This window comes from Lygodium microphyllum, chromosome 10 (genome assembly GCF_053477565.2).
Source record: "Lygodium microphyllum isolate KBCC chromosome 10, Lygodium_microphyllum_v1.1.10, whole genome shotgun sequence".
Lineage (NCBI taxonomy): Eukaryota > Viridiplantae > Streptophyta > Polypodiopsida > Schizaeales > Lygodiaceae > Lygodium > Lygodium microphyllum.
The window spans coordinates 22468248-22612426 of record NC_141144.1 but is presented as its reverse complement, the minus strand read 5'-3'; the positions used below and the strand labels follow the sequence as shown (position 1 = coordinate 22612426).

The 144179-nt window shown below is 38.8% G+C and overlaps 1 protein-coding gene and 2 pseudogenes across 1 annotated transcript; 1 reads left to right on the top strand and 2 right to left on the bottom strand.

Moving 5' to 3' along the window:
• The first annotated feature begins 41293 nt into the window (after positions 1-41293).
• On the top strand, positions 41294-110080 carry LOC148029788 (uncharacterized). The gene is made up of 2 exons (XM_087687131.1): positions 41294-41543; positions 109467-110080. Exons 1-2 carry the CDS (start codon positions 41331-41333, stop codon positions 109893-109895), a joined length of 642 nt encoding a protein of 213 aa, XP_087543257.1. The 5' UTR covers positions 41294-41330; the 3' UTR covers positions 109896-110080.
• On the bottom strand, positions 56744-58252 carry LOC148029790 (uncharacterized; annotated as a pseudogene).
• LOC148029789 (uncharacterized) lies at positions 58381-59011 on the bottom strand (annotated as a pseudogene).
• Positions 110081-144179: the final 34099 nt, after the last annotated feature.

Genomic DNA, 144179 nt, shown 5'->3' with positions numbered 1-144179 from the left:
AACCATGGTAATCGATCCCCCAAATCTCTTGGATCTTCTTGATGTATTTGATTTCAACTACTACAATGTTTGCATTTGTAGCTCTACGATGGCTCTGTTCAAACTTTACTATTACAATGCAATCAAACATGTATCATCTTTGGTCTACACATTGCATCCAAAAATGTCACCCATAATACAACAATGTGGAATATGAATTGTACTAAAAATGATAAGCAAAGATGGGCCATGAGAAAATATAAGTCAATTGTACAAGCATGCATAATAAAGTAGGTTATCCCACTAATTGTATACATTGAGTTTGCAACCTCTAGAGAACCCCCATTTCTTTGTGCTTACATTAATCCCCTCCTTTGTAGCTCTTCATAACTCTTCATACAACCACTTGGGGTTCGTAAAAATGGGCAATGACTCCAAATGCTTTGGATAACACATGGGTCATGTTTTGTGAGATGCCCTACAGGCCTATCTAACTAGCCTTTATTCCTCCTTTGCAATCTCGTACTAATTCAGCTAGTTCTCCAGCATGACTAGATGATGTAGGAGACAAAACCTTTTTTTTTTTTTGTAAGGGAGTTACACACCCTCTTTTCTTGCCACCTGGGCCACCTCTTCAACAATTTGAGGATCCTCCTATAGATGCCATAGTGATTGTATGTTGTTGTCTTAGTTCTCTAAAGATTCTATAATTCAAACCATTGACTCTTGGATCCATCTACCATAGAGCCTTTAGGTTTTTCTTTTTGCCGATGCACTTGAATGATGAGGATGGAGGTAGGAAAGTACTTCTCTACTATAGCATAATTACTTCAATGGAGTTTTTCTTTGCTATATCTATGAAGGTTGTATAAATTTCCTTTTGTAATATCCATTGCAGATGTTGGCGGAGCTTAAATATCACTGACCGGCCTCTAAAGATAGCAAGATTGTAATCCCAATTGGTGAAGTAATGACAAGCTATAAATGTAATTGAATTTAGATTTACATATGAATACATACCCGACACATCTTATGCCAATCATGAGACTTCAAAAATACACTTACTTGATTGCCTTTCATGAAGGCACTATGTAAGTTATGTATAATCAGTTGGTATGTGAATCTTTGAGATATTGATTCCTTTGCTCTTAACATTATCCATGGGACTTTTGGGAGGAAAAGTGTGTCCATCCCCACACACCTATGGCTAGTATGGATGCATGGTATTTGCCTCTTATAGGTCATCTTAAGTAGCCAATAAGTCCCTTAAATCTATGAGGTGATTCCACATTAAGAGACTTTCAATGTTCTTGAATATGTGCATTGGATCAAGAGATGATGTAATATATAGGAAAGAAAAAGTATTTTCATTCCATTTGGCAATATCTTGCCACCTTGCATCAACACCATCTTTGAATCCACTATTGTCATGTGTTTTGATAGTCTTTCAAGAAAGCCAAAGTGAAGCTCATGCTCCTCTAAAGAAACACTTGATGTCCTTCATAGATCATCTTCTTTAAACCTTGTGAATTTCATGCATTTTACATTGTTCCACACACATGGCAGCCATGATAGCTACTTGCTGCAAGGAAACCTATATAGTTTAAAAGCTTAGCATGTCATATTTTAAACAATTAAAACACTATAGCTAATTCACATTAACTAGTGATCAAGTATCCAGTACAATTCATGTGATATATAGATGAGAATTATTTGTATCTACAAAATTCATGCATGGTCCATATTAAGATCCCTCAAACCAATACATTTCTCTTTTCGACCAACATGTCTGCTCATATCACTTACTGGAATACCTATCCATAGTAGTTGAAGCTCCTCAATCAAAGGTCGGAAACAGATATCCATTTTCTTCACTTTGTACCCATTGGGAATCAATAGAGACTAAGAATGAGATGGCCCTTCCTAGTTGAGAGCCATGGAGGAATATTATAGTTGACCAATACTATGAGCCAAACATTGTACATGGTTACTTGTTAAGCAAAGAGATGCTAGTTGTCAAGTTGTACTTAGTGAGCTCCAAAGATCTCTTAGAGATTGATTCCTTTCTACAAGGTCGTACATTTTACTTTTAATGGAAATCAACGTCACATTTCGAAAAAAGAAAGTATGTGATAGTAGTGAGCATTGAGTGTTAAACAATTGGCATGAGACATCTTCCTTTACTTCCCCAAATAATCCTTGAGGGAAAATCTTGAAAAAAACTTAAGACATACGTACTCACATACTTATAAGGCCTCAAAAGTGATTGGTGAAATAATAGTAGAATACTACACAAATGTTAATTCTAATCGCTGAGTGAATACCTCTTGTGAGGATGACACCAAATTGAATAAATAGTACAACCAATATTTTGTAATGGAAAATGATGAAAAGGGAGAACTCCAAACATCCCACTTCTATTAGAACTTCGAAGCTTCCCATAGAGCACTAAGCATCAACACTCACTCACTAAAAGGAACGATCGATGTTGGAGATTTCCATTCAAAACGTTCTAACTTCTCAGCACCAACATGACATGCTTCATCATCAATTTGTAGGTCAGATTTCCCTGCTAGACAAGGTGTCATAATTAAAATAGAAGCCACATGATGTTGATATGCATGTCTCAAGACTCGGTACATCATCCATCATCGCTCCTTTCAAAAGGAAGACGGCTGGGGCCTGTAAGTGGCCAATCCTGCTTGTTAGCTGCGATTCCCACAGCCTTCCTCTCGAGCCTTCATCCTCATGCATCAGTAGATATGGCGCATATTGTTCTTCATATGATGATGATGATGACGATGATGATGTAGATATGGCGCAGTTGGTCCTTCACATGATGAACGACGATGCTGCGGCGAAGGGCTACAAAGGGGATGGGCGGAGGCCCATGTGGAAATATCTGGAGCCGAGACCGCCTGTCTGCTCCAGCTCCATACTGTTCATGCTGCGGCTGCGGCTGTCGCTCTTCTTCTCTTCCTTCTTCTTCTTGATATCGTGGGCCTTAATGTTATTCAGGTCAACAATATCACACTGGCTCTTCACATTCAGCACAGAATGGCCCCGGCCATCTGCCATCGCTTGGCTGTTAGTGGCTGCGGGAACGACGTCTGCGGACTTGCAGCCAAAGCAGCCAAACGCCATGGCTAATTAATTGCAGGTGAAGCTCCTTCAGATCAGCTGATGGCGCGGCTGAAATCTATGTAGCTGCAGCTCCTATGTATGGAGGTTGGGCAATGTTATTTTGATCAAATGGCCGCAAAGGGAAGATGGATGTGGTGCAGGGCGGGTAGTCGAATGGAAATTTATAACCGATATGAAGTGTGTCGCGCACGCTGTGTCAGAGAGAGAGAGAGAGAGAGAGAGAGAGAGCACTTTCCTCGAACTAGTGAGTCGTAAGAGCCCGAATGCGTCAACGTTTTTTCCAAGTTCTTGACAATGAACTTTGAAGAGTTCATGATCGATCGGGGAAAGCTAGTCTGCACTGACTACCTTGAGAGAGAGAGAGAGAACCATTCAAAACATGTATGCTTGGATGACAGTGCTTCCCACTTGGAATCATTGATCTTTACAAAATAATCTATACATAATTTCAAACTAATGTTCACTACATGATTACCATGTATAGTGGAAAAAAATTTTGGGCACTATATGCACATTGGTTTACAATGAGGTTTGGATCCCCACCCATTAGTATCAATGGAGTCACTAAATTGATCTATGAGAGAGGCCCATCACTAAAGGCGAAAATTGATCTATGAGAGAGTCCAGAAAGAAGAGACTCATGCCCCACTCTTTAGCTAGATGGATTGATTATCTCTAGAATTTGTGCTAGCATAGAATAATAGAATAAAAGGATATTGCTTATCCTGATTGCAAAGGTGGAGTTGAATGGAACTAACAAGTTTCAATTTTTTGTAACCCCAAACATTTTTTCCATAATTTTTAAATATATCTTTTCACGTTTCTAAAAAAAAAACCTACAGAATTGCGGTTTTTTGCTAGCACTGCGACTCGCGAGTCCCAACTCCCCAAAGCTGAGGGCGGGGGGACCGGGGGCTATATATTTCTAGTCGGGACTCTTGACTTTCGTGAGTCTTGAGTCTTGACTTATCAGGTCTCGCACGGGCAGGGAAGGGCGGCGAGAATCCTTTGCCCGTCATTATACTTCACGCCACTTAATCGTGCTAGTCACGCCACTTAATCGCATTCCATGTTGGATACAAACAAGAATTGCTACCGTGGAAAGGTAGTCTGGACTGACTCCGTTACCCTTTCGAAATCATGCTAATCGCATTCCACGTTGGTTAAATTAGGCTCTCAATTCGGTAGTAGCCAACTCTAATTGATAATTGGGATACAAACAAGAATTGCCAAGGTTCCTATAATCTTAGTGGTATATCTAGAATCCTTGGAAATATATATTCATAGTGATTGACGAGACAAATAGTACTCTAAATATACCACTAAGATAAGAGGTAGAAAACATACATTGGTAGCACTCAATGAGATAAGTTATACTCTACATATACGGCTAAGATTATATTATCCTTCACATTTGTGATAGCAATTTCCCAAGTTGTACATTAGAAGTTGATACACTACAAGTACAATAGTAAGGAAAAAAATGAACTCACAAATGGACCTTTTTGCCCCCTTCTCTCCTTCTTAAAATGTCAAGGAAAGGAGGAGAGAATAATAGTAAAATAATCATCTTCTCTCTCCACTTTCACAATCTCGTTTTGCCTTTTTATATTATATGCTCAGATTTCTTCTCTCTCCTCATTCAAGAAGTTTTTTTCAACCAAATTTTATATTAAAAAAGGAGTTAGTTATGGGAGTGTGGTGCTTAGTTTTCAATGCAAAGTGATTAGTAGATACGAGGTAATTGATTTTTTAATCGAAAACAAGGAAAATGAAATTTTGAAAGTTTCTTTTAAAATATTTTGGGGATTTTTTTATATTCTAGCTTTTGGTCCCCAAAAACAAACCAACTGGTCAAATTTCGTGTTTGTTGGAAATATTTTTGAAGGTAAAATAGAAATATCTAAAATATGAAAAGTCTTGGACATCCCTACCCTCTTAGCTATTTTCTCCCATATCTATACTCTCTCATGGCTCTATTGTGACATTTTCTCTGTGTGTATGCAACCTTCATTAACAGAGTGAATTACTTACACCCTCCTTTCCCTTGGCACCTTTGTGTGCCTCTCTGTGCATCTCCACTTTACCTCCTGTGACAACGAAGTAGACTCCCCATTTCTATTAATAGTAAAATGAATATAGAAAACAAGGAGTTGCATATTGAGGTAGAGATTGAATACGCCCCATTATTCAAAAGAACCCAACATACCAGTGTCAACCCTCAAGTTATGCAGAGTTACAGGAAAATGGGATTGAAACATGTGGATTTGTGGGTTAATAGGGGAATCTATCCAATTGACCCCTTAAACAATAGACCTTCAACTTTCTCAAGAATCACAAATTTACTGAAGTATGTGAGCGAGGGTGAAAAATGGGTTGCTCGATTACACTAGGCAGCTTAATGATCAGGTGTTCAAAGTATTTACAACTTGCCGAGTAACCATAAAAATTTTCATGATGTGATCGCTACAACTTCATATATAACAGCTCATAGGACAAGTAGTATAGCTGAATGACACTATAATTCAACAAAACAATCAAATTATTTCAATGCAAGACACTATCCATGACATTGGTATCTCATATGAGGAGGCAAAGGCATAATTGGACAACTTGAGAAAGATCAACAGCAAGTTAACACAAGAGCGCAAACAAAAGAAGAAGCCAATCAATGAGTTAATTGTAAATAGCGCCCAGTGAAAGCGACGTATCAAAGCATATAAGGTAGCTCAGAAAGATAACCTAGGTGAGGGTGAGGTTGGATCGTGTATTAGTAGATTGTTGAAGGCAAGTACATTGGAAAATATTTTGAGAAATCCTAAGTTTAAGGCTATGAAGAAAAAGGTGATTGAGTTCACATTAAAAGATGTGTCAAATGAGTTCTTAGCTATGGATGCACAATTTATTTGTGACAGGGCCGATATTAGCACAACGACTTACTCAAAGATATTCAAAGGTGTGAAGGCTAGGGTTGGTTGTGTGCTGAAGAGAAATAGAATCGTACCTCCTCCTCAACCTTCAAAGTTAATAGAGACCCGATGACAACTTATTACAAAGGTTTTGGAGTTGATAGGAGATCCCAACAATGTTCAATGCGTGGAAACACTAAAGGTTGGGACAAAAAATGAATATGCAGTGAAGTTCACCGAACTCAACATTTACTATTTAGATTTGTACAATGTGCAATCGGCAATGGTAATGTACTACAATATGTATATTGAGGAATGTAATGGTAAATTGCACTTTGTTATAAAATTAGATAAAAGTAAGGTCGTCAAATGAGTGAAGCTTGAAAGAGTTAGTGTAACTCTTATGAATAGAGCTTTACAATTCGACAAGAACAACCGAGGGAACTTTAGTGTTCAATCCAAGCACCATGTGGGGTGGCTCATTGCATTCAAATTTCCTAAGGAAACATGTGAGGTGTTGTAGATGTTATTTATGCACACAAGCATTCCAAGCATCATCGATCATCAGGAACATGGTGAGATACTCTCGATTGAAGGGTATGGTGAATACTTGGTTAAATGGCATCTTGCAGGAGACTTGAAAACTTTAAAATGCATGTGTGGAATCTCCAATGGTGCAAATACAAGGAATCCATGCCTATATTGCTTGACAGAGAGGGTGGAAGGAAAGGACAGAAAGAAAAAATAGTTGTCACTAAATTGATTGCTTATTATGGATTTTTTATTTAATAAATTTATGTCAATAAATTAATGACTCGCTTTTCTTTAAGTGTTGATGATGATCTAGGATGGCCATGAAACCATTTAGAGACCAGTATTCCTAGTGTATCACTTAATGGGGTGATCAGAGCACTATGAGGGGGGGATATCTGGTACAAGTAGTACAAGTTATGAAGGGGAAAAGAAGTGTGTGCCAAGTGTAAGAATGTACACAAGAACCAAGGAGTTACACATAAATGAAGATGGCTTGAGTTCTAAGAAGAGGAAGTGCATTAGCATTATGTATATGTATTTATGTGTGCATCCCAGGATGCCTAGGAACGTTTACTTGTGTGTAATGAGCATTGCATTCATTTGGGGTCATCCTCTCCCTTACAAGTCAAGGTTTAAGCCAAAATTTTCCTTGTCTTATAGATTTTCTTTTCTTTCATTAAGAAATACGAGAGAGGTAATTCTTTCACTAAGAAAGACGAGAGACATGATCCTCTAGAAGTGAGGAGAGAAGTGATTTTCTCTTGCTAAGGTCTAAAATGACACAAGATTTTGTGTGAAATTCAATCTTAAAGTTGAGGCCCAAGGTAATCTAATGAACTCTCCTTATCTATGCCTCAAAGTGGTTGCATGACCACAAGTTAAGAGTACAATTTAAGAAGCTATTTTTCTTAAAATAGACATGGTGAATCCATTTATAAAATATCTCACAATAGAAAGAGGATCTCTAATAACGGCCCACGAATGTTTTCAAAAAAAACGAGATCTATAACTTTTATTTTAGAAGTTTTTTCATCTGAGCAATACATAGAGAGATATCTCAAAATGGGTGCTGTAGAGTAAGTCCTAGAATGGCCACATCTTGCATGAAGATCAACCTTTCCAATCTTGGCACTCAAGTCTCTCTCTAACAAGACAAGTTCTTGAAAGCCTATAAAAGAGGAGGCTCTCCTTGGGTGTGGGAGAGGTGAAGGAAGCATCACTTTGCATGCATCCAAGAGGAGAAGAGAAGGAGCAAGTGATGTGAAAGCTCTGTTGAAATCAAGCTCCAAGAGGAGATTCCTACACATATTGAGCTTGCTCGCTTGTGCGCACATGCACGCATGTACACACACGCACAAAGGGTATGTGTATGTATGTGTGAGGAAAATTTTAAATCTCGACAAAGGTGGAGAAGTGAGCTAACCATTCTTGCAAGTTGCGATGGTTGCCTTAAGGCTATTGAGCATGAAAAACCAAGACAATGTGTAACATGAAAATTAGGTGCTCCTCTGCACTTCTTCAATCTTTGGAAGAATGTTAACAAAGACTCATCGATCAGCCACTACCCAATGATAAGCTCCAACAACACCATCCCAAAGTTGACAACATCGAGTTCAAAGATCCCTCTTGCAATGGTGGGACAATCACAATAGCAAGGTTAGTTTGCCCAAATATATTTGATCATGAGTCATGATGTATTCCACATCTGCAAAACATCAAATCTTGTGAGCTCTCATATGGACACGGCATTTTCTTTCACCCCACTTTAACCACCGGCCAGTGCAAGGTCTCTAGTTTTCAAGCACAAAGTGATTGTAGATGCCTTGTGGTTGGATTGGATTGCCGATGTACAATCCAACCTAGGTTTTTGAAGAGGTTAAAAATTTTGAATCAATGTCCACACTTAAATTTAGCGAAGGGGAGCCTCAAGAGGAGAAGGAGTTGTCTTTCCAAAGGAGATTACTCATGTTGTGGGACTGATGAAGGATTGTGCAAAGAAAAATGATCTATTCAAGGGCACAAGGTTACATGAGAACATTAGAAAATGAGGATTACTTGAAAGAAGCCCCTATGTTGCAAGCATTTTAATAACTATGTATGCTAAATGTGGTGCTCTTGCAAAAGCACAACAAGTGCTTGATAAACATGTTATTCGTGATGGATTCTCTTGGACTGCACTAATTGCAGGAAATGTGCAAAATGGTCATGGTGATGAAGCTCTAAAATGCTTTGATAAGATGCAGCATTACCTTTTTTCATCTCAAAGGCAGCATGGGCCCGTAATCAACAACAACTGGCACACATAGGGGGACCCATGCGTGTATTTATCCACAACCCACTACATGGGTGCCATAATATCATCTTGCTTCATCATGATTCATAACAAATACCCCTTCTCTCTATACAATAATCAACCCATACACTCCGTTTCTCAAAATTAAAAAATACGAATTAAAATCACACACACACACCCCTCTCTTCTTCCTTTTTTTTCTCTTTTTTTATAAAGACTTCCCCCCTTTTCTCAAAACCAATCTCTCTCTTTGTCTCCCACCTAGTCATGCATTACTTCTGATGTGTTGCAATGATGGTCTTCACACGGACTCGGTATTCACCATGTCATTTTCTTAAGGTCTTCCAATATGCCATCTTCGGATCATTTTTTGTTGCCCTCCCTGCTATGTGTAGTCTTGTGTGACGTCTTCCTCAGCCAGTTCTTTAGGATAAAGCCTATGTGAACGACCTACCCTCATCAGCCCCTAGCATGCCCAAGCCACCCAAGGTGTAGGTGCAACATACATGTATTTTTTTTTTAAGAATATGCCATGCATGGGTGACGTTTTACTCACCCAAAGGTACCAAGTGCTCCTCTTGACTCGTGCTACCTTTGAGCATACATAGAGTACATGAAATTCCTAAATATGAGATGCATAACAAAAGACAACACTTTCATCCATTTTGATCAGAATTTTAACTTGGTGTAGCATGTGGATCATGACATATTGTACTAGAACCAAGTTCTACTACCAAAAGGACACTTTTAAGCATAAAGACCTTCATTTTCTTAAAAAATAAAGATAAATGTATGATGTTTTATGATTTTCAAAAAATTTAACACAATTTTAAGTTTCTCCAATTTATTGGAAATTTTTTCTTATTTTTTCTATTTTTAAAAATACCTATTACATAGAAATTTAGAAAAAAAATAAAATAAAAAATGCAAGATGTTCAAGTTTAATTATCTTTCTTAATTTATCTCTATTTTTTTTAATTTCATTTCAATATTTTTTCTATTAAAATTACTCATACTTGTAGACCACTATGCCACCGTAATATGTATGTCACCTCGTGCAAGATCCAATGCTATTGATACTCCTTAAAGCCATTGAGACGACGCATGGATATGCTCCCATGTGCTCTAGCACCATGCTTGGATGCCTATTGCTACATAGTATTCACCTCTCCCACTCACACTCTCATCCCCCTTCTCTCATAAAAACAAACATTATTATGTGAGGAGTAGAGAGAGCAAAGAGAAAGACTAAAACAAGGAGAGAGAAAGACTATTTTTTTAAATTTCATAATGATCAAATCAACACAAACAGATGATATAATCTTGAAGTCCATGATGGGTAGGCATCGTTTATGCTACATAAGCATCGCGAAGGAAGTGCTTAAGAAAAGAGGGCGCTTCATGGTGTGAGTTTTTTACATGTTTTTTCTTCATCTCCTTCTCTCACCACGATTTTTTGGCCAAAAACATGTCCTCCTACCGTGTTTTCTCTCAAATTAAAATGCTTTAACGACCTTTGGTGCACAAAAATACATCATTAAATACCAGCCATTGTTAAGATCCTCAACCACACTATGTTTGGCCTTTGTTGCACATTTTCCTTTAGGTTTCCCCATGAATTGCTCCTTGGAAACTTTGAATCACAAACCACTTCCAAGCTTTACCTCTTTAATTTCCACCATACGTGCCTTGCAGATTCAGTTAAAACACCTTTAAATTCCATAAATTATACCTTTAAATCTGTCTTTCATTGGTGATCATGGGATAGAGAGACCTTGCTTATCAAATCTACAAGCAAAACATGTCAACATCATACACAACGCGAAAGCACACTAACTTGATAATACACAATGATCAATCATAAAAACATTGACACTCATTGCCACACCATGGATCCATGAGCCAAGATTAGAATAAAGAAATGAGGGCTTCCCAAAGGGAGTAACACCCAATGACTAGCCTTACTATCAAACAATCATGAGGTGACCCAAATGAGATCCTAGCCCAGCCAAATAAGCACCTAGGAAACAACCCAACCTCCCATAAGGCTCACAAGTACTAGCAAGAGGGTCAAGCTAACTCCCCACCTCTAAGGACCCTCTAATAGCAAACGATAAAACACTAAGTCCATTATACCCTTTATGAAAATTTTTAGCCCATCATCATGTATGTTATTCTATGGCTCATTGGCTATTGATTTTGTTGTAATGCCCCAAGGAGATCAAGGCATCACTGACTCTCAACCAAGACCTTACCAAAATTTTGCAAGGGGCAATACACAAATTTTTTTTTCCTTAAAAACTCATAGCTAGGTCTCATCCTAAGGAGGATAGGCGATCAACCTCGGACCGGAATCCAAGAACCTACCAAGCCCTCACATGGCTAGGTCTCATCCTAAGGAGGATAGGGGATCAACCTTGGGCTGGAATCCAAGAACCTACCAAGCCCTCACAAGGCAACAAGCATATATTTATTTTCATTTTCTTCATGATGGGACTTGTAATATATTTCATCCCTTAAGCTACACTCAAAACCTAGCTACAATAATATCTTACCTTCTGAGGATCAATGGCAATTCTATCTACACTCACAACATGACCCAATAGTAAAACATAAGGCATCCTAAATGCGCACTTTTGAGGACTTAGCACTATACAATACTCATGACAACACTCAAAGCACTTATGTAAGATGATAAGTTGTCTATTAGGGATCATGGTAGCCCTCAAATCGTCTATAAAGACCCTAAGTTCCTCAACAAATATATTGGTAAATGTCTTATTAGTCATCCTTTGCCATGATTGAGGAGCATACACAAACCAAAAGCCATGCAATTTTACATAAAAGTACTAGAGACTATAATGAATATTATTTTGAGCTCGTCTTCTTCATCAATTGCCATTTGATTATAGCTTGCAAAATAGTACATAAAATAATATATCTCTCGCCTTGCCAACCGATCCAAAATCTAATTAATAAAGAGCAAAGGATAGTAATCCTTGATCATTTTTGTGTTTAACTCTCCAAAAACCATGCACTCTCCATGCATAAGCAGATTTGATTATTTTTCTTCTTTCTAGTCACAATTGGCGAGTACCATTCAGTGTGTTCCAAGAAGGAAGATCAACCTTTCCTTTCTTACATGTATCAATTCCTCAAAAGGACACTCTCTCAGCTCAAAGGGCATTTGTTCGACCTTCTACCCTATAGTTTGACTTCCTTTTTTCAATAGGATCATATGCATGGCAATAGGGAGGAAATCCCCTTTAGTTCATCATAGCCCCATGCAAATACATTCCTAAACTCCAATAGGAGTTTTACATAAACCTTGCACTCATCATTGGATAATATTGTGTCAAGTTTAGTTGGGTGAGGATCATTAGGGAGTCTCAAGATCAAACTCTACCACATTAGCATCATGGTGTTAAACGATCACTAATTGAGATCAAGCCTCTCGCACTACTCGATAATGAGAGGTTAAGGAGTGCCTAATAGGATAATTGACTTTGTTGATGAACAACATAAACACGAAAAATGTTAAAGTCTTATGAAAGGCACCCAAGCCACAAATAGCTCATAGAAGTAATATACAATTTTAAATGCAACAACAAAATAATGAAATCTTTCTTAAAATATTTAAAGGCATTCCATCTTGAACCTCCCCTTTAGGCACCACACAAAAAGGAGAAATACCAAGTGTTGATGAAACCAATGGTAAAACTGGATATTCAAGACAACCATACCATTTTTGGTTGTGTCAACATGGCTTCCTTCTTTTTATGAGGAGCTATCAGTGATGTTTGTTTTGCTTCTACATCTGTGCCTTTGAACATCAAGATCCATAAAGGGAAAATGTCTTCCCAAAATTCCAAACTTGTTATTGATATATGATCCATTTTTTTGTTCCCTTCATATCACATGCAATTACTCTTCATATTATGACCTCCTTTTGTCTTTCTAATTTCAATTTTCCACGCAATGTGTCCTAGTTGAAGTATGCTTCAAAAATGTAAGCTATGCCCAATCATTCATATTTTGAGAAAAATGCAAATTCGAATCCATGCTTTGCAATCAAACAAATGATGCTCCACACAAAAAAAAGGATGCACTTGAAAATAGTAGCTAGCCTATCTACATGTGCTTGTGCGTCATGCAAAATGCAAACATAGTTCCTTGATTATTTAAGATACTTATCCTCACCTCTCATCACTCAGTGAGAAAATATTGTACTCCACTCCACCCACCCAAAATCTCAATCTCACTAAATAAAATAATGGTCCTCAAGATAACAACCAAGAAAACAATCCTTCTCACAATTGGCGGAGTCCTTCACAACCCTCCAACTCACCCAGCCACCTTTCCTACTCAACCAGAGTATCCCAATTATTGTGTGTGCAAGAACTTGTAAGTGCTCATTTAAAGGTTCTCTCTCAAGTGTGCGTGCAACTAAAATTTACTCCATATAGCGGCAATAAGCCTCATGCCATACTAGTGCTTTATGATAGTGCAAAACATGCATCAACCCAACCCATGGCATGGAAATATTTGATAAACTTAAGAGAGAATCCCTGGGTGTAGTGCATCAAGTAAGTGCAACGTGAAGTGCTCATAAACCCATAATCCCTGTGATGTGCAAGAGTCTCAGTAAGTAAACTTACCACTTTCATGATGTTTGGTACCTACTAGTAAACTCTAGCTCCAACCTATCCAAAAAATATCAAACTCAACCAACGCTTATCAAATTTCCACACTAATAAAATCCAATCAAATGACAAAAACAAATCCTAAGCCAAATAATTACAAAAAATCCAACTACTAAATGATAAAACAAACAACCACACAAACAACTAAGCTGGTAAAAAATCAACCTATCTACTTTTTTTTCTAGGGGTTTTCAATTTTCACAAAAACACTTAACATATTTAGCCCTCCCCCTAGTCTATAAGCATTCATACGCAACAATTGTTTTCATAAAGTGATGCTACATCAATCATCCATTCAATCTCCTCATTTCTTTGTTCTAGTTTTTGTTTTGACCACTCCTCTATTTGAATGGTCATTAACCTTAAAACATACTTATTTCATCTGTATCCATTTATTCTTTGTTTATGTTCCTTTCCATCCAAATTTTCCTCCCATTTTTAAAAATTTATGTGACCTTGAATGGTCCTTTCCATTTTGTTTGGAATTTCTTTTGAAAAGTATGATCCAATTTACTAGTATATTTTAAAACAAAATCTCCTTTTTTGAATTTTTTTTATTTTTTTCATTAATTTCTTAAAGATTGTTTTCTTGGATTCTTTCATAATGATCACACACCTCTTGTTTGTTTAATTGTGCTTCTTGTAATAGCATCAACCTTCTATGAAATAAATTTTTTCCTCACCTTCACTCAAATTTTCAAACATCCTCAGAGCCGTATTTCTACCTCTGTAGGTAGCAAGGCTTCTCTTCCATAAGCATTTTAAAAGGAGAAAAACATGTACTTTCTTTCTTTGCTAAGCGATAAGCCCACAAAGCACTTGGTGACTCTACGCCCCATGTTTGAGGATTTTATTCACCATTGAACAACTCATTTAGACCATTACACGAAGGATAATATGGTGAGGCAAATCTCTTTGTTATTTTCATTTTCTCACAAAGATAACCAATTAATTCTCCCTTAAAACCTAGTCCTCTATCTAACAAGATCTCTAAAGGTGTTCCGAATTTACAGCATATGTCTTCATAAATGAATTTCCCCACATCTATGGCTCTAACGTTTTTATAGCTTTAGCTTCCTCCCATTGAGAAAGATAATCTATTATTGTCAAAATATATATATTTCCTCTTGAAGTATGCAATAATGGGCCAATTGCATCTATTCCATGTTTTTCAAAAATGCCATAAGCAAGAATTTTTCTTCTTGTTTTTGGTTTTAATATTTTCTTACTCATTCTTTAACAATCATGACAAGATTTACACCAATGATTGAAATGTTTATGAACACTTGGCCATATATATCCTTCAGTTAGAATGTTTTGTAGAGTTAGTTTATAAGAATAATGTCCCCCACATGCTCCCTCACGATTTTTTTCTAGAATATGATACATTTCTTCCTTCCAAGGCACTCTTCTCAACTCCTTTAGCATAAAGAATGTCATTCACTATCTTATATCTTCCAGCTCTTCTCATAAACCCATATTTCTTGTCTTTGGGGATACTAGATGGTACCTTCCATGTTAAGAGAAATTCTTCTTCCAATTCAAGATTTTCTCTTCCTCTATGAAGAGGGAAAACTGATTTCATAAGAAACACTTGACAAATTGCTTCTTGAGCTGCATTATGGGCTTCCTAATTTTCTTCCTTGGAAATATACTTCAAACTCCAAGCTTCAAACATATTTAAATCTCTTCGAATTCTATTACACATTCTCTTAAGTTTGGGATTCTTGATCTGGTAGACTTCGAGGATTTACTTTACAAAGGAGAAGTCAGTTTACTCAATGATACTTTGTGTGCCCATGAACAAAGACATAGGGAACGACATGAGGCCATTTTGTCAAGAATGGAGCAGATGGTTTTATCTAATGATCAAACTAAGTCTTCCATTGATAAGTTGGTAGATTCAACTACTCAAACCAAGGCTTCCATTGATAAGTTAGTAGAATCCAATGCTCAACTTATGGCACAATTTTCTCAATTAATGCAATTGCAAATGGGATCAAGAGAAGCCAATGAGAGGGCTTGTTCAAACAGTGGCCTTTCAGTCCCACTTTAGCCATCCAACCAAAATGGTCATGGAAATGGGATCATTGGAAGAAGAGGCATTCCAAATAATCAGTATGAAGTAGGAGAAGCTTCACAAAGGCATGATGACTATTTGGGTAGTTTGAATGGGGCCAATACTCAAGCTTTTGGACTGCATACTCAAAATTCCAAGGGTACTTTACCAACAGGAAGATTACATGGTAATTCTCGGCCACCTGTTGGAATATTTCAGTCTCAATTTGGAGGTTCTGTACTTGGAAATCCTAATCAGCCAATTTTAATCCTAATCAGCCAATTTTGGGACAGCAACCCTTTCATGATAGAGAATTCAAGGACAAAATTGTTTTAGCCAAATTTAATGGCCAGTCATCTTCACCATCAGAATTAGAGGAATGGACCTCTAAGATGGAGTCCTACTTTGATATATATCCTAAAACTGATGATATGAAGATTCACTTTGCTTCCTTCCATCTAAAAGGATTTGCCCATACCTGGTGGAGGTATATCAAGAAAGAGAATGTACTTATTGAGAATTGGGAAGCTTTCAAGGCACTTATGGTTGAAGTCTTTGTTTCGCCTCTTGAAAAAGAGAAGCTAGCACGGAGATGGTATGGTTTGGAACAAAGGGGCCTAAGTGTAAGAGAATATACAAACCAATTCCTCAACTTGACCATGTATGTGGAAAGCATCAGTGATGAGGCCAAGCTTCACAAGTTTATGTATGGTTTGGAGCCATCTTTGTCAGCTGATGTTATGGCACAAAATCCTACTTCACTTTTCAAAGCTATTGAGCTTTTGGAGCGCTATGGAAGAAAGTATAGGAAAGAGTCTTCATTTTAGCCAAGTTATGGATAGCCAAGAACTGTTTTAAAGCAGGGACAAGTTGGTAACATTTATGGCAGCAATCACATGCCTAGTGGGAGCTTACGGGTACCAACTTATCTTCCATTCAATGCTTCTAGGTCTCAAAGTAATTTCAGGACAGCAAACAGTCCAAAGGTTGAATTTAAGCAAGGTGACAACAAGCCTAAGTCCACTTCAGCTAATACAAATCCCGAATCTATTCCCATGGATCTTTACAAGGAAAGGAAGGACAAGGGCTTATGCTTCAAGTGTGGAGAAAAGTATACTCCTGATCATGTTTCAAAGTGTGTATACAAAAATGTCAAGCCAAAGCTTCAGAGTATGCTAGTTTTTGAGGACTTTGAAGATGATATAGATGAAGCTAATGCAGTGGCAATCAATGCTGAAAATGAAGATTTTGAGGATGATGGTGGACAGGAGTACTTTTATGATCTAGTCGACTCTTTTCCTTTTGATCCAGGCGGAGATGTTCCGTTTGATCCTGGTGGATCTTGTGATGAGTCGCTTGCTGCCACTAATTGTTCTATCTCTATGGATGCTTGGACAGGATCTAAGAGCCCTAATACACTTCGTATGAAGGGAAGCATATGTGGAAAGCCAGTGTTCATCCTGATAGATAGTGGCAGTACTCACAGTTTTGTCAATAAGTCCATCATGGACAAGTTGAATTGTGTTCCCACAGACTTACAGCAGCCCATTAGAGTACAAGTGGCTAATGGTGAAGAGGAAATCAGCACACAGATTTGCCCATAGGTTTCTTTGCAGTTGGCTGAAAATTTTGAAGTCAAAGTAAACCTGATCACTTTGGAAATGGGGCCCATAGATATTGTACTTGGTTGTGATTGGTTGATGACATTAGGAATGATCACTATGGATTTCTCACAGTTATATATGGAGTTTATCTCCAATGGACAGCTCATCCATTTACAAGGAATTCCTAGTAGATCTGATTTTCAGCTTATCACCATTCAACAACTCAAGAAAGAGTACAAGAAGCGCTCACAAATATTTGTTTTGCATTTGAATAAGGAAACACAGGATCAGCCCAATAATTTAGCAAACCATCCAGCCTTGACAGCTCTTCTTGAGGAGTATAGAGATTTGTTTGAAGTACCTACTTCATTGCCTCCTAAGAGAGCGGTGGATCACCCCATTGATTTGGAGCCCAACTCAAAGACAATCAATAAGCCACCTTACAGACTATCAAAATGTGAACGAGAGAAAGTAGCCAAGCAAATCAAAGAGCTTCTTGAAATGGGATTCATTGAACCAAGTTCTTCACCTTATGCATCTCCAGTCCTGTTAGTTAAAAAGAAAGATGGATCTTTCAAAATGTGCATCGACTACAGGGATCTCAATAAGATAACAGTGAAGAACAGGTATCCTATACCCAGGATTGATGATTTGCTTGATGAGCTTAAGGGGGCTCGATTCTTCACGAAGATTGATTTGAGATCAGGGTATCATCAGATTCGCATGAGAGAGGGTGATGAAGTCAAGACTACTTTTAGGACTGATCGTGGGCTATATCATTTCTTAGTGATGCCATTCGGACTTACAAACACTCCAGCTACCTTTCAAATCCTGATGAATAAGATCTTGCAAAATTTCCTCTTTCAGTTTGTCTTGGTGTTCTTTGATGACATTTTGATCTATAGCAAGACTTTACAGGATCACTTGGCACATATGAGGAAGGTTTTTGATATGTTGAGGCATCATAGCCTTTTTGCTAAGGAGAAGAAATGCTCTTTCATGCAGACTGAAGTGGAATACTTGGGACATATAGTCAGTGAAAAAGGAATACAGGCTGATCCCAAGAAGGTGCAATGCATAAAAGATTGGCCAACGCCTACTACTACTACCTCTCTTAGAGGATTTCTTGGTCTATCTTCATTCTATCGCCGATTTATAAAGCATTATGCGGCAATTGCAGCTCCTTTGACTGATAGGTTGAAGAAAGAGGCTTTCTTTTGGGATGCTCTTGCAGATAGTAGCTTCAACCAGTTAAAGGAACTACTTACTTTTGCTCCTATCCTAGTATGCCCGGATTTCTCCAAAGAGTTTACTATACAGTGTGATGCTAGTGGCCATGGCATTGGGGCTGTTTTGCTTCAGGAGCATGGAGTAATTGCATTTAAGAGCCGTAAGCTTACAGATAAGGAGATGGCCATGAATGTTTATGACTAGGAAATGTTGGCTATCTTGCATGCAATCAAGAAGTGGCACCATTACTTATATGGCAGCCGATTCAGAGTACATAGTGATCATCGGGTACTCAAGTATTTCCTTACTCAATCAAATCTCACTCCAAAGCAACGATGATGGGTAGCTACATTACAGAATTATGACTTTGATATCACTCATACAAGGGGCAAAGATAACATAGTGGCTGATTCTCTTTCTCGTATGTGGGCCTGCAAAGTGTTAGCCATGACAGAACTACATAAAGATTGGATTGAAGAATTACAGGAGGCCTATCTTTTAGATGAGGAATTCAGCTAAATCTTTCAGAAATTACAACAAGATCTTATAGAAGAAAACTCGCATTACCAGCTTACAAATGGTCTTATTTGGTGGAAAGGCAAGATTGTTATTCCCTCTACTTCTTCTTTCAAGCGGAAAATTATGGAGGAGTTACATTCTTCGCCTTTAGCTGGACACTTGGGAGTTTTCAAGACTTATGACAGGATAAACAAAAGCTTTTATTGGAAAGGACTGTGGAAAGATGTTAAGGACTTTGTTATGAAGTGTATCCCTTGTCAGCAAAATAAAGATAGCACCCATAAGCCAGGAGGTTTGTTACAGCCATTGCCTATTCCTACAGGTAAATGGACTCATATTACTATGGACTTTATCACTGGCTTACCTACTACTAAGAAGGGGTGGAATAGTATTTATGTGGTGGTTGACAAACTCACTAAAGCAGCTCATTTTATCCCAACAAAAATTCAGTTTATTGCTTCTCAAGTGGCCAACCAGTTTATGGAGCATATTTTTAGACTACATGGATTACCGCAAGTGATTGTCCATGATAGGGACTCAAAGTTTATGAGTAACTTCTGGCAAGCGATATTTACATCTATGGGCACTAAGTTGGCTCCATCTACAGCTTATCATCCCCAAACTGATGGACAGACAGAGAGAGTTAATAAATGGTTGGAGACTTATCTTCATCATTTTTGCTATGATGTCCAAACCTCATGGGATTCTTGGTTACACCTGGCTGAGTTTGCTTACAACAATTCCACTCATGCGAGCATAGGAGTTTCACTCTTTGAGACTTTGTATGGTTACAAGGTGCCCTTACCCACAGTCATCTTTAATGAAAAGATCAATCCTCATGGGAAGGAAGAGTTGGAAAGAATGCAGACCCTTCTTCAGCAATGCAAGGTGAATCTAAGGAAGGCTCAAGATCAAATGAAGATATATGCTGATGAGAAGAAGAGGCCTTTAGAGTTCCAAGAAGGAGAGCTGGTTTTGTTGAAAGTGCCCAAATCCAAGTACTCTACGTTGAAAGATGGATCCAGTAATTAACTTGCCCACAGGTTTTATGGCCTTACAAGATCCTTAAGCGGATTGGAGATTTGGCATACAAACTAGAGCTTCCCTCTTCTACAAAGATTCATAACATCTTCCATGTTAGTCATCTCAAGCCCTATTATGGTGATCCAGTGGATATAGTTGATGAGCTGCTACTTATTGATGAAGATGATCTTGTTCAGTACATCCCAGAGGCTGTTATAGGTCAGCGCGAAAAGAAGCTTTGATCAATTTCTATTGTGGAATATTTGATCAAATGGAGAGGTTTACCATCTGAAGAGCCTTCTTGGAGACTTGATTCTATATTGGATGAGTATCCATACTTGAGGGAGACATTGGTGGTGGCTGAAGCCTATTGCTTATGGAGCTAGTATTGATGCAGACTGGTTCAGGACAGCACGCTATTTTAGAACAGTTTTTATCGTACCTAATTTTCAGAATTAACCTATCTATATGGGCTTAAAGTACTCTTCAAGAGCTTCGTTTTGACATATGGTACATTTCATTTGGACACTTCTATCAAAAGTTATAGCAAATTTGGTCCAGCAGCAGGGACTGTTTATTCAACAAGCTGTCTACTTTGTTCTGGGACTATTTCTTGAAGACTTTATGGCTCCATTTGCTTCTGAAGTACTTAAAATCATGTATATAGTTGGGCCTTACTTCCGTTCTTCAAATTCAGCTCTTGTAATGGTCATTCTTCATTCATTTTCCATTTGTAAAGCTGTAAAACAGAGTAGTACTCTGTTCTATCCATTTCCTTTCTAGTTGTTTCTAGGTTTGTTTTTTAGGACAATTTTTTTTGGGAATGGATGGATTATAAGAAGTTGGGAATAGCAAATAAGTGTTAATAATGTTGATGATATGCCATGTCACACTAACATTGGTATAAAAGGAGAGAAGATGTAAATTTTCACATCTTTTTGACACATTAATATAATTACAAACTTTCTCTCCCTTCTTGCTCACAGCTTCTATGGCTTCCCCTTCTTTCCTGTCTTTCTCTCTCTAAATCTAGTCTTTCTCTCTCCTCGTCACTCTTATTCTCTCTCTTCCTGCAGTCTTTCTCTCTCTTCTGCAGTCTTCTCTCTCCTCTTTCTCTCTCCCTAGTTCTCTCTCTGACATTCTGGAGTGGCCAACACCAACAACTGTCAAAGAAATATGTAGTTTTCTTGGATTGACAGGATACTACAGGGTCTTTATAAAAAACTATGCTTTGATTGCAACGCCGCTGACCAAATTAAGGTTAGGATTGAGTTCTAACCAATTTATTTATTTTTGTAGCTGAAGACTGCTAGGTATTCACTTTTGTCGGTTTAATTGTATTATTTTTCTAACAATTGTGAATGCTTCAGATGTGTAGAGCAAGCAACGCTGGCATTGGGAAGCATTGGAGGATAGCGTGTATTCAAATTATCATCAATTTTTTATGGGCACGTATCTTAGGCATGGCGCCCATATTTTGACGCGTTTATTTACTAAACCGCTTCATATTTATTTATTACTTTTGTATGTGCATGGACACATGATTTAAATATTTATATTGGACATTGTATTTGAGTACCGCCTGACTCCTTAGGCACCCAATAGCTTTAATTCTTTAGTGACACAAAAGCAAACATAAAAGCTAAAGCATACTAATTATAAATTGGGCTATTTTTTGAGCTTCAAGATCAATAATATATAAAATACATACTTTGTGGAGCGCTCACACAAGGCATGGGGGGAGATTGTACCCAATTAGTCTCTTACTGTATGGTATGGAAAAACAAATCACACTGTATGGTATGCACACTTCCAATAATTTTTCATTGCTTACTCATACTCAGGCAAAACATGCATTACGTAAAAGTAGCAAATCCTATTTAATATGGGTGAATTAAATTCAAGCTAAAGAAAACCAGATGCATCCTAGGCATGCACAATTTCTTTCCTAATTCCAAGATTGTTTTGCTGCTGATTTACCACCTGGATTACCACCTGTACGTCCTGAAGATCATAAGATAGATTTAATTCCTAGATCACAACCACCATGTAAAGCACCATATAGACATAACCAGATTGAACAGAAAGAAATTCAAAACCAAATAAACGAATTGCTTAACAGAGGATTAATTAGACCTAATAGTTCTCCATTTACTGCACCTGTCTTATTAGTGAAGAAGAAAAATAATACCTATCGTATGTGCATTGATTATCGTGCCCTAAATAAAATTAGTGTTAAGAATAGATACCCGATTCCTAGGGTAGATGATCTTATGGACAAGCTACAAGGATCTACTATATTCAGTAAGATAGATCTTAAATCTAGATATCATCAAGTAAGATTGGACAAATTTGATATATTCAAAACTGCATTTAGAGCACAATTTGGACACTATGAATTCCTGGTTATGCCTTTCGGTTTAACTAATGCACCAGCCACATTCAGTCATTTGATGAATCGCATATTTTTGAAACATCAGCATTGTGTCATTGTTTTCTTTTATGACATATTAGTTTTCAGTAAAAATGAGAATGAGCATTATGAACATTTGTCTTTAGTTTTTAAGTTATTAAAAGACAATCAATTATATGCTAATCCAGAAAAGAGTGAATTTTTTCAAACAAAAATTGAATATTTAGGACATATTATTTCATCAGAAGATATTAAAGTCGACCCTAAAAAAATAGAAGTAATTTTAAATTGACCGATACCCAAAAATGTGCATGAATTACGTTCTTTCCTAGGTCTTGCTAGCTTTTACGGAAAATTTGTCAGGGATTTCTCATTACTTGCATTACCTTTGACAAAACTCTTAAAGAAGGGTATCGTCCATAATTGGTCTAACAATCAACAAAAGTCCTTTGATTTGCTGAAACATGCTTTAACTCATGCTCCTGTATTACAATTACCTGACTTCAATAGACCATTTTTCTTAGTAGTTACTGACGCTAGTGAATCTGGAATAGAAGCAGTCCTTATGCAAGATTCTCATCCCATAGCTTACTCTAGCTGCAAACTCAAACCAACTGAACTTAAATATTCTACCTATGACAAGGAATTGCTAGCCGTAGTATAAGCCTTACGTCAATGGAAACATTATTTAATGGGCTCTGAATTCATGATCAAAATTGACCAACAAAGCATTAGACATCTCCTTAGTCAGCCACAAATATCTGACCGACACATTAAATGGGCTGCTTTTATTCAAAATTTTCATCCCCTTATACAATATCAACCTGGAAAAGAGAATGTTGTTGCTAATACTTTGAGTAGAAGACCGACAATTCAAAATATTTCTATGATATCATTTGATTCCCTTATCCCTATGAAAGATACTTATCACCAAGATCCTACTTTTCAAGCTGATTGGAATAAACTAGTTGCAAATAATTGGATTCCTATTGATTGATTGTCTTACACTAATGGATTTATGTTTTATGAAAAAAGATTATGTGTGACTGTTCCATTTCCATCATTTGTTTTGCATGAAATTCATTGTCCCCCATATCAAGGTCATAGAGGAATTATATCCACTTTGCGTACATTGATTGAAGATTTTTATTGGCCACACATGGACACTGATGTATCTAATTTTGTATCTAAAAGCCTAATTTTTCAATGAGTAAAAAGACACCATGGTAAACAATATGGTTTAATAATGCCATTATCCATTCCATCACAACCATGGGAACAGATTTCAATGGATTTTATCACTGGTCTACCTAACACTAAAACTAATTGTGATATGATTTGGACTATTGTAGATAGGTTTAGCAAACAAGCATATTTTACTCCATGCAAGAAAACCTTAACTACATCTCAAGCTGCTCAATTGTTTTTGAAAACTGTTTTTACTAACCATGGTTTACTGAAAGTCATTATTTCTGATCGTGATTCTAGATTCTGCAATAATTTTTGGATTACTTTGTTTGCTAACTTAGGAACAAAGATTGATTTTTCATCTGCATTTTATCCTGAAACAAATGGTCAAACAGAAGCTACTAACAGTACCATTTTAGATCTTTTGCTTGCCTACACAATTCCAAAACCACACACATGGGATACATATCTACATTAACTTCAGTTTTCATATAATAACACACCACATACAGCTACAAAGAAAGCACCATTTGAAATTATTTATGGATATCAATTGCCTACACCTATTACATCATTATCAAACAAAATTCAAATTACTGATGATATTATTAACATGCATGCTACTATTTTTTATGAAGTTAAAGATATGATTGTCAAAGCCCAGCAATCATTCACAAAACAAGCAAACAAGAAAAGAAAAGCTATGAGTTTTAAAGTTGATGATTATGTTTGGTTACGAATTGAAAAACGAAGATTACAAAGTGTAGATAAACACCCCGTTGTTAAATTAGCACCTAGATTTTATGGACCATTCAAAATCATACACAAAATCAATGACAATGCATTTAAACTAGAATTACCACAACATTGGAAAATCCACAACACCTTCCATATCAGTTTATTACGACCTTTTAGAGGACAACTACATGTACACCCTATCTATGAAAACTCTCCTTTGCTAGACAAATAAACTGAAATTCTTGAGCCTGAAACTATTATAGATACTGACTTTATGACCACTAGAACTGGCCATAGATATTCTAGATATTTGGTTAAGTTTAAAAATCATCCTGTTGAAGAGGCCCAATGGATGCACGCTAGAGACCTAAGTGCTTTTCCCACACTGTTAGCTCCACATTGAGCTAATAGCAATTGAGGACAATTACTATCCCACCCCGGGGGTATGATGCCAAGAGGCATATTCCATGGTGGATTCCATGAGGTTTTGCAGTGGATTCCGTAAAATTTTATTACCGGGGCTCATACACAAGGTGGATTCTTTGTGCGAAAAGTCAATGGGGACGCATATCCTTTTCGGGCGTTTTGTTAATTTAATGTGTAAGTGGGTGATTCCATAGCGGGTGATTCCGCAAAATACATATTTAAATTAATAAATGTTTATGAGTTTAGAGTGCGCACTCGTAATAAATTAAGGTTAGGATTGAGTTCTAACCAATTTATTTATTTTTATAGCTGAAGACTACTAGGTATTCACTTTTGTCGGATTAATTGTATTATTTTTCTAACAATTGTGAATGCTTCAGTTGATGTGCAGAGCAAGCAACGGTGGCATTGGGAAGCATTGGAGGATAGCGTGTATTCAAATTATCATCAATTTGTGATGGGCGCATATCTTAGGCATAGCGCCCATATTTTGGCGCGTTTATTTATTAAAGCGCTTGATATTAATTTATTACTTTTGTATGCGCATGGATGCATGATTTAAATATTTGTATTGGACATTGTATTTGGGTACCGCCTGACTCCTTGGGCGCCCAATAGCTTTAATTCTTTAGTGGCACAAAAGCAAACACAAAAGCTAAAGCGTGCTAATTATAAATTGGGCTATTTTTTGAGCTTGAAGATCAATAATATATAAAATACATGCGTTGTGGAGCGCTCACACAAGGCATGGGGAGAGATTGTACCCAATTAGTCTCTTGCTTGATGTCCTGCAAGCTTTCTTCCTTGTTTTTTGTGCAAAAGTAGAGTTCTTTTGTTTTTGGGGACCTTTTGACGCTCACTACGCGCGCATACGGCGTCCGATCTGTGCACCAGTGGTATCAGAGCAAAGTTGAGATCGAGAGCTTCCAATCGCTTACCATCTCGCGCAAAGGCAAAGCTCCTGGAATGATCGAGCTCTACAGTCAGTCTCGTGGCAAACGGTCCATATGAGCATGTTCCTGGCAGTCAAGAACCCCCTGGTGTACACTCAGATCGCGAGGGACCGGCCTCTGCAGGTGCAGGACCACACGGAAATATCCTTCATCAAGTCGTTGGTTTCTTCTCAACAGATAAGAAATTTTTTCCATAGCTCTTAAAGCTTCAAAGATAAGCTTGCAAGGCTTAAAGAGAAGCTTATTAAAAGCTTCAAAGTTCGTTTTAACCCGTCAGCAGCGGCAGCATGTACTGCCCGTCACCGAAACGGGCGATAACATACTCATGTACTTAAAATCCACGATTAGTCAGAAAGACTAAAAACTCTAAGTCACCAAGGTTCTAAAGATCATAAGCTTCAATCTCCAACAACTACTATAGAGGCAATTCCTATTCGGCAACACATGAATCTGCTTATTAATCTCTGGAAGCCCTTGTTCACACCTGTGAATTGACAGAATCAAATTCCAACAAACAATCGATAACACACAGTCTATACGCAAAATTATTTTCTTGGAAGACGACTATGACATCGAATTTCGCAATCGTAAAGGAGAAATACTACAAAAGCCATATATATATATATATATATATATATATATATAAATATATAAAAGCCTTGTAAATCCGCCTTTGAGCTACGCTCATCCCGCTAACAAGGTTTCGAGCGAGGTCTTTTGGAATTTTGCAGGATGACTGATCAAACCATGGAACCTTTTATGGGGCTAAAGGTGATCTACCCGAACCAACAATGGAGCAAAAATTGGATTTGATTATGATGCAGCTTCAAGAAGAACGAAGAGTATGACAAACTTTGCAAGCTCAACTGGCCAATCTGCAACGATCTACCACCGACCAAGATGGATTGCAACCTGAAGATCTTATACGACGTACTATCCATGCAACACTTGAAGCCCAATCTATTCGGAAAGAAACAAAGATAAACTTCAAATTTCGTACTTTCAATGGATCACGCGATGGAAAGACTGTACTTGCTTTTATCAGTCAATTTGATGATTATTTCCATAAAGAATCATATGTTGAGAAAGACAAAATTAAATGTGTCACTAACCATTTAGTTGACCGAGCATCCTTATGGTGGACTGTTGTTTGCAAAAGCGTTGATTGTCCCACTACCTAGGAGACTTTCCGAAAGAAATTTTTGCAGAATTTTCTTCCACCTCAATTCCACGAAAAAGCAATCAAACAATGGGATCTTCTACAACAAAGGGATCACGAACCTATTTCACAATATAGTGAGCGTTTTTGGAATGCTCTATTGCAACTACGAATGCTCGAAGATGTACCTGAAGCAACTCATAAACACAAGTTTATGTCTGGCCTACTTGGACATTTTTATGTGGAGGTCAATATGTTCAAGCCAACAACCCTTGAAGATGTAATTTCCTTGGCCCATGACACTGAAGACAAAATTCGCGGACGAGATAAGCGACCACAACAATTTCCAACTAATGGTAACTTTGGTTCCAAAAAATTCAATTCAAATTTTCGAAGATTCAATCAATGTCGTTTTCTTCCATCTTCATTCCGTAAATCTTGGACATGACCACCTGCCTTGCCATCAAACACAAATCCAAACCCTAAGCCATCTCTTCAGTCAAATCCCAACATTTCTAAACTTCCTGCCATTACCAATAATGTATCCAAAGCAAAACCCATAGTTTGTTACAAATGTCATCAACCTGGACATCTAGCAGCCAATTGTCAATCCAAAAAGCCATCTGTTCATATCAATTATCTGGGAGTAATAGAAGAAGATGAACATGAAGAGATGCCCGATTTTACGGAAGATGACGACGACATTGGTACTACTTCTGATACTTTGCCAGGTATGCCAACTCCCCATTCCTTATTGACAATGAAATGTTTTGTGCATGGTAAAGAAAAGACTATTTTACATGATGATGGGAGCACACACGACTTTATTTTTGCAAAATTAGTCAAAGAATTGAATTTGTATACTGTTTCTACACATTATCGCATCAAGGCTGCATTCCTAGGTATGAGATATAATGGAACACAAGAGGTGCATAATTTAGAAATTAAAATTGGTGATTATACTGAACGAAGAAATTTCTTAGTTGTACCTTTGCAGTCTAGTGACATTATCTTAGGAATGCCTTGGCATCATCAATACAATCCTGATATAGATTATTCTACGCATTCAATAAAAATTTATTTTCAGGAAAAACAAATCACACTGTATGGTATGCACACTTCCAATAATTTTCCATTGCTTACTCATACTCAGGCAAAACGTGCATTACGTAAAAGTAGCAAATCCTATTTAATATGGGTGAATGAAATTCAAGCTAAAGAAAACCAGATGCATCCTAGGCATGCACAATTTCTTTCCTAATTCCAAGATTGTTTTGCTGCTGATTTACCACTTGGATTACCACTTGTACGTCCTGAAGATCATAAGATAGATTTAATTCCTAGATCACAACCACCATATAAAGCACCATATAGACATAACCAGATTGAACAGAAAGAAATTCAAAACCAAATAGACGAATTGCTTAACAGAGGATTAATTAGACCTAGTAGTTCTCCATTTGGTACACCTGTCTTATTAGTGAAGAAGAAAAATAATACCTATCGCATGTGCATTGATTATCGTGCCCTAAATAAAATTAGTGTTAAGAATAGATACCCGATTCCTAGGATAGATGATCTTATGGACAAGCTATAAGGATCTACTATATTCAGTAAGATAGATCTTAAATCTAGATATCATCAAGTAAGATTGGACAAATTTGATATATTCAAAACTGCATTTAGAGCACAATTTGGACACTATGAATTCCCGGTTATGCCTTTCGGTTTAACTAATGCACCAGCCACATTCAGTCGTTTGATGAATCGCATATTTTTGAAACATCAGCATTGTGTCATTGTTTTCTTTGATGACATATTAGTTTTCAGTAAAAATGAGAATGAGCATTATGAACATTTGTCTTTAGTTTTTAAGTTATTAAAAGACAATCAATTATATGCTAATCCAGAAAAGAGTGAATTTTTTCAAACAAAAATTGAATATTTAGGACATATTATTTCATCAGAAGGTATTAAAGTCGACCCTAAAAAAATAGAAGTAATTTTAAATTGACCGATACCCAAAAATGTGCATGAATTACGTTCTTTCCTAGGTCTTGCTAGCTTTTACAGAAAATTTGTCAGGAATTTCTCATTACTTGCATTACCTTTGACAAAACTCTTAAAGAAGGGTATCGTCTATAATTGGTCTGACAATCAACAAAAGTCCTTTGATTTGCTGAAACATGCTTTAACTCATGCTCCTGTATTACAATTACCTGACTTCAATAGACCATTTTTCTTAGTAGTTACTGACGCTAGTGAATCTGGAATAGGAGCAGTCCTTATGCAAGATTCTCATCCCATAGCTTACTCTAGCTGCAAACTCAAACCAACTGAACTTAAATATTCTACCTATGACAAGGAATTGCTAGCGTAGTACAAGCCTTACGTCAATGGAAACATTATTTAATGGGATCTGAATTCATGATCAAAACTAACCAACGAAGCATTAGACATCTCCTTAGTCAACCACAAATATCTGATCGACACATTAAATGGGCTGCTTTTATTCAAAATTTTCATCCCCTTATACAATATCAACCTGGAAAATAGAATGTTGTTGCTGATGCTTTGAGTAGAAGACTGACAATTCAAAATATTTTTGTGATATCATTTGATTCCCTTATCCCTATGAAAGATACTTATCACCAAGATCCTACTTTTCAAGCTGATTGGAATAAACTAGTTGCAAATAATTGGATTCCTATTGGTTCATTGTCTTACACTAATGGATTTATGTTTTATGAAAAAAGATTATGTATGACTGTTCCATTTCCATCATTTGTTTTGCATGAAATTCATTGTCCCCCATATCAAGGTCATAGAGGAATTATATCTACTTTGCATACATTGATTGAAGATTTTTATTGGCCACACATGGACACTGATGTATCTAATTTTGTAACTGAAAGCCTAATTTGTCAATGAGTAAAAAGAAGCCATGGTAAACAATATGGTTTACTAATGCCATTATCCATTCCATCACGACTATGGGAACAGATTTCAATGGATTTTATCACTGGTCTACCTAACACTAAAACTAATCATGATATGATTTGGACTATTGTAGATAGGTTTAGCAAACAAGCATATTTTATTCCATGCAAGAAAACCTTAACTGCATCTCAAGCTGCTCAATTGTTTTTGAAAACTATTTTTACTAACCTTGGTTTACTGAAAGTCATTATTTCTGATCGTGATTCTAGATTCTGCAATAATTTTTGGATTACTTTGTTTGCTAACTTAGGAACAAAGATTGATTTTTCATCTGCATTTTATCCTGAAACAAATGGTCAAACAGAAGCTACTAACAGTACCATTTTAGATCTTTTGCATGCCTACACAATTCCAAAACCACACACATGGGATAATATCTACATTTACTTCAGTTTGCATATAATAACACACCACATACAGCTACAAAGAAAGCACCATTTGAAATTATTTATGGATATCGATTGCCTACACCTGTTACATCATTTTCAAACAAAATTCAAACTGCTGATGATATTACTAACATGCATGCTACTATTTTTGATGAAGTTAAAGATATGATTGTCAAAGCCCAGCAATCATACACAAAACAAGCAAACAAGAAAAGAAAATTTATGAGTTTTAAAGTTGATGATTATGTTTGGTTACGAATTGAAAAACGAAGATTACAAAGTGTAGATAAACACCCTGTTGTTAAATTAGCACCTAGATTTTATGGACCATTCAAAATCATACACAAAATCAATGACAATGCATTTAAACTAGAATTACCACAACATTGCACAACACCTTCCATATCAATTTATTACGACCTTTTAGATGACAACTACCTGTATACTCTGTCTATGAAAAATCTCATTTGCTAGACGAAGAAACTGAAATTCTTGAGCCTGAAACTATTATAGATACTAACTTTATGACCACTAGAACTGGCCGTAGATATTCTAGATATTTGGTTAAGTTTAAAAATCATCCTGTTGAAGAGGCCCAATGGATGCACGCTAGAGACCTAAGTGCTTTTTCCACATTGTTAGCTCCACATTGAGCTAATAGCAATTGAGGACAATTGCTATCCCACCCCGGGGGTATGATGCCAGGAGGCATATTCCACAGTGGATTCTATGAGGTTTTGCAGTGGATTCCATAAAATTTTATTACCGGGGCTCATACACAAGGTGGATTCTTTGTGCGAAAAGTCGATAGGGATGCCTATCCTTTTCAGGCGTTTTGTTAATTTAATGTGTAAGTGGGTGATTCCATAGCAGGTGATTCCGTAAAATACATATTTAAATTAATAAATGTTTATGAGTTTAGAGTGCGCACTCGTAATAAATTAAGGTTAGGATTGAGTTCTAACCAATTTATTTATTTTTGTAGCTAAAAACTACTAGGTATTCACTTTTATCGGTTTAATTGTATTATTTTTCTAACAATTGGGAATGCTTCAGTTGATGTGTAGAGCAAGCAGCGGTGGAATTGGGAAGCATTGGAGGATAGTGTGTATTCAAATTATCATCAATTTTTGATGGGTGCGTATCTTAGGCATGGCGCCCATATTTTGACGCGTTAATTTATTAAAGCACTTGATATTTATTTATTACTTTTGTATGTGCATGGGCGCACCATTTAAATATTTGTATTGGATATTGTATTTGGGTACCACCTGACTCCTTGGGCGCCCAATAGCTTTAATTCTTTAGTGGCACAAATGCAAACACAAAAGCTAAAGCGTGCTAGTCGTAAATTGGGCTATTTTTTGAGCTTGAAGATCAATAATATATAAAATACATGGTTTTTGGAGCGCTCACACAAGGCATGGGGGGAGATTGTACCCAATTAGTCTCTTGCTTCATGTCGTGCAAGCTTTCTTCCTTGTTTTTTGTGCAAAAGTAGAGTTCTTTTGTTCTTGGGGACCTTTTGATACTCACTATGCGTGCATACGGCGTCCAATCTGTGTACCAGACATCAATTGTATGGTCAACTGCTGAACAATCTAACTTTGATAAACTAAAGCAAATCTTGGTATCAACACCCATCCTGAAACTTCCGGACCTTGGTAAGGAGTTTGAAGTGATAACTGATGCTAGCACACTTGCCTTAGGATGTGTGCTTATGCAAGAAGGTCATCCTGTAGCATACTCTTCGAGGAAACTGAAGAGCCATGAGAGAAATTATGCTACCCACGATCTGGAGCTGTTAACTGTAATCCATGCTCTCAAGCTTTGGAGACACTACTTGCTGGGTAAAAAGTTTACCCTAGTGATGGATCATAAAAGTCTCAAATGGATCTTTACCTAGAATGAGCTCAATATGAGGCAACGTCGATGGATTGAAGTGTTGGAGGAATACGATTTTGAAATCAAATACTAGCCTAGAAAGGAGAATGTAGTTGCCGATGCACTCAGTCGCAAGGCATTTCTAAATTCTTTGATTTTGTAAGATCCATCAACAGCTAGATCCCTAGCCACAAAGGTATCCATACCAAACAACCCAATTCTTGAGCTAGCTAGAGACGAGACATGCCGTGATCCAACCTATCAGAAATTGCTAAGGGAGATCCCTATCAAGGATCAAGACCCGAAGCTACATGCAAAGTATCAAGAATTCTCTATCAATAGTGGACTTGTCTACTATAGAACGAGATTATGTATACCGACGAGCCAATCACTCAAGCAGAAGATACTTTGGGAAGCCCATGACTCCCCTTTTTCAAGACATCCTGGCTATGCTAAGACCCTCAACGCAGTCAGGAAGAGCTATTATTGGGAGAGGCTCAAAGGTGACATTCTCAAATATGTCACGGAATGCTTGTCATGTTAGCGCATTAAGGCTGAACATGTCAAAAAGCCAAGGAAGTTGCAACCACTTGACATTCCCCAAATGAAATGGGAATTTATTAGTATGGATTTTATTGTTGGCCTACCCCAAGTTCAGGGCGGATACAACGCCATTATGGTTGTGGTTGATATGCTCACCAAGGTTGCACACCTTATCTCAGTTAAGACAAACTATAAAGCCTCAGACATTGCAAGGTTATTTATCAAGGAGATATTCAAACTGCATGGGTTACCCAGAAGAATCATTAGTGATTGTGACTCTCTCTTCACATCACACTTCTGGAGAGCCATCTTCCGGGCCATTGGGACTCAACTCTGTTTCAGTATAGCTTACCATCCCCAAACCGATGGTCAAATGGAGCGAGTCAACCAAGTCATTGAGGATATGCTAAGGGCACATTGCTGCCATGAACCCAAAAAGTGGATTCAATATTTGCCACTAGTTGAGTTTGCCTACAATGCTTCTTATCAACAAAGCATTCAGATGACCCCTTTTCAAGCATTGTATGCGCACGATTGTCAAAGTCCTTTAAACTTTTCAGATCCAACCTTAAGGGTTGAAGCTTCAAGACAAATGCTGGAAGATATGGATGACCAAATCAAGTCAATAAGACAGGACATCCAAGCTGCCAAGGACATGCAAAAGGCTTACGCGGACCTGAAACGTCAAGATAGATCCTTCGACGAAGGAGATATGGTCTTCATTCGCGTACGTCCAAAGAAGAGTTCTATCCTTAGGTGAATACAAGAAGTTAAGTCCAAGGTATTGTGGACCCTACAAGATTCTCAAGTGCCTAAGGCCTAATGCTTATAGACTGCAACTCCCTGAGAACCTAAAGGTTCATAATGTATTCCATATCAGTCTATTGAAAAAGTATGTATGTACCTAACCCTAGTCACGTGCTTGATAATCAACAAGTTGTAATGCCTAGCCAAGAAGTCCTTGAGCTATAGCCTGACAGAATCTTAGATGTTAGGGAGAGGCATTTGAGATCCAGAACCTTGAGAGAATACCTCGTCCAGTGGAAAGATTATCCCGAAGAGGATGCCACTCCGATGGATGAAAGTACTCTCAACCAACAATACCCCCAGTTCCTCTCGAGATGAGGACATCTCGATTCCTCTAAGGGGGAAAGAATGTAATATTTCCGCACGAAATATTAATGTTCTTAGATCCCGTATCCCGCGCAAAAATGTAACCCGAAGTAATTTCCCACATGTAAAATGTTGGTGGTAAAGTGCTTACCCCGCGCGCTGTCAAAGAGTTTACTGTTCATAATATAAATCATGGGATTCTTATGAACACAGAAGAGCTTCACTGGAAGTTATATGAGAAAATTTGCATACAAAATTCAGACATTGTTATCCAATAACCACCTTAGTTATACAAGTTCTTTTGTATTTAGCATATAATTTTCAGTTATACCATGTATATTTATGAAAAATAAGTCTATGGGAACCTACAACGTGGTCATCTGGAACGAATTGACAGTCTGCAGGATAAATCACATTAATTCAGGTACAAAAATATGGTCAGAACCCAAGAAAGATGCCAAAAACTGCCAAAAGTCCACTAGGTCCACATGGGACTAGGAGTAACACACTTAAGTGACCAACAACAAGTGACCTAGGCTGGTCAAAAAGTAACCAGGGACTGAGCAAGGAGCAGCCTGCGTTTTTCAGTGCAAAATGCGGGCTGCACTGTCTGAGGCAAACTGGAGAGAGCTGGAGCTATGGTGCATGAAATGAAGCATGCAAACTGAAGATCAACAGGCCCAACTACTGAAGATGTAAACATGGTGAGAGCTCCACTTCTCTGCCTCTTTGGTCTGACGAAAATGCATGCTGAAACAGTCTATAAAAGAGGCAAATCTGAGAGAAGAGGATTCAGCCTACTCTTATGCACGACTTCTTTCATTTTGTTTACCTTATTCTTGGTCCAATGAAGCCCGACTTGTACCCAAGTACTTGAGTGACTTTGGGGCAAGCAAAGGGTGAGGATATTGAAGACTTACGGGCTGTTATGGGCTGAAATAACCAGTCATAAACAGGGCAGCCCATTGTTATGGTCCATTTTTATGAGCAAAAATGGGATTTTTATGGTTGTAATGGAAGTAAATGACCTCTTTTCTTCAGGACATTGTTCATGAATGATTAGAAGAGCTTCCTCTTGAGTTTATGCACTCATTTTGAACTTGATTATGGGCTGGAATTTTCTGTTTTAAAACAGGGCTGAAGCTTAAGTGATACTTTTTCAATTCATTTCATGTATCTTTGGCCCAAATCTTGAATGTATTTGAATCTATCAACAATATACTTGAACCAAAGGGTTGAAATCCATCTATGTACTTGAAATAAATGCCATTAGAGCTTACATTTGACATTCATAAATAAATTGAGAATCTGGAAATATCCTTTATGATATGATGTATGTATCCAGAGGCATTTGATATAATCAAGTTAGTCTTATTCATTCTGTTCATGTATGCTAAGTACATAGTGAAAAGGCTTGAACTCTTCTTCCGTACCTAAATCATTTCTAAATCCCAGATCTTATTCAACCCCGATCCATTTTCCCTTCCCGAATCTTGAATCCTAAACTCTTCTTCTGCACTAAAAGCCCCGGTGGTAGACCTTCAACTCTTAACGCGACAACAGCGCGCATCAATAAACTCTAGCCACATGGAGCACAAGAGCCGAGGCTTGAAACCCGTAGTTCCATGCGGGAACACCCTTCTCGAGAAAAAGGCAAAATGATAAGGGTTAAATTTTGTGCAAAATTTTTTATTAACCCCTCCCCTCAACCGATGCATGGCAGGGGAGAGAAGTGTGAGGGGGAGTGAAGCTAGAGTGGTGGAGTGCATGAGGGAGGGAGGAGACATGAAGAGCCATGTGTGTGGCTATCTCCCCCCCCCCCCCCTTAGCCCTATAAAACCACCCCCTCCTCAAGCTTGAGGGAGGGGAGAGAAGAGTCAGAGAGCTATCGTCCTGCGTCGTGCTGTCACCATTAGCCGCCATGCCACGCCACGTTGCTGCTGTGCCCGGCCGCCTCGCCTCCACTTGCACCATCATCATCACAATCATTATCATCATCATCATCCTCCTTCTCATCGTTATCTTCCCCTCTCTTCCATTTATCTTCTTCTCTCTCCACGTAAGCTTCTGTTCAGAGGCTTAGAAGCTCTTCTAAAACAAGGCTTCTATAAGCCTTGTTCATCTACACCATCTCGGGTTTCTTTAAAAACCGCAACAGTAAGGCCGTGTCATGCGCGAAGGAGAAGATATCGGGTAGAAAGGGATTCATAACACGTAAAGAACTCGAGAGAAAGTTGCTGAACCAGAATTTGACTCGTCAATGGCTCCCAAGAAAATGGCGAGAGGCGCTCACGCGGGAGTTTCTACCCCAAGCACTCGTGTGGACAATATCTCGAGCCTCAATGCCCAGGTTCTTAAAAGTGATTCTTGCATGAAAAGAATGCATTTAAGCATGTCTTTAATTCACGCAGTCGAGTTAAATACATTTGGAAATTTTAAATGTAATTATCCATTCGTTTACGAAGTTAGTGCATGTCATGCCTTTGAAAAATGCTTGCACTTCTAAGTTGCAATCCCAAACGCATATTGCATAGGTCAAAAAATCTAAATGCATCCTGGGTTCCTCGTAAAAAGAAACAACGCATAATGCATTTAGATAATAATCTCCTAGTTGTGATTCGTATGAGTTAATCATTGACGTCCAAGTAGTTGCATTGCATGAAAGGGATTTATGTACCATGCATATTGCATGCGATGTTAATTACATCCTAGGTTGGGTTAAATGCTGTAGGACGGATAAAGTCCTATGACATTCGCTCATGCATGAACTTCTTTTATCGAAGTTGTGTTAGAAAAAGATGCATTTCATATTAAAGCCTAAATTCATTTGCATTAAATGAAAGGCTTATAAGCATAGTTCTTGATAAATCAACGTAGGTTTTATACAAGTTAGCCCAAAAATTGTCAATCTTTATAATTTAGGCAAGGAAAAGAGATGGTCATTGTACACTTTATAGTTGCATAGAAGGAAAAGTCTATGAATTGCATATTTGCATGGAATGTTATGTCCTGCAATTATTTACATCTTTTAGGAAAAATATTAGCATCTTTAAGGAAAGATCACTTCTTATCGCAAGACAATTAGTACGATTAGGTAATTCGCTTGTAATGGTGTAACTCAAACAATGGTTACCTCAATGTGCTAGGTAGAGTTTAGTAAGCTAAAAATTTTGCCTAATATCACACTTGGGATGCCAAGTCAAGACTTTCGATCCCAAAGGTCCTACCCACATTCACGGAATGTTCGGGTTAGTTAGACACCCATGCAAGAATGATCTAGGGTTTTTACCCTAAGGATTATTTGGCCAATTACTAGACTTCCATTGAGTTTAGAAACCCCAGGGCCAAACGTTGTCGGCCTTAGTAGGGTTAGGGTTGGGTTGGGTCAAGAGGACATCCCAAACCCTACACCTTGACCAAAGGTATTCTTGACCAAGGAATACCGTGCAATGGGAGAAATGATCCCACAAGTTAGGTGCGACACTTGTCTCGTGCGACAAGTTGCAACGTCGCATGGCTTTGTGTTTAAATCACAAGATAGATTTGCTACTCCTTGGAACAAGGTTGGCAGGTCCTAAGTACAAGTTTAATTTGCAAGATGATGAGTAGTCATCCGGCTACATCACCCTTCCATGGGCTGAATTGCCAAGTTAGGGAAGTTATGTATTGCCTCAAGCAATTGACCAATCAAGTTAGGGCAACGAGGTTGCCCAAGATTTACTGTCTTAATTTAAGGAACCTAAGGAGCTGGTTGATTTGGATTAACATGGTATAAACCCTAACCCAAGGATAAAAGGGTAAACAAGCAACGAAACCTTTGGGAATCTTGCCAAGTCGCAATTGATCCCGGATCGAATGCTGGATGCATTCGGGGAGATGAATTCACGTCTTAGCAGCTGGCCAAACAAACGACCACTGGTTTGACTGTGTTTGTATAGTTAGGAGCATTGTTTGTAATTCTTTGCTCAATGAACTAAACATGGAAAAATAATTAATGCTTCAGGTTGAAGGCCTGGAGGGAGAGGCAACGTCAGTTACCCCCGATTGTCTGCTTGACCCTATCCAAGGGGGTTGTTTTAACCGCGCCATGTACATGGATCGAACCCGCCGCGAGAGGTCTCTCCGTGGGTGCTACTTGAAGCAGGACGCTTGGGTGCCAGGGGGGCTCTGGCCATAAATCCCTTGCCTCCAGGTCCTGCACAAGAGGCCGATGTGACTCCGGATTGGATCTCGAGGCCCGCATACTAGTCTACGGGCGAAAACTTGAATTAGTAATCCTTGAGGATTACTGGATTGCCTTCGGACAGATTATGGATTAGCCTTCGGGCTGGATTATATGATGTATTCCAAAGACTGATAAATAAGATCAATTGTCGAAAAGAAACTTGCTTGACATTGTTTTTCTATGTCAGTGCTAAGATTACGTGAAGGAATCGGTGATTAATTGGCTAATTAAGGAAGCTGTTTTTGCGTGTCAAATTAAATGTGGTAGGTAATTAGACAACCAAAGCAACCCTGAGGAAAGTGCAGTGGATGTGACTATGGGTCCGTCCTACGGAAGGGTGGTCTCGGTTGGCCGGAAAATTTTCTCGAAGGAAATTAACAGCAAGGAACAATGACCTAGAATTTAAGATACTAGAGTCCCGATTTATGCTGTTTTAGGGGAATGGAATGGGACTATGCCTTACGAGTAGAGAGGTCGAGCTTTGCATCCCTCTCGTTTCCCATTCTCCTTGAACCAAGTGCAGCATGAATCCGCTTCGACCCTGACATTTCTGCATAAAGTAGTTTGCCTGGGGTTCGACACTAGCTACTGTTCTAGGAATTTGACCACTAGGAAATCCCTGATTCAGGTCGGTTTTAAGTGGGAATGACCAGAATGCTTTCGCTTCATGGTAGACTCGGGAAGACCTAGATCGCAAACCCCATGACATTCCATGGGAGTGCAGGGCGGCGCTTTCTGGACTCTCTTCCCGACGGGCTGCTAAGACGTGTCCTACGAGTGAACATGTGGACACGTTACAAGGGGATAGGTTCAGGAAGCCCTCTGGAGGTTCGGGGCTTTCTGAACCTATAGCTAAAATAATATAATTTCTCTCTCTCTCTCTCTCTCTCCCCCTCTCATCTCTTTTCCTTCTCTCTCCTCTTTTTTTTTCTCTCTTTAAATTTTTTTCTTTTCTCTTTTTTTTAAATTTTATATTTGCTCTCTCTATAATTCTCTCTATGTTCAAATTCTCTCTTCTTCTTATTTTATCTCTCTCATTTTCTTCTCTATGTCTCTCTTTCCCCTCTCTCATCTCTTTTCCTCTCTCTCTCTCTCTCTTAAATGTTATATTTTCTCTCTCTATAATTCTCTTTCTCTTTGTTCCTCCTCTCTCTCCCTCCCTCTCCTCTTATTTCTTTTTTGCTCTTTGTATGTTTCTCTCTCTCTCTTTATTTTAATTAAAAAGAAAGTTTCTCTTTTTTCTTTAAATTTTTTCTTTTTCTCTTTCTTTTAAATTTTATCTTTCCTCTCTCTATAATTCTCTCTTTGTGTTCAAATTCTTTCTCTTCTTATTTTCTCTCTCTATCTCTCTTCGTCCTCTTCCTTTTTTCTTTTCCTCTCTTTCTCTCTCTCTCTCTCTTAAATTTTATATTTTATCTCTCTATAATTCTCTTTATTTCTTTTAAATTTTATATTTTCTCTCTTTACAATTCTCTCATTGTGTTCAAATTCTTTCTTTTCTTCTTTTTATTCTCTCTCTCTATCTCTCTCATTTTCTTCTATGTCTCTCCCCCCTCTCTCCTCTCTCCTCTTTTCTCTCTCTCTCTCTCTCTCTTAAATTTTATATTTTCTCTCTCTATAATTCTCTTTCTCTTTATTCTGTCTCTCTCCCTCCCTCCCTCTTCTCTTTTTTCTTTTTTGCTCTTTGTATATTTCTCTCTCTCTCTCTCTCTCTCTTATATTAAACTTGTAAATGTAAATTTCTTGTTTAACTAAAATAAGGAGAGAGAAATTAAAATTTTAAATGTAAACTTTTTGTTATATATATATATATATATATATATATATATATAGAACCTAGGCCCTACACATGAGAGAGAGGGGGGATGAATTTAATTAAAAAGGGGAGGGGAAAAGAAAGAGAGAGAGGGGAACTACACATGAGAGAGAGAGGGAGAGGAATTTAATTAAAAAGGGGAGGGGGAAAAGAAAGAGAGAGAGGGGGGGATTTTAATTAAAAAAAGGGAGATGGGGGGGAAGGCTTTAATGAAAAAAGAGAGGGGAAGAGAAAATGAGATATTACAAGTGAGAAATAGGGGAGGGAGGTTTGGAAAAGGGGGTAGGTTCGAGAAGCCCTCTGGAGGTTCGGGGAACCTATAGCTAAAATAATATAATTTCTCTCTCTCTCTCTCTCTCTCTCCTTCTTTGTCTCTCTCTCTCCCCCCTCTCATCTCTTTTCATTCTCTCTCATCTTTTTTTCTTTTTTTTCTTTAATTTTTTATTTTCTCTTTCTTTTAAATTTTATATTTGCTCTCTCTATAATTCTATCTATGTTCAAATTCTCTCTTCTTCTTCTTCTTCTTTTCTCTCTCTCATTTTCTTCTTTACGTCTCTCCCCCCCTCTCTCCTCTCTTTTCCTCTCTCTCTCTCTCTCTTAAATTTTATATTTCCTCTCTCTATAATGTAAAAAAAGAGAGGAGAGGAGGCTTTAATGAAAAAAAGGAGGGGAAGAGAAAATGAGATATTACAAGTGAGAAAGAGGGAAGGGGAAGGGAAGGGAGGTTCGGAAAAAGGGGTAGGTTCGGGAAGCCCTTTGGAGGTTCGGAGCTTTCCGAACCTATAGCTAAAATAATATAATAGTAATTTAATTAAAAAAGTGGAGGGGGAAAAAGAAAAAAGAGAGGGGGTTTTAATTTAAAAAGGGGCGACGAAGGGGGGGGAGGAGGGGAGACTTTAATGAAAAAAGGGAGGAGAAAAGAAAATAAGATATTACAAGTGAGAAAGAGGGGAGGGGAAGAGAAGGGAGGTTTGGAAAAGGGGGTAGGTTTGGGAAGCCCTCAAGAAGTTCAAAGCTTTTCGAACCTATAGTTAAAATAATATAATAGTAAAAATATTACAAGTGAGAAAGAGGGAAGGGGAATGGGATGGAGGTTTGAAAAAAGATGTAAGTTCGGGAAGCCCTTTGAAAGTTTGGGGTTTTTCGAACCTATAATTAAAATAATATATTTAATTAAAAAAGAGAGGAAAAAAAAGAGGGATTTTAATTTAAAAAGGGACGGTAAGGGGGAGGAGGAGGGGAGACTTTAATAAAAAAAGGAAGGGGAAGAGAAAATAAAAATTACAAGTGAGAAAGGGAGACGGGAAGAGAAGGGAGGTTTGAAAAAGGGGGTAAGTTGGGGAAGCCCTCCAAAGGTTAGGGGCTTTCCACAAACCTATAATTAAAATATAAATTAAAATAATATAATAATAAGATATAATATAGATTTCCGGGGGCCACGGAAATTCAATTTCGTTTATGGGTCATTGAATTTTGAAGTGACAGCATGGCCAAGGAACTGGCATTTGCATGGTCCTCTTCATGGAGGCAAAGCCTCGGAGGCAGCCATGAAACCTTCCAGGCAGCTGGCTTGATTGACAGAAGCAGTGGCAGAAAAAATGGCGATGGCAGTGACATGTATACAAGGCTTTCCATCTCGTGCATGGCTGATCGCCCCGATTCTGCAAGTGGCGGCACGCGTTACATCCGTGGGAAAAAGGTGAGTTTCCTCCTTCGTTTTCAGGCTTCTGCTGCGTACGCTTACAAAGTCGGAAGGAAGGTCTTCCCAAAATTCTCAATATGCCTGGCTCAATTTCGGATTTCACTGGCTCCATTTCGCATTTCAGGCCTTGCATTGAATTAGTGGTTTATGGATATGGAAAGCCTTTGACAGCTCAGAGTTAGGTTCCAAAATAAATGCAGTGGTTTAGGCAGGTGTATGATCGTGTCAGTTTACTGGTTTGAACCGAGAGGTCTTTGCCCTTAGCACGTACGGAGTGTGCATGTGTGACAAATCTGTGTACACTTTAGAGGCAAGCTATTGTGTCACAACCTATTCCGACATGCGCTGTCATTATCCTTTTGTGTTCATCTTTCGGGCTGATGATGAGGCTGGTTGCACACCAAATGACGGATACCCAACGACTCCCCAAAGTGTAGGCATGCAATTTTGGAAATTGGGCGTAGACATGAGTACAAAATCTCTATACACCAAGAGGACACATTTTGCAAAAAATTTAAAAATAATATGTTTTTTTTTTAAATTGATTAAAAATGCAAAAAGTGTACCCTTGTCCGTCACTTTACAAATTGGGTAGGGGAGACTCCGCGTCCAAAAGACATGTCTAGCAGGCAAACAACAGGTCATGTCCTCTCTGGTGTGTAAAGAACTGCGGATATCCAAGCCCTCAATAAGTACTATGATTGGATAACGCTTGCAAAGTGGGCATTAGCCATTTGGTGTGTGACCAACCCGAGATGCAAATAGTAATGCTGGATCCCCTTGGTTCGAGCATGAATTGCTTGTGTAACCTAAACATTGGGAAGAGTATAACATGACTCATTGGGATTTTGCATGAAGCCACTTTTGAGTCATGGTGACAAAGCATACTTCTATGGTAATGTCTTACATACTTTACCATTGGAAGTCACGATGACAAACCATTATAATGTTTTATATCATTAGGCTGGATGCTTCAGGTGTCCACTTGACACTTTTACATCGGGAGGCACAAGGACAGCTACATCCAAGTGTGAGAGCATGAGGGCTAAGTGAGTACATAGAGATTTACAAGCAACATGGCCAATTAATGTAGACTCAAACAATGTAATTGAATTAAATAGTGTATTGAACAAACAAGCAAGATGATGGATTCAAAGTTTGTTTAAGGAGCAGAGAAGCCAATTGCAACATGGATGTAGAGCAAAAGCAAAGGTTCAAGAAAAGAAGGAGGAGTCTTGCTCAGATCCATGTCACTCGGATGTGGGCTGAGGGGTGCTGAAGAATGAAACAAGTAGCCAGAATTGTGTGCCATACTCAAACAGATTCTAAAATTGAGCAATGAGTCAACACCCAATGCTGCCTACCTCTTGAGTAGGAGGAAGAACACATGATAATAGGATGGCATTCATCTTGAGTAGGAGGAAGAACACATGATAATAGGATGGCACTGAATGCTGATGTCAATGGGTGCATGATGATGGCAAGTCAGGAAGAATTTTTCTACTCTTGTGTTATTGCTTGAGCATACTTTTTCATGGGGTCTTTAGTAGAAGTGCAAAGTGCCATCCATAAAGCCATTTAAAGCCTTAGAGAGGAGAATCAACACATGTGTGACCAGCTTCATAAACTAGAAGAAATGCATTTTGTGTGTGTCAGAACAAAAAAGAAGATCTTGCCAATGCCTGTCGTCTTTTTCAAAGTCATTTGGTGCCTTTTTCAATGGATTCTCATCAAGTGATGGAGAGTCACATCCTTCTTGTAGATCTCACAAAGATGTTGACATTCTCCATCTTCATTCCCATCAACCACTTCATCCTTTTCAGTCTTTAGATTTGATTGTCATCCTAGAGGATTGTTCACTTGTTAGTTAGTCTACACTTGCTTCAGGCATTGACTTCTTCTGAATCTTGCCTTCTCTTCCATTATTCCATCAAGTTTTTTTTATTGTCTTTATTGCTTTTAATTTTGCTGCACTGCATCCTCTTCTGCTGCCATTGTCATAGGTTCACCATAGCATCAGCCACTATGGCTTTTGGAGGTGACTTATGGTGTTGAGTTAGAGTTTATCATGGCGGTGAAGCAAGATATGGTGAGACAGAGAGGCAGCAGACATAGATTTAGCCATAGAATAACGTAAATGCTAATATCATTTGACGAGATAACATTACAGATTAAAAAGCTACAAAGCTTTTTGACATTTTCATTTTACTTTTAAAGCCATTAGAAAGCTAAGGCTCTGAAACCTTTCTTTCTAGCTTCGAGTTTTTTGGCTATCTTGTTTGGAGAGGTGGCCTTTGAGCCTCGTGTATTTATAAAAGGGGACCCTTGAGTCCATTGTAGCTGGCCTTGCATACATCTAGAGCTTGAGTGCGTAGAGATAGAGTGTTGGGTGTGCCAAGTGCCAAAGCGCAGGTTGGGTTTGAGAAGTACACTTTAAGTTTATTTGCAGGGTTTTTGGTATTTTCTTTTCTAGTGCGGTGGAGCATTGTGTTGTTACAGGTAGGCATTCCTTCTCCTGTTTTGTTCCCACGTGGCTGGTTGGAAATTTGATGATGACAGCTCTAGCAACAGATTAGAGAGTCATGCCTATTGCTAGAATGATAAATGCTACTGTTTTTGATGCAAATGCAGCCACCTGCACACTTTGAGGCAGGTTTTGATGCAAAAAGGGGTCTGGACAGCAATGATAGTGCAGAAAGTTAGCTGAAAACTGCACCAAAACAGGGGGAAAGTGATGTCACTGCTGCCAGCATAAATGCAATTGTTGGCTGCTTCAAACTGCACATACCCCACTTTGATTGCATTGGAATGGTTGTTATTCGCATCAGAAAAGCTGCTCTACGATAAGGGCAGGTGCTGCAAACACAGTCTCTTGCTGCGTCCAGTTGTCACTGGGAATGATGGAATTGCTGAACTTTGTCATGCCAGCAAACTCAATCAGCTGTGAAGTCTTTTGTCTCAAGAAACATAGGTCTGAATTGTGATGCTCCCCGGGTCAGCTTTTGAACACCTTTAATGAAAGCTTCAATCGTAAAGATGTAGACTCTGCAATACCATGATGAAAACAAAGGTGCAATGAAGGGTGAACAACATAGAGAGAGAGAGAGAGAGGAACACAAAGAAAGTATAGATGAAGAAATGCCTAGGTTGGAAAGTCACAAGCATGCAATGTTCAATGAATGAGTGAGTTATGTGAAGGTACGCTAGGGTTTGCAAATAAAACACAGAGTATAAAAACATGACCACAGCATAGTGAACTAAGACAAGAATACAAAGGAAAAGAAGAAGAAAATGATGAGTGACTGATTTGAATGAAGGGAATCGATATAGATGAAGGGAGCTCAAGGAGCAAAGATTGTCTTTGTCCAACAATTATCGTCTGTCATCAGATTGGATTGAGGGAGAATGTTGGAGAGTGACATCCTCTAGAGATGGATCTTGAGCACAGCGAACCACCAGTGGACGTAGTGAAAATCTAATGTGGAGAGCCAAAGATAGCAGGTAGTGTGAAGACATACTGGGATTTGCATTGAGAAAACCTAGAATGTATAAACACAACTAAAACACAATAACTTAGATAAAAGTGCAAAAACACAAACAAAGAAGAAAGACTAACTCTGAAATAACTAAATAAATGCTGTAAATAAAGAAAGTGTGCACATAATGCTCAAAGGCAGGTTATCCAACAATGAATGACTCTTGTGGGAGTGGGCTGATTTAGAGGTCGGGGTGTGACGTCCATTGGAGTCGGAATGTGTATTGCTAGGTGGCACCTACATGAGAGGATGAGCGCCTTCAATTGCCAAGTGGCACCTACATGAGGGGATGAGTACCTTCAATGGTTTTCCTTTGTGTGCACACTGACGGGATGAGTGCCTTGAATGGTTCTTCGTTAGCGCGGGGCATGTTTTTAAGAGTGAATTTTTTTTAATCTTGGATAGAAGCTTGATAGGGATACCTATCCTTTCTGAGCGTGAGACTTGCAGGTGTGAACGTGGGGGCAACGGTATGTGGGTGATGCCACAATATTCATATCTCAAGTGCTAACGTCTACATGAATTGACTATTTAATAGAATTTCAATGATTAGTTGATTTATTATGGCTAGTTGTATTTATTCGGTTAATTATTTTTCTAACATGATTTTTGAATATTTGATAGCTAATGTGTAGAGCAAGATGAATTGGATATACATGGTAAGTATAATTTATTTCAAAGACTTCATTAAAATTATTTAAATAGACACACCACTATTTATTCTAAGGCGTGCGTATATCCTCTTTGTAAATATCTATTGATACTTGAGAATTTTAGAAGATATATTGAAGATATTTTAGAAATATATTATGGCTCTCAATAGTTGTGAGTTGTGCAATTGATTGTAACCATTGATTCAGTTAACTCAAACTCTTTTGCGAAAACAGTGATTATAAAGGGTCTATCTTTGGGCAAAGTAAGATTCATTTTAATAGTATAAATATGGCATGAAGGAGATGCCTATATCATGTACGGGGGAAAAATTGCATCCAATAGTGTGTTGCTCAAATTTACTTTACTATTCTTTAAGTCTATTTTGAGTTTTATGAGTCGTGCTTTTAATTTTTATAAGAAAAGAGAGTAAGGGAGAGCTACTTTGATTCGCTACGCACAAATCTTGCATTTGATCTGCACAACAGTGATATCAGAGCGAAGCTTACCTTTGGAGCTTCCAATCGCCTATCATCTTGCGTGAAGGCGAGCTCTCTGGTATGCTTTTGTTTCCCTTTACACACATAGGATGGGTCTCTGCCACTACAAAAAGATTACATCATTCTATTTTGTGCATGGTACTACAAGGCTCCTTGGCTCTTCTTATTGCACCTACGCCAGCTGGGTTGGTCTGCATGGATGTACCATCGATTGCACACGCTTGCATACTCCCTCTAAGCCTCTCAATCTTGTCTATTTCTTAATCGGATGTATGCTATGGATTTTTCAACTCCTCCTTGAGTGACATGAGCCATGGGGTGAGTGACATATCTATCATTCCAACATGAGTGTCTATTGAGCTGAATGCTACATTCTCCATCTCTTAGCTCGACAAACTAATGGTCTTCATTAACGATGCTACCTTACTTAATCAACTTCAAGCCTATTTTATTCCAAGTCACCCGCAGACTACTCAAATAAGTTCAAATCACCATTGACTTTTAGCCTTTAAGAGGTGATTCTTGCGCGGTCATTTCGGGTCTGTAGAACTTCATTAGAATACCATAAAAAATTCTCGTCTTTCTTACCTATTCTGTCTTATCATTTTGCTAAGAAGCCGCTTTTTATTTTGGCACTTATATGCTAAAGTTTTATTGTCACGTGTGAAGCATCTCTTCAAGTCATCTATAATCATCATGTCTCATGAAGGACCGTTCAGCATTGTAAATTTTGATTTCACATTGCCACTTTTATTAGCCATGCAACTAGAAGAAGAGTGTCAACATCGAGCCCAATTGGAGCAAGAGCTACGATCTCTTAAGCTTTTGTCCTTTCAAATTTCCTCTACCAATGATGCTATGGTCCATACCATCAATGCCACCCGTAAAGCACAATCCAACCACAAAGAGGCGAAGATAAGCAAATGCACCTTTAAATTTAATACTTATGATGATATTAAAGATGATTGTAAGGTTCTCTCTTGGCTAAGTCAATTCAACTCATATTTTGATAATAAAAGTTATGCTGAAAATGATAAAATCAAGTGTGCTTCACATTAGTTTATTGACAAAGTTTCATTATGGTGGGATGTCACACACAAGAGCACTGATCGTTCTCTTTCATGGAAAGCATTGCGTAAGAAAGTTCTCATTAATTTTCTTACTGCCCAATTCGAGCTTTGTGTGTAACAACAATGGGATATCTTTATGCAGCGAGAGCAAGATATCATTCCTCAATGCATCGAAAGATTTTGGAATACTTTGCTACAACTTCAAATGTTGAGCCTGTAGGTGAATCAACTTTAAAAGGAAGTATATGTTTGGCCTTCTTCCATTTTTCCAAGCTGAAGTCAACATGTTTAAACCCAATATATTGGATGAGGCTATCTCTTTGGCGCATGATGCTGAAAAGAAACAAACTAAAGATCGGCAACAACTTTCAGCTTCCACGGGAAATAATGTGTAACAACAATTTTCGTTTTAATTTTTTTTGTGCTTCCAACTTTCAATTTAGCAAGAATCGTCTTGATCATTGATCTTGGACGAGAAATTTTTATCATAATGTTAGTTGGTCTACTTCAAATTCTAATCCCAAGATTTCTCATGTGTCTACTACTTTACCTAAGTCGTTTGAACCTAAAAATATTAATTCAAGTGTCTCAAATACCAATTCCAAGAATGTAATTTACTATAAATGTAATCACTCTGCCCATATTGTGAGTCGTTGTTCTATGGGATAAAACTTGTGATTGAAAAAAGCTCATTGCACATTTAAATGATCTTGGAGCTGACAAAGTAATTGAAGACTTTGAAGCAATGCCAAATTTTGATGAAGCCATGCTTATGGGAGAAAACTCTAACGACATTGATAAATTTGTTAGTAAAATTTCTATCTATGCTTTATCGAAAGTAAGATGTAAAATTCATAATTATGAAATGAATGTTTTGCACAATGACAGCAACATACTTGACTTTATTTTAGAAAAAGGTAGTCAGAAAAATTGCAACTTAAAATTGTTCCATCCATCTATAAAATTGAGGTTGTATTTCTAGCGCAACAATATAATGGAACTAAATAAGTATATGGATTAGAAATTTGCAATGAACCTTATAAAGAAAAACGAAATTTCTAGTAGCACAGTTATAATTTGTCGTGTAATTTTAGGTATGCCTTAGCGACATCAGTTTAATCCCAATATTGATTATGATATGCATTCGATGCATATTCAATATAAGGGTTTTTTTTTTTTTTTGAAGGACTAACAAACATTAAATTATACTCCTTAATTAGCCATACTCAGGCAAAGCGTGCCATTTGAAAACAATCTAAAGCTTTTTTTGTATTACTTAATGAAGTCGAAGCTGCTAATTCTAAGTTGACTATATAACAACAAAATTTTATTAATACATTTTTTGATTGTTTTTCTTTTGATTTGCCTCTTCAACTTTCTCTGTCACGACCTAAGGATCATCAAATTGACTTTCTACTTAGTAGTCAATCTCCCTGTAAAGCTCCTTATCGTCATAATCAGGTAGAACAAAAGAAATCTAAAAATAATTTGAAAAGTTATTATAGAAAATTAATCCGGCCTAGTAGTTACCCTTTTGAAGCTCGTGTTCTTTTAGTAAAGAAAAATAATCAAATTTATCATATATGCATAGATTATAGAGCTCTAAATAAAATTACTGTTAAAAATCGATATCCAATTCTTCATGTGGGTGATCTATTAGACAAATTGGAAGGTGCTACTGTGTTTAGTAAGATTAATCTTAAGTCTAGTTATCATCAAGTATGCATAGCTACCCCTGATATTTATGAAATTAACTTTACGACCTAATTTAGCCATTGTGAATATTTAGTAATTCCCTCGGTCTTACTAATACATCTGTTACTTTCAGTAGAGTGATGAATCGAATCTTTCTAAATATTTAGCATTGTGTTATTGTATTTTTCGATGATGTGATTGTTTTTAGTAAAATTGATAAAGAACATGAAAATTATTTATCTTTTAGTCGTTAGTTTACTAAAACAAAATCATCTTTTTGCTAACTCAAAAAAGAGTACTTTCTTTCAAACAGAAGTTGAATATTTAGATCATATTATATTTGCTAAAGGAATACAAGTTGATCCACACAAAATTGAGACTATTAATACATGGCCTATACTAAAAAATATAAATGAAGTCTGCTTATTTTTAGGTTTAGCTAGTTTTTATCATAAATTTGTTAGAAACTTTTTATTACTTACTTTGATACTAACTATATTATTAAATAAAGACCTTGTATCTCATTGGGACAACAATCAACAACGATCCTTTGATTTACTAAAGTATGCATTAACTCATGTACTTGTTTTATAACTTTCTGATTTCAATAGACTATTTTTTTTAGTCATTACTGACGCTAGTTTTTCTGGCATTGGTGCTGTATTGATACAAGATAGTCATTTAATTGTATACTATAGTTGTAAATTGAAACCTTTTGAACTTAAGTATACTACCTATGACAAGGAACTTTTAGCTATAGTAAATGCATTACGAATATGGAAACATTATTTAATGGATTTAGAATTTATGATTAAGACAGATTAACAAAGTATCAAACACTTTCTTTCTTAACTATAAATTTCTAATAGGCATATACAATGGGCATCTTTCATTCAGTCTTTCAATCCTTTAATTCAGTATCACTTCAGTGAAGAAAATGTTGTAGCTGATACATTAAGTTATGGACCGTCTGTAAATAGTATTTCTGTGCTTTCTACATCTTCATTAGATATTATGAAAAATACTTATTTGCACGACTTTGATTTTCATGATGCTTGGTTAAATTTGTTCCAAAACCAATGGACTCTTGTTAATAATTTTTCTGTCTCTGATAGATTTCTTATTTATGAGAAATGTTTGTGTGTTACTTAACTTTTTTGTCATTTTGTTCTTGAAGAAGTTCATGATCCATCTTATATGGGTCATCGTGGTATCATTTCTACTCTTCGTAATTTGCAAGTAGATTTTTATTGGCCTTATATGAATCAAGATATTTCTATCTTTGTTTCTGAATGTCTTGTTTATGAATGTATTAAAAGACATCATGGTAAGTAGTATGGTTTGTTAATACCTTTACCTATTCTTAATTTATCTTGGGAACAAATCTCAATGGACTTTATTACTGGTTTGCCACTGACTTCTTCGCAAAATAATATGCTTTGGACTATTATCGATAGATTTAGTAAGCAAGTATATTTTATTCCGTACATGGAAACTCTAATTGCTTTACAAGCTGCTAGTCTTTTTCTTAAGCATATCTTTATACATTATGGTTTACCAAACATTATTGTATTTGATAGCGATCTCCGTTTTTGTAATAATTTTTGGATAACTCTATTATTTAACCTTGGTACTAAAATTGATGAAAATCACTAGCGTCAATAACGACTAGAAAGAATGGTCTATTGAAATCAAGAAGTTATAAAACAAGTGTGTGAGTTAGTGCATGCTTTAGTAAATCAAAGGATTGTTGTTAGTTGTCATTCTAATGAAATACAAGACCTTTATTTAATAATATACTTAATGTCAAAGTAAGTAATAAAAATTTTCTAACAAATTTATAATAAAAACTAACTAAATCTAAAAATAAGCGGACTTCATGCATATTTTTGGATATAGGCCATGTATTAATAGTCTTAATTTTGTATAGATCAAATTGTAATTCTTTAGCAAATATAATATAACCTAAATATTCAATTTTTGTTTGAAAGAATGTACTCTTTTCTAGATTAGCAAAAATATGATTTTGTTTTAGTAAACTAGCGACTAAAAGATAAATGATTTTCATGTTCTTTTTCAATTTTACTAAAAACAAGGACATCATCGAAAAAGACAATAACATAATGCTGAAAATTTAGAAAGATTCGATTAATCATTCTACTAAAAGTGGCAAGTGTATTAGTAGGGCCAAAGGACATTACTAAAATTCATAATGGCCAAATTGGTTCCTAAAGGTGGTTTTTTAAATGTCAAAGGTGGCCATGCATACTTGATGTCAATCTTGTATAGAAATAAGAAACGGCCATTTCGGCATGTAGGAACAACCTAACATGTTTTAAAGCCTCTGAGAAGGTGAAAGGGCTAGAGAACGTTCCTTGTTGTTTTCAAGGCCGTTTCCTATCGTTTCTTGCCGTTCCCCTTGCCATTTCTTGTTTGGAATGGCCGTTTCAGGCCTGTTGATAAAAAGTGACATTTTTTCTAGTTTTTTCTTTTTACTTGTGTCACACTCATTCTACCACATGTTCACCTATCTCCATTGCTAAATGTGCATGCACTAATCTCTCTCTCTCTCTCTCTCTCTCTCTCTCTCCCCCTTTGTGGGGTTAAAGATTCAAAGTATCAAGACGAGCCATAAGCCAATCATGGATTGATGTAAAGTTCAAATTTGATGTATTATTAACTCTTGTAAATCACAATCAAATTTCAGCCCTATTCTCAATTCCAAGGTAATCATCCATTTATATTGTCTAATTTCAAGGGAAATTGGGATAATTGAGGTATTTGGAGCAATTCAAGGAAATTTGGAGCTATAGGGATAATCGGTCAATTTTTGGACATTTGGGTCAAGTTGGAGCATTGAGAGGTATTGGGACAATTAGAGAGACATTTGGGACATTTGGAAATTTGTGGCATTTTTGGAGCATTGAGAACAATTTGGGGTAATATTGAGACATTTAGGGCAATTTGGGTGATTTATAGCATTAGGGGTCTATTGGGGCAAATTGAGTCATGCAGGGCATATTTGAAGTACTTAAGAAATGTGCCGTTTCCTCTGTTTCCATTCCTTGCTCTTGGACGTTTCACCCGTTCCAAGGTGTCCCGTTTCCATTTCCCATTCAAGATAACTACATAATCTTGCTAAACACAGTAGTACCTTGCAATTTGTCTAACAGATCATCCACGAGGAATTGGGTATCGGTTTTAAACAATAATTTTATTTAAAGCTCTATAATCTATGCACATATGATAGGTTTGATTTTTTTTCTTTACTAAAAGAACAGGAGCTCCAAAAGGTAGACTGCTAGGTTAGATTAGTTTTCTATTTAATAATTCTTCAACTTGTTTTTGGATTTCTTTTTTTTCTACTTAATTACGACGATAAGAAGCTTTATAGAGAGGTTGTTACTAAGTAGAAAGTCAATTTGATGATCCTCAGGTCACGGTGGAGAAGGTTGAATAAATAAATCAGGAGAAAAACAATAAAAAAAATTATCAATAAAATTTTGCTATTGTATGGTTAACTTACAATTAGTAGCTTCGACTTTATTAAGTAATACGAGAAAAGCTTTAGATTGTTTTCAAATGGCACGCTTTGCTTGAGTATGGCTAATGAAGGGGTATAATTCAATGTTTGTTAGTCCTTCAAGAAAATAATTTTATCTTCATGTTGAAAATGCATCGAATGTATATCATAATCAATTAGGATTAAATTAATGTCGCTAAGGCATACCCAAAATTACATCGGCAGATTGCAATGGTGCTACTAGAAAATTTCGTTTTTCTCTACAAGGTTCAATGCACATTTCTAATCCATGTACTTTTTTAGTTCTGTTATATTGTTGCCCTAGAAATGTAGCCTTAATTTTATAGGTAGACGGAGCAGTTTTAAGTTGTTAATTTCTGACTACCTTTTTTGAAACAAAGTCATTCGTATTGCCGTCATCATGCAAAACAGTCATTTTGATAATTATGGATTTTACATTTCATTTTCAATAAAGTATGGATAGAAATTTTACCAATAGTGACTGAATCTTCAGAAGAACATAGATCCTGCAACAAATCACCTCATGGAGTCATATGACTAGAAGCTCCACTATCAACTAGCCAAGGCCTCTCAAAAGATGAGGCAACAATGGAAGAAGTCTCCTCTAAGTCAACAATATGAAGAAATACTGACTCATGGGTAACCGTTGGAGTAGAGGTAGAAGGCTTGGATGTTTTAGCTCCATTATTCGCCCTGGACGAAGGTTCTTGCAACATTTCTCCTCTGGATGTATCCCTTTCCCACGATACGGGTATTTAAGCTTCTCCGAGTTGGAGTTCGAACCTGAAGAACTCTCCTGTCTTTTAGTGTGTGACTTTTCTTTCTTCTGCGTCTCCCCTCCTGAACTTGCAACAAAAGCTTTGGCGAAGGTGGATTCACTAGCTACCTCTTTGATATGCTTGTGATGCTCCAAAACAAGTGAGGCAAGCTCCTCCCATAGAAGCTTCTCACGGGTCCTCGATGTAAGAAGATTGGTGTAGAAGACATCAAACCGAGGAGATGGCAATTGAGTCAAAAGAATCATGGCCGTATTCTCTAAAGAGATTGTCCTACCAAGGGACGCAAGATCATCCGTCATGTCCTCCAACTTGTTGATACGATCCTTCATGGAAGAAGAAGCATCAACAACGAGCATCCGTAATTTCTTCTCGAGAGTAATCTGATAGGCAAATGGTACAAAGAAGCAACTTTTATCCACGCATTTGTTGCTTTCTGCAACCTGTGCACATGCACTAGGACAGAATCCTATGAGCTCATAAATGAAAGGTGAGAATGATCAAAGCTTGCTTGGAAGAGCTATGGCGGGAGAGCAAGAGCAAGAAAGAGAGAGACCAAATGTGAACTCCAACAGTCACAATGTGTGATCGGGCCTTCTTTTATTCAAACTGTCACTAAAAAAATAAAGAATAAAGTGACGGTCAAGGGCGTCTGCCACTTGCAGTGTGCAGTGGCGGGTAATGTCATTGTAGTAATATACGGGCGGCTTGGTAGAGGCTCCTTTATCCCCAACAATCTCCCACTTAAAGGCGAATCTGTCCTAGTGAGGAGTGAAAAGAAAAAGAAAAGACAGTAAATGTACACATGTACAACAGAATTAGGAAAAACGTCATCTCATCCAATGCCCATCAATCTCCTAAGGAAGGCAAAGCGCTCGGTAATGAGGCTTTTCGTGAGTAGATCTGCAAGATTTTCGTCAGTGGAAATCTTGACAAGGTCAATAGACCTATCCTCCATGATCCTATGTATGAAGTGATACCTCATCTCAATGTGTTTCGTCTTTGCATGGAAGACTGGATTCTTGGCTAGCTGAATAGCACTCAGAGAATTCGAATGCAGTGTATGTATAGCATCAATCGCAAGGTCATGAATCAAACAACTCAACCATATGGCCTCCTTGTAAGCCTTAGTGGTTGCAACATACTCGGCCTCAGTGGTAGAGAGCGCCTACACTTTTGAACCCTGGACATCCAAGAGACAACACCTCTAGCATAGGTGAATGCATAGCCGGAAGTGGACTTCCTACTATCTGCATGTCCTACATAATGGGAGTCTGTGTACCCCACAACTCCTGTATCCTGGCTGCCGTAGTAAATACACATATCTGCTGTGCCCTTCAGGTATCTCATGATAATCTTTACGCCATCCCAATGTTTCTTGCCAGGTGTAGCCATATAGCGTGCCACAACACCAACTGCAAAGGCAATATCTGGACTAGTGGCTATCATGGCATATATCAAACTGCCCACGGCTGATGCATAAGGGATTTTGGTCATCTCAGCCCTTTGCTCATCTGTTTGTAGACAATTGGCCTATGAAACCTTCACATAAGAAGGTAATGGATAGCCAATACGCTTCACGTCCTGCATACGGAAATGTTCAAGGATTTTATGAATGTACTCCCTCTGTGAGAGGTAGAGTAGTCCTTGATGCCTGTCGCACTTAATGCACATACTAAGGATGTGAGAGGGCTGTCCCAAATCCTTCATCTCAAAGCTATTTTTCAGCTGAGATTTAAGAGCATCGAGCTCATCATGAGCTTTCCCTGCTATTAGCATATCATCCACATAAAGTACCAAAATAAGCAATGAGCCATCAGGGCTTTATTCGTGTAAAGACATGGATCCATAGTACTTCTACTATAGCCCTGTGATTGCATGAAGGCATCAAAACTTATGATACCACTCCCTAGGTGCCTACGTCAAGCCATCAATACTTTTTTTCAACTTGCACACTAGGTGCTCCTTGCCAGTGTTATAAGATCCGAGATACACGCTCGACTTTCTTATATACTTAAAAGATATATGGTGAATATTATGCTAGCGTAGAGAGAGAACAGATAAGAGAAAAGAAAGATGTAGAGAGAGAGAGAGAGAGAGAGAGAGAGAGAGAGAGAGAGAGAGATTGACAACACACTAGGGATTGGAAGATGGGCCAGTCCCTCCCCTCGTGGAGTTATATTATTGACAAGAAGCAAGCTCCTTTGTTACACAAACCAGTTCTTAACTTGTAGGTCTTGGAAACAAGATCGCGGTTTCTTGCACGGTATACAACTGGCTAACACTTACACAACTTGGAAGTTGGCACCTTTTGATTCTTCTTGAGTCTCTCCTTCTCTCTTACACAATATGTGTAGGGCTTTTCTCTTGGAGCTTGATTTTAGCAGGGCTTCCGCAGCTTACACCTTCTCTCCTTCTCTTGGAACTTGATTTCAGCAGGGCTTCTGCAGCACTTGCACCTTCTCTCCTTCTCTTGGATGCATGCAAAGTGATGCTTTCTTCACCTCCTTCACACCCAAGGAGAGCCTCCTCTTTTATAGGCTTCAAGAGCTTCTCTTCTTGGAGAGAGACTTGAGTGCCAAGATTGGAAAGGTTGATCTTCATGCAAGATGTGGCTGTTCCAAGACTTGCTCTATAGCACCAATTTCGGAGCATCTCTTTGTGCATTCGGACGGAAAAACGTCAAATACGAAAGTTGTAGATCTCGTCGTTTCCGATAACTCACGCGGGCCGTTTTTAGAGATCGGCTTTCTATCATGAGATATTTTAAAAATGGTTTCACCATGTCTATTTTAAGAAATCAGTTTTTTAAACTCTACTTTTAACTTATAGTCCATACAACCACCTTGAACCATAGATAAGGAGAGTTCATTAGATTGCCTTGGGCCTCAATCTTAAGATTGACTTCCCACAGAAGCTTGTGTCATCTTAGACCTTAGAAAGAGAAAATCACTTATCTCCTCACTTCCAGACATAGTAACATGGGACAGGGAGCAAGAACGGGAACGGGGTTAGGTAAAGGACCGTCCCGGGGATGGGGGGAAAAACGGCAATTAAAAAGTTGTTTTTTTTAAAGTATTTTAAAATCACACTTAATCTACTCTAAGAGAGGAACATTTGAAGGACACATTTGCACCAAATAGAAGAAAATAGAGCATCGTATTAGGAAATCCAAAAGACTCGTGACCACTCCTCACTCAAGAGTCAAGAGCCAAGGCTCAAACTACAATGACAAATGTGCATAGAAGATGGAAGGAGAGTATAAATACTAAAGCCAAAAATAAATACAAAATGTCAAAATGTCACATGACATAATGGCAAATGCTAAGTATGAGGGTAAATCGTAAAACTCAAGAGTCTAGAGTGCTCTAGAGAGTCAAGAGTTGAGACTAAGTAGTGGCTCGGATAGTGGGATGAAGCGGAATCTACACGGACTCTGTGAAGTCCTCGACAACGTGTGGCTCCTTCTCACCTATGCCCTCAAGGTCCTCCAAAATCTCAGCTGTGTGAAGTGGGTCAACCTCTAGATCTTGTTGTGCGTGCTCCCATTCGGTGAATGAATCTGCTTTCTTCACCATGCCTTTGCAAAGCATTCGTAAGTTGGAACTCACAAAGACCAAATCATTGGCACGATGCACTCCAAGGCGGTTCCTCTTCTTAGAGGTGATATGGTTATACACTGACCAAAGTTGCTCCAAGCAATTGGAGCTACAACACTGTGAGAGAATGCAGATGGCAAATCACTGCAACTTTGGACCATCTGCACCATAATCCTCCCACCAAAATGCTGAGCCGATCTTGAAGCGATCCGTCTGTGCATTTGACAATCCATAACTACCCCTCTTCTCACGATATAATTGCAATTGATCTCTGATTTTGGGCCTGATACCTGCGTCTGACGATCCAAGTTAATCCTGAAGCCATTTCTAACCTCTTTGTCCTTTTCTTGCTTGCAACCTTGAAATTCGGGATCCACCATGTAGACTGCTGCATGGAGAGGGGAGTAGTAGGCATCCCACCTTGTCACACAGGGATTTGATCTCATCGTAGTCCTCATCAAGAACATAAACCTTGAGGTGCTCTATCATCCAATCCATGGCCTCATATACCTTGCCGATGCATGGCAACATGCCATCGACAAGCCTCAAGAGGTCCATGACTGGTTTGATCACGGTGTCAATGCGCTTCACACTTTCCCACCATGCTGTGTCATTTGCTCGTGCTTTGCACTCTTGCCCCCTTGTTGTGGAAGCCTGTGGCATGCTAGAAAACTCATCACTAAGGAAGAGTTCTCGTAATGCCCCGCGACATGTGGACAAGCGGCCTAACATGAGAAAGTTGAAAGCAAACCGTGTCTCTGAATATTTGAGCAGAGAGAGGTTTGACCTCTTGGTGAACTCATGGCGAATCCTCCCATGATTGAGGACAAAGTTGACAATTTTGTTGGCTTCATCCATGACAAGAGCTATCCATGGTAGGGCCCCAATGTCTTTGATGAGATTGTTAAGACAATGGGCCATGCAAAAAGAGACGGTGATGTGAGGATATGTGGCTTGAAGTATGTTCCTTGCTGCTCGATTTGCCGGTTCGCCATCTGCACAAATGGTCACCACATTCTCTGCTCCCATGGTTTCTAAAGTTGTTGCCCACTCCATAGCAAGCACATCAGTGGACTTCCTGGAGCCGGAGGCGTCATGTGAATCGACAAAATATCTCTCTCCACGAGAGTAGGCCACCACTCCATGAATAGACCGCTTGCGGGTGTCAATCCATCCATCCACTAGAAGTGTGACACCGTTATTGGCCCATAGCTTCTTCATATTTGCCTCAGTAGCCTCAATACTCCTCTTCTCCTTTTCGAGAAGGGTGGTGCAAAGGGTTTCCGAAGAGGGGGAAACATAGGAAGAACCATATTCCCCAATCTTCGTAACCATAGCTCTAAAGTATGGAGACCTATTCAATGTTCATAAATCAAAGAGAGCATGTTAAGAATCAACATGATGATAAATAATAATGTTAAATGAACATAATAATTTATTATTTATCACTTGACACTAGAAACTCACCGAGCCGCACGGAAAGCAATGTGATCATGAAAGAAGAAACGAGCCATGGCTATGTCCGTCTCTTCTTTCAAGCAAGGATTCCAATTTTCCTTGAGGGTACTTTGGTGAGGACGAGAAGATGGGGTGGTCGATGCGGATGGGCCACATGCAAAAGGTGTGGATGGGAAGGTATGTGATGGCACACCTCTACCCAAGTTACCGCTAGCCTCCATAGGATGTCCTTGTGACCCCACCATGAGATTGGGATCAATGGCCACTTGTGGAGATCGCCTTGCCGCTTTGGCCACCTCATAGATTGCGAGCTTATCAAGAAGCTCATCTTTTCTCCGGGGTCACCTTTGTGCAATATCTCACCTCATTCTTGGGTTCGCTCAAGAGGTGAGCTCGCACCTTGTTGGCACCACCACTACGTTTGTATCCACAAAGTTTGCTTGTCCATGCTCTAGCACCGCCTCCCGAATCATACATAGGGCAATCGACCTCATCCCACCATGACCATCGATGTATTGCGGGTCTTCTCCTTCGAGTGAGGCCGGTGTTTCCTTCATGATTATCATTTTGTGAAGAGGTGGATGCCGCGGTAGATGTGGGTTGGTTTGTAGATGGGGAAGCCGATGAAGATGCCATAGATGATAGAAACTTTGAAAGTTTGATGAGAAGTAGCCTTTGAAGTTTGCCCTTGAGGCTTGACTCCTTTAGCCTTGAAAGTTGAGGCTTGAGCAATGAATTATGAGGCCCAAGGGAGGGAGAGTAGAGTCTAGACTCTAGAGACGTGAGAGGGAGAGAAAGAGAGTAGATAGTAGAGCAATGAGCATGTAGTATGTACTATAGACTATAGTACTAAGTAGTATGTAGTAACAATGAACATGTAACATAATACATATACATTGTACAATGTATGTAGATAGTAGAGCTTAAGTATTAGAGGGTAGCCTTGAGGCTTGAGGCCCAAGGGAGAGAGAGAGAGAGAGAGAGAGAGCTTGTACAATGTAGAGGGTAGCCTTGAGCCTTGAGCCTTGAGGCTTGAGGCCCAAGGGAGGAGAGAGTGGAGACTTGAGACTTGAGAGGGAGAGGAAGAGCCTTGAGCACGCCGGTCTTCAACCTTGAGACTTGAGACTTGAGAGGGAGAGAAAGAGCCTTGAGAAGTTGAGACTCTTGGCCTTTGAGTGTGAGTGTAGCTTGGGAGTGGAGCATTATATAGGAAACATTGGCAAGAGCATGGCGGAAATGGCCGTTGGCAGCCAAACAATTAATTTTTTTTTTTCAAAAATGGCCCAATGGCTCCCTAGGCGGTTCCTAGTTGGCGTCCCTGACACGCACGCGTTCTGGGAATGCGTCCTCGCTTGGCTCACCGGCGTCTCCACTCGGAGACGGGACGTCCGTCCGTTCCAGAACGTCCCCGCTCGGTCCTGTCCCTGGGACTCCATCCCCTTGTCCCACGCTGCCGTCCCCTCCATCCCCTGTTACTATGCTTCCAGAGGATCACATCTTTTGTTTTTCTTAGCGAGAGAATTACCTCTCTTGTTTTTCTTAGTGAAAGAATTACTTCTCTTCTTAATTCATTAAGAGAGAAAAGACCTTAAACCTTGACTTGTAAGGGAGAGGATGACCCAAATGAATATAATGCTCATTACACACAAGTAAACGTTCCCAGGCGTCCCCGGATGCACGCATAAATACATATACACAATACTAATGCACTTCCTCTTTTTAGAACTCAATCCATCTTTATTTATGTGTAACTCCTTGTTTCTTGTGTACGCTCTTACACTTGGCAGACACTTCCTTTCCCCTTCATAACTTGTACTGCCTGTACCAGATATCCTCGTCACAGTGCTCTGATCACCCCATTAAGTAATGCACTAGGAATACTAGTCTCTAAATGGTCTCATGGCCATGCTAGATCATTATCAACACTTAAAGAAAAGTGAGTCATTAGTTTATTGATATTAATTTACTAAATAGAGAATGCGTAATAAGCAATCAATTTAGTGACATCCCTCTGACTTCTAAACAGTTGACCTCAAATGTAGAGGGGATACATAGTCCTTAAGAAGATCTGGAAAGTCTTGTAGTTCTCTCTCAGTCATAAACTGAGCGTCCAATGGGGAATAATTATTAAACTTAACGAGGTACTTCCGTAATACCTTACCTAACCTTAGAGTGTTGTCCTGATGGTGTAAAATTCTTTCAGGCACAAGGAACTCTTCTTTTTCTTCTATGTCAGGTAAATCTTCCTTGATTGGTTCCATTGGAGGTTCTCCAATATAGGGACGTAGCAAACTTATATGGAAAGCATTATGAATATTCCAATGACTTGGTAGATTCAAACAAAAAGTCGCATCATTTATCTTATCTGTGATCTTGAAAGGGCCGTAATAGCGATTAGAAAGCTTAACCACTTTACCCTTTTGACCTTTCTACTTTTTCAAGTGAGCCTTCTCAAACTTAAGAACATACTGTCCCAACTTGAGATCTAACTTACGACGACGCTAATGATGCTTGAAAATATGAGCAATGAATAGCTTAGCCATATGATCGGCTTTGATTATCTTTCTAACATGTATAAAGTGAGCTTGCTTACTGAATCTATTAATGATAGTCCAGATTGCATCGTTGCCTGCTTGTGTGCGAGGAAGCTCCATGATAAAGTCTATGGCTATACTTTTCCAAGGCTCATTGGGAATAGGTAATGGCTTCAGTAGACCATATGGTTTATGCCTGTCACACTTTACTTTTTAGCAAATCTTGTACTCGCGGACATATCTTTCAATGTTAGCTCTAAGAGTGGGCCAAAAGAATATCTTTCCAATGCTTGAGTAGTGGGTAGAATATCCCAATGTCTAGCATATGGAGATGCATGTGCTTCATCCATTACCTTGTGTCGCAATGATAATGCTACACAAATTACTTGATGATGATATAAATAACCATCTCGAATCGAGTAAGGTGTACTCGATTGACCTGAGTTAAGTTGATCCCATATGGTTGAGAAGTCCGAATCAGTTGCATACATTTTGGATAAATCCATGAACTCGTTCTGATAAACAGTTGTGATTGCATTCACTTGAGGTCACCGTGATAGAGCATTTGCTACCACATTCTTAGTTCGAGATGTGTGAAGGATTTGGAAGTGAAACATAGATAAGAAAATTGCCCAACGCATTTGTTTCTTTAAGAGCTTCTTCTAAGTGAGGACGTATCTTAGACTTTGGTTATCTGTTTTAATAATAAAATCTGCACCAAGTAAATAGTGTTTCCATACTTGAAGAGCATGTACCACCGCCATAAGCTCTTTCTCATATACTAGAGCATGTAGCTCATGGTCCTTGAGGCGTCGGCTCTTAAATGCTACTACATGATGCTCTTGGTTAAGCTCAGCTCCAATGCAATCCCTAGAAGCATCGCAGTGAACTTCAAAAGGTTTTTGAAGATCCAAACTATGAGAACTGGTTCTTGAGTCACAAGAAACTTAATTCTTTCAAAGGCTTGTAGTTGCCTTGATCCCCAATGAAAAGGCATTCGCTTCTTAGTAAGGTCATGTAGAGGAGATGCAACATACGCAAAACCTCATATGAACCTCTTGTAGTATAAACATAGGCCAAAGAAACTTTTAACTTCATGTATAGAAGTAGATGTAGCCCAATCAACAATCTTCTCAGGATCCATTCTCACTAGATTGTGAGAAATAATATGGCCCAAGTAATGAATTTCCGAAAGGAAAAATTCACTCTTCTTAGCATTGACCTGTAGTCTATGCTTGCGAAGCTCTTGAAAAACAATAGATAGATGTTTTCTATGCTCTTCTTTAGACCATGAAAATATTAGAATGTCATCAAAGAAGACACCTGTGAACTTTGAGGTGAGGTCTAAAAATTCTCTCCATCATTCGATTGAATGTGGCGGGTGCATTAGTCAAACCAAATGGCATGACTAAAAACTCGTATAGTCTAAACGTTGTACAAAAAGCTGTCTTATTAACATCTTTAGGTGCTATCCGTATTTGATGATATTCGCTCTTGAGATCAATGCGACTAAAGATACTGGCCCCTTGCAACTTATCCAAGATATCATCTATCCTTGGGATAGGAAAACGATTCTTGATTGTGATTTTGTTCAAAGATTTGTAGTCTATGCACATACGGAAAGAACCATCTTTCTTTTGAACAAGTAAGACTGGAGAGTAGTATGGAGAAGAGCTAGGTTGAACTAACTCTTTTTTCAACAGTTCGTTTACTTGTTTTAGGATCTCCTCTTGCTGACTTGCACTTACTCGGTAAGATGGTTGGTTAGGTGGTGAATTGCCTAGGATAAGATCAATTGTGTGATCTTTTGGGCGCTTAGGAGGTAACTCTCCTGGGAGTGAATCACTAAAACAATCTTTATATTGTTTAACAAAATCATGTTTGGCTTGATCAATTAAAGAGAGGGGTTCTTTTAAAGTTTGAGACTTAGAAGCATTAGTTGGTATTGTATGTTCTTTAGAGGCATCAAGTGCCCTTGAATTATTAGTTTCTTTTGACTCTCTCACGAAAATCATGTACGCAGAAATAACTTTCTTCATTTCTTTAGAAGTGCTAACATGACTAACCATTGGTATAGGCCAATCTCCAGCATCAGCAATGTATACTATGTTCCGACCCTTGAATTGAAATGCAAGGATCTTCTTAACCAAATTAGGAAGAGGTCTAATCTTGTAATGCGAAGGCATACCTAAGATAACATCACAGTTACCAATGGATGCAAGTAGAAAAGATTCTTGGTCGTGGTAATTCCCAATTCTAAGATTCAACTTTCCTTGGATAGGAGTAGAATTGGTTGTAAGTCCTTCAAATGCCGAACCTGATCCAATTGGTGTTCCCAATCGATCCGGTGGAATTTGTAGCCTTTCAATAGTATATGCTGATACAAAATTATCTGTGGACCTTGGATCAAAGAGTATCAAAACTCATTGATTGTTGAGTGTCCCCCAACCCTTTAAGAGTTGTCTTTTTTTCTCATTTGAATGAGTGTTAGCTTGCACATCCGGAATAGAAGTCCTGTCTCTTGGTTCATCATAGAGCTGCTCTTGTCTAGCTCTATAAGAACTTATCTCCAACTTTCGAGATGTACCAGGTGTATGCAAACCTTTAGCTATGATGGTAGACTTCATCATGCGAGATAAGGTTTCATGTGGATACACCTTCATGGTTCTGTGTAAATGAGGGAGTAGGCCAGCTTCAAACTTCCTTTTCTTCTCTTCATTGCTGATCTCCATGAAAGGAGTAACCTTGAGAAGAGTGGACCAAAACTTGTCCACATTACTAGTGACCTTCTCATGCTCTTTCTGGCCTAGCCAATCCCACTTCTTCTTGACATCATTCTCAAAATCAGGAGGCAAGAATTGAGCATAAAACTTTTTCTTGAACTTTTCCCAAGTCGTAGGTTTCCTTTTCTCCAAAATGAGAGTCAACCACCAATTGCTAGCGGTGTCTTTCAAGTGTATGCCTACATGCTTGAGTTTGGACTTTTCTGAGAAATTACCATAAGAAAAAACAACTTCAAATTGCTTGACAAAGGCTAATGCCTTAGCAGGATCTCTCTTACCGGAGTAAGAGTCAAACTTTATGTCCTTATCCCCAGACTTGAAAGTCTTAGTCTTCTTAAGCTTGCTCCTCTTATGGTCCCTCTTTGTCCGTTTGCGGATTGCACGAGACTTAGAACCAAGAGAGTAGGAACTAGAAGATGATGAGGAGGAGGAGGAACTTGAGTAATCTGGGGAGTAGCTGGTTGCTAAGGGAGATGACTCCCTCCTTATTCGCCTCACTCAAGGTGAGGTCTTTTTACTCTTCTTGACCCGAGAGTCCTTCCTTCTGGAAGCTTCTCAGCAATTGGATGCTTTGCACATTCACCATCAATTGGTGCAATGGTGTTTCCTCCAGTATCACCATCATTTGGAGGATTCGGTCCTTCGTAAGTAGCTTCTTTCCTTGCCCTTAAGCTGTCAATTAATTGTCGTACTTCGGGAAATTTCAATAAGCTACAATACTTTGTCAATTGGGCTTGTAATTGCTCACTTGTAGGCACTTCATCAATTGCCATCTTTACCTTCTTTTTGCAAGGATCGCCTTTACTTTGAGAAAAGCAAAGAGACCTGCTCTGATACCACTGTTATAAGATCCGAGATACACGCTCGACTTTCTTATATACTTAAAAGATATATGGTGAATATTATGCAGGCATAGAGAGAGAATATATGAGAAAAGAAAGATGTATAGAGAGAGAGAGAGAGAGAGAGAGAGAGAGAGAGAGAGAGAGAGAGAGAGAGAGAGAGAGAGAGAGAGAGAGAGAGAGAGAGAACACACTAGGGATTGGAAGATGGGCCAGTCCCCCTCCTTGTGGAGTTATATTATTGACAAGGAGCAAGCTCTTCTGTTTACAGATACAACCGGCTAACATTTGCACAACTTGGAAGTTGGCACCTTTTGATCCTTCTTGAGTCTCTCATTCTCTTCTACACAGTATGTGTAGGGCTTTTCTCTTGGAGCTTGATTTCAGCAGAGCTTTCGCAGCACTTGCATATTCTCTTCTCCTCTTGGAACTTGATTTCAGCAGGGCCTTCGCAACACTTGTACTTTCTCTCCTTCTCTTGGAACTTGATTTCAGTAGGGCTTCCGCAGCACTTGCACCTTCTCTTCTTCTCTTGGATGCATGCAAAGTGATGCTTTCTTCACCTCCTCCACACCCAAGGAGAGCCTTCTCTTTTATAGGCTTCAAGAGCTTCTCTTCTTGGAGAGAGACTTGAGTGCCAAGATTGGAAAGATTGATCTTCATGCAGGATGTGGCTGTTCCAAGACTTGCTCTATAGCACCAATTTCGGAGCATCTCTTTGTGCATTCGGATGGAAAAACGTCAAATACGAAAGTTGTAGATCTCGTCGTTTCCGATAACCCACTCGGACTGTTTTTAGAGATCGGCTTTCTATCGCGAGATATTTTAAAAATGGTTTCACCATGTCTATTTTAAGAAAAGCAGCTTTTTAAACTCTATTCTTAACTTATGGTCCATGCAACCACCTTGAACCATAGATAAGGAGAGTTCATTAGATTGCCTTGGGCCTCAATCTTAAGATTGACTTCCCACAAAAGCTTGTGTCATCTTAGACCTTAGAAAGAGAAAATCACTTCTCTCCTCACTTCTAGAGGATTACGTCTCTTGTCTTTCTTAGTGAGAGAATTACCTCTCTCGTTTTGCTTAGTGAAAGAATTACTTCTTTTTTTAATTCATTAAGAGGAAAAAGACCTTAAACCTTAACTTGTAAGGGAGAGGATGATCCCAAATGAATGCAATGCTCATTACACACAAGTAAACGTTCCTAGGCGTCCTCGGATGCATACATAAATACATATACACAATGCTAATGCACTTCCTCTTTTTAGAACTCAATCCATCTTCATTTATGTGTGACGCCTTGGTTCTTGTGTACACTCTTATACTTAACAGACACTTCCTTTCCCCTTTATAACTTGTACTGTCTGTACCAGATATCCCCGTCACAGTACTCTGATCATCCCATTAAGTGATGCACTAGAAATACTAGTATCTAAATGGTCTCATGGCCATGTTAGATTATCATCAACACTTAAAGAAAAGTGAGTCATTAGTTTATTAATATAAATTTACTAAATAGAGAATGCGTAATAAACAATCAATTTAGTAACAGCCAGGTTCTGTAAAGTCCTTAGGCTGCTCCATGTAAATCTCATCATGCAAATCTCCATGCAAGAATGTGGTCTTGACATCCATTTGATACATGTTCAAGTCAAGCTGCGCGACTAAGGCTAAAACCAAGCGTAGGGTGGTCATCTTGACCACAGGAGAAAATACTTTATCAAAGTCACCTCCATGTTCCTGTTTAAAACCCTTAGCAAGAAGTCTTGCCTTATAAGCCGGCTTGGGGTGTCCAGGGGTACTTTTCAGCTTGTACATCCATTTGCATGGCAAAGCCTTCTTGCCCTGAGGCAATGCAACCAAATCCTAAGTCATATTCTTATGTAGGGAGTCCATCTCAGGCTGCATAGCTCTCTCCCAGGAGTGACTGTCACCCCTGCGCATAGCCTAATCATAGGTGAGAGGCTCTCCTGCATCTGTAACCAAGATATAATGCATTGAGGGCTCAAATCTATCAGGTGGACATCTAGCTCTAGTAGACCATCTCATTGCAGGCTTTGTTACATGTCTAGCATTCTGCCCAACTAGCTGTGCGGGAGCATGTGGCTCCTCTTGGAATATAACCCTGTGTATCTCTACCACTTCTCAGGCTGCTGATGCATCTTGTCTTCATGGAAGACTAAATCATGGCCGTGGATGACTTTCCGCGTCTGCGGATCCCAGAGGCGGTAACCCATCTCTCCTACATCTCCATAGCCAAGGAAATTGCATTTGATACTCTTAGGATCCAGCTTACTATGCTTGTTCTTGGACACATGGCAGAATGCCTCAAATCCAAAGACACGTAGATGCGCATAAGACAGAGGTTTCCTTATCCATACCTCCTCTGCAACTTGGAAATCCAAACCATTGGAAGGTGATCTATTTATGACATGCACAGCTGTACTGGCTGCCTCAGCCTAAAAGCTCTGTGGTAGGCTTGCACGTACCCTATTAACTTGACTTGGTCAAACCTTAAGTTCATAGGTTATTTCAGTTTATCGGTTGGTCTTTAGCTTCCAAGCAATCTTCTTTACTCAAGAAAGATACTAAATTAGGATGATTACTCATCCTCTTGCAAGATAACTTGCGTAAGGACTTGCCAACCTCATTGCAAGTATTTGGCCATTCCCTTGTGATCCAATCACAAGATCATATGACTCTGCACTTGCTACGCAAGTGTCGCATAGAACTATGAGACTTATTCTACTCATTGAACGGAGTCACGAAATAATCTGTTCCTGATTACATTAGGCTGACATCGTTAGTTCTAGGGTTCCAAGTTCCATCTTGTAAGATTCTTGGGGACAAACCCTAGCTCACTTTCCAAATATGTTTCACTGTCCCTACATTTCGGTGAATGTGGGCAAGTATTTAGGGTATAGGAGTTTCAGTTTTAGCAATACGTAACGATTAGGTCACGTATTAATTCCTAGTGAATTTCTTGGAATTTAACTCATTCTAAACGAGTACTCCGGGGTTTAGGTATTTTAGGTTTATGTTAATTTGTTTAACTCTAGAAGATAATTACGTGATCATTTCCACATGACTCATTGTCCACGCGTAAATTGATTTTTCATCCCTAACATATCAATTTAAGGTCAGCCATAGGTTAGGTTAATTTCAACTAATCTTCCTATAACTTTGCGAACAAAATTCATGCTAAATAAGCAACCTTTTACTTGATAATTTATGCAGTTGACAAACGATAATTTCCTAGAGTTATGCATCGTAAGAATCATTTCATGCCTTGCATTTTCCATGATGATTCATTGCGAAGAGGGTATGGGTCAATAGTGCGATATGCAGTTTATACTTCCAGGCTTAAACGAAGTATACTATTTTAATGGACATTAATCTAATTTTAATTCATTTAGTTAACCTTTAGGGCACTACAATCTAAAAACTTTAGATCTAGCATAATTTTAGCCTTTCGACAAGCATCCAACAACTATTACAATACATCATAGTGCCTAAACATCAGCATTAGACATGCTTAAGAAATTTCTAATAGGAAAAAATACATACGTTAGAAACTCGTATACAATTATATTAATTATTTGTTCTATTATCATGCATATGTGTTAGTGTACATGCCATGTTAGAATAGAGTGAATAGGCCTTCTTGATGGCGCATGCATGTATGCTATAGGAATAACATTTGATAAACAATTGAAAGTCATAACAAATTTGTAAAGGATATAAGAGGTTCTTCTTCATTATCTCGAACTATCCAACCAGCATCACCATCACTGCAATTCTCTAAAAATGTATCTCTTGAAAGCAAATTGAATAGGCAATCACCACGATCTCATCACATAAAATTAACCCACAACATAAACACTAAATACAAAATAACCATCTGAATGAAACCTCTAAAAAGAGAGATATATATAATTAAAAAGCATCCAAAATACATTGCAGAGGCATCAATGAATGTGATCCCTTTTGAAGGCTTGGTGATTACAAAAACGATCCATGGAGAAGGACTCATCCACAAATGTCTTGGGAGGATTTTGAAAGAACTAAAGGTAGCACATCCTTTCTAGCAAAACAAGGTATCTGCTAGTAGGTAGACATAGGGCATGAAAATATGGGACATCCAACTGTTGGGAATCACACCAACTGACACTTATAGCCAAATGAATAACCTAGGCCAACAATTGGCACTAGATACCACCAACAAGTACCTGTGCGGTATAACTTACAACAACTTTTGCCTTTGACATCCCGTGATTTCCTCATGTCTCGGGCTCGTAGATTTACTCTAACCCCAATTACACCTCACATGTGCAACATTCACTTAACCATGTAAAAATTAATCCACATGTTAAGTGAGGTTTCAAGAATACATGTCCTCATGACACCAGTCACCCATCCGATCTTGGAGCCTCTTCCATTTTCTCAAATGGACAGCTCTTCAGCACATTTGGCTCATCTGCAATGCCTTCATTTTTTATTCAGCCTCGAGCAGCTGTGGTCATGTGGCCTGTGTTTGAGGATTATTGTTATCGTAGATCTCTTTCGTGGTTTCAGCAAACCTAGTCCTTGTTGATGTGGCTACTTCTTGGTTGGATATTGTTCGCCTTACTTCTATTGTGGTGCCAACATGATGTTTGTGTGCTTGGCTTTGGTAGTCTTTTGGCTTGACATGTGGATTGTTAGGATTTATTGGTTGGCCAGAAGGCTTGCTTTATGTGAGTTGTTACCATTCTCTTTGGTTGGCCTAAAGGTCTAATGTAAATATCTCTATACATTAATATACACTTATCCATGAAAAAAGCAAGAGAATTATGAAGAGAGCGTGCGAAAGAGAGAGAGAGAGAGAGAGAGAGAGAGAGAGAGAGAGAGAGAGAGAGAGAGAGAGAGAGAGAGAGATACTGGGGTGGGGTATAGGGGGCGGTTAACTGACGCTTAATACCCCTCTTGTCACATAGGTGCTCAAAGGCACATGACACATTCTTCCCCATTGTCAGTCCTAAGGTATTTCAGCCTATGTCGAGTCTAGTTCTCAACCAATGCAAGCCATATCTGAGACACAACCAAGACATCTGACTTAAGCTTAATGGGTAAGCCCAAACTTTACGTGAAAAATCATCAATGAACGTCACAAAATATTTTGCACCACCCATAGGCTGACAGGGCATGGGTCCACAGACATCCGAATGTACCAATGCCAGGGGCTCACTCATGTGTGTCCTACTAGACTTCTTATGCGTGTTCCTAGTCTGTTTGCCATAAAGACAATGCTCACATGAATCAAAACATGCATAGTCAAGGGGTGGTAAGTACTGCAAACTAGAAAGCATTTTCATTTCCTTCAAGGACATATGGCCCAAATGGGCATGTCAAAGAGATACATGTGGGATGAAATTGACTGACAAAACATGATCAACAGAGGACCCATCAACTACAAGAGGATAGAGATTGCCAGCCTTGGCACCTCTAGCAAGCACAAGTCTGCCACGGGTGATCTTCTAGGTGGAATCCGCAAATGAAACATGAAATCTAGCATCATCAAGCTGCCCTGCAGACATAAGACTGCGTGTAAGCACAGGTATATGATGTACATCCTGTAACAGAAAAGTGTTGCCAGTAGAGAACTGTAGCCGTATATTCCTAATGCCAACAATAGCAAGTGACCTGTCATCATCAGCCAAGCGAATTGAACTAGAGATGTGGTAGGAATGGAACCACTCACAGCATGGTGTAACATGAAATGAAGCACCAGAATCCAAAAGCCAGCATTGCACATACATAGAGTGAATCTCGGTCAATGGCGTAGCATCACAAGAACTAGTTGCAAGTATGTACTTCCCATCAGAGTCATCAGTATGCATACCATTTATCTCCTCGATTTTCACATTGGATTTTCTAGATACCATGCTGCGATCAGAGGAATTTTCCTGTACTTTGTCATTCCTCTTCTCTTTGCGCAACTCATAACATTGTGGGCGTATATGATCCTTCTTGCCACAATGACGACATGTCAGATTAGCATTTCTCCCAGAGACTTGCTGCGCAACTTACCACGCGACTTAGACCTAGACTTTTGCGAGTCTAAGCCATGGCCATTCCCATGGTCATTCTTTCCATTACCATCTCTGTCTCTAACAGTCAAAGCATGCGGCACACGAGAGGCATTCAAGTTTTTTTGGTTGATCTCTTCTTGCAGAAGAGCACTCTCGACATCAGGCAAGTTCAAAACAGTATAGCAAGAGCACATAAGGCAGTGCAGAATACATCCCATGACACTCACTCAAAGTCCCCAGCAAAAACAATGGAGTAACCTCATCATTGAAGGTAATGCCCTGCGAAGTCAAGTTCTTGAGAATAGCATGGAACTGACTCAAAAGAGCAAACATCGTCATATTCTCCTTCATGCGCAGGTCCATAAGTTGCTTCAGCCAATACATCTGACTTGCTGGATTTTTCTTGTCATAGAGGTTCTTAATTTTATCCCAAAGATGCCAAGCACTCTATTCTTCCTCAACCACATTGTAATGCACCTGTTCAGTGAGAGACAAGATGAGGGTGGACTTGCATAACTCATCAAGCTCATTCCATTCGTCATCAGTCATAGTTTTAGGCTGCTGCCATTCATCCTTAGTGTCTTGATTTGAGATTTTCGCACAAATACCTGCCAAACTTGGCTCTTCCAATAGGCATAATTCGTACCATCAAGCTTAGTGATGTTGAAGATAGCACTATCAGTGGAAGAAGATGCCATACTGCAGTCCAAAACGGTGCAGACAGTTTAAAACTGCTTGCTGTTTTCTGCTGTAAATAGCTAAAATATCACCAAAACCAAGGCAAAATGACCACGAACTGATAGCTAATGATGCTGCCTACCAAGTACTATCAAAAGTATATAAAATCAGGATGAATGAGCATGAAAATTCCACGTCAGTCTATGCATAACTGCTTGCTGTAATAAATTATAGTCAGGTACAATGCGAGCAAACTGTAGGCAAAATGAATGCACCAAGTCAACCACAGATTGTCAAAGCATAACTGGCATCAAGTGGGCATAAATCAACATGTGACAGTCATACAGACATCGAGCAAACACCCAAGCATGTCAAATGAATCCGTCAATAAGTCGGCACATCCCTTGTGTAATAGGGTAAAGTGTACACAACACTGACAGTAAACCGGATCAGCAGAAGGTTGCCGAAAATCCACCACCACCAGAGCTTGATATGGGAAATGCCCCACAAGCAAAGAAGACGGAAGGAAAGAGAAGAGGTAAACATCCTGGCTACAAGTTGCAGTCTGACATAGAGACTGCGACGGATCTCAAGCGGATCGCAGAAGAAAGGATTCTAGGAAGCAGAATTGAATTTACATTGGGTGAAATTCTCGGAATTGCAAAACGAGGATTTCATGATGTAATAATTGATGTAATTAAAAGGAAAAGACAATATGTTGGTGAGGAAACTGAAGAATCTGTGCATGCTTTTTTGCAAGCACTTCATGTGTATTTGCAAGATGAAGAGAAGCTGGATACTCAAGGGATTCGATTGGAGGCAATCAAAGAATTGATTGCAGCTATAGAAGCCAAAGATGAAGACATCTATGAAGCAGAAATTGATGAAGCTATTGCAGAGAATGTTATGGTGGGGTCTTCTCAATCTAAAGAGCAACCCATGCAAAAGAAAGAAGCTTGTCTTCACAACATGCAAGAAGAGATTGATGCTCATTTTATTCCTAGTAGTCACTACTCCCGTACCCATTGGGCAAGGGCGACCACCGAAACCGTTGTCAAGATTGGAGAAAGAGAGACTCCATGCATTGCCCTTATAGACCATGGCTCGGAGATCAACGTCATGTCAAGAAATCTCTACAAGAATGGCGGATAACCTGTATATGTGGACGCGGGATGGCGCATGAAAGTAGCCAATAACTCCTATGGCGATCTCTATGCGGCATGTCCTTATGTACGGGTTACTATTGGTAATGTAAAAGATGAATTTCATTTCTTTGTTCAAGATTCCTGTAGCTATTCTATCATTCTTGGTCAACCTTTTATTTCTGAGTCTCGTTTGGAGACAAAGGCCCTTGATGATGGTTCATCATATGCTTGGATAAGAAGTAAGGATAATGACAAAGCCGTTCAATTTCTGACTGTATGTGTAAATCATCACTGGAAGAGAGATCGATTGAGAGATCATCTTGTACCTCCTAATAGCCGGGAATTTAAGGGTTTTCGGGTAGCATTGTTGTAAGTGGAGGTTATGGCGGTGCTTCATGTCATAAAAATTTGCCTCCACATGTAAAGGGGGCTATGCCAAAAGTTGACTTGCAGGTTTTTACGGCCAACAATGTGGGCTGTTATAAACAGTTTTCAGGTATGAATAGGGCTGAAAGAAAGCATTTATGTCATGTGGAACGAGAGCTGAAGCAAATTGATGTTTTGGTTGAAAATGAAGAAATTTCAGGGCTATTTCATGGGCTGATTTATAATGATACATTGGCTGAAATACATATAGCTGTTCATGCAGAAAATCAGGCTGGAAATCAGTCCATACAGGTATGCATATTGGATATTTATGACATAATTCAAGAATCTGCAGATCAAGAAGCTTTTGGACAGCCAAACAAGGATGAGGTAAGAGTAGAGACAAAGTATAAGACAATTGACAAGAAGGTCAAGCTGGTGGTAACTCCACTACCTCCCGAAAGTGAAGGATTGGCAGAAAGGGCATCCAAACAGGCAATCCTTCGTGATCCCAAAGATATTGGTTACCAATTTACAGCTGAAAGTTTACAAGAGCTAAAAATTGGTGAAGACTCTTTTCTCTTGCCAGCTAAAAAGTAAGTCTTCATGCAGATATTAAAGAAACATGGAAAAGCTTTTTCATTTCAGCCTCATGAAATTGGCTGTGTGGATCCAAGTGTTGTGGCACCAATGGTGATTTTCACGGTCCCACACGTTCCTTGGAATCTTAAACCAATTCCGGTACCAAGGGCTCATTTGCCTAAGTTACTGGAGCTTTTAAATGAAAAGATAAAGATGAGAATATTGGAGCCATCTTCAGCTCCGTATTCCAATCGATGGTTTATTGTGCCTAAGAAGAATGGATCTTTGCGATTCATTCAAGATTTACAGCTTGTCAATAAAGTCACTATTAGAAGTGTTGGTTCGGGGCCAATTGTTCATGAATTTGCTAAGGCTTTTGCAGGTAGAGCAATTTATTCCATGGGTGATTTATATTCGGGTTATGACCAATTTCAGCTTGCTTTGGAGAGCCGAGACATTACCACAATGAAGATGCCTCTTAGTTTAGTCTGCATGTGTACTCTATCTCAAGGAGCTACAAATTCAGTAGCTCACATGATGAATGCCATGCATAAAGTATTGAGAGATTATATTTCCCAACCAACTCTTCCTTTCCTTGATGATGTACCGATCAAAGGATGTGAAATTCATGAGAAGAATGAAGAACTCAATTAGCTTGGATGTCGCAAGTTTGTTTCCGATCATATTAATGATTGTGCTCAAATCTTGTCTAAATTGGAAGAAGTCCATCTTACTCTTTTAGGTGCTAAATCTGTTTTTGGAGTCGAAGTTCTTGTGGTAGGGCATATGTGTGGTTCATATGGCCGAAAGACTTTTCCAACCAAGATTGATGCTATCAGCAAAATGCGGGAAATATGCACAAATGTTTCGGAGGTGAGAAGATTTCTTGGAGCATGCGTTTTCTATCTTATTTGAATCTCACATTTCGCTCATGTTGCTGAAAATCTTTATCAACTGTTAAGAAAAGGCCAAAGATTTATATGGGAAAAAGAGCATACTCAAGCTATTCGAAAATTGAAGAAATTGCTGATTTCTGCCCCCACCTTAAAGAGGGCTAATTACTCTAATGGACAGCCTATCATACTCACAGTAGACACAAGTCCTATTGAGATAGGATGGGCAGTTGGCGGTCAAGATGATCTTGAGGGCAACAGATATGCAGTTCGCTTTGGAGCGAAGGTTCTTAATGAACGTCAAAGAAGGTATGCTCAAATTAAAAGAGAACTTTGGGGAGTTGTAACTGCATTGAAATGTGGTCGGGAGTACTTCATGGGCGCACATGTAATAGTTGAAACAAATTGTCTTCCACTCTTGGGCACGATTGCCAATTGCTCCACTCCCGACATAGCTATGCTAAGATGGATAGCCTATATTAAATCCTTAAATCCTGATTTGAAACATATTGTAGGAATGGATAATCCAGTTGCAGACATGCTTTCGCGTGCCAGATATAAGGATGAAGAAGAGATGATGGATGAGGAAGAAACAAAATCTATATTTGCTAAAAATGATACTGTAATTGCAGATTCAAATCTGAAAACAATAAGTACAGCTGTACCTAATGATGGTTCAGCTGTAAAAAATGCAGGTACATCATTAATTACAGCAAGTACAACAGGTTTAGCTGCTGTAACAAAATTTACTGCAGCAAAGAAAGAAGAAACAACCATGGAAGGACGGTGGGCAGCTGAAAGACAGTATGCTCAATGTTTTGTTATGGTTTGTTCGCACTTTAAAGAAGAATATTATGTAGGTGATTGGCTAAAAATTGGCCAATTTCTGAGCACTATGACAAAGAAGGAAGATTGGACTAATGAAGAGTTCAAGAGAATCAGGAGAAAAGCTTATGGCTTCTTTCTCAAAGATGGCTACCTTTGGAGGCATGCGAAAAAGAAAGGAAGAGCGCCTGTTCGTGTCTTAGGAGACAAGAAGACTCAAAGACAGGTCATGCAAGAATTTCATGAAAGTCTATTGGCTGGCCATAGAGGCATATGGGGCACTTTTGCCAAAATAAAAGAGAAATTTTGGTGGCAAAACATGTATAAAGACATTGAGCATTTTGTTGAGTCTTGTCGTGTTTGTCAAATGTACTCTATGGTTAAGCATAGAGATGGGCTTCAGCCTACCTTTCCTTTATCCATTCATTACAGATAGGTTATTGATTTAGTAATCATGCCTACAGGAATTTGGAACATGAGATATCTAGTGCTTGCTAGAGAAGATCTCACAAATCAGGTGGAAGGAAAAGCCTTGACAACAAAGTCCACTCAAGCTGTTTGTAGATTTTTACTTGAAGAAGTATTTTGTAGGTATGGCTGTGTTGCCAAAGTAACTACTGATAGAGGAGAATTGGATGCCGATAAGGCTTGCCATTTCTTTGCTCAATTGGGAATCAAGCTATCTCTTACATCAGCCTACAATCCTGAAGGCAATGGTAAGAGTGAAAGAGGTCATTAACCAATTCTCAAACCATTGGCAAAATCTTGCAGAGGAAAGATGAGAGAATGGCCTAGAATGCTTCCATTCACGTTATAGACTGATAGAACTACCCATAGTGCAGTAACAGGTTATATGCTGGCTGAACTAATATATGGGCAGCTACCTATTATGCCTATTGAGGAGTCTATTATCACATGGAGTATCTTGCCTTGGGATGAAGGCATAAATAGAGAAGAGCTGCTGATTTTGCGCATAAGGCAGCTTGAAAGAAGGCCAGAAGATGTCAAGACAACTATTGAAAGGCTAAAGGCAGCAATATTGAAGAATAAGAAGAGATTTGACAAGTATTATCGACTCCGTCCAAGAGCTATTCAAGAGAATGATTGGATACTTGTCTATGACAACAGCCTGGACAATCAATATAGTGCTCATAGAAAGTTATCCAAGCGATGGTTTGGACCATATGTGGTGAAAGTAGTACATGATAATGCTACTTATACTTTGGTTGAAATGGATGGGACCATGGTCAAGGTACCTATACTGGTAAACATATCAAGCTCTTCAAACGAAGAGAGTCTTCTACTTATGAGCTTGATGACTTGGATGTGAGCCATCTACTTGAAGACAAGAAATATGAAGAAGACTTAGAGGATGAAGATGAAGATATGTCAGAAGAAGAGCCTCCTTAACCTGCAATTTTGTGAAATGGCACATGCCGGAGGATGTGTAGGTTAGGAAGGGGTGAATGATATAAACCATAGAGTTCTTATTTTTGCATAAGAACTTCATTAGGATTCACATGAGAAACTTTCATACATAATTCAGTCATTGTTACCCAACATTCGACTTAGATATCACTTAATTTCATAAGTTCTTTTGTAACTGTCATACAATTTTCAGTTGTACCATATATATTGACAAAAATTAAGTCTATGGGAACCCACAACTTGATCAACTAGAGGTAATTGACAGTCTGTAGGCTAAGTCACATTGGTTCAAGAGGAAAATTTGCTTGGAAATCAAGAGAAGTGCCAAAAGTCCACTAGGTTTGTATGGAACCTGGAATAATGAACTTATATGACTTATAAGTGACCTAAATGGTCAAACTAAAGTGTGGGAGCTGAAGGGAATGCAGCCCGCATTTTTCGGCGCAAAAATCGGGCCTGCATATCTGTGGCAGATGGAGGATGAGCTGTGGGCTATGGTGCATGTTCCAAAGCATGCAAACTCAGGGCAAACTGAAGCCAAAGAAGGAGATACAAACAAAGAAGATGAGAGTTCTTCTTGCCCGTCCATTTGATATGACGAAAATGAGTGGTATGACAATCCATAAAAGGGGGAAACCTGAGGAAAAGTATTCAGCCTGCTCTTATGTACGTCTTCTTCCATTGTTTTACCATATTCATGGTCCAATGAAGCCCGTCTTGCACCCAAATACTTGAGTGACTTTGGGGCAAGCAAAGGGGAGGATTTTGAAGGTGTATGGGCTGTTTTGGACTGAAAAAACCAGTCATAAACAGGGCAGCCCACTGTTCATGTCCATTTTGATGAGAGAACAAGTGATCTATGTGGTTGTAAGAGAAGGAATGGACCTCTTAACATCAGGGTTTCATTTGTGAATGATTAGAGAAGCTTATTCTTGGGATTATGAGCATTTTTGGAGCTTGTTTATGGGCTGGAAATTACTGTTTTAAAACAGGGCTGAAGTAAATTTTATGCTTTGTTAATGCATTTCATGAGTTTTTGATCTATGTCTTGGATGTAGTAGAGTCTACCACCAAAATACTTGTATCTTGGAGTTGTTGTCCATAAATATTCATGAAATAGAAACCGTTTGAGCTTGCATTTGAAGTATGCATTTGGATTAAATCTGAGATAATCCCTAAATGTATTGGTTTATTATCCGTATATGCATTTGATGTAATCAAGACAAAGTCTTTCATTCTATTCATGTATGCTAAGTAAAAGAAAAAGCTTGAGGTCTTCTTCTTCAACTAAGTCATCTCAAAAACCCAAATCTTATCAAATCCTAATCTTTTCTCCCTCTCCTAACCTTGAATCCCACACTCCTCTTCTGCTCTAAACCTCGGTGGAAGACCTTCAACCCCCAACACGATGATAGCGTGAAGTAGCACGAAAATCCCTCCGTCTCTCAGAGGAAGGAACAGAAACCACATCCTTTGAGTCAACAAAGAATTGGTAATAAGACATCTTCGTATATATCTACAAAACACCCATAAAAAATCTACGTTTTGGCAACAAACAGTCTTGAAACAGGAGGAAGTAGCTTGAAACAGGAGGAAACAACTACAGGATCATAGGAAGTTGATGTAGAGGGTCTGCCTAGGGGAGATAGACTATTGCTTGCACAAGGGCTGTGTGTTTGCTGAGGAGAGTTGTTGCCTGACCAAGGAACATTGCGTTTGCAGCATAATAGTGTTGCTTGACTAAGGAAGCCTGTCGCCTCTAGCAGGAGAGGAAGTGGGCAGCAGAATAGGTACCTGGCAGAAGAAAAGCTGACGTCTCCAAGTAGAAAGCTGCGTTTTCAGAAAAATGTTGATGTGGTAAGGCCGCTTGGCAGTTTGGGGTGGTCTCCTCCGTGAGAAGTCAGCTCTATGTTGCTCTTAGGCAATGATACCATGCTCTGATACCTTGTGAGAGTGCGCAATGGAAGAAGGAACTCGAACATAGAGGAAGAGAGAGACAATTTGCAAGAGAAGAAGAAAAGAAACCTGCACTGAACAAGGAATAAATGCTGAATATAGGACTGATTAGTCCGTGCACGCAGCCCACAGTGTCAGTGAGGGCACCCGATTAAGCTGATGATGACGGTAGCACTGAAGACAAAGGAAGATAACAGAGTCGGAGTGTGCACTTTCCAAGGAAGGAGGGAAGATGATAATCTAACTAATTGCCAAGTGGGAAATGACTATAAATAGCCAAAAATCCCAAACAGTGGCTGACCTGAAATTTGGGGCAAAAAATATGTCCGACCAGCATTTAATTTGGTAAAAATTCCAGAAATGCTCAAAAAAATCTCGAAAAGGGTGGACAATGTCCGGCAGGTGAGGCAAACTGAAAAATGCAGAAATTGCCCTGGGAAATGCACATAAAATCCCGATTGGAGGAGAAAATGCACTGAAATGCAATAAACTAAGTGCTCTAGAATGAGCTACCTTCTCCGTCAAAACAAGTGATAGATAGGTCAGAGCTCCTAAAGTCCTCGGTTGACTTAGATTGAGACTCACAGGCAGGAGATGACAAGGCATGACAAACATGACTGCTAACAGCTTTGTCAATAAAATAATGTGAAGCACACGTGATTTTATCATTTTCAGCATAACTTTCATTATTAAAATATGAGTCGAATTGACTTACCCAAGAGAGAACTTTATGACCATCTTTAATACTATCGTGAGTATTAAATTTAAAGGTACATTTGCTTATCTTCGTCTCTTTGCAGTTGGATTATGCTTCAAGGGTGGCATTGATGGTACGGACTATAGTGTCATCGACAAAGGAAATTTGGGCGGACAAACACTTGAGAGATCGCAACTCTTGCTCTAGTTGGGCTTGATGTTGATGCTCTTTTTCTAGTTGGGCTTGATATTGACCATAGCATCATCGATAGAGGAAATTTAGGAGGATGGACACTTCAGAGATCGCAGCTCTTGTTCCAGTTGGGCTCGATGTTGATGCTCTTCTTTTAGTTGCAAGGCCAATAAATCCATGTGTTGCTTCATGGTTGATTTAGGAAGAGGCGATGTGGAATCAAAATTTGCAGTGCTAGATGGTCCTTCATGAGACATGATCATCATAAACAGCTTGATAAAGATATCTAAATAATAGAGATGCCTTGAAGAGATGCCTCACTTGTGACGATAAAACTTTGGCGTGTAAGCACCAAAATAAAGAACATCTTCTTGGCAAAATGATAAGACGGAATAGGCAAGAAAGACAAAAAATTTTTATGGTATTTTGATGAAGCTCTATAGTCTTGGAATGACCGCATAGGAATTACCTCTTAAAGACTGGAAGTCAATGGTGATTTGGACTGATGTGAGTAGTCTGTGGGTGACTTGGAACAAAAGAGGCTTGAAGTTGATTAAGTTAGGAAAAATTAAGCAAGTCTTTAAGTCTTACTAAAAATTTCTAGGACAAGAGGATGCCATTGCTGATCACGATGGGCAACAAAACAGCCCATTTACTTTACTCTTCTTTAAGTCTATTTTGAGTTTTATGAGTTATGCTGTCAATTTTTATAAGAAAAGAGAGTAAGGCAAAGCTTCTTTGATTCGCTACGCGCAAGTCTTGCATTCCATCTATGCAACATTTTGAGTGTTGTAATTACTAGTTAGAGCTGTGATGATGCTATAAATGATAGGATAGTAGGCTAGAAACCAAAACGTAGCAGCCTCTAGGGCTGGAGTGCCAAAAAATGACTAAGAGACCAGAGAGACAGTAGGGTTTGTGGGGAGAAACACAATGTGTATGGCAAATATTGAGAGAGAATAGAAGGCTTAGAAACACAAAAACACGATGATGATGCATTGAATCATACTATGTGAAGAAAAGCTGATATAATGGAGCCGAAGCTCAGAATATGATTGCAACGTCTTGTCTGAATCGGGCGGCAACATCTGTGGGGAATTCGCACAATGAAGGGAGCAAAAACACAGTCCTCTGGGTAGTGGGCTATTGAAGTAATCACTGGAAGGTGAAGGACAATTGTTGAGGAAGTGAGCTACTAGTAGTCCTTTGATGCCGTTGGAGATGAGAAAGATGACGACCAGTTGTCGAGGGAGTGAAGTGCAGTCCTCAAATGCCGGCAAGTGGGTGAGGCTGCAAAACGCGAATGCCAGAGGCCATAAGGCTGCAAACACAAATGTGATCATTGATGTAGGTGTGATGCATTGTTGCTAGGGCTAAGGAAGTTGACACTAAGGTGAAGGAGATGACGCTAGGCAGTGAGATGGCCTCTTGATCGCAAAATGTAGATGCAAGGGTGATGCCAGAGAGAGGGAGCTGATGCCTATTGGTGGAGAGCCTTTGGATGCAGCAAACACAAAATGTAGGATGACGCCAGCTAGTGGAGAATGACGCCAGGGTGATGGAAAGTTGATGCTTGTGTTGTGGATGCTGACGCCAGGCTAGAAGAGCTCCAAACACAAGACCTAATGATGGAAACAGGGTGCCTGAAGCAGAGGGTGAAGAAGGTGGAAGGCAACCATGAGCCACAAGCCATGAACATGTTTGCCAGAAGGGGTGTGAGGGCAACGGATGGGCTAGTGAGAGAAGGGAAGAATGTCAGAGTGACGGAAGAAGAGGGATGAATAATGACTAAAGTGGACGAAGAATGATTGAAGCGACAACCTATTTATAGGCCTAAGCTGTCTAGGGTGGTGCACCATTGAGTGGGTGCCCATTGATAAAATGACCAAAATGAGGACGCTAGCCCTTTTTGGGGCTGTCAGTGTGAAACCTAAATGAAGTGTATAAACTGAAGAAATGGTTTCTCAAGTCTCCTGGTGATGTAGCGGAAGGGGGAAGATCAATAGATGATGTCAAATTCGCAACTTGTCTTTGCCTTCTTTGATGTAGAGGATCTTTGTGGCTCATTGAGCGCCTCTGGCTTTGATATCATGTTAGAAAATGACTAAGAGACTAGCGAGATAGTAATGTTTGCAGGGAGGAACATAGTGTGTATAGCAAATATTGAGAGAGAAGAGAAACTTAGAAATAGAAGAAGACGATAATGATGCACTGAATTGTGCTATGTGAAGAAAAGCTGATACAATAGAGCCAAAGCTCAAAAAATGACTCCATTGTTTTGTCTGACTCAAGTGGCAACACCCGTGGGGAATCTACATAGTGAAGGGAGGAAAATGCAGTCCTTTGGGGAGTGGGCTATCAAAGTAATCATTGGAAGGTGAAGGATAGTTGTTGAGGGAGCGAACCATAGTCCTCTGATGCCATCAGAGATGAGGAAGATGATTACCTACTGTTAAGGGAGTGAAGCGCAATCCTCAGATGCCAAGAAGTAGGCCAGGCTGCAAAATGCAAATGCTAGAGGCCGCAAGGCTGCAAATGCAAATGCGATCATTGATGCTAGGTGTGATGCACTATCACTAGCGGCAAGGAAGCTAACACCAAGGCCAAGGAGATGATGCGAGGTAGTGAGATGGCTTCTAGTCTGCAAAACGGTGATGCCAGGGTGATGTCAGGGTGATGGGAGTTGACACCTATTGGTGGAGAGCCTCTAGATGCAACAAATGTAAAATGCAGGATGATGCCAATTGGGGGAGATTGACACCATGTTGTAGATGCTGATGCAAGGATGGAAGAACTCTAAATGCAAGACTTGATGATGGAAACAGGATGCCTGAAGCAGAGGGTGAAGAAGGTGGAAGGCAGCCACGAGCCACAAACCGCAATGTTCACCGGAAGGGGTGTGAGGGCAATGGGCACGTTGGAGAGAGAAGGAAAGGATGTCGGAGTGACGGAAGAAGAGAGGTGAAGAATGACTGAAGTGGTTGGAGAATGACTGAAATGACAGCCTATTTATAGGCCTAAGTTGTCTAGGGTGGTGCACCACTGAGTGGGCACCCACTGACAAAATGACCAAAATGAGGACAATAGCCCTTTTTGGGGATGTATGTGTGAAACCCTAAATGAAGTGTATACATTGAAGAAGTAGTTTCTCAACATGGAGAAGGTAAACACAATAGTGCATTGCCTAAAGTTGGTGACAGTTGATCACATGTAGTAGAGATGAGTTGGGTGACAGTTGGGAGATGTAAGTTTGAGGTTGGGCAGCTTGCAAAACAACAAAACGTAGGTGTGCACAAATCAGGGATGGGATGGATGTTATCACTAGGCAATAAGGTTGGACTGGATGCTGTTACTAGGTAGTAGGGCAGCAAATGCAGCAGCTGGTACACCTCTTGTGGATTGGGCGACAGCTAGAAAGAGGGTGCCAAAGGTTGGAAATAGTGGTGACAATTGGAGAAGAGAGGGACAGCTGCATGCTGATTAGGACTTCATGATTGGTATGAAATGAGATGTTAAGTGGCTAGGAACCAACCAAACTGTGGGAGTTAGCTTGTAGGACACAAACTCTTTGTAGCAGTCCATAGTGTGAACACACTAATTAGAAAGATGACTAGATAGACACCCCATAACTTGGGTAGGTGGACTAACTGATGTCCAACGTAAAATATCATTGGAATGATATGCCGATGTATGTACCGACCATGTCAGTGATACGAATGTAGAAACAGTCATCTAGGTGCCTGAGTGTCAGCTCGGGTTGAGCTTGACAGCTCAACAAGAGAAAAAGATAAATTGGGAGTGGACAAGTGCATTGACCACATTAGAAGCTACATTTTCAATTAGAAATCTGCATTGAATCTGAAATGAATGTTGAATACAATGGACTAACCAGTCCCTGCATGCAGACAATGTGTCACTGAGGGCACCGGATCAGGCTGAAGATGATGACAACATTGGAGATGGAGACAGAGATTAATGTCCGAGTGTGTAACTTGCAAAGAGAAGACAAGATAATCTATCCCAAGGCTGAAGGCAGCTATAAATAGCTAAACTAGTTGATCAGCAGCTGGGGTGGGCAATAAATGCAGTTGGCTTGCTAAATCTGGCCAACCAGCAAAATTGGCTGGTGAAAATGCTATTGCCCACTGAAGAACAGACCCGCCCAACCAAAATCTCTCATGTCCTAGGCTGGCTGTCTACGAAAAAGCTGAAAACTGACTAGTGTGCAGTGTGAACACACCTAACACTAATTGAAAAAAAAATGTAGACTAATAGAATGCTCTAGAACAGTTAGCTCCAATTTCTCCTTGGGACTTTGACGGAGCTCACAACTTGGAGATGACTGAATGATCAAATGTCAGGCTAACATCCTCTTTGAGAGTTTGGGAGTGTTTGAAGACCCAAGGACCTCATATGATGAAACATAGAAGCTAGAGAAAGAGGCTTCGTGGAGGTATCTGTTGCATTGTCCTCCGTGGGATGGCAGGCTATTGCTAACTCAAAATCCACAATTTGCTCATGCACAGAGTGTTATTGAACCTCTACGTGCTTCGTGCGAGCATAAAACATAGGGTTCTTCACTAGAGCTAAGGCACTTTGGTTATCCACATGTAGGTGTGTGGGTCTTGTCTATGGAAAGTCAATCTCGATCAACAAGTGATCGAGCCAAATTGCCTCTTGAGTTGTAGAACAAAGTGCTCCGTACTTAGTCTCTATACAATATAAGGTCATGATAGGTTGCTTCTTACTACTCCATGAGATAGCTCCCGATCTTAGGGAGAGAAAAACCTATAGTGGGCCATCTAGACTCCATATCCCCTACCCAATCTAAGTCCATTTCTTCTGGCAAGAGTGGCCCCCTCTCCATACATAATCTCGTAGGATAAAGTTTCTTGTAAATAGTGTGTCTCCAGTGAGCCTGAGTATGAGTCTTTATAAAAGAAGACAATAGTGACACCACAAAAGAGATATCTGGCCTACTAATAATAAGCTAGATCAATAACCCAACAAGACTTGTATTGTCAGTAGATGTGTGTCTCGTACCGTCATCTCTTGCTTGTGAGTCTCAGTCTAAGTTAGATGAGGACATTAGGAGCTTTGATATTGTATTTGTTTGTCATTTTATATGCTTTAGGCTCTTTATATGGAGGGCACATTTGTGAGAGTGCACAATGGAAAGGAAAGTGAACATGGAGAGGAGACAGAGAGAGAACGTAGGCGAGAAAAGGAACAATGTGATTGCAATGGTTGAAGGTATAAGGTTGCAACGGTCTATCCCAATATGTAGCTCTACACGTTAGTATGGGTGCTAGATAGTAGCAGGGGGGTTGATAGAATGAGGATGGCTGGTTGATCACGAAGGATCAATGATGCATTATAAGAGTGGGAGGGTAGGTCGCCTATATATAGATAAATTAGGGCCACAACTGGTAATAAAGTGACCATGCTCAAAATGTGGGTGTCTAGGACAGCCAAAAGTGCCCAAAAAGAATTGCATTGTGCCCTTCATCTAAAGTGCCTAAAGCACATAAAAATATCAAACAAATACAATGTCAGAGATTCTAATGTCCTTGTTTGACTCAGATTGAGGTTCACAGGTAGGAGATGACCACACAAGATACATGATTGCTAACAACATTAGTGCTTTTTTTTTTGGGCAATCTAGGCTGTCTTGGGTGCCTATATTATGGGCATGGCCATTGTGTTACTAGTTGTGGCCCTAGTTTTCCTATTTATTGGTAGCTTGCTCTCTCACTCTCATTGTCCATCATTGATCCTTTGTGTTCAGCCTTGTCTGGCACCCATATTGATGCATAGAGTTACGTGTTGGGGCTGATCGTTGCAACCTTGTATCCTTTAGCCATTGTAGTTCGATTGTTCATTCTCTCCCCTACGTTTTCTTTGTCTCCTCCTCGTTGTCGTCGTGTTGGGGGTTGAAGGTCTTCCACTCGGGTTTAGAGCAGAAGAGGAGTGTGGGATTCAAGGTTAGGAGAGGGAGAAAAGATTGGGGTTTGATAAGATTTGGGTTTTTGAGATGACTTAGTTGAAGAAGAAGACCTCAAGCTTTTTCTTTTACTTAGCATACATGAATGGAATGAAAGACTTTGTCTTGATTACATCAAATGCATATGCGGATAATAAGCCAATACATTTAGGGATTATCTCAGATTTAATCCAAATGCATACTTCAAATGCAAGCTCAAATGGTTTCTATTTCACGAATATTAATGGACAACAACTCCAAGATACAAGTATTTTGGTGGTAGACTCCACTACATCCAAGACATAGATCAAAAACTCATGAAATGCATTGTCAAAGAATAAAATTTACTTCAGCCTTGTTTTTAAACAGTAATTTCCAGCCCATAAACAAGCTCCAAAAATGCTCATAATCCCAAGAATAAGCTTCTCTAATTATTCACAAATGAAGCCCTGATGTTAAGAGGTCAATTCCTTCCCTTACAGCCACATAGATCACTTGTTTTCTCATCAAAATGGACAAGAACAGTGGGCTGCTCTGTTTATGACTGGTTTTTTCAGTCCAAAACAGCCCATACACCTTCAAAATCCTCCCCTTTGCTTGTCCCAAAGTCACTCAAGTACTTGGGTACAAGACGGGCTTCATTGGACCATGAATATGGTAAAAGAATGGAAGAAGACGTACATAAGAGCAGGCTGAATACTTTTCCTCAGGTTTCCCCCTTTTATGGATTGTCATACCACTCATTTTCGTCATATCAAATGGACGGGCAAGAAGAGCTCTCATCTTCTTTGTTTGTATCTCCTTCTTTAGCTTTAGTTTGCCCTGAGTTTGCATGCTTTGGAGCATGCACCATAGCCCACAGCTCATCCTCCATTTGCCACAGGTATGTAGACCCGATTTTTGCGCTGAAAAATACGGTCTGCATTCCCTTCAGCTCCCACACTTCAGTTTGACCATTTAGGTTACTTATAAGTCATATAAGTCCATTATTCCAGGTCCCATACAAACCTAGTGGACTTTTGGCACTTCTCTTGATTTCTAGGTAGATTTTCCTCTTGAACCAATGTGACTTAGCCTGCAGACTGTCAATTACCTCCAGTTGATCAAGTTGTGGGTTCCCATAGACTTAATTTTTGTCAATATATATGGTACAACTGAAAATTGTATGATAGTTACAAAAGAACTTATGAAATTAAGTGATATCTAAGTCGGATGTTGGGTAACAATGACTGAATTATGTATGAAAGTTCCTCATGTGAATCCTAATGAAGTCCTTCTGCAAACATAAGAACTCTATGATTTATATCATGAACAGAAAACTCTTTGACATTCACCCCCTCCTAACCTGTACATCCTTCGGCATGTGCCATTTCACAAAATTGCGGGTTAAGGAGGCTCTTCTTCTGATATATCTTCATCTTCATCCTCTAAGTCTTCTTCATCTTTCTTGTCTTCAATTAGATGGCTCACATCCAAGTCATCAAGCTCATAAGTAGAAGACTCTCTTCGTTTGAAGGGCTTGATACGTTTACCAGCTATTGGTACCTTGACCGTGGTCCCATCCATTTCAGCCAAAGTATAAGTAGCATTATCATGTACTACTTTCACCACATATGGTCCAAACCATCGCTTGGCTAACTTTCTATGAGCACTATATTGATTGTCCAGGCTGCTGTCATAGACAAGTACCCAATCATTCTCTTGAATAGCTCTTGGACGGAGTCGATGATGCTTGTCAAATCTCTTCTTATTCTTCAATCTTGTTGCCTTCAACCTTTCAATGGCTGTCTTGACATCTTCTGGCTTTCTTTCAAGCTGCCTTACGCGTAAAATCAGCAGCTCTTCTCTATTTATGCCTTCATCCCAAGGCAAGATACTCCATGTGATAATAGACTCCTCAATAGGCATAATAGGTGGCTGCCCATATATTAGTTCAGCCAGCATATAACCTGTTACTGCACTATGGGTAGTTCTATCAGCCCATAACGCGAATGGAAGCATTCTAGGCCATTCTCTCATCTTTCCTCTGCAAGATTTTGCCAATGCTTTGAGAATTGGTTGATGACCTCTTTCACTCTTACCATTGTCTTCAGGATTGTAGGCTGATGTAAGAGATAACTTGATTCCCAATTGAGCAAAGAAATAGCGAGTCTCATCCGCATCCAATTATTCTCTATCAGTAGTTACTTTGGCAACACAGCTATATCTGCAAAATACTTCTTCAAGTAAAAATCTACAAACGGCTTGAGTGGACTTTGTTGTCAAGGCTTTTCCTTCCACCTGATTTGTGAGATCTTCTCTAGCAAGCACTAGATATCTCATGTTCCAAATTCCTGTAGGCATGGTTACCAAATCAATAACCCATCTGTAATGAATGGATAAAGGAAAGGTAGGCTGAAGCGCATCTCTATGCTTAACCATAGAGTACATTTGACAAACATGACAAGACTCAACAAAATGCTCAATGTCTTTATACATGTTTTGCCACCAAAATTTCTCTTTTATTTTGGCAAAAGTGCCCCATATGCCTCTATGGCCTGCCAATAGGCTTTCATGAAATTCTTGTATGACCTGTCTTTAAGTCTTCTTGTCTCCTAAGACACGAACATGCGCTCTTCCTTTCTTTTTCGTATGCCTCCAAAGGTAGCCATCTTTGAGAAAGAAGCCATAAGCTTTTCTCCTAATTCTCTTGAACTCTTCATTAGTCCAATCTTCCTTCTTTGTCATAGTGCTCAGAAATTGGCCAATTTTTAGCCAATCACCTACATAATATTCTTCTTTAAAGTGCGAACAAATCACAACAAAACATTGAGCATACTGTCTTTCAGCTGCCCACTGTCCTTCCATGGTTGTTTCTTTTTTCTTTGCTGCTGTAAATTTTGTTACAGCAGCTGAACTTGTTGTACTTGCTGTAATTAATGATGTACCTGCATTTTTGATAGCTGAACCATCATTAGGTACAGCTGTACTTGCTGTTTTCAGATCTAAACCTGCAATTACAGCATCATTTTTAGCAAATATAGACTCTGTTTCTTCCTCATCCATCATCTCTTCTTCATCCTTATATCTGGCATACGAAAGCATGTCTGCAACTGGATTATCCCTTCCTGCAATATGTTTCAAATCAGGATTTAAGGATTTAATATAGGCTATCCATCTTAGCATAGCTATGTCGGGAGTGGAGCAGTTGGCAATCATGCCCAAGAGTGGAAGACAATCTGTTTCAACTATTACATGTGCGCCCATGAAGTATTCCCGGTCACATTTCAATGCAGTTATAACTTCCCAAAGTTCTCTTTTAATTTGAGCATACATTCTTTGACGTTCATTAAGAACCTTCGCTCCAAAGCGAATTGCATATCTGTTGCCCTCAAGATCATCTTGATCGACTACCCATTCTATCCCAATAGGACTTGTGTCTACTGTGAGTATGATAGGCTGCCCATTAGAGTAATTAGCCCTCTTTAAGGTGGGGGCAGAAATCAACAATTTCTTCAATTTTCGAATAGCTTGAGTATGCTCTTTTTCCCATATAAATCTTTGGCCTTTTCTTAACAGTTGATAAAGATTTTCAGCAACAGGAGCGAAATGTGGGATCCAAATAAGATAGAAAACACATGCTCCAAGAAATCTTCTCACCTCCGAAACATTTGTGCATATTTCCCGCATTTTGCTGATAGCATCAATCTTGGTTGGAGAAGGCTTTTGGCCATATGTACCACACATATGCCCTACCACAAGAACTTCTTCGACTCCAAACACAGATTTAGCACATGAAAGAGTAAGATTGACTTCTTCCAATTTAGACAAGATTTGAGCACAATCATTAATATGATCGGAAACAAACTTGCGGCATCCAAGCTCATTGAGTTCTTCATTCTTCTCATGAATTTCACATCCTTTGATCGGTACATCATCAAGGAAAGGAAGAGTTAGTTGGGGAATATAATCTCTCAATACTTTATGCATGGCATTCATCATGTGAGCTACTGAATTTGTAGCTCCTTGAGGTAGAGTACACATGCAGACTAAACCAAGAGGCGTCTTCATTGTGGTAATGTCTCGGCTCTCCAAAGCAAGCTGAAATTGGTCATAACCCGAATATAAATCACCCATGGAATAAATTGCTCTACCTGCAAAAGCCTCAGCAAATTCATGAACAATTGGCCCCGAACCAACATTTCTAATAGTGACTTTATTGACAGGCTGTAAATCTTGAATGAATCGCAAAGATCCATTCTTCTTAGGCACAATAAACCATCGGTTGGAATACGGAGCTGAAGATGGCTCCAATATTCGCATCTTTATCTTTTCATTTAAAAGCTCCAGTGACTTAGGCAAATGAGCCCTTGGTACCGGAATTGGTTTAAGATTCCAAGGAACATGTGGAACTGTGAAAATCACCATTGGTGCCACAACACTTGGATCCACACAGTCAATTTCATGAGGCTGAAATGAAAAATCTTTTCCATGTTTCTTTAATATCTGCATGAAGACTTGCTTTTCAACTGGCAAGAGAAAATAGTATTCACCAATTTTTAGCTCTTGTGAACTTTCAGCTGTAAATTGGTGACCAATATCTTTGGGATCACGAAGGCTTGGCTGTTTGGATGCCCTTTCTGCCAGTCCTTCGCTTTTGGGAGGTAGTGAAGTTGCCACCAGCTTGACCTTCTTGTCAACTGTCTTATACTTTGTCTCTACTCTTACCTTATCCTTGTTTGGCTGTCCAAAAGCTTCTTGATCTGCAAATTCTTGAATTATGTCATAAATATCCAATGTGCATACCTGTATGGACTGATTTCTAGCCTGATTTTCTACATGAATAGCTGCATGTATTTCAGCCAATGTATCATTATAAATCAGCCCATGAAATAGCCCTGAAATTTCTTCATTTTCAGCCAAAACATCAATTTGCTTCAGCTCTCGTTCCACATGACATAAATGCTTTCTTTCAACCTTATTCATGTCTGAAAACTGTTTATAACAGCCCACACTGTTGGCCATAAAAACCTGCAAGTCAGCTTTTGACATAGCCGCCTTTACATGTGGAGGCAAATTTTTATGACATGAAGCACTGTCATAGTCTCCACTTACAGCAGTGCTACCCGAAAACCCTTAAATTCTCGGGCATTAGGAGGTACAGGATGATCTCTCAATCGATCTTTGTTCCGGTGATGATTTACACATACAGTCAGAAATTGGACGGCTTTGTCATTATCCTTACTTCTTATCTGAGCATATGATGAACCATCATCAGGGGCCTTTGTCTCCAAACGAGACTCAGAAATAAAAGGTTGACCAAGAATGATAGGATAGCTGTAGGGATCTTGAACAAAGAAATGACATTAATCTTTTATATTACCAATAGTAATCCGTACATAAGGACATGCCGCATAGAGATCGCCAGAGGAGTTATTGGCTGCTTTCATGCGCCATTCCTGGTCCACATCTATGGGCCATCCGCCATTCTCGTAGAGACTTCTTGACATGACGTTGATCTCCGAGCCATGGTCTATAAGGGCAATGCATGGAGTCTCTCTTTCTCCAATCTTGACAACGGTTTCGGTGGTCGCCCTTGCCCAATGGGTACGGGAATAGTGACTACTAGGAATAAAATGAGCATTAATCTCTTCTTGCATGTTGTGAAGACGAGCTTCTTTCTTTTGCATGGGTTGCTCTTTAGATTGAGAAGACCCCACCATAACATTCTCTGCAATAGCTTCATCAATTTCTGCTTCATAGATGTCTTCATCTTTGGCTTCTATGGCTGCAATCAATTCTTTGATTGCCTCCAATCGAATCCCTTAAGTATTCAGCTTCTCTTCATCCTGCAAATACACATAAAGTGCTTGCAAAAAAGCATGCACAGATTCTTCAGTTTCCTCACCAACATATTGTCTTTTCCGTTTAATTACATCATGAAATCCTCGTTTTGCAATTCCGAGAATTTCACCGAATGTAAATTCAATTCTGCTTCCTAGAATCCTTTCTTCTAGGATCCGCTTGAGATCCGTCGCAGTCTCTATGTTAGACTGCAGCTTGTAGCCGGGATGTTTACCTCTTCTCTTTCCTTCCGTCTTTTTTGCTTGTGGGGCATTTTCCATATCAAGCTCTAGCGGTGGTGGATTTTCGGCAGCCTTCTGCTGATCCGGTTTACTTCTTGTCACATGTTTAGTTGGCCCCGAAGAGGAGGAGCCGGCAACATCTTCATCTCTTATTCTCTTTTCTTCTATTATAGCTTTATGATTATTAATTTCAGCCAACCGAGCGAAAGTTGAAAATGAATCAACTGGCTCAGTCCATCCGGTTCTTCCTCAGATGCATTGACTGGCAGTAGTTAAATCATCTTTGGTTGCCTTGCCTCGCTCCATGCGATCTAAGGCCTGTATCCACACTTTAGATTTTGCATCAGCTTTACATGCTTTAACAATTTCATTAGTTGGCTCAATTTGTAGCCCATAGGTAGCTGCATCAACAGCTGCATAGGCTGTTCTTGTTGCCAAATCCTCCAGTCTTTTCTTCATGCCACCGTTACCGAAATTTGGCTCAAGAGGAAGTCCGGTTTCGGTTGCATGAATTTTACTATTCTTCCAAAAGACTAATTTTTGCGCTTCAGCTTTACAGAATGCACTGCACTCCCTCTTATCATGCTGTAGGCTATCACACCAGATACATCATCTTTTGAAGCCTTCTCGTACGGATCTTTGGATAGTTGCCCGTTCTCTTTCTTCCACGTTCACATCAAGCCTTTCCACCTTGGAATTAATCTCCGTTAGATTAAGATGGAGATCCCGCATGCTATTGATCAGCTCGTCCATAACATCCTTCTTTGGAGGTGGAACAACAGGATTTCTTGGTTGCTCGGCCATAGAGATAGGAGGTCGAGATACAGGAACAGGCTCCTTCATGGATTCAGTTGGTGCAGAGGTAGACCCCCACCTTAGGCGCATCCGCTCTCTTCGAGCAATCATATTAATTGCTTCAGTGACATCACCCCAAGCAGTCTTCAATCTCGTCTCAGAGTCAGGATCTTCAAGCCGATCAGTTAGCTTCTCTTGAAGAAAAGGATCCACAGCCTTAAAAAACAATTCAATCTTCTGGCTTTCCATACCCTGCTGATCGTCTGGATCTAGTTGAGTAAATTTGCTTTTGAATTCGTGGTGAAGAGCAGTGGCGGTTAGTTCCTTATTGGGCCTTTCAACCCATTCAGTGAAGACTTTCTTCGTCATGAGGCCAGAATCTTCAAGAAAAAATTATTCTCGAAGAGCCTTCTTGAATGCAGACCATCCTGCATCTTTTCGAAAAAGACCATGAATCTGGTCCTGGAGGCCATGCACGGCCAAACGGGCAAAGTATCGGCTCTAAGCATGATGAGGAACTCCAAAGAAGACCATCTTGTCAGTATAGAGGCGGATAAAAGATGACACATTTTACCCATTAAATTGCTTGAGCTCCTACCTTGAGCTCCTGCCCAACTGCTTCCAAAGCCTTAATGGCAGTGGCATCATTCCGCTCTTTATCTTGTCTCCACTATTGTTGCAGTTGCAACTGCTGCTGAAATTGCAATTGTTGTTGTTGGCTTTCTTGCATCAGACAAACCAACTGCCGCAAGGCCTCTTCTCCCGAACTTGATGATTCTCCCATTGTACTTTCTCTTCTGCCGGCTGACCTTCACGTCAGGTTCACCACTGTCGTCGTGTTGGGGGTTGAAGGTCTTCCACTCGGGTTTAGAGCAGAAGAGGAGTGTGGGATTCAAGGTTAGGAGAGGGAGAAAAGATTGGGGTTTGATAAGATTTGGGTTTTTGAGATGACTTAGTTGAAGAAGAAGACCTCAAGCTTTTTCTTTTACTTAGCATACATGAATGGAATGAAAGACTTTGTCTTGATTACATCAAATGCATATGCGGATAATAAGCCAATACATTTAGGGATTATCTCAGATTTAATCCAAATGCATACTTCAAATGCAAGCTCAAATGGTTTCTATTTCACGAATATTAATGGACAACAACTCCAAGATACAAGTATTTTGGTGGTAGACTCCACTACATCCAAGACATAGATCAAAAACTCATGAAATGCATTGTCAAAGAATAAAATTTACTTCAGCCTTGTTTTTAAACAGTAATTTCCAGCCCATAAACAAGCTCCAAAAATGCTCATAATCCCAAGAATAAGCTTCTCTAATTATTCACAAATGAAGCCCTGATGTTAAGAGGTCAATTCCTTCCCTTACAGCCACATAGATCACTTGTTTTCTCATCAAAATGGACAAGAACAGTGGGCTGCTCTGTTTATGACTGGTTTTTTCAGTCCAAAACAGCCCATACACCTTCAAAATCCTCCCCTTTGCTTGTCCCAAAGTCACTCAAGTACTTGGGTACAAGACGGGCTTCATTGGACCATGAATATGGTAAAAGAATGGAAGAAGACGTACATAAGAGCAGGCTGAATACTTTTCCTCAGGTTTCCCCCTTTTATGGATTGTCATACCACTCATTTTCGTCATATCAAATGGACGGGCAAGAAGAGCTCTCACCTTCTTTGTTTGTATCTCCTTCTTTAGCTTCAATTTGCCCTGAGTTTGCATGCTTTGGAGCATGCACCATAGCCCACAGCTCATCCTCCATCTGCCACAGGTGTGCAGGCTCGATTTTTGCACCGAAAAATGTGAGCTGCATTCCCTTCAGCTCCCACACTTCAGTTTGACCATTTAGGTCACTTATAAGTCATATAAGTCCATTATTCCAGGTCCCATACAAACCTAGTGGACTTTTGGCACTTCTCTTGATTTCTAGGCAAATTTTCCTCTTGAACCAATGTGACTTAGCCTGCAGATTGTCAATTACCTCCAGTTGATCAAGTTTTGGGTTCCCATAGACTTAATTTTTGTTAATATATATGGTACAACTGAAAATTGTATGACAGTTACAAAAGAACTTATGAAATTAAGTGATATCTAAGTCGGATGTTAGGTAACAATGATTGAATTATGTATGAAAGTTCCTCATGTGAATCCTAATGAAGTTCTTTTGCAAACATAAGAACTCTATGATTTATATCATGAACAGAAAACTCTTTGACATCGTGTTTGCTTTCCTTTGCGTTGCGTACTCTCACATGGTATTAGAATCACACGTGTGAGTTGGGAGTCTATGAGGGAGACCACTGGGGCATGTTTCCATCACGAAGAAAGTGATTTTTCTTACTACTGTTAGGGAGTACAGGTTGCGTCTTCTTTATTGTAGGTCTGCAAATCGTTGTTTCAGCCTTTAGGTCTATGAGAAGTAGTTCAAGACATAGGCAGCCCTCCAGAAATCATCCTAGTATTGGTGGTATTCTTGGAACCCTTGCTAGGTCAATGCACCTCCTATACACTATGCAACGTTAGCACAGAAGCTTTCCAGACTTGTATTTTGATTGGTTGTGAAACCAGCCTTCCTCCTTGGAGAGGGTGCTTATAAACAAATTTAACGATAACTACAACAAGTAAATAAAGCATATAAACTGAAATGCACACTTTACCGCTTTAATCTTGGACAATGGACATAGTGTTGGTCTCAAAGCTAGCACTCTTGTGATATTTCTTTATCTTCAATTGCAAATGGATGAAGTACAACTGAGACGCTGATCCAAGTACCTTTTGCTGTCATAAATGACTAGCAAGCCTTAAAACCAAATTGCCCCTTGGTTTGCTCGGGGATTGGCATATACCTTGCTCCTTGCAAGACAAATTTAGTCCGAGATTTGATATTAGTTGGTTGGTCTTTTGAGTCTCCATGAAATTCTTCAATTTTAGCCACTTGAATTCAAGTTCTAGGTCCTCAATTTTGGGCATGCATTCTGAGGCAGCTATTAAACCCTAATTTTTGCCGTAAATTAGGGTTTACAACAGAGATTAACCCAAATCTCCTCCGTTGATGACTCAGAAGGTTGGATCTTATCTAGATAACTTAAGAAATGGTTGGAGGATAAGAGAGAATGTCGAAGAGAGAGAAAGTTCAGACTTCCATCGTGAGAAAATGAAAGAAATCATTTGCTGCCCTGTCTAGATAGCCATGAATTTTGTCTCCATTGATGAGACACACCGAATATGATATTGCCTAGTTGAAACATCCCTCAAACTGCTATTACTTGCTATTGTAGTCTCTTTTGGGCATGTCATGACTCTTGGTAGGTCTCTTGCTGGCTAGAAATAGCTTTTTCATTTTTGTGGTAGCAATGACAAATCTCTCAAACACCCCCCTCCCCCTTGCGTAAGGCTAGAATAACCCTCTCTCTCTCTCTCTCTCTCAGCCTCAGAAACGTTTTTTCCACTTGTTTGGGCAAGGTTTGCTAAGTGGTAGGTTTCTAATCCCATTTGCTAGTATAATTAATTTTCATAATTAATATTCTAAAAATAATATGACAATTATTTAGTACCTAGAAAAATAATATCATCAGTTAATAATTAAGTTTTCTAGGCCAATTTGTCTCCCAAGTATCCACCCTTAGACCGGCGTTAATTAATTATTTAATGCCTAGTCTCTAATATCACCACTGACATTTGGCCAATAAATTGGTCCAAGCCCAAATCAGACAATGGGTACTGCATAGTACTTGTTGGACATAACTCATTACAACTTTTGTCTTTGACACCAATTGATATCTCCAGATTCTAAGTCCCACATGATGAAATAATTAACTTGCACCTCACATGTGCAAGTCACCTTTGCACATTTGATCACATTTGGCCAATAAATTGGTCCAAGCCCAAATCAGACAATAGGTACTGTTGAGATATCGAGCTCCACTCGTGATATGCCAGGGTGACCGTTGTGCATTTATGTCACCGACTTGTCAGTTGTAGATGCGGTTGGTATACCGCCCATGAATAATAGCTAGATGACAGCTATCCTTATCTACTCTAGTTCGTGGCTCAGTTAGTATGCCACCTTAGTTAGTTGAGTTTGGTTTGAGACCCATATTTAGGGTTCTTCTATCTCTTTGTACTTGAGTTCTTTTGGCTTACACAACTAAGAAGAGGAAAACTGTTTTCAGCCTCCACCCTTGTGTGTATTCCCCCATTGTGCAAGCAAGAAAGCTACAAGTGAGACTCTTTCCTTCTTTCCCACAATCTTGACATGGTATCAGAGCCTTGTTCGTGGTAAGGAGCTCAAGAAAGCAAGCCAAGCTCGCGGTGTTCTGGTAAGAGGAGCAGTGTTGCTTTCATTTTCTGTTTTGGGAGCAGATCTCTGCAGGTAGCACAGCCGGAAATTGCAAGAGTGCATTGTCTCAGGTTGAGACGCCCTTCGGGGCCATTTCGGGGCCTGTTTTGGAGGCGGAAGTTTTCTGCACGCACTCAGGAAAAGGCTCAGTTTTATGCTATGCAGCCACTGTTCTACAGGTCGGTGAAAAGTTACTATAGAAATTGCATCGTATGCTTGTGCGCAGAGACATTGGGAGTTTCAGAATCATCCTTGGTTCCTGTTTATGCAAAATCGTCACTAGGAAGTGACTGTGTGGTCAAATACCACTTTCGCCAGTTTTGCAGATTTGCCCTTGTGAGGGTGAAGCTGTGTTTTTTGCAGTGACAGAATTTTTTGCAGTATTCTGTAATGGCGTCTGATTCTCTTTCACAGATTGTCACTGAAAAGCTTGACAAGAACAACTTCCAGGCATGGAAGTTTAGAATGACGAATTTCCTTATGGGAAAAGGATATTGGGAATTTGTTGTAGGAAATGAAGAAGAACCAGTTCTTCCTGATGTTCCCAATCAACAGCAAATGCAGGTATTCAAAGCATGGCATGAGAGAGCCATGAAAGTTATGTACTGGCTGTCTATCAGTATTTCAGACTCTATGATTGTGCATATTCAGGATGCAAGTACGCCAAAGGAGGCATGGGATACTTTGTCAAAAATGTATAGCACAAATACGCAAGCCAGGAAAATGCAGCTCAAGCAAGAGTTGCATAATGTGCAAAGAGAAAATATGAGCATTAATGACTACCACATGAAGGTGAAGAAGATTGCAGATGCACTTGCTTCCATTGGCTCACCAGTGGAAGATGATGATTTAGTTTCTGTGACCTTGAATGGTCTAGGAAAGGATTATGCACAGTTTCGGACATCCATTTCAGTTCGTGAAAGATTTCCTGATTTTGAGGAGTTGATTGTTCTTCTAATTTCTGAGGAACAGAGAAATGGTGGTGCATCTTCTTCAGGAGGAACTTCAAAAGAAGCTGTCTTCTACTCAAATGCTGGAAGAGGTAGAGGCAGAGGTAGAGGAGGCCGATTTGGAGGCCGTGGTAGAAATCAGAATATGCAGCAAACTCAAGAAAACCAGTCCTATGGAGGAGGACGTGGTAACTCTAGAGGCAGGGGGAGCCAAAGAGGTCGTGGTGGATGGCAGAGAGGCCAAAATGCAAACAGTAATGTTGAATGCTACTACTGTGGTAAAATGGGTCATATGGCTAAAGACTGCTATAAAAAGCAGAATGACATCATGAATGGGAAATTGTAACAAGGGAATTATGCATTTTCTAGTAGATAGGGTGATGACAGAAATGAGCATCTGTTTATGGTGCAGCACATGAACAATTCTGTGACAAGTGCAGAAGAAAGCAATGATGTATGGTATGTTGACTCAGGTGCATCAAACCACATGACAGGTCATGCAGAATGGATGGAAGATGCAAGAAAAATGGAAAAACCAGGATTTGTGGAGACTGGTGATGATACTGCACATCCTATTGTGCAGATTGGAAAAATTCCTTTGTCTATGCAGGATGGGAAAAAGAAATACCTGTCCGATGTATTTCATGTCCCGAATATCACCAAGAATCTGGTTTCTGTTGGTCAAATGGTTGAGCAGGGCTTGCAGGTCAGATTTAATCCTCATGGATGCTTTGTTGAGGATATGAAAAATAAAGGTCGCTTGATAGCAAAAGGAAAGAAGAAGGGCAGAATGTTTACGTTGGATGCAGACATGTCTGAATTGAGTGCAGCAATGTTTGCACATGGGACCGGTGTAGTTGCAGATATTGATATCTGGCATAAACGCATTGGTCATGTTAATGTACAGCGACTTAAATCAATGCAGGCCCAAAATATTGTTGCAGGATTGCCCAAATTCAAGGTTGCAGAAATGCATAAGGTATGTGAAGCCTGTCAGTTTGGAAAACAGGCAAGGAAACCATTTTCTAGACATGTTCAAGAGAGTGAGAAGCCATTGGAATTAATCCACTCTGATGTGTGGACTACTAAAGCTGCATCTCTTGGAGGCTGTCATTATTTTGTCACTTTTATTGATGACTATAGCAGAAAAGTTTGGGTGTATTTTATGAAAAAGAAAAGTGAAGTTTTTGGGTATTTCAAAACTCTTAAAGCTATGGCTGAAAAAGAAACAGGTCTGTAAATAAAATGCCTAAGGTCAGATGGAGGGGGAGAGTACCTCTCAAATGAGTTTGTAAGGTTCTTGCAGGAGCATGGCATAAAGCAGCAATATTCATGCAGTTATACCCCATAACAAAATGGAATTGCAGAAAGGAAAAACAGGTATATTGGAGAGGTATCTCGTGCCATGCTCAATGAAAAAGACTTGCCAGATTTTTATTGGGCTGAAGCAGTTGCTACAACAGTCTACATAATGAACAGGACTCCCACTGCAGCAATACATGGAATGACTCTAGAGGAGAGGTATACTGGTAGGAAACCAGATATTTCTCATTTGAAAATTTTTGGTTGCATTGCCTATGTACATGTGCCAGATGAGCTGAGATCCAAGTTGGATCCAAAAGCTGAGAAGTGCATCTTTATTGGTTACTCTCTGCAGCAAAAAGGGTATAGATGCTATAACCCTTCTACTCGTAAGTTTACAGTGAGCAGAGATGTTGTTTTTGATGAGATGAGTAGCTGGTATAAACCAGTAAATGTGATTGATGATGTAGATGCACAAAATGGTAATGCTGCACATAATTCACAGTAGCAGTCACAAAATATTAGTGGACCTGGAGCGTCCTCTAGCAGTGGTTCACATTCTTCGCCATGGACAGGCAGATTGAGATCAGGAGAATCTTCTCAAAGCAATGCAGATAGTGGTATGCAGGTATCACGAAAAGGAAAAGAGAAGGTTGATCAGCCCATGTTTGATGTGAATGCAGGTCACTCTTATGTGGATGGTGAATCCAGTGGCTTAGAACAGAGCATTGATGATGAGTTGGGTATTCCTTCTATTGTTACACCTGGAGTAAGGAAGACCAGGGATGTTTTGAGAGCACCTGGGAGTGAACCTACTTTGCGCAGGTCTACCAGAGCTAGGTATCCTGTGGATAGGCTGAAATATGATGGATTTATAGCTATTCACTATGCATATATGGTCAAAGTGATACAGGAACCAGAACCCACATCTTTTGAGCAAGCCATGGGAAAAGAAAAATGGGAGAAAGCCATGGATGAAGAAATGGATGCCTTGGAAGCAAATGCTACATGGGAATTGGTACCTTTGCCTAAAGGTAAGAATGCAATTGGTTGTAAGTGGGTTTATAAGGTGAAGCACAATGCAGATGGTTCTGTGAACAGATACAAGGCAAGATTAGTAGTCAAGGGGTATGCACAAACATATGGCATTGACTATGAAGAAACATTCAGTCCGGTTGCAAGGATGGCAACCGTAAGAGCAGTCATTGCTATGGCTGCATCAAAGGGATGGTCTTTACATCAGATGGATGTAAAGAATGCCTTCTTGCATGGTGATTTACAAGAAGAGGTCTATATGGAGCAGCCACCAGGTTATGTGCATGCTGTTCATCCTGAGTTTGTTTGCAGGTTGAAGAAAGCTTTGTATGGCTTGAAGCAAGCACCTAGAGCATGGTCTGACAAGATAGGACAGTATCTTGTCACTATTGGCTTTCAGATTTCCAATGCAGATTTCTCACTTTATGTGAGAAAAACAGAGAAAGGTATTATGCTACTTGTCATTTATGTTGATGATTTGATTATGACAGGTGACAGTGATGAAGATATCCTTCATGTGAAAATGCTATTGAAGCAGAAGTTTGAGATGAAGGATTTGGGAGAGCTGCGTTATTTCTTGGGCATTGAGGTGATTAGATCACCAAGTGGGATACAGCTCTTGCAGAGGCAGTATGGATTGGATATGCTGTCCAAATATGGGATGACAGGCTGTAAGCCTATTTCAGTTCCTTTGGAGCAGAATGTGAAGCTGAGCGCAGATGCAGGTGAGCTTCTGGAAGACCCTACTATGTACAGACGCATAGTAGGAAGCTTGATTTATATGACTATTACCAGGCCAGATTTGAGCTATGCTGTTGGATTGGTAAGTCAGTTTATGCAAGCTCCAAGGAAATCGCATTTGGATGCGGCTAGACGCATACTCAGGTATGTGAAGTCCACATTGCAGTATGGACTATTTTATGAGACTGGGGTTCAGATACAGTTACATGGATACACTGATGCTGATTGGGCTGGTAGCATTTCTGATAGACGATCTACCAGTGGATATGTGTTCTCTTTTGGGAGTGCTGCAGTCACTTGGAGCAGCAAGAAACAGCCTACAGTTGCCTTGTCGAGCACAGAGGCTGAGTACAGGGGTGTAGCAATGGCTGTATGTGAGGTAGCTTGGTTGCATAAGCTACTTTATGATATGCATCAGTCTACAGATGGGCCAGTTGTCATTTATTGTGACAACATGAGTAGTATACACTTGGCAAATAACCCAGTCTATCATGCTAGAACAAAGCACATTGAGGTGCATTATCACTATGTGCGGGAGAGGGTTTTACTAGGTCTTATTGATCTAGTTTATGTCAGCACAGAGAATCAGGTAGCTGACATATTTACGAAGGCATTGGGCGCAGAGAAGCTGCGCAAGTTCAGAGACCTGCTTGGTGTGCAGGAATTGGGATTGAGCTCGAGGGGGAGTGTTGAGATATCGAGCTCCACTCGTCATACGCCAGGGTGACCGTTGTGCATTTATGTCACCGACTTGTCAGTTGTAGATGCGGTTGGTACACCGCCCATGAATAATAGCTAGATGACAGCTATCCTTATCTACTCTAGTTCGTGGCTCAGTTAGTATGCCACCTTAGTTAGTTGAGTTTGGTTTGAGACCCATATTTAGGGTTCTTCTATCTCTTTGTACTTGAGTTCTTTTGGCTTACACAACTAAGAAGAGGAAAACTGTTTTCAGCCTCCACCCTTGTGTGTATTCCCCCATTGTGCAAGCAAGAAAGCTACAAGTGAGACTCCTTCCTTCTCTCCCACAATCTTGACAGGTACTGTATAGTACTTGTCGGACATAACTCATTACAACTTTTGCCTTTGACACCAATTGATATCTCGAGATTCTAAGTCCCACATGATGAAATAATTAACTTACACCTCACATGTGCAAGTCACCTTTGCACATTTGATCAACTTTTAATTGAATTCTAAGCAAAGTATTAAAATTTCATGTCCTTGTGATAGACGTTCCCTTTGAAATCCTTGCAGTCGTCCTCAATTACAGTGCAGTGTGCCAAAGCAAAACATACTACACTAGAATTTTTCAAAAGGTATCATAGTGTAAACAACATTGGCCATTGCTGTTTAACCAAGCTAATGCCAAACACTTGTTGAAGACTCGTCAAAAGTGAATGAATTACAACAAGCAATTCTTTCTTATTAACCTGCAAATTCCTTTTCGCACCATGGAGAATCTGATTTTTATATGTCTCAACTTGGCCATCTTACATTAAAATAGCCCTATGCTGTTTCCACATGTATCACATTGTACAACAAATGACTTTTTGAGATCAGGCAACACAAGCATATGATTTGAAGTCATCTTTTCCTTTAGCTTCTCAAATATTGACATTTCCACTAGTGTCCACTTAAAAGACACCCCCTTCTTTTGCAAAGCATGAAATGGAGATTTAATTTTAGTAAAATTATGCACATACTTCCCATAATAGGAATAGACTCACGAAACTACGGATCCTGTGCACATTTTTCAAAGGCGGCCATGTGTGTATTGCCTCAATCTTTATAGGATCCATACAAATGTCATAAGTAGATTCAATGTGTCTCAAAAAGTGGATTTTATGCAAGAAAAACTCACTCTTCTTGTTATTTATAACTAGGCTGTACTTACGCAACTCATTGAACACAATGTCCAAATGCTTTCTATGCCCTATCTCATTCTTTGAGCAAACAATCATGTTATCTAAGAAAGTGTCCACAAATCCCTTATTTGGCTCGAAGATGCGATCCATCATCTGATTAAATGTGGTGGGAGCATTTGTAAGCCCAAAAGGCATAATAAGTAACTTATACTACCCAAAAGATGTCTTAAAAGCTGTCTTAGGCACATCCTCCGATCTAATGCGAATATAATGAAACTCACTTTTCAAATCAATATGACTGCCCCTTGCAATTTGTCCATAACATCATAGATCCATGAGATTGAGAACTGATTTTTTATCGCGATTTTATTCAAGTCATGTACATACACCATAAACCATCATTTTTCTACCCTAAGAGCATTGCAGAACAAAAGGGAGATGAGTTGGGCTGAGTTAGTCCTTTTGCTAACCACTCATTCACTTGACTCATTATCTCCTCTCTTGTTGGATTGCACTTACCTTGTAGGATGGCTTATTAGGAGAGCTACTTCTTGGGATAAGATCTATGCCATGATCTTTTAGTCTTTAAGTAGTAGGTGTCTCAAAAGTGATCGAGAGAAGCAATTAGTATTCATTTTCAGAAATGAAATGCGATCCTTCTCTAACTTAGACATGTTTTCAACATTTTCATTATCATCTTATCCTTTTTGAAAACCAAGTACGTTGAAATGTGATTTTTCATTACTTCGGAAATGGCAGTAGCCGATACAATAGGGACTAATTCCCCTTTTAACTTTACATCCAAAGTATGTGCCTTGCCCTTACGTTGAATAGTGATCACTTTAGTATGTGAAACACATGAGGTACCAAGGCATACCAAGCAGGACATCACAACCCTTGAGCGGTGCAATGAAAGACTCCTTGTTGTCCGTATATCCTTGAATGTGCAAGCAAAGCTTCCCAATGAGTGTTGTGAGAGGCTCTGCATGGCTTTGCATGCCATATCAACTTCTCCCATGAATCCTATCTCATTCTCTTTGATGCCTAGACAGGCTGCCATGTCCATGGAGACAAAGTTGGCTCATGTCCCATTATCAAAGAAGATTAATGCATGTTGATCTTTGATTTTGCCCCATGTTTTGCATAACTCATTAGCATCATCATTGGGCTGATCACTAATAACATCTTACATCCTTGATTTTTTGATTTTCTAGCCTGCTGTCTATTGGGACAATCCTTAGCCATACGACCCTCTTGTTCACAAACAAAGCATTTATTTGCAACTCTTAATTTCCTATGTCGTACAACCGATTTCCAACCCTTGTTGTGTTGACCTCTTTTCAACTTGATTTTTAGATTTGCCCCTTTTCTAAGCCTTTGGCAACTTCTTATTCGGCTTCTCTCCATTGTCTTGGAAGCCTAAATTTTTTCCACATATCAATGCATTAACTATAGCAATAATTTCTATGAGCTAAGACATTCTAGATATGGTGGATTTAATGCAAGAATCCTTGATTCCTTTTGGTAGCCCACATATATTCTTTTCCACTTGTCGCGAAGAGGAATTGGATAATAAGACGTCACTAGTAGCAAGGCATCCCAAAACTTCTTATTATACTATTCCAAATTCTTGCATTGCATTGCATCAAGCTTATTTCAAGCTATCATAATGTTCACCTCAAATGTTCTAGTCAACCGATTTGATGCAAACATTTGCTAGAATTGTATCTATGTTGACAATGCTCTACCTTGCATTAAGAGTGTGGACTACTATTGCAATGCATTACTGTTTAAGAAAGTGGTTGCTATCATGAGGACATGTATTTTTGAAACTTCACTTAACATGTGGATTAATTTTTAATCACATGGTTAAGTAAATGTTGCACATGTGAGGTGTAATTGGGTTTAGAATAAATTTACTAGTCCGGAACTCTAAGAAATCACGGGATGTCAAAGGCAAAAGTTGCTATAAGTTATGCCGCACAAGTAGTTGGTGGTATTCGGTGCTAGTTGTTGGCCTAGGTCATTCATTTGGCCATAAGTATCAGTTGTTGGTGACACTAGAGAAGTGGCGTTCAATGGTATCTAACACCAATTTGATGGTCAAAGATTGTGCGGAGATACTCAGGAATGGGAGTTGCTTAGCTAATTTAATTATTGGCCAGCTAGATTATTTTTTAGGATAGTGAAATAATTTTTAGTATTTAAAGATTGAAAATTAATATTTCATGATGGAAAATGTTGGAAAAACCATTTGGGAAGACTGTCACTTGTCCAAAATGCCCATGCAAGATTGAAAAACGTCTTTAGAGGTTGGAGAGAGGCATTTTAGTGTATTTAGCCTGCAAGATAGATGGAGGAGATGCTGTTGGTCAGATTTGCCTCCATTGGAGGACTTTTTGAGGTAGCTAGGAGCAGGAGAAGACTAATCAATAGCAAGTGACAACATCTATAGGTTGCTAACACAGGGCATCAACAAAAAATGACTGATTTTCTTCAGTTCTTTGCATCTACAAGTTGTTGAGACAGGAGGGCAACAATAGTAAATGACATGTTTTTTTCTGTTCTTTGTGAAGAAAGTCAGAGTTTTCTCTCTCCTCAGTATTCTCTCTCATCTCCTAGTCTTTCTATAGCCTTGCTCCGAAGATTACAGCATTGAGATCACCAAAGGTTGAGAAATTTCAGATTTCTCTGTTGTAAATCCTAATCTGTAGCAAAAAATTAGGATTTAGCAATAGCCTCGGAAAGTGTTCCAGAAATTGGAAGCTCCAAGACTTGGTTTCAACAGGGTTGAAGCTGTTTTTAGCCAAATTCAAGTGGAGGGACCAGCAAATCAATGAATTTGGGGCATTTTCCATCTCCATCAAAGTGGGTGAATGCCAATTGATTGCTCGAATTAAGGGAAAAGTTAGATTGAAGACTTGCTAGTCATTTTGTATAGTAAGGGGAGTTGGAATACAGAAAGGGATTGGGAGAATCCCATTGTACATCAACTTCTTCTTCAATTAAGATAAATAAATACCAAAAGAGACACCAGTTTTGGGGCCAATAGGGTGTCCATTGTCCAAGATTATGAGGTAATTTGCATTTCTCAGTTTTGTAATAAATGTTACTGCTGTAACTAAGTTGTAATTAGGGAATTACCATCCATCCACGGAAGAAAGGCTGGTTTCATGGTTCCATCGCGGGGATTACCACTCAATCCCTTGATTTGGTGGGCGTGAGGCACCTGATTGCAAGCCAAAGCTTTGTGCTAGTATTGATTTTTACTCTCAAGTGAGAAATTTTAGCAATATGTCTTCATACAATGATATAGACTCAAGTAGTGATGATGCCTCTCAATATGAACATTCACACATGGGAATGAAGGAAATGCAATGCCTGAAGGCTCAAACCATGGACATAAAGTTGAAAATGTTGTTGTTAGGTAGGATGCATAGTCTTCAGGGCATAAGGAGGCTAACGACCAGTAAAGTGAAGAGGAATTTGATGACCAGTTCAAGAATCGGATGAGGACAATAGCAAATCTCTTTGCTGAATTGACAAAGAATCCTCAATTTACCCGATTTTCGAATGCTCCGAAGAAGGACAACCAAGGCAAGAAGAAGATGTCTTCTACACCTTCGAGACAACAAGATGTACCGAAGATAATGCCAAACTCTTCATTTGAAGCTCTCGAAGATGCTAATGAAATAAAATAATTAGTACTTACGGGGCAAGGAATGCAAATGCAAGGACATCACGGAAGTGCCAATCCAATGGACTTTGGACACCTGGGCATGCATGCTATGATGGGGCAGCGATGATATTTTGGTGGAAGCACAAATTTTCATGCTATGGTTAGACAAGGACCACATACGTACAAATCCCTATGGTATGCAACAACCAATGCATGGTGTGCAAGGCCCAATGTATTTGGGTGTGGTTGGAAATATGCAAAATCCTATGTATGGTAGGTTGTAGCATTGACTTGATGCTTGAGGCACAAAGTAGCATTTTTGGTACTACATCTGCACCTCCAAATACTTATGGGGCTCAAGGAATGAATGCTGGTCATGCAAATGCTTCGCTTGGCATTGGTTTTGATGTTAATTCAGCTATTGCACCCTTTTTGCAGCAGCTAGTGTATGACAATTTGACACGCAAAGGGGCAACAAAAGACTATGATGAGGGTGGAAAAGCAATGAAGTTTGAGTCCTTCAGTGGTATACAAGATAGGCTGAAAGCTTTGACTTTCATTTAGTAGTTTGATGTAGCCAATTGAGGGGGGGCTTCACCGAGTCCTCAAAGATTTGAAAGGCAGCCACTTTCTTCAAAGGGAATGTGCATGAGATCCGCAACTTCTTGGGTTTATATTCTTACTACAGGAAGTATGTACATGGGTTTGCTGAAATTGCATCTCCATTGCATGTATTGCAGAAGAAGGATGTGCCATTTAGATGGACAACAATGGAAATTTCAGCATTTGAAAAGTTGAAGGAAAAGATAACTTTAGATCCTCTGCTTATGTTGCCCGATCTAAGGAACTCATTCATAGTTTAATGTGATGCATGTGGTAGCAACATTGGGGCTGTTCATATGTAGGACGGTCGAGTTGTGGCTTATGAGAGCCGAATTCTTCACGGTGTAGAAAAGAATTTGCAGGTCTATGAGAAAGAGCTCTTTGCTGTAATTCATGCACTGTCTATGTGGAAACATTATTTGTTGGGGCTGATTAGCCCAAAGCCCAAAAAATAGGCGACAATGCATCTGATGGGGCAAGGTGAGACATGATAGGTATCAAGTTAGCATGTAGATGAGGCGATACATTAGGTGATGATGGATTGATGGGGCAACATGTCAGAGGCAGACGCGTGCACGAGAGAGAAAGCGAGAGAGAGAGAGTCCTTGGTAGGATTGGGACCTTGCAAGTTGACTCCATTTGGAGAAGGCTTCAGCTAATCAAGTGTACCACCTTATGTTTAAGGACCATCATTGGCTAGTTGATAAGGCCAATATTGTTTGGGGCTTGCATAAATCTTGGGATTGGTGGAAAATGATTGTCATGGAGGGTTGGTTTCCACAACTCTGTACAAATGTAAAGTCTTCCTTTAGTGTGTCATGATTGGTGGGCTGCCTCTTGCTGTGGCACTTGTAAAACATCGCATTTCCAATGGCAACTGCTTTTTGTGTCTCACTAGTGCGGAATCTTCTCACCATTGTTTTCTTTTGTGCCTTTGGCACAAAAAATATGAATCCTCTTGTTTGATATTTGGAGGGTTGTGGTTGGCACGTCACTACACCCCTTTGATCGGCCCAAATACCCTACTCCGGCACAACCACATATGAAGATTTTGTTTCCTTTCCTCCATTTTTGGGCCTGTTGGCATAATTGGACAACTCATAATGCTTTTGTTTTTGATTCCGCGTCTGGGGTGCAAAGACACCTTGCTAAGTTGAAAGGTCTTCTACACACTAATCTTCTTTCTAGGGAGGACTTGATCTCTTGGCATACGACAATTTTTGGTGTTTCTTTGCCATGACTTTTGTACTTTTTTTGTTGTTTGACTTTCTGTACTCTTGTACTCATTTGATGTAATATAAATTACTCATTACAGGCAGGAGAGAGAGAGAGAGAGAGAGAGAGAGAGAGAGAGAGAGAGAAAGAGAGAGAGCTGTTGCAAGTACACACAAACTGAATGAATAGATTGAAAAATGGTAAAGTGTGATATGAAAGTACGAATGATAGGGCCTCAATATATAGGCTAAGGTGTGTACCTGAACCTTTGACTCTTATTTAATGCCAAGTGGTGTAAAAGGTGCTCCCACCTAACACTATTGTGTGTGTTCACACATGGAGGTAGATAATAAGTAACAGTCCTATAGAGTAATGCCTCCTAAATGGTATGTGCGGATCCATGTATCCTGGCCTGATGATGAAGCCATCCTTTGATAGGCGCAGAAAGATAGATTTTCTCTGAGCCCAGTGGTGCCCTTCACAATCAAAGTCCTCTCAGTGTGTATCCTTGTAATGCCAATTGTGATGATTCAATTCAACTGGGTATGATTGATTTGGAAAATGAGTGCATCTAGACTATGTATGATGGTGGCAATCATTGATTTGGAAACGGATCTGTTACTAACCTGTGCAAAAAATACGTTGGAAAACCTGGTAGCAGCAGCTAATTCTGCTCTACCAATCTTATGTCGCATTGATGGTGTGCTGCGTATCTAATCCCAGCAATAATCATAATCTATGGTTTCTCCATCTTTCTCCATCCAGTGCATAGGTCTTACTCCCATAAGGCAATTCAATAACAACAGGACAGTTGGCCTGATGTGTGGGTCGGGAGCCAGGCTGTGACTGTGGGTTGGCTGATCAAGCAGCCGAACATCCCTGCTCCAAAAAGCAGATAGTTCTCCCAATAAAGGGTATCTCCCATGTGATTTCTGGAGCTGTTGCGTTCCAAACTGTTCTGCTCTCACCATTCTCACAAAATTCTCAGCCAGCTTTCTCCTCTTCATTGAACCTGCAGGTTGTCTTATATCTCCCTCCTGCACATGCAGTTGCAGTTAACATATTTTGGGACAATTATCTTTTCTCATTTCTTGCATTTGATGATTAAAAAGATTCATCATGTCTTTTGTGTTATTAGGTAGCCAAGGCAGCAAGTTTTGAAGAACCATCTATATTTTTTGTATGAACTTCATTTTTAAGCACACACCCTTAGGCATTTTGATGGACAATGCTGTTGCTCATGGATTGACAGTTGACTTCCAGTGATGACTCTGCAAAGCTTGGCTTATGGTCAGCTATTTTCAAAATTGTTACAATTTGTTTCTGTTTCATAAGCTTTAATAAGTATTTCTTTAGATCGGTGCCACTATAAGCCAGCACGGTAGGACACTCTTATGTTTAGTGATTGTTTGTTTCAACCATTCAATAACAGTCGAAGCTCGGAAACTACAGTTTTACATATGTGCGGGACTTCATCTTTTATGCTCCTATCTTTAGTAGCCTCTGTTTTCTACAGGTGAAGGTCTTGCAACTCGGGGACAAGTCTGCAAAGCTGAGGGATAAGATCATTGAGGAACCTGCAGCTGTGAAGCTGCTTTCTAGGGTTGAGCAGTTGAGGTTGTTGAGCAAGGCTGAAAAGGCAGGCCTTCTCTCAGCGGCTGAGAAAGCAGGTCTTTCCTTATCGACGATAGAAAAATTAGGCTTGCTTTCAAAGGCTGAAGAGTTGGGCATTCTATCGGCTGCAACTGATCCTAGCACTCCTGGCTCTCTTCTAGTTCTTGCTATAACACTCTTCATAGCTGCTCCAGTATTTGTGTATTTTGTGCCAGAAGATACTGCATGGGAAGCAATAATTCAGGTGGTGGTTGCTCTAGTGGCTGTACTTGGGGGCTCTTTATCTTTTGCTGCCTCAAGATTTTTATCCATTCTACAGCAATCAGATTGACTTATAAAGAATGTCCTAATATAGGAGTTCTTGTCCAAGATAAAAATGCTAGCAAGCAATGTGGGTAGGCCACAAAGTTCCAAAATGAAAGGCCAAATGAGTTGATACAATACAAACTCACTACCACAAACTTTTGGAACCCATATCTTTTCCTAATGTAAAGTTGTGAAGTGGATGTGTTATCATGTAAGTTGTGAAGTGGATGTGTTATCATGTATGTGGTTTGCTGTACGAAGGCTGTCTGGCCAGCATACAAAAGCCATATTCACCACTAGAAAAAATAAGGCACAAATCTGCTAGCAGTAAAGAGAGAACTTATTAAAACCCTTGAACAATAGAGTATCTTGCAACGTCACGCATGAGTAGTTATCAAAGTTGTGTGAATAAATATTGAGTAGCCACATCATAGACGACAAACTTGTTATCATGGAAGCCACCTTAAGCCTCTAATGTGACCAATATGACTGAATTCTAGAGGTAGAGTCGAAGATCAAAGCACTCTTATATGCAAGAAATGAACCAAATGAGAATGTTGCACTTGTTATGTGTCATTTTGGAGTAATCTTTCATGGGGCATATACGAATAGTAATTCTTTTGGATGGTAGTAAAATGTAAACCTCGGAAGTAAAATTCCAAGTTTGTTTAGCAACCGGGTAGGAAACAAAAAGGCGAGATGCATCTTCCACACGTAGTGCTAAAGATAGAATGGCCACTAGTAAATTTGCATGGTTGCACCATATCACTAACGGAGAGGCCTTCAGTAAGAGCTCTAGAACAAAACCTTGTCTTGATATGGGATCTTTGACTTCCATAATTGTAGCAATCTATCCTTGCCATCTTGTTCAACCATCTCTATGTGACCACACCTTATAAAGCTTTTTGGTTCATTGATTCTTATTCTCTATCACATTACAATACATTATATTTGCTCAAAAGTTGTGGAAAATCATTAGGATGGGTGAAACTCTAATCTCACTAAGGATCAAAGTTCTTAAAAATCAAGAAGAGGAATACACTTTCCAATTTTCTCCTCCAATCTAAATCATGAACACGTAATTTTGAGATATGTGGAAGTATTGTTGTAAATGATAAAAAGAATAAAGATTTGCAAGAAAGAGCGAAATCTCCCATTGTCTTTAGACTTGATTGTGTCACTCTATTTAGGTTCTTTTTGAACAATGATTTATATTGGCGGATGTTAGCAAATGGAGGAGTGAGCAGGTGAGTGAGTGAGAGTGACAGATATATATATATATATATATATATAGAGTACGATTTGATTGATTCGATTTGGGTGTACCAACAATGTGTTGGTACACAGAATAAATTGTATTTATACTTAGGGCATGTAAGAGTGCATTCAGACGTACAACTAAATAATACACGTGTACTATACACAGAGGTGAATACACAGAGGTGAATAAAGGGTCTTTATCCCAACAACCTTCCACTTAAAGGTCCAAAGTGAACCTCTGACCAACTCCCACTAGTCGGATGTAATGCTCAAGTTGAGCCTTGCTTAGACTTTTAGTGAGAACATTTACATGGTTGTCTTGTGTTTTCATCTTGGTTATTGTGATTAGATCATCTTTCAGAATTTGTCTGATAAAGTGATATCACACATCTATATGCTTTGTGTGTAAATGATACATGGCATTCTTAGCCAGATGTACAGCACTCTGGCTATCACATCCCAACACTGCAGTATCCATAGACATGCCGAGATTCTTTGCAAGTATGCTAAACCATATAGCTTTCTTAAAAGCTGCAGTAGTAGCTGATATGTATTCAGCTTCAACAGTACTCAATGCTATGATGTTCTACAACTTCGAACACTAAGAAACGGTTCCACTAGCAACTGTAAAGACATACCCGCTAGTAGATCTACGAGTGCCCAAGTCATCTGCCATGTTTACATCACAATAACCTTGCAGACTAAGTGCACCATGCCCATAACAAATACAATTTTTTTGTATACCCTTTAGGTATCGAAGAATACACTTGATAGCTTTCCAATGTGGTTTGCCAGGATTTAACATAAACTTGCTGACAACTCCCACTGCATGAGCAATGTTTGGACAAGTAGCAACCATAGTATACATAAGAGAGCCACAAGCTGATGCATAAGGGACTCCCTTCATAGCATTGGCTTCCAGGTTATCTTTTGGGCTGGTGGCTTTACTAAGCTTAAGATATGGAGATAAGGGCACACCAAAAGGCTTAGCTTCAACCATGTTAAATCTGTCCAGTACCTTTTCAATGTACTTTTCTTGAGATAAGAACATCAATTTCTGCGTTCTATCCCTGCGAATCCTCATGCCCAATATATGCTATGCATTCCCCAAATCTTTCATGGAGAAAGCTGATTTCAGTTGATCTTTGAGAGCATCCAAGCTAGTCTTTCTTTTCCCAGCTAGCAACATATCATCCATATACAAAACAAGTATGATGGGGCTACCATCTATATCCTTTTTCATGTACAAACAATGATCTGCATGGTTGCGTGTAAACCTATGAGAGAGCATAAAAGTGTCAAACTTTTTGTACCACTGCCATGGTGCTTGCTTTAGCCTATACAAGCTGTATTTTAGTTTACACACTAATTGCTCTTTTCTAGGAACTACAAAGCTTTCGGGCTGTTTCATGTAGATTTTCTCATCAATTTCAACATGCAGAAAAGCTGTTGATACAGCTCTAAGTCCAGTACAACAGTGAGAGCAAAAAGCACACGTAGAGTGGTCATATTCACAACAGGTGAGAAGATCTCTTGGAAGTCAATCCCTTCCTTCTATGCATACCCTTTGGTAACCAATCTTGGCTTGTACTTGGGTTTTCCATCAAGTGTCTTTACTTTGTAAACCCATTTGTTTGGAAGAGGCTTCCTTCCTTTGGGCAACGACACAAGATTCCAAGTATCATTAGCATATAGAGATTTAATCTCTTTCCGCATAGCTAGCTCCCACTTACTGCTGAATTTGTATGACTTGGCCTCTTTATATGTAAGAGGCTTACCCTCATCTGTAAGCATCACATAATTCAAGGAGGGGTCATAGCTATGTGGCTACCTTCTTAAGCGTGTAGACTTGCGTACCTAATGATCTACATTTTCATGAATTGGGTTTATATCTGGAGGTATGTTATTTTCAACATTTATTGGCTGTTGTAAGCCATTTTCAGCATGCTGTTCATGTTGTACAACACCTTCATTTTCATTATAGCACCTGTATTTTCATAATCAGCAAGTCTATCTTGTTGTCCATGACCTTCTTGTGCTTGTATTTGCTGTCCATCACATCTGGCTAAAAAATAACCGATTGATCATTAGTTTCAGCATGTGGTACAACATCATGAGGCTCATCATTTGAATTAATAGGTGGTTACAAATTTTGAAATTTGACATTTTTCATGTCTTCATTAGAGGCTAAAGTACCTTTCAGCAAATTTTTCTCATTAAACATAACATTTCGGCTGCGAATAATTTTCTTGGACTGAGGTAACCACACTTTGTAGCCAAATTCACCTTCATCACCATAGCCCATGAAAATGCATTTGGTGGATTTTGGGTCAAGTTTGTTCCTCAGTTAATATGCACAAAAGCATTACAACCAAAAATTCGTAAATGGTCATATGAGGCCAATTTGCCAGACCAAACCTCCTCAGGGATGCCATTATTTAAGGACTTGTTGGGAGAGCAGTTGCAAATGTGAACCGTGGTTTTAAGTGCCTCTCCCCAAAATTCATGAGGGAGATTAGCAGTGGACAACATGCATTGCACTCTTTCACATAAAGTCCTATTATATCTTTCGGCCGCCCCATTTGAAGAAGGGCTGTAAGGAGTTGTAAGCTCCCTCTTAATTCCATGCAAGTCACAAAAAGACTTAAACTTAGTGGATGTGAACTCGCCCCCATTATCAGTTCTCAAACATTTTAGCTTTCTACCTATCTGAGTGGTCACAAATGCATGAAAAGTTTTAAAAACAACAAACACTTCACTTTTCTTTTTCAATAGATAAACCCAAATCTTCTTGGAACAATCATCAATTAAAGAAACAAAATATATAATACCACCCAATGATTTCATGGCCATACTACATACATCGGAATGCAATAAGTCCAAGACATTGGACTTACGAGAGACACCAGAGTAAAATGAAATTTTCATTTGCTTTCCAAACTGACAATCATTACAAAAGTCAAGTTTAGAACCTTTTTCATCAACCCTCTTTAAAGAGGTAAGGACATCAATTCCTTTTTGGCTCATATGGCCTAATCTCTTATGCCACAACTCCAAATGACAACCAATTTCAACAACTGCAAGAAACTTGCCATTCAAAGCTTTATAGTGCAAATAATACAAAGTGCCCTTCTTGGTTTCTTTTGCAATTAGCATGGGACCCTTTTCAATTTCCACAAACCACCACCAAACAATGTAGTGTAACCATGCAAGTTAAGCTGACCAACATATAGTAAACTCTTCTTGATGCAAGGCACATATCTGGCATCTTTCAACACAAGCTCTTGCCCATTATCTAAAGACAACTGTATAGTTCCAATCCCATCAATGCTGCAAGCATGGTTATTTCCAAGGTATACTTTTCCATAACTACCTGCATTGAATATAGCGAAACACTCCAAGCAAGGAGTTACATGAAAAGAGACACCAGAGTCTACAATCCAAGTTTGAGCGACACCATCATCAATTGACAAAAATGCATTAATCACATCAACCTTGGTAATTTGTATATCCTGCATGTGACATACAAGGGTATCATCATTCAAAAGATCCCTTTCATCAAAGACAACCTGATGAATTCACAATACCCCTAGCTTCTAACTGCGAAAGTGCTATCACATCAATATGGATAAAGATGTTATAGCTCATAAAAGAGTTCCGAACAATTCCTAAAAGTACTTTAACAACAGAACAACAAGCTGTCTACAACCACCTCATCAATGCGATATACGACCTACACATCGTCGGTAGCATACCAAACAACAGAAAAAACTTCCTCATATGTTACTACAGTTACAACCTCATTGCCAAGAATAAGAGCGTATTGTTGATAGCAAGCACAAGAGCATCTGCAACTAGGCTTTATAGCCTATCCACCACGGTACACTACCAGTTCAAGAAACCATTATGAGCGCAACAATATCCAGTACAATTGCAAGAGATGGACGAATGCTACATTGCAATAAGAGAAGCTAACACAATCATCATTAATGAGATCTCCATGTTAACAAGGACAACGTTTGATATAATAGTGCATCAGATATAGTGGGCGTTTGCCAAGGTTTGCTGCTCAATCCATTCAGTAAAAAGCTCGTGATACTATTTCGCAATCTTGCATAGTTATTTCCTATTTGCAACCATTAAACCAAGTTCTGCGAACAATGACATGTCACGTTCTCCTTGTACTAGGCACATGGAAAGCAACACACTCTCCAAACCTCAATTCGGCATGGACGTGACTTACTGTTTACAATTCCTAGAAGTGATTAGGCATCATTGTCCAACAAAGCGAGAGATACATGAATGCTTATGTCAATGCATGATTGACGACGAGAAGGACATCCTAAATTTTGTTGACCCAAAAATAAAAATAATGTGCACACAACACAAGGAAGATGTTGGCAAGTACAACAAGTAGATTCTACACAAATACTTCACAGTTGAATAGATCCAGACCATCAGTGTTCAAACGAATGCAAACGACAAGATAGCATTGTAGACTTGGCTACATGACAAGAACTTCCATGAGATAGACGAGATAGCAATTGGGGCGACTACAATGATAACTAAGAACATTGACCTCATCATAGGTGTAGCAAATGGTGCGATGTGTAAGATCAATCGTATCGACAAAACAAACAAAATAATGATAACAAGAATCCAAGTCATGATCCTTTCAATGAACCAACAACTCACCTTGCAGTGCAGAAAGATCAACACAAGGCACTGAATAGCAAGTGGTACCATAAATCCACATTCTCTTTGACACTTGCATACGCAAGGCACTGAATAGCAAGTGGTACCATAAATCCACATTCTCTTTGACACTTGCATACGCAAGGCACTGAATAGCAAGTGGTACCATAAATCCACATTCTCTTTGACACTTGCATATGCGATCACTGGTCACAAATCGCAAGGAGCCACCATGAACCAAAAAGTACTTCTACACATTAGAAGCATTTACGCATCATGACTAGTGTACATAATGCTCTCCTGCATAACTAAAAGAAGAAATTTGCGTATTGTCAGCCTTCCAGATCCATCTTTCTTTGGTTTGACACCTCTCTTGATACTATGACTCAAATGAAGAAACAACACAACTCAACAAAAAAAAAAAGGATTAAACATAACACATTCTATCACACATCAATCTCATACTTCCATACCTTCTTTCAAATGTTGTTTGTTAATAGACCAATGTGTTCTCCAAATTCTCATCTCTAACTAATAGATTTATTAACAAACAAGTGTGATTTTCACATTTTTCTCCTTTACAGATACACAACACCCGTCATCAAGGCAAATATGACTCTGGATGAGGTATACACAAAGCAAATGATACCTACTATGTATTTAAAAACTAATATATTACTTTACCTAACCACATTCATCTATGCATGCAGATGTTCCAACTATACATCCAAAATCACAGGAACACCCATCGCCCTATCGACAATCGTCTTGCATATATGTAAAATCGCAAGCATGTAACGATAAACCAGATGAGGATGGAAAATGTCGTTAGAAAAATCCATCAACATACACCAACGACTTCGCAATGTACAACGACCTCCAAAAATTGGTGTCCACATGCACTCAAATCCTTGATAATGAACGATGTCTCGCATTAGATGACAAGCTTGAAACTTATACACAACCTCCTAAAGCTTCGCAACCTTAATTTTTACTACAAACAACAATACTAACTCACATGCACTTAACATGCAAGATCCCACAAATACCCACTTAACATGCTACTGGACACAAGAACAAATGGGATCAAAACGTACCCAATTGAGTTGTTGCATTATAGATTTGACATCTCGCTCAACCAATTGGTAGAAGTCACAAAAAAAGAAGGCAAGGACACACTAGAAGATTATATGAGAAATAACCATTACAATCATGGTTGTGACAATCCTACAATAACGATCAAGAAGGTCATATACCTACTGAGCAGAGAGGTCTACACCCAAAAAAATGGTTCCAACTTCGATCCATTCAATGACATAACCTGCATAACATGCAAGTTCTAAAACATGAATTCTTCTCAAACTTAAAAAGAAAACTAACAATATCAACTTCTCTCGGAGAAACATAGACAGAAGCAAACCGAGAAGAAAACAAACTTTTGCTAGTGCCAAACTTCCAGCCTCAACCACTACAAGTCCTGCCACCAACTCAAGTACTTCCATGTCATTCAGCATCATCCGCAACCAAGACCCATGAGTTAGTCCAGAAGCACCAGCACAGAGATACAAAAGCAAGTACTTCATCTACATCATAAGATGTAAGAAAAACAGAAAGAAGTACATAGGACAGGCGATAGACATTGAGCAAATAATCTAGCAACACCAAAGAAATCCCATCAAGAAAATGAAGAAAGACATAGAAACATCCCAACCATTTGAGGATAGCTTCGAGGTTAACATAGAAATAACTGTTGATAACATAAACAAAGCTAGGAATTTTGAGTAGGTCACCATCCGGAAGAAAAATGCAATTGTGATATGGTACAACAACCTATATAGACACCCAACAAGATGTAAGAAGTATTATTTTTTAAAGAGAAGAAGCCTCATTTAACATACCAAAAGAAATGTGAAAATTCAAAATCATTATTAGTGACTTGAACTACATATGCATGCATATTCTCCTTTTGACATCCTCCATGTATTTAAACAATAGAAAAACTTATCTACAAACACACTTTGCTTCAAAACATGACATGTTTAAATACCATTAGTAAAATTGCTACATAACAAACATGAAAAAACTACATATAGAACTTTATACTCCTTTACTAAGCTGCACTTGTCAACCTAGTTCAACTGCATGCCTCAAGGGAAATCCGCCAAGATAGATGGCTCTGGTCACAAGGCTCAAACGGAGGACTCCAAGGAAAGAGTGGATTCATGCTCGAGTGGTTCTAATGATCAAGGATGGCAATTGCACCACGTTGGGCATGATGTCAACTAGGGCTCCCTTTGATCTTACTTGTCCTCCCTCGGATACCCTCACGATCAAAGGATATGGCAAAAATAAGGGTGATCGTGACCTGCACAACTCTCATATGCATGCACTCACCTTAGATATACTTTATTTAAGTGGGAGATCAACTTGGTTGAGCACGCAATCGCCTTGAAGCTGCTCCACTCGACGTGTCTATTGGGATAATCATACCATATGAGAGAGAGAGAGAGAGAGAGAGAGAGAGAGAGAGAGAGAGAGAGAGAGAGAGAGAGAGAGAGAGAGAGAGAGAGAGAGAGAGAGAGAGAGAGAGAGAGAGAGAGAGAGAGAGAGAGAGAGAGAGAGAGAGAGAGAGAGAGAGAGAGAGAGAGAGAAGGGTAAAACATTCTTGCCTTCTCCATTTCCTTCTTCTTCTTCTTGGCTATGGAGATTGGAGCTTTGAAGTGAGTCAAAGCATAGGTCAAGCTCTTGAATTAGAGGAGCTTCACAAGGATAGTGGGACCATCTCAAGCTTTGGATCAAGTAGGATACAATGGAAGGGAGTAAGGGACGTGTCTACTACAACCTTGAAGATATTTTGTTGGTTTGTTTGCTTGCTTGCTTGTGAACCAATGGTTTGGAGATGAGAGGAGAGAAGAGTGAGTGGGTGAGAGTTGGTTAGTTGAAGAAGGTTGAACTCTTAAAGGAAAAGGAGTTGCTGCTCATATCCACACATGAACACACACAATGGAAGCAAGCAAGAAGTAAATATGAGCAAGAGAGTAAGATGCTTTGGTGCATACACAAGATATAGATATTTCATTATCTTTTTTGGCTCATATACATGGAAAATTTTTCGGACACTCTTAAATTGGGTGCCCACTTTTGAGTTGGCTCTTTGAATGGCTTTAGGATCACAATGTCCTTCCTAGAATTTTATGGGACTCTTTTACACTTCAATGGTTGTATGCCTAACAACTTTTACCAAAGATCACATCTTGACTGTTTAATCTTTTGAAGACATTTTGAATAGACATTTGCTATTTTTTGATGTTAAGCTTCTTCCTTGCATTTCTTCTTCGTTACACTTTTTCTTTTGTTGTTGCTCTTTTTCCTTTAGTTTTCCATGGGTTAATAGTCTTAATTTCAAAATTGAGTATATATAAGGATTGTAGCTCCTTTCTTCTTAGTCATGATCTCAAAATTGAGTCCCTAAAATGTTAAATAATATCCGTCTCAAAATTGAATCTCAAATGAGTCTCTAAAAGGTTAAATATTATCCATCTCCTACACTCAATAATTGCAAAATTTATCCTCTAAGAGACATGAAACTCAATCTCAAAATTGAGCCCTCCACTCCTCCATCCTTGAAACTTAATTTTAAAATTGATATCGTAACTTCTACCTTCGATTTCAAAATTGAATCAAAACTTTTAGAAGTGAGTATCTAATCCCTTTGGCTCCTTAGCTCAATTCTAAAATTGTTAACTTTCTAGCATAATCGTGAAAGGGTATATTTTAAAACTACACTTGAATAATTGCCATAATTGTGAACGATATTTATGGCAAGATAAGAAGGGGAAGATGCATCTCTTATGCTTGGGGAATGGGACATTGATGGAATCTTATTATTTAGAGAGTTTAAGTTTATTGATGGCTCAAATTACCCTTTACAAATTCAACTCGTACTTTAGCTTCAAATTGTTTATGCTCTCTCTCCTCTCACTCCCCATGAAAGCAAGAAAGAAAAGTACTCCATGAGTTTGTAGTAGATTCATTTGCTTTATATATATATATATATATATATATATATATATATATCTCTCTCTCTCTCTGTGGTTTTGTAGTGAAAAAGCAAGAGCGCTTTGTTGATAGCCTCATAATGCAAGTGGTACTCTTCAGACCACCCCTCTCCTTCTTCTAATCATAAGCCACCACTGCTTCAAGCCAAGAAAAGAAGATATAAAAGAAGAAGGAGAAGAATAAATTTAGAAAACAAGATAGAGAAGAAGGAGAAGAAGAAATTGAGAAGAGATTCTCATTCTCCCTTGCTAGTCATGCACTCTCTCACACTCTCTCCCTCACACACACTCCACATTCAATTGGAGGCATTTTAGTTGAAGCTCAAGTGATATTACCTTTTTGCTTATGAGCGAGCCAACTCTCATTGTTTTTATAAAGAAACAATGTTCTTACATTTGCAATCAACAAATGAAAAAATTTACAAATGCACCTTACACATGAGTGATAGGTGAAATAATACAATTAGCTTCTCAAAATTTACGTGATTTTGTAAAAAATATTTATGATACCCTTAATTAACCTTTCATATGCTTTGTATCTAACTTTAGATTGGCCTTCCATAGCTTGCATGCTTTTTCTATTAAAATTTACTCCCCTTGGTATCCAATTATTAGTCCCATAGCACACTTTGTCAATATAGAAGGGTGCTCTAGAAATCTAGATCTTGGAGATGTGAGAAACTTGATGGATGGAAGGGGAATATGTAGGATAATGACTATTGACAAGGAATAGAAAGAATGTTGAAGTTGATGGCTTCTATCATTGTTCGTTACAAATACCTACATCAATAATGTGCTCTTCTTAGGGATGGGCCTAATTGACATTGTTGTGGAGGTGGTGAAAGTGCAAGTGAAACATGGAGATGGGTCCAATACCAAGAGACCAAAGCTCATTGGACATGTCCAACACTTCAGGACCTAGCTGGTGGAATAGGTGAATGGGTATGGTATAATTTAGGGTGACCAATTTGATGAGTAAGCTCAACATGCCTTATCTTAATGTCTCGTAAATTTGTACATTAGTCAAAATGGGCTAGGGGGGTTGAAAATTAAGCTAATTGGTCAAGCAACTAGACTTCTCTAACTAGAGAACATGTAGATGTAGTGATTATGGATGCATCTATTTGATAATGAAACTTTTGTTCTCTTTTTATTTTATTTTTTTTTGGTATTTTTGTATTCTCTTTTTTTTTTGACTGAACTTAATAACTCATGGAGTGGATGCAAGGTTTGCAATAAGTAGATCTTACTCAAGATGAACTCATTGAGTGACTCTCATAATGAAATGGATGACTTTGGAAAAAATGAGTATAAGTAGTAGATAGATTTGCTGCTATTCACCATATAATCTAGTAGTTCCCAACAATAAGATAGAAAGAGTAATGCTCAAAGATGGAGGCATGCCATTGCAATTCAATCAATCTTGGCATTGATGGTGAAGAATAATGCTGGCTGCCTACCTTTATACAATGTGGACTTGTGCTTGAGCAAGCCTTAAGTAATTATAGTTAATAATGAAATGCAGGCATGAGAAATTACTGAATCTCCTAATGAAGATAGCAAAGGATGCCTTCAGATCTCCTAGCTAAAATAGATAGATGTTTTTAAGATAGGTGGCATTCACATTGGGGTTCTTAGAAAATATGTATGTCCCATGCTCCTTTGGATTATAATCTTGATGGTGCCATTTGGAATATGGATCGAAGGTTGCTTCAACCTTGTGCCTTGGAGTAATAGAAATCAATTAGACTTGCTCTTTGTCTCTATGATAGTTTTGGCAGGCTTCAATAGGACCTTGCCCATTCTACTATTTCAACAATTTCTTACCAATGTTTCTACTATTTTCATGAGGATTTCAATTGTATATATGGGTTGGATCCTCCTTAGTTTTGGTTCTCAAGAGACTTTGAAATTGAACACTATGGTGGTTATCTAATTTATATTGAACTTGGAATGCTACATTACATCTTCTAGGTCTTGTCCTTGCTCTTCACATGTTGGGAGGTCTTTTGATAATGGGATTTCATGCATATTTTGTCATAAAGCCTTTATGACTTTAACAATCTTGTTGTACTACTCTTGAGCATATATAGAAGCTTCTATAATGTCTTTATTATGTAATGGTTATTAATACAATGACGAGAAATTGTGAAATGATTAAATAAATATAAAAAAATTATAAAAAAAGTGTCTTCAGTGAAAAAATGTGAATTATTAACACATTTTTACCTCTATAAATTGTTAAAGCTAGGCATAACCAATGAACATTAATCTACACTTGAAACATAGGAAAACCCAAAAAATAAAGAGGATATGTTTAGAGTAAAAACAGACTTTCGACACAATAAAATAATGGGAGGAATAAGAATAATAAAAATAATTAGAGGAGGAGTTGGGAGATTTTATGATTATATGTTAGTTTTCTATTTATCCTTATATTATAGAGCTAATGGTTCAAATCTAGTAGGGAATTTATCTTTAGATTTTTGAGTTGAAGGATCTTAGAGTATGAATAATCTTAAAGTGATTGTAAAGCAAGCATAATGCTTATAAGGGGAAGATTAGGGTTAAGGGGTGTAGAATTAGGTTTTGTGATTATAAAATGTAAGGTATAGGACCCTAAGAATATACACGAATCATCTTTCATTTTCAGTCTTTTAGTGCTCTCTCTCTGTCTCTCTCTCTCTCTCTATTTTTCCCTATTTGGGGGTAGGGGAGGGTAAACCCTTCCCTCATCCCCCCTAAACACTTTGGCAACCATGTACACCATTCCTTCAACCTTTGGAGACACAGTCCATGGTGCCTTATCACAGTAGCATGGAGGTATTATTTGTTATTGTCTCCTTTCTCATTGTTGTTGTTGTTTTTAGGTACCAATTGAGCACAATTATGGCTTGCTTTCACTCTGTCCACATGTCTTTTTCGAGGCAGGCTCGCTTGCGTCTCTTGGCTCCTCAGACTTGTTATGTGCCTTCTAGAGGGAAATATCTATCATATTGTGGGTTGTGCACAAATCTCCCTCATTTATCTTGCATGCTGGCCTTGAGACATCACACACTATGTAGTACTGAAATGACATGTGTCAAAGTAAGGAGGAGCTGCCCCACTATGGATGGTGTAATTGGAGCTATTTTTGGTTGCTATATAGGTGCGAATGATGTCAACCTCCACTGAGGTGTGGCTTAGATATGGGGCCTTGGTCTAGAGCTTCTAGGTAGCCCAGACGGTGACCACAGATGGTGATTAGGTCGAGTCTACATGGAGTCTCAATTGGCTAGAATCCAAAATTCACACCCCTGTGTTGGAATTTCAAAAGCTGAAAGTTTTGCACTCTAGACCACCTGAAATCCGCACTTCACGTGGAACTCTTGCTCAATTTGAACTCCTGATTGCTTGCTTTGTAGTTTCTCGAAGTGGCGAATGGTGGATAGCTTGGGAGTCTAGACCCCATCGTGATGGTATTCATAGTTGGGAATATCTGTGACCTTTCTCCTCCTTTTAATTATTAAATCTTGTAAGATCTTTTTTGTAACAGTAGTTCATATGCTTGCCTTATCCACATACTCTTCGAATGCCACTCCTCAGCCCCTCACCTTGTACCTTGGCACCACACCAATGATACTTTTACCCTTTAGCCTATCAATTTTGTCTAATTTTGGGCTATTATCAAGGAAAGAGACATGTGGTAGGTTTCTATGTGACCAATGATTGAAGATTGCATAAGAGCATTAGGTGTACAAGGAGGTGTAAGTCCAAAAGAGCCAATGGGAAGCAACCTTAGTTGACAACTTACCGATGGATCAAGAGTTATGCTAGTGCATGTTTGTTGTTCACATTCTTCACATTCATATGTTTGGGATATTAATTAGATTTCACTCTAAAATTATACTTAGCTTGGCCTATGTTGAATCAGATGATTGTATTCATCTCCAATCTTTCTTGCAAATAGGATTTGCACTCTAATCAAGGGGCCATTGTAGGTTTAGGTCTTCCTGCATGCCATGTGTAAGGGGTAGATTTGTTGAGATATTGACAATCACACTCGGCTTAGCCTCTTTGTATGGAGTAGTGTGGGCGTAGGATGCAGAATCCCATATGCATAGTGGTGGAAAGTGCAGCCTAATCTACTCCTATAAAGCATTGTACTTGCTCTCATTTTGAATACAATGTTATAGTACTTTTGTACTTCCAGCAACGTGTGTGTGTCATTGTCAACACACAAGATTGTGTTTATGAGTCCAAGCTTCCATCTTGAAACCTAATTCACTTATGTAACATTTGGTCTTGATGTTTGTTACCTCATGAGCTCACTCTTCCTCTTTCAACCTCCATAGCCATGCTCTAGATCTAACATTTCTTACATGGTATCAAGAGCCCAATCGGGCATGGCCTAAGCTCAACTCAACTCCTCTCTTTACTTCATTTTTTCTCTCCTGGCACTCAAACCAAACCTTTGCCACTTTGATCCACTAAGAATTGAAGTTTCCAGCAAGATTTCAATATCCAATAAGAAAGCCTTGGAAAGCTTTTGAAGATTTGAAGCTTTCAACACTGAAGTACAAGCATCAAGCATAGTGAAATTTTATGCTACGATTGCTTGTGTTTTTCAGCACACTACAAGTCAACTTGGTTATTGATCAACCTCAATCAAATGAAGCCATTTTGAAGCTATTTCTAGCAAGCATTTCCCATCAAATTAGCAAGGAGGGAAGAAATCCAAGGATCAAAGCATCAAACTCAAGTGCGTGAAAGCATAGTATCTATTGATACTTATCAAATGTTATTTGACACTACATTTCTTGTGTCTCTTGACACACTTAAATCTTTTGTTGCTCAAATTTGAGAATTTTGGTCCTAATTTACTGCTCCAACCCATATGGGCAAAGACCCTCCAACTGTTCGGTTCAAAGGGGTCGAGTTTCACACTTGGAGAACCCGCATCAAGCTAATTCCAATGAATAAGAGTCTTTGGGCCATTACCAATGGGAAGGATAAGAAGCCTCAGGATGCAGACCTTGTAGTTACTTGGCAAAAGAATGATGACAAAGCGCAAGCCATCATTAAGATGGAATTGGATGACAGCTACATCCACCATGTGGATACCTGTGAAACCTCTAATGATACATGGAAGAGATTAGATACTTTGTTTGGTGCATAATCAAAGTCATCTAAGTATGGATTACTGATTGACATTTTCAGGCTAGACATGAAATAAAAAACATCTCTTGCAACTCATTTAAACTACATAGAAAGTCTCTTAACTCAGCTTGCAGGAATTGATCTCAAGATGGATGAAGATATTTGTATTGGTGTGGTGTTAGAAAGCCTACTTCCTGACTATAATAATGTGTCAACTACATTGATCAACATGCCTAGTCCCAAATTGGTTGGCATTAAGGCCTCCCCTCCCTCCTAGAAGAAGAAAAGAAGGTAAAATCCAAAGAAGAACCAAGCACCTCTAAAGATGAAAAAATGTTATATGCAGGTACCAGGTACAAGGGCAAGAAAGATAATCTGATCTGTGACTTTTGCAGAAGGATGGGGCACATGAAAAAATTCAGTCATTCTAGGAAGAGGTCCCAAAAGGCCTATCGAGTTGCTGTTAAAGAAGAAGAAGACCATGGAGCAAAAGAAGAAGAAAAAAAAGACCACCAAGAGAAGGACAAGCATCATTAGTCCTTCTATTCTGATAGAATTTTTTAGCCTTGTAATGCCTAGCCCTAATGCTTCTAGCATAAGCTAGTAAACTCCTCATGTAAACCTTCTACTACAGCCTTTGTACACTTTGTGAGACCCCTATTACAGTCTCTGGATGTCCACCATGTCTTTGGTACCCACACTTGGCCTTTTTTGTGATAACCTCTAGTGTTTACCATGTTTATGATGTTGGAGCCCCAAGAGGAACACCAAGGAAAAGGGGTTTCTACTGCAAGAAAATCTATCTTGTAACATCAACAAACTTTTGTTTCATTCTTTTGAGAATCACAACAAGGAAAATAACAAATCTTCACGCAGTATCATAGTAGATATCTCCCACGGATTTGATAGAATCAACCATAATCTTCAACATCTTCATAGAATCCATCAATAGAATAAGAAAAAAAAAAGAATACACCATTTTTGAATGGAAATAATCACATAGTATTCATCTTCATTGTCTTCATATTTTTCTCTCTCAATCTCTCATAGATAGATACATTGTTTTGATAGAATTGGTTATCTCTGACTCTCTCTCTCTCTCTCAATCAATACTACATCATCTCCTCACTACAATACTCAATAATCCTTCTTAGGTTGTGGATACACTTCCCAAGAGGCATGCCTGATATGAATAGGGCACCAGAGCCACTACAGTGTCTCTTCATATCTCACTATTGTCTCTGTCACTCTAGTCTACACTTGAGTCTTCAGCAACTACTTCTTCCATTTGTTTTAGCTCTTTTGAACTTATATTCATCCTTTCCAAAAGTTAGGAAACTTTTCCAAAGTACACCCTCATAGCACAAAACACATACAGAAGATCTACAGAGGATTTACAGAACAGAAACAAAGCAGAAACAGAGGCTCTACAGAAGGTCTATAGAGGGTTAACAGAAGATCAACAGAGAACATCAGAACCTCATAACTCATACTAAAACCATCCCAAACTATAAAAAAATATTAAATAATCTTTTAAAATACCTTAACCTTCATCAATAATCAATCCATGCTTCATACAAAAGAAAATCAGAATAAAACAAAAGCTAAACAGAAGGTAGCAGAACCAATCAGAACCTTAACAGAACCTATCAGGACATCACAGAGCCTCATATTTCTACTAAGAATCATCATGAGCTTCCAAAATATAATCAATATCATCCAAAACACTTTTAAACACTTCCAAAACAACCAATCATCACTCAAAATCCATTAAAAGCCAACCATTCAGGCCTCAAAAACGACAAAAATCAACAAAAAAACTAGTCATTTCAGCATTCAACATATCCCCACACTTAGAAAGGAAGAGTCCTCGCGATCGAAGGAAAAGAAGAATGTAAATTCAGGAAAGAGCTCAATGTGATCATTTGTCTTCAACAACACTTCATAAAATCATCCAATCACGACCCCAACAAGTACCCTATATATCTAATAATACTACAATGAAAGGAAAACACCCTTTTGGATATTATCACCATTGTTTAAAAAAATACTAATTTGATAGTAACACAAACTCATAAATGATATAAGAGTTTTCTTTAAATTAGCATAATCTTCTGCTAGCTTTTAATCCAATATCTTCTTCATCAATCCATCTTCAACTTCAACTTCATTCAACAAAAATAAACAATATACCCATACCACATATACAACTCACACAGACACAACACCAGGTAATCTGAATGGCACATGCCCCTAAAAAATGGAGAGCACATAAAAATATTTCCATTAAAGAAAAAGAACTGATACATAAAAAAAAACTCCACTACTAAGCAAGATGCGGACACTTCTTCTTAAATTGCATGTTAGACTTGAGATGCTCCAGAGTTTTAGTCTCATCTACAAAATGCAAAGGCACATTCTGGAGGAACTGTAAACAACACATCCTTTCTTCCAACAAAATAAGAAACCTGGTAGGGAAAGCCTATGAAAAGTAATACAGAATATCCATCAGAGTAGCAGTCACATCCACATTCAGATTGATGATCAAACTGGGGATACTCTTGCGAGTGTTGAGATTAGACTGCTGATGCATAAAAGCAAGATACTAAGAAAAGTGAGCAGCAAGGCGTATAGAGGTATCCTCAGAATGAGTATGCACCCGAGAAAAATGAAGGTAAGACATCGAACATGAAACAAACGTCTCCCAGGACCCAGCAATGAGAGGCTAGTCCTGTCAAAGAATCATGCAGTGTCCATTGCCTTCAATGGAGAACATCATTGTCATACCCATGTGTATCCAGCACTGATTGAGGAGGAAGGCTAATGTAATCAGAGGGAGAGGGTAATGGAATAAGAGGAGAGCATTGTAAAGGAGGATAATATAAATCATAAAATGAGGGTAAATGAAGAGATAAGGAAGATGGAAAAGATGGAGAATGCAACAAAAAGGTTTGAAGAGAATCAGTTGAGAAAACAAAAGGAATAGGAGGAACAATAAGTGGAGGTTCAGAAGGGGTAGGCGATAAGGTGGGATCAGCAATAAAAGGACAAATGGTAAAGATAGGAATGTGAGGGGAACCAAAAGGAGTAAAAGACAACAGAGGAATAGTGTCAGGGTTGGAAGTAAGGAGGAAAATATACAACGGAAAAGGATAGGACATAAGAGAATAAGACAGAAGATCAATAGGATCTAATGGATAAAAAGAACAACGATATGCAAGATCCAGGAAAAAGGAATCGATGAATAATGGATGATCAATAATATGACTCAACAATTGAGTTTGCAAAGGCTGGATATTAGATTTGTGGAATACACCCCTGAGACGACGAGGCTCCAAGCATCACCCTCGAAAGGAGGATGCCAAGGACTAAAGACAAATCGTTAGTGAAGTCTCCAATGTAGCTTGGACATCAGAAACTAATTGGGGAAGCAAAGATCCAGCTAACATTGTGTGTAAGGAAGAAGGATCTGTTTACCCAGCTGCCCATCCCTTTGTGCTACAAATAGATTAGGACATGACAAGAATGAAGGGAGAAAACTGGTAGAAACAGTAGGAATGAAATCTTGTATAGGAGGATAAAAAACTAAAACAGAAATAGGACTAAGTGGCCCTTTAGTACACAATCTTTTAGTGCGAGAGAATCTGGTAGGGAACTCATCCTCTAAATGAGAATTAGGCTATAATGGAGGAGGAGTTGGAACAAAAGGTGGAGGCTACTTTGGAAGAGGAGCAGGATCAGCCACCACTGGTACACCACTAGGAGGAGGTGCAAGGGAGATAATCTTTTGAAGGAAAACATCGTAGGAGACATTACTGCCTTGACCTTTCCTAACTCTCTGAAAATGATGATCCATCTTCGCGAGCATGAATGGTGCCCAATTGAACTTGGCTCCCTCCAGGATCCGAACAGAAGCAGTGAACAACTCCTTGGATAGACATTTGGAAGCATGCTTCCCTGACATGAACCTGTCTTGCAGAAACTGGCAAAGTTGTTTCATCGGGGAAGAGATATGAGCTACAGAAACCCCAGAATTGGTAATAACTTTGCTAGAGACCAAAGGGTAGAGGTTTCCTTCTGTAGGATAGAAAGGATATCCTCAGCTCTATCAATAATTGATTTCCACTAAGGACAAAAGACGCTGAAAGAGGCAAACACAACGCATCACTGATATTGGCTGTGGATAAGCAAAAGTGTCGGTTATAAACCAAGCCAGACTGGTTCTTGTATGATGCTAGGAAGGAGTAACAAATCGTTTTGTCCACTGGCAGAAACTTTAGGGCCACAAAAGGACAGAGACTAGCATGGCGAATGAAAACCACCTCCAAGAGAAGAGCATAGTCATGCACCGACAACGGCACATGCTGGATGATAATAGGAGGAATAGAGGTAGATGCCCTTTAGACTACACAGGATACCCACACACAACCAAGGAAAAAGACAAAAAATTTTCTGCAAAACCCAGACAAACCAACACTGAGAAGAATATCAAAACAAAGGATAGACAACCAGACCAGACTGGACCAGATTGCCCCAAACAATCCACATCCTACGTAAGAATTTTGACATGACCTACACACTTGTGTGATCGAAAGCTTCATGCTGTGCAGACAAATAGGTACCTTGATCCCGCATAATCAAGCAATCAAAAATTAAAAAAAACTCAAACACACCATAACCTAGACAATGACTAGACTCAAACAGAATCCAAGACTTGGACCAATAGAATAAAGACAGATGAACAAGACCAACATCTTTGACTTAACAAGCCCCAATCCTCGTAAGCGCATTGTGTAAACCTATGGTGCAGTGAACGTGGATGGGTGAACACTATCGAATTCCGTTTAGCCATTTACAAATTAGAATCTAGTTCATGATTAATTAACAATTAATGCATAGTGAGTCGATTCCACAATCCCCACCCCTACTTAGACTAACTTGATTGACTGGGGGTCTCTACAAATGCAATTCATTGTTACAACTTATGTGATCTGTGGCGCAAAGCGCATGCATGTGTGACGGCGGGGGTTCATTTTAATTACAAATTAATTGTGTCTGTAGCACGCATGTGTGCGTACATTGTGGATTTATTTTAAAAAATTATGTGGATTATTGTGCCATGTGCTTGTGCAACGGCAGGAGTTCATTTTACAATTAACGTTCGGGTTCCTTTTAAATTAAAAATTAATGAAGTGCATTCTATTGGTTTGGTGGGTGCAACGGTCAATTGACTTTATTGCAATTACATGTGTGTTACAGTGCATGTGGGAGAGGGAAAAAGAAAGAACTTTGCAGTGTGTGGACACCCACAAGGTTTGAAGCACAAGTCCTCATCTATGCAAGTTGGAAAACAACTCCACGAATGACCATAGTAGGCGACTAGATAATAGTCGACCTCCTGTCAAAGATGCAAAAAAAAAAATGCGAATACCATGATACACAAAAACAAAAGAGCGGGGCATATGGCAAATGGATGCAACATGTTACATTTTGAGTGAATGTAGCAGCGACGATTGATGTGTCTGTCAGGCTTATGATTTTATTATTTAAAAAAATATATGAGTTTCGTTTATTTTTGTTCTTTTTTTTTTTGGATTGTGTATTATGGATGGTGTTAGGCATGTTGGGGAAGTGGGATTAGAAAACATCTTAATGAGTCACGTGTTAGGATTTTTTAGCCATTTATTTGTGTATTTTTGGTTTGTTTTAGTTGGTGAATTTTTATTATTTTTGTTTAGTTTAGGCGGGTTTGGATTTGTATTTTTGGGGATGTTTTTGGATTTATGTATGTTGGTTTTTTCTAAATTTAATTTGGTTTTTTGTGTTTTTATGTTTTAGTTTTGTTTTATTTTGTTTGGTTTGAAGTGTTTTTGTTGTTTTTTCTTCTTTTCTTTGCTTTGTTTTGTTTTTTGTTTGGCAAATGGTAATTTGTTAAAAACACAAATAGCAATCCCAAAAATAAAAATTTTGAATTTTTTGAGGGATTTTTGGAAATTTAAACATTAATTTTTGGCAAATTGTCACAATTTTTAAAGCATTTAAATGGATTGTGCCAAACATTTAATTGCCCACACAAGGGTTTTTAATTTTTTTATAGGTTGTTCACATTTAGAAAAAATTATGATGGAAATTATTGGGAAATTATTGGATTTTTTTATTTTTCTAGTATTTATGAATTTAAATGAAATTTTATTAAATTTTAAAATTTTTTCAATTTTTTGAAATGTTTTTTCAGGTTTTTTATTTATTAAAGGTGGGACAACGAGGTACTTGACAGCAGCTGCATATGAATGACAGCTTCACGATAGCCTGCGGGGAAGGGTGGTTGGGAGGGGGGGCCTAAGAAGGATGTGGGAATGGGGGGTAAAGAGGTAAGTGGAGGGGATGGGCGAGCAGGGAGGGGGTAGGGGGGTGGAGGGAGGAAACGGGCGGGGTGGTGGAGGGGGTTGAAGGAGGGGGAAGAGGATCAGGCGGTCGAGCGGGAAGAAGAGAAGGAGAACAAGGTGGGAGGCACGGGGTAGGGAAATGGCGAAGGGGAGAAGGGAGGAGGATGACAAATGAGGTGAGAGGCAGGGGGGAGGAGGAGGATGGCGGGGAGAGAGAAAGAACGATAGAATGCATTCATTGTTTGTAACTAGCGAAGATAATATCAATGCATTTGTTTCTAGCTCAAACTTCAGCTTTCATGAGCATTCAATGCTTATCTCAGCTCTCCAAATACACTTTTCTTGCAACACTCTTCTGTGCATACAATTCTTCCAGTCTAGTCCATATAGTACATGCAGAATCCAAACGTTCAATGTTGAACAACAAGGCATAAAAAATCAATAGCTCTATGGTTGAGAGTGCAAGCTAATTTAACTCATCCTTGTGCCTTATGGGGAGCCATGCAAGCTCAAGGAGGGCAAGATAGAGAAGAGACAAAGGTTCGGGGTGTGAGAATTGAGGAAGCAAAGAAAGCAGTGAAAATGAGAAAGAAGAATGAACTTTTAACCCATTTAAACCCCAAAACCGGGTTAATGTAGCTTCATACGTACTGTCTATCATGTGAGAGAGAAAGAAAGAGAAAGAAAGGAGAGAAGGGGAGGGGAGGGAAAACCATTGGATGGGGGGAGGTGGAAATGAATGGTTTTTTTCATTAAAAAAAAAAAAAGAAGATAAAGATGTAAGAAGAAAAGGAAAAACAAGGAAGCCGCCCCTCGTCCCGCGCAAAAGCGCGGGGGGAGGAAAAAAAATTGCAGTGGCAAGAGCAGATGGGGGTCGAGGCGATGGCACGAGTGCAAGATGACGAGATAGATGCAACGTCATGGGTAAAAATTGAAAAAAAATGGGCAATCACGTGCGACGTGACAAGCACAATGGCGCAAATTAGCCGGGAAATTTCATGAAACCCAAACCGTGCACCGAAACGAAAGGTGAAAAAAAGGAAAACTACGCCAAAAGTTGAGGGGGAAACATTGGAAGAAGGAAAAGGTGTGTCCTGGAAAAATTCAGGGCATTCACATGGGAAAAAACCAAAAATCGGGTACGAAAACACATACGAAAATTAATATAAAAAAATCCATGGGCCGAAATGAAATCGAGAAAAAAGGAAAAATGTGCAAAAGGGCATGCTGGATAGGCCTATCATAGTAGAACAAAGTTCCAATGAAGATAAGATCTGTTCACATGGAAAAAACCCAAAAATCATACTCGAAAAGGGATTTGGAAATTAATATTGAAGGATCCGTGCACCAGAACGAAGGGCAGTAAAAAGAAAAAAATATCAAGACACATATGATCTTTAGGTCTATCACATCAAACATATGGTCAGTTGGGGTTAGGAGGTGTTCACATGGAAAAAACAAGAAAATGGAGCTCGAAAACACCAATAAAAATTAATAACAAAAAATCCAAAGGGAGAAATAGGGCAGAGGAAAAAGGAGAATTGCGTAGGAAGGGTGGCCAGACAAGGCTATCTAGTCAAAATTGAATTCCGAAGAGAATAGGGCAGGTTCACATGGAAAAATGTAAAAAATGTACGCGAAAAAGGCACGAAACCATGAAAAAATGAATAACAGACAAACCGTATGTTAGAGGCATAGGCGATTAAAAGGAAAAATGTCCAGGGGAAGGCATGAGATATGGCTAGTATGCCAAAGCGCTTTTCCAAAGTGATAAGGATGCGTTCGCATGGAAATACATCCAAGGGTGCAGGAAAAATGTCAAAAATCGCTAATGCAAAAATAGTAAGCCGGAATAGGGGGATTAAAAAGGAAAACTGTGTCATGAGAAGGGAAGAACATGGCTATAAAGGTGGATTGGGAGTGCGGTGAACGTAGGGTGCATTAACATAGAAAATGGAAAAAAACAGCACAATAAAAGAAACCACAAGGGAAATGGCCTCGACAATAGGGGAAACGAGGGTGGGTGGGTCGGGAAGGGACCCCATCAAGGCAGAACTAGTATGTGGGAGACATGCATGATTGGGTATGACATATGCAGGGGATATACATAGCAGACGCATAGGGACATGTCCCCGCACTTAAGACCTTACCGGTTAGAGTAGATTGATCGACACGACCTAGGACTTGTCAACCAACTGGACGCTAATGTCCCCACACTTAAAACATAACAGGCATTGACAAATAGAAAGTTAGGGTTAGGAACACTTGACCCATTTTATAGATGGTTGAAGGGAACCATGGATGTTGATGCAGGAAGATTGAAGCCATCGTCGGGTGGCAGGAGGGACCATGGTGTGCCACAAAACACGTCTAGCATGGTAGGGACCATGTAACGCAAAAAAGAAGAACCATTTTCACTAACTTAACATTGTGTAATGATAGATACAATGGCTACAGTTGTTGCTTGAACATATATAAAAAGGCTACCTACTTCGCATAATATTTGAAGGGTTCTTTCTTTACACTACATGCATAATGTGAGCATGTCATAACTAGTGGTCAACGCTTGGCACAACTCAGTGGATGGTTGCTTGATAGCTATAACGTGAACCTACCTATCCTTAGATGAAAATGTAGCAAAGTGAATATGTAGCTATAGTTGGGTAGCTACCTAAGCCTCACCCAAAGCCTTACGCCCTATAATGATTCACATTGAGCAACTAAGGCTAGAGCTTAGATATAGTACTAGGGATACGAAAGCCCTCTACTATAGTTTCTTAGGCAATGCACTATCCCAGTGAAGTAAAGGAGAACTACATGCTATGTAGAAATCAAAGAAAGTAGCTAGTTGTTTCAATTACCAGAACTATCATCATGCTCATTCATGGTAGTTTCAATAGCCTTCACCTCTAGCTTCTCCAAATTAATGTTCATATCACTATCTATGTGTTTTGCAATACCAAGCTACTTAACTTCCTACACCTATGAATCTACAAGGCACTACAAAAAACCTATAAAAAAGTTAGCATAAGCTTTATTGTTTCTACTCAAAATATTAATTAGGTTTATGAAGGTCATTAAACATAAACTCAAAATCGTCCACATTAGCATGATCTACAGGTTTTCCCTGAACATCAATAACAATTGAAATTTTTTGTTGGTGCGCACCTTTAGGGAACCAAAAAGTTAGACTTTTAGGATTTTGCATTCCTTGAATTCCCTACCTCATTGCACCATTATGTGAGAGATAATTTTTTTCATTTGAGCATCTTTAGAATCTAGTTCTCCCCTTCCATTATTCTACAAAACTAGGGTTTTTGTTTCATGTCTACCAACTAACGCTTGTATAGCATTCATTGCTTTCAAGGCTTTTCGATACTCCTCTTTTAGCAATACAACATCATTCTACAAGTACTCAATGTGTGAAGAGTGTTCTTCATTGACCTTGGAAATTTCTCAACTTCCTCAGACAAAAAGGATCCTTACAACACTTCAAAGGGGCAATCAACAATAATACTAATCTTGGCTACAATTGCAGACCACACTTGCTTAGCTACAGTGAAAACATAATTGTACATCTCTTGGTGATTAGTAGCTATGATGATTGAATCCTTAACTTTGATATTCAGATTATTCAAAAATTTCCTTTTATTTTGTTCTAGAGGTAACAATTGCTTGTGGAGCATTTGGACCTCAATAATCAATTCAATGTTCTATTGTACTAGCATCACGTACTCCTCCAAAACTTTTTTTTAAAACTCCTTAGACCATTTTTAAACTAACATTTTCCATCCAGAACTTATTGCTCCACTGCACCCAATTTCTTCTGCCCATTAGAGTCAAAAATGCTTTAAAAAAGGCACTTGTAAGAAAATTATTAAGTTGCTAATTAGTTGAGATTTTGGAAGAATGAAACCACCAAATTTGGTTTCTTAGTTAATGAGAGAATATTTGGTTCATTTTGAAGGGATCAGCCATTAATTGCCATCATCTTTAAATTTATGTTAGGATCACCTTTTCGGTTGTTTCTGTCTTGAAACCTAGGAGATTTTGTATTTTTGAGATATTTGTATCAAAATCGTTTTCATTTGTTCCCGTTTCTTCTTTTCACACACCATTCTCTTTTGCCTCTTTCATCGTTCTATTCTTTATGCTTACTTTCTTATCAACTGTGAGATTCATTTGTGGTTGATTTTTTTGCTAAAATGTTTAGCAATAGCTCTTCAAGTAACACAGATTCAAGCACATGAAAGTACAAACTTACCATTCAACTGCATTTGATTTATATATCTTAGAGAAGTATACATTATTGAGTACTAATCGATGAGATGGAGGCTAATAGGTTGCAGATATAAGGAAAGAAGCATATAGATTTGTGGATGGATAGACATATTTATCCCAAGGACCCTTCTACAGGTAAGCCTACTCCTTTTTCAAAATCCATGACCACATAAGTTATGTTGGAGAAGGTTATAATGGGATGCTTGGCTATTTTACAAGGTTATGCTTTGCATCTTGCATATACATAGCTTAAATGCACGAAATGAGAAAAGCCTGATTAATTGTACAAACAAGAATTTTTGAGCTAATGGATAAGATTGACATTTTGGAAAATGCTAATAAGTCATTACAAGACAAGCTAATGTGCTTGAAGGAAACTCCAATAGGATTTAGAGAGAGGAAGAGACAATTAAAAATATAACTAGCTTGTGTGTGAGAGTAAATAAAAGACGACTAAATATTGCAAAGAAATATGTCTCTAATATATTAAGCATTAATATTTGAGAGAGTAAGGAGAGAATCAATATTTTAAAAGAGACCATGAATACGAAAGATATATTGAAGATTCATAAGTCACCTCAAAGTGTGGATTTGAGAGGCCCAACTCTCAAAGATTGGTAAATGACTTAAAGGACACAACAAAACCAAATGGAATTGTAAAGACATGTGATATTGTGGGTATTACTCAAAAAGGTTATCGTGCTATCTTTAGATTATGGTTTAAAAACCTTAAAATATAATAGAATAAGTGCATTTGGGTTACCTTGGGTCCTTGCAGTAGTGATTGCAAGGACTGCTACTATGAATTGTAAGATTCCACATGTTTTTGGGGAATACATTTATATTGAAGGGTCTATACAAAAATCCAAAAAGAAAGTTTATTTTTGCATACAATGAGTTTAGCAATGTATGGGTTGATCTAAGAAGAGTGTAGATTGCAATGGTCAACATGTATAAACTCACAGCAAAGGAGGGGGTCAAGCACTAGTGCTCCTACATAAGTTCTAGTTCAAGATGGTGATTTGGTGGGTTGGTGCTTAGGTACCAATTGAGAATAATCAAATATTGAAATGATACAGGTATTCCAAACATTATTAAGTCTCAAAGTGAAAGAGAAATGTTGATGATTGATAGGTTGGTAATTTTAATGTGGAATGGCATATGAGTGCTGACTTAAAAACCTATCAAATGTCAAAATAGGGGCCCCTTTTAACTCCCTTACCCTACAACTCGATGCAATGTGCCTCGAGTTGCTACCAGCTTAACTACTCAATCCAACCCAAAGATTAGACCCACAATGGTCACCTTTTTTCCATCCGGTCACATAGACCTCATCTGATATACAAGTCAGACTCAACCAATGTCCGGGCTCGCATTTGGCTTCTCCTCATAATGGGGGCCATATTTGATGGAAAAAATGCAAGATATCCTTGTGTTTATTGCACGAAAAGTGTTGGATCTAATGATTGGAGTAGCTTGCACCTCGTAAGAAGAGACCCAACTAGAGACTCTATAGATTTGAGTAATTTTTAACATACAAGACATATGGGATCTCATTCTTTCAATTCCTCCTAGAAATGTTCACATTTGTACTTTGTATGCAAAGATTAGAATAATTGACAAACTTCTCAGGTTACATCCCAATTGTGCGTACTCGATTAAGCCCTTGTCTTTATTAGATGAGTGTATTTGACAAATGTGAGGCATTACTCTTGAAAATGGGTTTTCATGATGGTCAAGCTCACTTAAGAAAATATCCAACACTTTCAAGGAAAACAAGAGATGTCTTGGTTGATGTCTCTATGGGAGGCTCAAAATCCATATGCTTTTTAGGAAATCATATAGGAAAATAGGTGATCATTACTTGGGAGTATTGGAGAGAGCTGTGTGGGATAACAACAAATGTTGCAAAGCACACCATGACTTGCATATATAAGGATGGAGTTTTGGAGACACCTCGATGTTTTTCTAAAGCTCCTTAAGCAACAAAGACAACATACATATATCTAAAAGAGTTTAAATGTTCGATTACAAATCTTGTTCAAGCAATAAAGTACACATGGGAAGAAAAGGATACCACATTTTATTTGGTAAGAGAGAATATTTAATCCAAGTTTTCTTTGTAAGTTTTCCAATGGTGTAAAATGATTGTTACTCTTGTATTTGCAACACGTTCTTCATATCCATGGGTTCTACTTTCTGGAGGAGAAATGCCTATTAGCAACTTATAGTGGCCAAGGCATCGAAGAATCTCATTATTAAGCACATACAATTTTTTTTTGAAGCAAAAGATGTGGAGGAGGAGTTATGAAAATCAATGCTCTTAAGGAGCTATTCAATTGGTCTTTTCGATGACAACTTTGAAGAATGAATACTAAAGATAACAATGAAACCTAAGAAGTCATAGTATTTTTCAAGATAGAAAAGTACAAAGCTAGCTCTCAAGAGCTTTTACATCTTCCTCCTCATGGATCTTTTCTATATAACACAGAAATTTTCTTCTCTTGTAGCCAATTATGGATTTTATATCAGGTTGATTTGCTGCCAAATCATAAGATGAGAGGGCCAAAAAGTATCTTGCTCTAGAAGCAGAGAAATTAGGAGTATAACCAAAAGTCCTTATTGCTATTTTCTTCTCCAAAAACATCAATTGTGCGCATTATATTGTAACCCAAAGAAACCAAGAAGCCTTGTAAGTGCCTTAATACATAGTATAGGCAGCCATATTGCTTCCTTTGAGAAGATGTTATATAATACTAAGAAAAAATGAGAATCAATCATTGCCAAATAATGGCCAAGTGCAACATCTTTCAGTGAACTACCACTAGCTCTTGACCCTTTGTTCCATCCCAAAAAGTTATCAAAATCTTCAATCTCCGAATGGAAAAAAGATGAATATCAAATGAAAGTCGAAATCAAACATATCAATGTATCTTATAAAATTGGAGATAATAGTACCAATTGATTTTCATTATGCTCTAGCATAGTTGGATTCCATATATTAATTGATGATGATGTCTTATTGGTAGTATCTTGCAATTCTTTAGCATACTCTGACTACTATATTCCAAAATTGGAAATTCCAAGTCAGTCTTGAAGATGGTTAAACTCCTCATCAATAATCCCCAACTCTTTCTCAACATCCTTTGCCTTGTTGAAACAAAGAGAATGGGCATCCCCTACATTAATAAATTTGTCATATGCAATTTTAGTATCCAATTTAAGTAACTCTTCATTGGATTCATTTTCAACATTAACTATGCCATTTGTAGCATCAGAAGCCTTTGTAATGATTGCCAAATAGTAATCCTCCTTCAGATTAAAGAGCCTTTGGATATCTGATAGTAATATGTAGTCCTTGTCATTACTAGGAAAAGTTGAAGAGAAGGAACACTATAGAAAGAAGGGGAGTTAGATAAAATATCTACATTTTCATGACTTTATTCAATAATGGTCTCAGCTTTGAATTGGGTGACATCTAGTTTGTCAGCAATATATGCTTCTTGTTGAGGGTCCAAACATTCCTATGTATCTTTTTCATTTTCCACCTCATCTAAAAGGAAAAAGCTAGAATATTTTGCTGCCTCCAATTGTTGTTCATTAGATTTAATAGGATATTTAACAAGAATATATAGCTACATTTCCTAGAATGAGCAAAACAAAACACATATGTTGCACAAAACCTATTGAGAGAACGAGCTCTATACTTGTGAACAGTGACTTCTTTGAAGGCAAGGTCCCAATAGATATATGAACATATTCCTTTGTATCCTTTTCAACCACAAGCAATGTTAGACTTTCAAAATCAACAAATTCCTCCACACACAACTTTTTGCGAGAATTCACCACATGGTCAATATCCCAATCAAGGTTGAAAATATCCTTTGCAATTGCATAGTAAGATAACTCCATGCCATTCTAAAGAAGAAATTCTAGGAGCCTTTTTGAGGGAGAAATGTTTGTGATTTGACATAATCCAAGAACCCTCAATGGTGACTTACCTTTGCATGGGGATTTCTTAGGCATTCCCACACTTGTTGTTGAGCATGGAGAAGAAGCAGAGAGAATTTCAGGAGCAAAGGTGGCACAAATTGAACCCCTTGACCATGAAGACAACCTTCTTCTTTTCCTCTTTAGTGTGCCTACATCTAGGGATCCTTAAACATCTTTTACATTAGACATCGCAGGGTCCATGATAGGGCATAAAGAGAAGAACTCGACCACATCGAAAATGGGTCCTTGGTTTGTATTGTGCAATGTCAATACAACACAAAAATAAACTTGCACACTTGACAAATGGCTTTGCTCGCTTTGTATAATCTTACAAATAACAATAGAAAGAAAAAAGCATGAATAATAAGAAAGAAAAATAAAAAATAGCTATAAAAGAGTAGGACAATTAAGGTACACCATTAGGTAAAAAAGCATATGAGGGCCTTGCCACTTGTATTTATATACCACCAGGGTGCCTTGCCACGTGGAGAGCCATGTGGATGGTCATAGCAAACCCTAGCCAATGATAGAATGCCACATATTATAGGCCACACCAAGTATATAAGATAGTCCCTGGCTTACGTGGCTCATTTTAGTCATCTAGCAATGCTCCAAGTTAGTTTAGGTTTTGCAAGTTATCTTCTTGCATGCTATGATTGATCTTCCTCACACCGTATTGTTAACACAATATAGTGTCCCACCAATAGTATCATGATACCAAGAAATTGGGGGTTTGAAAGAGGCCTCCTACTGTGAGTCATCCACAAAATGACATGAACAAGCCTTCTACGGAGCCTCCCAATTGTTTCATTTCACATTGTATTCGACCTTTCATGCCATATTGGTCTAAGCCCTATTAGTCATCCACAAAACAAAGTGAAGATGCCTCCTACTAAGCATTGCAACTGTTGCTCTTGCCTCGTATTGGCATGTGCCCTATCACAATCATCCACAAAATGGCGTGAAAAGGCCTCATACTGAGCTTCCTAATTGTTGCTCTTGCATTGTATCGGCCTATGCCCTATCAATCATCCATGAAACAGTGCAAAGAGGCCTCCTACATAGCTTTCCAACTATTGATTTTGTGCCATATTGGTTGCTTTTGTGCCGTATTGGCCTATCACCTATAGATGTTTCTAACTGTTGCTCTTGCACTGTATCATCCAATGCTATGCCCCTAAATAAATATAAATTGTTTGATCTTCCTATTATTTTCAAGGCATTAGCAAGGACAAAGTAGACAACAAGGAAAGTTTATATAGAGAGCAAGGAGAGTGGACAAGATTCAAGGCCATTAAATGTTCTAGAGGTTGTTGCTCATGAGATCCCTCCTACCCCTAGTTTTCCCCAATCTCTTGCTATGCAATCAAAGAAATCAAGTGTAGAGGGTGTGTCTTATCCTCTTGCTCAAGGCAATGTCCATGTGGTTAATGACCAACCCTATGATCTTACTAGATAGTCCTCTACTCCAATTGCCAAGGTTCTAACCTCCCCTAGAGTACCTGACTAGCCAATCAATCAAACTAGACCCTCTTGGAAGTAAGCCTTCCAAGCTAAGGAGAAAAAGAAGGTCTAGGTTTTACTATATGCAAAAGTGTTTTAGTGAGATTAGGAAGACCTAGAGAGCTACACAACATTCCATTCCAAAGAGAGCTTTTATCAGAGTTGTCAATGATATTTTTGATAGATTATCAAGAGAGTCATTTGAAACTAGCCTTCAAAAGAAATGGAAACTTGCAGCGATTCTTTGTTTTTAGGAGGAAATTGAAGATTTTGTTATTAACTTTATGAATGATGCTTACATTTCTACTTCTCATGTTCATAGGATCACCTTGATGAACAAAGATTCTAGTATGGTCAGTAGAATCGGGTATAAGTTTGAGGCCATTGCCTATTACTACTGATAAAAAATACTTTGAGATCCTTAATATTTTCTCAAAATTTTCTAGGAAGGATAAAGGGCCAAATATCGAGGATGTGACACACCTATACCCAACAAGGAATGCATCCTAGCAAGAGTTTCTCCAAGAAGAAAAAACACAAGAGGTCATAGAAGTTGAGGATGAGGTTTGCAAGAGAAAAAATCACTTTGCTTGGCCTTATTAATAATAAGAGGATGGGTGAGGTGTATGGACAAATGGTTGTCAATGTTTCTTGCACTTTTGAGTAAGAGGACTATCTTAGCATATCTCTGGAGGACAAGTCCATGCTAGTGAAAAATGATATTCAATTGTCCAACTTTGTAGTTTATTGTTGCATAAGGTAAGACATTTTGATTCTAAAAAATTCTAGTATATAGAATGATTTTGTTGTTGATTGCAAATAATATTCATTTATTTTTACTATTAGCTTTAGAGCATTGATTGCTTCTCTTAGCTAAGATATCTCTAAAAGTATATTTATTGTTTATCCACTATTATCAATGGAATTATTTTGAGATCTAGTTCAAACATTGTAATTCAAATCTATTGATTGCATCACAAACTACCATATCTTTTTTTCTTACTTCAAAAGGTATGCAAATTTCCAAAAGGGTTAACATATACTTCTTTGTTATTGTATTTATTTCTTATTAACAAAAACTTTGCAAAGAACATTGGAGTCTTATATATATCGACGTACTCACCAGAGAAATTATCCTCATGAACTCTCTAAGTGGTATCCATGGCCAAGCAAAAATGTGAGTTGAATGGAATGTTGCTTGCTTTTTGGTTAATTGTTTATTTTATCTAATTTTTTATTTTAGTTACAATTTTTTGTTTGCAGTGCAGGCAGGCTCGTGACTACTTTCTTGGACACCACATATGAGGACATTGTTGATCTTGGAAAACCATACAACTTTCTCTAAGAAGAAGTACCATTGCAAAGTGATGCACGTACTTGTGGATGGAGAGTGATTTCAAATCTCTACAAGATAATAGATTCAATGATACTCAAGATAGATGGGGTGAATGTAAGTCTCTTTCATTATTTTTATTTTTTGAGGGACTCTTTTTGAGTTTACCAACTTGTTACATTTATTCTTGCAATGCCAGGATTACCTGACTCATATATGTGGTGGATAAGGGAGAGGTGTATTGAGTTGATTTTGGATAGGGAAATCACACTGGTAGATGAAATCTTCAACTAAGGGTAAGGGAAAGGGAAATGACAACGGCAAGGGCAAGGGCAAGTCATTTGCAAGACTAGTAAGGCGAACTCCAAAAAGAAAGGAATGCCAATAGTTTCTCCTATGAAATTTGATTCATCTTCTCTTAAGCCTGAAGAGAAGAGAGTTCCTGTCAAAGTCAAATTATTCTAGTAACCAAAGAAAAAAGCCCCTTTGAGGAGACTATATATCTTTACAAAAAGTGACAAAGAAGTTACAACACCAAAGAATGAGAAGGTGCCAGAGAGATAGAAGAAACATAGATGCAAACATAAAATTGGAGGATGCTTTATTATTTTGCATCCTTATATATTTTCACTTTAACTTTGTAACTCCACAACGACTTATACATTTATATTTAATAATATCTTTTTAAAAATGTCAATCAACAAGATGAGATACTACAAAGTTTTCATATTTATGGCTCAAAACTTACAATTGTGGGAGACAAACAACTCATTCAAGAGAAAGAGAATTCTGCTCCTTTTCCAATTGTTTTACTATTAATTTGAACTTATATCTAGGGGATATATTGTCTAGCACCTCCAAGGTATCCCTTATATCCTTTAGACTCCAATTAGAAGTAACTTTTATCTCATTTTCTTCTTACTTGCACCTTAAGTTTGAAAGGCATGCATTTTGTAGTAGAATCCAAGGGACTCCAAATGCCTAGTTTAAATTTGTATCTCCAATAATCAAAGCCCAAAGTAAGAGTTTGTCATGCGATGTTGTAAGACAAAGCCAAGGACCAGGGGCATACAATACATCTCATGATTTCACCCTTATTGTCGTACTCTCTAGATTTCTAGAGCCTTCCTATAATGTTGTCCAGTTTCTCTTTTGCAAAAATTTTACTTAGCCAAGATACCTTTGTCCTTTGTAAATGCACTATTTTAAAGCACGCCACAAAGATATGTAAGGTATAAATCATGATAGGTGTATCCTTCTTGAGATCCTTCCATCCGTCATGGACTTTTGAATATCCTGACATATTTTGAATTTAAAACTATGCATGTTGCCTTATCATTAGAAATCTCCAAATTTAGATATGAAAGAATTGGCAATGGAAAATCCTCAATATGTCCATATGTAACGTGCTGTAGAGGGAACCACATACTATCCATAATATATAAAAGCTCTACCGTTACTAAAAGAACCCATAGTTTGCTGATCAATATAGAGAATGTCTGTGCATGGAAGGTTCCAAATTAAGTCCAACACATGCTCTAATGTTAATTGTAGGGATGAAGTGACTAATGCCTAAAACAATCCTTTAGATCCACTTGTATCACCACCTATTAGTTTTGAAACAACAAGTTGCATGAAATGGATTTCTTTAGGATTCTCTT

Coding starts and splice junctions, on each gene's coding strand:
- LOC148029788 (XM_087687131.1), top strand. CDS start 41,331: ATGGCCAAGGAACTGGCATTTGCATGGTCCTCTTCATGGAGGCAAAGC. Junction 41,544..109,466: donor GTTACATCCGTGGGAAAAAG/GTGAGTTTCCTC, acceptor TGTTTTCTACAG/GTGAAGGTCTTGCAACTCGG.